Source organism: Vipera ursinii, assembly GCF_947247035.1.
Source record: "Vipera ursinii genome assembly, chromosome: 2".
In the NCBI taxonomy this organism is placed as follows: domain Eukaryota; kingdom Metazoa; phylum Chordata; class Lepidosauria; order Squamata; family Viperidae; genus Vipera; species Vipera ursinii.
Window position 1 is genome coordinate 207474378 of NC_139513.1, and position 144179 is coordinate 207618556.

General features: G+C 42.5%; 1 protein-coding gene across 2 annotated transcripts; it reads right to left on the bottom strand.

The window, feature by feature from the left end:
- Nucleotides 1–42571: 42571 nt before the first annotated feature.
- On the bottom strand, nucleotides 42572–91072 carry UGCG (UDP-glucose ceramide glucosyltransferase). Of its 2 annotated transcripts, none has more exons than XM_083351236.1 (9): nucleotides 90570–91072; nucleotides 76253–76394; nucleotides 56029–56131; nucleotides 53344–53445; nucleotides 52004–52116; nucleotides 50118–50296; nucleotides 48702–48788; nucleotides 46705–46894; nucleotides 42572–45236 (listed from the first exon to the last, which is right to left on the bottom strand). In XM_083351236.1, exons 1-9 carry the CDS (start codon nucleotides 90665–90667, stop codon nucleotides 45066–45068), a joined length of 1185 nt encoding a protein of 394 aa, XP_083207362.1. In that variant the 5' UTR covers nucleotides 90668–91072; the 3' UTR covers nucleotides 42572–45065. The 2 variants fall into 2 exon arrangements, with proteins under 2 accessions (XP_083207362.1, XP_083207363.1); XM_083351237.1 differs by lacking the exon at nucleotides 90570–91072 and adding an exon at nucleotides 78562–78779.
- Between the last annotated feature and the right edge of the window lie 53107 nt (nucleotides 91073–144179).

The following is a 144179-nucleotide window of genomic DNA, read 5'->3' on the forward strand; positions in this document are numbered from 1 at the left end:
CCTGTAAGTTCCTAGGTACCTTCAGATGTGCCGTATTGGAGGCTACTCTATTGGGGTGCAATATGTCCAGTTTTGTTATTAGTCTCTTTCCCCAACGCAGCTCTGCAGGGCTCTTGCCTGTACCTGTACAAGGCATTGTACGCTGGCATAACAAGAAATTGGCCAGCCTGTGGTGCCAGTCCCCTATAGTAATGTGTTTAAGGGACTTTTTGGTTGTACAAACCATCCGTTCTGCTTGCCCATTTGACAACATGTGAAAGGGAGCCAACATGGTGTGCCTTATGATATTGGCCCTGAGAAAGGCCTGGAATTCTGACATGGTGAACTGGGCTCCGTTGTCAGAGACTGCGATGTACGGAAGCCCATGCATTGCAAACAGTGACCACAACACCTGGATGGTCCTTGCAGTAGTCATATTGGGAATTGGAACCACCTCCAACCATTTAGAGTGGCTATCAACCACTATTAAAAACAACTGTCCCTGAAAGGGCCTGGCAAAATTAATGTGGATCATGGTGTGTGACCATGGTGTGTGCGTTTCCTCCCATCGGTGGACAGGGGCTTGCGGCATCTCCGGTCTGGACTGTTGACATGTGTAACACCCATGTACTTGGGCCTCGATAGCTTTATCTAGCCCTGGCCACCAGAGATAGCTCCTCACCAGTGCCTTCATCCGGATGATGCCTGGATGGCCTTTGTGCAGAGACTGGAGAACTCTGGGCCTGAGTGAACTGGGGACTACGACCCTGCTGCCCCAAACGATGCACCCCTTATGTGTTGAAAGCTCATTTTTCTGAATGAAAAAACTGTGGAACTCAGGCCCCCCACTATTTTCAAGACATCCTATATCAATCCAAGCCATCACATGACTTAGGATTTTGTCGGCTGCCATTTCTGCTGTGACATCTTCCGCATTTAGGGGAAACTCTGGCAAGTCTTGTATTGCTAAAATGCATGCAGCTGGAGCTGGATCAGGCTCCACATGTGGCAAGGGCAATCTGCTAAGGCCATCTGCATGGCCCATTTCTTTGTGAACCAGCCTGTAGTCGTAGGCCGAAAGGAAGATAGACCACTTGAACATTCGTGCTGACAGAATTTGAGGTGTCTGCTTGTCCATTGTGAACAAGCCTAGCAAGGGCTTGTTGGTAAAGACCATGAACTGCCTCCCACACAAATAGTCCTGGAACTTCTTAACTCCGGCCATGATGGCCAAGGCCTCTTTGTCAATTTGTGTGTAATTGCGCTCCGCTGAGGACAAGGTCCTCGAGTAATAGGCGATGGGTGACTGTCTCCCATCCACCAAGTGACTCAGCACAGCTCCAACCCTCTATGGGGACGCATCAGACATGATGAAAACTGGCAGCTTTTCATTAAAGTGAGTGAGCACCGAGTTCGAGGACAATGCCTTGACTGCCTGGAAACTCCTTTGGTCCACTGCCATGGTGTATTTTTTTTTTTATTGAAAAGTTTTAAAAATACAGTTTTCCTTTAAAAAAACCCCTTCCCCCTCCCTCCTCCCCTCCCTACCTCCCCCCTTCCCCCCCTCCCCCCTCCCTCCTCCCCCCCTACCTCCCCCCAACCCCCCTCCCCCCCCGAACTTCCCAGAGCTAAATACAAGGTATATATATATAAAAAAGCAATCATAAACAACCATATACTAACAACTATAAATTCTAAAATCCATCACTCTCTAACTTATATAGGATCAGGCAAAACTTAGCATTATTAAATATATATAGAAGACTAAAATAGAAAAAGAAAAAAGAAAACGAAAGAAGACTTATTCGAATGCGACATAAAACTTCTTAACCCTATACTTGTTCTGGATAAACTCAATCCATTTTCTCCATTCCATAATATAATGTTCTTGCGAGTAATCTTTCAAATAGGCCGAAATCTTCGCCATCTCTGCCAAGTCGGAAACCTTTAAAATCCACTCTTGTATAGTCGGCAGTTCCTCTTTCTTCCAATATTGACCTATCAAAAGTCTTGCTGCCGTAACTAAATTCAACATCAACTTAGAGTCCACAACTGTAGCATCAACAATTATCCCCAACAAAAAAAATTGCGGACAAAACTTTATCCTCCGTTTAAAAATCTTCTGCATATTCCACCAGACTTTTATCCAAAAAGCCTTGACCTTTTTACATGTCCACCATATGTGAAAATATGTTGCCTCTTCACCACACCTCCAACATTTAGGCTGATAATTCGGATACATACTTGCAAGCTTTTTAGGATCTAGATGCCATCTATAAAACATTTTATAAAAGTTCTCTCTTAGACTTTGAGCTTGAGTGAATTTTACATTCCTCACCCAGATCTTTTCCCACATGTCCATTGTAATAACTTCCTGAATGTTTTGGGCCCATTTTATCATACAATCCTTAACAAGCTCTGTTTCTGAATCGATCTCTATCAATGCAAGATATATCCGTTTAATATGTGCTGGTCCTTGATTTCTAATTTGCTTTATCAAATTTTCATCAGTCATTGCAAATCCATTTTTTTGGTCTTCTTTCCACCTGGCCCGTAACTGAATATATTGAAACCAAGTCTGAACAACCTTCTCTTCTCGCAAGAAGCTATATGATTTCAAGCACCAAATATTCCTTTCCAAACTTAAAATTTCCTTGTAAGTAGTCTCATCATGTTTGAAACCAGCATGTATATTTTCTATTGCATGTTTTGGGATTGCCCACAATGGTATCTTGCTGCTTAACTTGTGTCTATACTTCTTCCAGACTCTCAGCAATGCCTGTCTTAAAATATGCATCCTAAACACAGTATCTACCTTCTTATCATACAACAAATATGCATGCCAGCCAAACAACAAATCATGGCCCTCAAGATTTAATAACCTCGATTGTGTCAAATTAATCCAATCACTTATTCCTACTAGCGCAGCAGCTTCATAATATAATTTAAAATTAGGCATTTTAAGGCCACCTCTCTCACGAGTATCCTGCATAATCTTAAGTTTAACTCGTGGCTTTTTCCCTGCCCACACAAATTTATTGATACCACGCTGCCATTCCTCCAGGTTAGAATCTTTCTTAAGAATCGGTATCATTTGAAATAAGAATAAAAATTTGGGCAGGATATTCATTTTCACTGCTGCAATCCGTCCCAACAAAGACAATTGCAATTTTTCCCAACTCTCCAATTCTTTTTGAATTTTCCCCCATAACTTTTCATAATTATTTTTATATAACTTTGTATTAGAGGGCGACAAAATCACCCCCAAATATTTAACCCTTTTAACAATCTCAAATCCAGTTAATCCTTCTAGGAGAGCCTTCTGCGAAACTGTCATATTTCTAGCCAAAATTTTAGTTTTCTGTATATTTACTTTAAATCCAGAAACCTTCCCATATTGTGTTATTATCTCCATCAGGTCCACAACAGAGTTCTCTGGCTGGGTCACTGTAACAACCAGATCATCTGCAAATGCTCTCAATCTGTAATCCTGATCTCCAACTTGTATCCCCTTAATTTTTTCCGAATTCCGAATCTTAACCAATAATATCTCTAATGTTAACACAAATAACAAGGGCGATAGCGGACACCCTTGCCTTGTGCCCTTCTCAATATTACATACTGTTGTCAAACTATTGTTAACTATAATTCGGGCAGTTTGTTTTTGGTATAATGCCCTAATCGGTTGTAAAAAATTTTCCCCAAAATCCATTTTGTCTAAAACTTTCAACAAAAATTGCCAGTTCAATTGATCAAAAGCCTTTTCAGCATCTAAAAAGATTAGCGCAGCAGAGATCTGGTTGTGCCTTTCCAAAAACTCTAACACATCAACTATATGTCTCACATTAGTTTTCATTTGTCTTCCACTAATAAACCCCGTTTGGTCCCCATGAATCACCTGTTGCAGAACCCTCATCAGTCTATTAGCCAAAACCTTAGCAAATATCTTATAATCTGTATTTAAAAGCGATATCGGTCTGTAATTTTTAACTAAAGTAGCATCCTGGTCTTCCTTCGGAATCAAAGAGATAAAAGCTGTTCTCCAAGACGGGGGCACCTTTCCCCCCCTCTGAATTGTCTGGAACAGTTCCTTTAACGGTTTTATCATCTCTAATTGTAAATTTTTATAATAGGCCGCAGTCAAGCCATCAGTGCCTGGTGCTTTATCCACCTTCAGTTCCTTAATAGCTGTAAAAATTTCTTCTTCTGTAATCAGTTGATTAATCCCCTCTTTTTGTACTTGCGTAAGAACCGGGATGCTAGCCTTCTCCAAATACGTATCAATATCTTTTGCATTAATGTCCTCTTTAGTATATAATTTCGAGTAAAAATCCACAAAGGCATCCTTAATAAGATTCTGTTGATACACAACTCTTCCTTTATACTCAATCTTATCTATATTAGATGCCCTTTGTTTTTTCCTCAGTCTATAAGCTAACCATCTGCCTGGTTTATTAGCATTGCAAAAAGTATTATGCCTAGCAAACCGCAGATTGGTCGCCACTTGGTCAGCCATTAATTTATCAAATTGTCCTCTTAACAGTCTAATAGCCTCCTTGATCTTCACCTCCTCTGGGTTCAAAATCAAAGCCTTTTCTTTTTCCTTTATTTCATTCTCCAGTTCTTTCCTTCTAGTTTCCACTGCACGTCTATGTCTATTATTCATATATATCAACACCCCTCTCATATAGGCCTTGCTAGCATCCCAAACCATATCCATAGAGGTACCCTTATTCATATTCATCTCAAAAAAATCCTTCATCCGCTGTTTGCATTCTTCCACATTTCTCTGATTTCTAAACAAATTCTCATTTACGCGCCATGAGCGTCTATCTCCTCTTTCCTTATCAATCTCCAACCACACTGGACTGTGATCAGAGATAGTTCTTGCGCAGATTTTCACCTTTTTAGTTCTCAAAAGAAAATCATTAGTCAACAAAATAAAATCAATCCTCGAAAAAGATTGGTGTCTATCAGAATAAAATGTATAATCCTTCTCCTGCGGATGTCTCTCCCGCCAAATATCTCGCAATTCCAGGTCATCCTTCATTTCAAAAAAAGATTTAGGCAATCTGGCGTGACTTGGAATGCGCTTAAAGGCTCCAGCCTTATCCAACTGTACATCCATAACTCCATTCCAGTCCCCCATAAAAATAAAGGATTTATAATCCAACTGGGTAAGCTTTGTATGAAGTAAACTAAAAAAGTCAGCTTGTTGTTGATTTGGTGCGTATAATCCAACTAAAAGCGTCTTTTTACCTTCAAACAACAGCTCGATCATAACATATCTTCCATGCTTATCCGCTTCAATTAGATCCGCTGTTAAGGCACTTTTAACATAAACAACCACTCCATTTTTCTTATTCTCTGCAGAAGCAACAAATTGCGTACCCAGCCTCGAGTTCACTAAGTACTTTTGATCCAAAACTCTAATATGCGTTTCTTGCAGGCATATAACATCTATCTTAAATTGTTTTAAATATTGAAAAACTTTCTTCCTCTTCTGCGGTGAGTTTAGTCCATTAACATTCCAGGTTAAAAATTTAGTTGCCATGTGTATCCCCGAAAAGCTCTTGGACCACAGCTTTGATAGGACTGGTTACTTTAGGCCGTGCTCCTCCCACAGCTTGGCTATAAATGCGTTGTGAAGAATCTGAAGACTTTTGCTGATCTTGTTCTTTTATTTTCTTTGCTCGTTTTAAAGCAGCACGCGTCACTCTTTGCTCTCTAGGATCATCCAAAGAGATTGTAGCTTGATCTCCTCCAGCACCATTTTCCTCTGTTTCCTCCTCTTGTTGTTCTTCTTCTCCAGATCCCTTTCCAGCTTCCAGGAGCGTTAATGGGGTTGCTTTTAAGACATTATTGTAGAAATCACGTGCTTGTTTCACAGTAATCAGCCTATACCTTTTACCTTCATACATCACCATCAGCCCATCTGGAATCTCCCATCTGAACCTTATATCTCTTTGCTTGAGCTCTTGCACAAGAAATGTATAGTCCTTTCTTCCCCTTAAAATCCTTGGAGGAATTTCTTTTAAAACCAGGACTTCTTGTTCAGCAATCACAACCTTAGCATCGTAGGCAGCTTGTATAACTTGATCTCTAATTTCTCTTTTTGCAAAATAAACCACCACATCTCTAGGCAACTTTCTCTGTCTAGCAATCCATGAATTCACCCGAAACACTTTATCCATAGCTGCTCTTATTTCAGATGCTGGCTGGTTCAATACCCCTTCGAGAGCCTCAGAGATCAGCTGCTTTAAATCTTCTTTAACATTCTCTTTTAAGCCTCTAATTCTGACAGCAAACTGCATCTGGTAATATTGGGCAAGGCTTAACTCCCTTTCCAACTTGCCTCTTACATTTTCATTCTCCCGTGCTTTTACTTCTAATATAGCATTCCTTTGAGCCAAATCATCCACTTTTTCATCTAAATCTTCCACACATTCCGCCACTTTATGCACTGAAGTCAAAATGTCTACCTTCATCACGCTGTACTTCTGTTCCATCCTCTCTTCCATTCTTTCCTCAAATTTCTCCAATTTCTCCTCCATCTGTGCAAATTTATCAGCAATTGATTGATTAATTGATTCCAAAAGTACCTGGGCATGTTTATCCAGGGCATCACGCAAATCCTTCGATGTCAGCACTTCAGGAGGGTGCAATGCCTGTAGTGATGATTGTTGCACCGGCGAGGATCCTCCACTCCGAAGAGTTTTAGAGGGAGGTTTAGCCGCCATCTTTTAATCCTCAATTATGACACACTTTCAATTAAAGTTTAAAAAGTCCAACAAGTTAGGGAGTATAGTAAAATAGTCCTCTTCACCTTTTCCTCTTGTACCACTCTGCCTGCTCCTTTAAATCATAGTCCTTTCTTCAGGCAGGGATGGTTCGCAGACACTGGCTCTGCTCCAGGAAGTTCGGAGCAGAGACGACGGCCAGCTGGGAGCAACCCAGGCTTCGGGGGAGTTCAATCCTTCAGCCGCCCAAGCTCCAAGCTCAGGCGGCCTCGGAGAACTCTACCCCTACCTGGGGCCTCACCCCCTCCTCTTCTCCCGAGGAGGGGGCTTCAATTTCACCCGAACAGCTGATCGGCGCTGTTTCGGGCGAAAAAACAAACAGCTGAGCCGCGGGCAGCCAGGGGAGGCTGTCTTCGGCGCCGCGCCGCCACCGGAAGTCCCACTGCCATGGTGTATTTTTGTCTAAGAGCTGGTGTAGTGGCTCTGCCACTGCGGCCTTGTTAGGGAGGAATGAATGATAAAAATTTAGAAGGCCATCTGCTAAGGCCATCTGCATGGCCCATTTCTTTGTGAACCAGCCTGTAGTCGTAGGCCGAAAGGAAGATAGACCACTTGAACATTCGTGCTGACAGAATTTGAGGTGTCTGCTTGTCCATTGTGAACAAGCCTAGCAAGGGCTTGTTGGTAAAGACCATGAACTGCCTCCCACACAAATAGTCCTGGAACTTCTTAACTCCGGCCATGATGGCCAAGGCCTCTTTGTCAATTTGTGTGTAATTGCGCTCCGCTGAGGACAAGGTCCTCGAGTAATAGGCGATGGGTGACTGTCTCCCATCCACCAAGTGACTCAGCACAGCTCCAACCCTCTATGGGGACGCATCAGACACGATGAAAACTGGCAGCTTTTCATTAAAATGAGTGAGCACCGAGTTCGAGGACAATGCCTTGACTGCCTGGAAACTCCTTTGGTCCACTGCCATGGTGTATTTTTGTCTAAGAGCTGGTGTAGTGGCTCTGCCACTGCGGCCTTGTTAGGGAGGAATGAATGATAAAAATTTAGAAGGCCCAAGAAGGCTTAAAGCTCTCCCTTGGACCTAGGGCTTGGTGCCAGCTGAACTGCTTTCAGCTTTGACTCTGCAGGATGGATGCCCTTGGCATTGATTCAAAACCCCAGGAATTCTGTAGACTGAACCCCAATTTTGCATTTGTCTCTCCTTAACCTAAGACCCGCGGTGCGGAACCGCTGAAGGATGGCTCTCAGCTGTTCAACCAGAAATTCTGTAGCCTTCCCGGTGATGAGTACATCATGGAAGTAGGGGCAGACCCCCAGAATACCCTTGAGAGTGCGCTCCATGATCTCCTGAAAAATCCCTGGGGCAACACTCATCCTGAATTGAAGGTGCTTTACCTTGAAGGCCCCCCTGTGCATAACAATCGTTTGAGCAGCTGCCGTGGCCTCATCCACCAGCAGCTGTTGGTAGGCCTATGCTAAATCTAATTTAGCAAACACACGACCTCCTTGTAACGACACCAGAGTATGGCTGACAAGTGGGACAGGTTACGCATGCTGCTATAGTGCCCGGTTAATGGTACACTTGTAGTCAGCACATATTCGTACCTCTCTGTTGGCCTTGAGTGGAGTTACAATGTGGGTCTCCCACTCCCCACTGCCTACCGCCTGCAAAACTCCCTGACTAACAAGCTTGTCCAGCTCTGCATCAATTTTATGCTTTAAAGCAAACGGCACACAGTGGGGCTTAACCCAAATTGGCAAGACCTGGGGATCAAGTTTAAAAGGTATCGGAGGGCCCTTCTACTCTCCCAAACTTTGGCTGAAAACATGTGCAAATTCCTTATAGACAGAAGACAAATCTGTTGAGTCCAGTGAATGCCGGTCACTTGGATGCCCAATGCATCGAACCAATCAACCCCTATGAGGCTTGCACGCTGGCCATCTACCACAATAACATCTAGTGGGCCTGAAAACCCCTTGAATTTCACCACAAGGATGGTCTCACCCTTGACCACCACCCTGGAATTCTGGAAATCCATAAGTAGGATATTAGATGGTCGTAGCTTGACCCATCTGTTGCTACGGCTGCATACATGCCAAAAAGTTCCGATGGAGATGATGGACACAGCGGAATCTGTGTCCAGTTCCATTTTACATGGAAGTCCTTGACGTTCGGCCTGCAGTCGCAACTTCTGTTTAAAAGGTCGGTGGGCACCAGTGCGAAAAATGCTCCGGCGGCTGGAACAGAACCCTATTCGATGTTGTCCCGGGGCCCCAGTACCTCTTCTGAAAGTTTCGTCAGCTGGCTGCCCCTCTGGTGACCTCGACAGACAGCGGCAATGTGGCCTGGTTTTCCACAAGCCTAGCACGTGGCTGTCCTGAAATGGCAATCCACATGTTGATGGGGGCCTCTGCAGCCCAAGCACCTCGGGAACAGAACTGCCTTGTCAGCCGGCCTCATTCCTCTTTTGTGGTGCTGTTGAATCTTGTCGACTTCGTGGTCGGAGCCACTGTCATTCAATTGTTCAGCGTCCTCGTGGTGGACGGTTTCTGTAGATGGCATGCTTTTGGAGGGCCACAATGCCTTCACAGCCCCTCCGGTGGCTTTGTCCACCATGACCTCCTTTAAGGCCTCTTGAAGTGAGAGAGTCTCCTTCACAAAGAGTTTTTGTTGGAGCTCTCTGTTCCTGAGTCTGCAGACTAAGTGGTCTCTTAGTCGCTCCTCTAGGTCGGAGAAATTGCAGAGTCGCGATACATGGTGAAGCACTGAAATGAATTCTGTCACTGAGTTGCCGGGCTGTTCGTGTTGTTCGAAGGCGTGCCTCCACACTATCACCAATAGCTTAGGCTCAAAATCGTCACACAGTTTCTTCTTGAGATCAGCATATGTGACGGTTTCTAGAAGCACCGGGGCGACCAAGTTCTCAGCGATATCGAAGGTGGCTGGGCTGCACATGCAGAGGAGGGTCGCAGCCTTCAGCCCGTCTTTGCTGACTTGATTTGCATGCAGGTAGTTCTCTACGCAGGAAATGTAGGACGACCATCTCTCTGGGTGTATCACGTCAAACTCTTCGAGCTTTCCAACCTTCACCATCGTGCGTGGTCTTCGCGGGTTGTGTCTCGCATTGCCTTGTGCTGCTGGCTTCTGCATAGGCCCTGGGACAGATCCTCAGGGCGAGGTGGTCTCCAGCATGGCTTGCTAGGCAGACCGAGGGGGGGAATGCTGTTCCCTACCAGGCCCTGTGCTGGTCTCACCCCCTAGTGACCTCAGGCTCTTACAATGAAGCAGCACATCCCACCTTTGTCGCCAGTGTTTTGTAGCCAGTTCTTTACAGGCACTGAGCGAGACAGAAGGTTCAAAACAGCAACAGGCTTTATTGAAGGTCAGAACAGAACAGAAGCAACAAACAGAAGCTATTTATACGGTTGTCCGGCAGGCGGCAACCAATAGGTTTAAAGCAGTGGTTTCCCTCCCAAAGACCTATGTAGCCGGCTGGAGACAACCAGTCTGGGCCGGCTAGCAACTGTTACAAGCATACACGTGAATTAGGCACTTAGCAATTGAACTTAAGCAATTAGCAAGTAGTACAACATAAGCAAACACTTATAGCATATAAAAAGGCCAATACATTACTGTACAAACTCCATGACTCAAAGGGCTGGCAGTGTCAACATGGAGTAGATAAAATGGTACTCCTTGTTCTCCCCATCCCCCCTAATAAAAACAGTAAAAACATAGCCACTTCAACCCTTATCAGAAGTAGCAGGAAACTACTGAAATGCATCCAGCAGTAAAAGCAGAACCTCATTCTCTTTCCCAATTTAAATCCAGTTCCTGTGCAGTACAGGACTAGCATTTACTCAAGATAATTTTTTTAAAAAGTGCTCTTTCAAGGGAGTGTACATGTAGCAAACAAATGACCAGTGAAATGGGCCAAATTATATGCACGACAAAAAGAGGGATAATATTACTTTAAATCCGGGAACGCTGAAGGACAATTTTCACATTTGAAGTTCTTTTGGGCTTTCAAGACCTGTTTTCGTGACTAGAACTTGGGCTCCCGTGGAACTTAGCTAGATGGATCCACTGTTGAAGCAAGACTAGGAGGATGCTATGAGGATACCATTTCTTATACTCCCTCCAGTTTGTCAGTATTTTGGGTTCTTGAGGATATTTATTAGAAGAGGTTTTTTTTAAATAAATGGATAAATAAGGAACTATTTTCAGCTGTCTCAAGGTACCAGGACATATTTCTGCTGCAGTTAGAGGAACAACCTGACAATAGCTTTTCTGGAAAGCATGCTCTATTCTCGCACAATTTTCAGGAGCTGTGAGAATGGAGTGTAGAATGGAGAATGGAGTGTAGTGTGACTTTTGGGAGTCTCCAAAAGTCACACAAGCCTCTGAAAGTCACACAAGAAAGTCATGTTTCACAGTTTTTGGAGGCTTCAGAAGCCACAGAACAGCATTCACCAAAGCTGGTTCAAGAACAAAGGCCTTATGTGACCCATAGCTGCTTTAATTTGTATCTTTTAAAAAAATAAATGAATATGTAAAAATGTTTCTCTTTTGTTTGAGTAGGTGTGTGTGTGTGACACACCAATGGAGTTAAGTTAGACATTTTTCTAATTTTTGACATGCCGAGACCAAAGGGTTGGACATCACTGACTTGAGGCAATGCAAGTAGATTTTTTTTCTTTTGACGACCCTGTGATCCCTTGTATTGGGATGGAGTCAGAGCAGCTGAATGGAGATGAATGTTTACTGGCCAGATGTCTTTCCTGATGCCTAGGTGGAGTTGACAGCAGATATTTGCTCTTTGCCCTCTGACAGAGAAATATCTGTCACTGTCTAGGACTGAACTCTTAACCTTCCGAGTGAGAGGTGAACATCTTCACATCTAGGGCACCACACCATTCAGGCAATACAAGTAGATTAACTGTATCTAATAAAGGGCACAAGAACTACAAGGACCGTGGTGGCGAAACTATGGTACGCGTGTCACAGGTGGCACGCAGAGCCCTCTGTGTGGGCACATGCACTGTCACCCCAGTCCTAGGCCTTCAGCTGGGTTTTATAAAACCTTTTTGCTTTAAGCTTCTGCCGCCGTGTGAAAAAAAAGAGGTTCAATCAATCAATTTCAACTTCTCTAGGAGAAAAGAAAGATCTCACAAAGTTGGATTGATTGAATTTTTTAGTCCCAGCCAGTCTGCCATTACCACCGCAGCCAGCCCCCCCAAAGGGCCATGCCCACCCAATGGGCCACCCCCCCACCCGACACCTGACGATACATAAGTGGGTTTTGGGTTGCAGTTTGGGCACTCGGTCTCTAAAAGGTTCGCTGTCACTGTACTAGGACATTGCCAACTCCTGAGACAGGCCAGATGGCTCAAGGTTGCTAGTTCACTTTCTTTCTAGTACTGAACCACAGGATTTCCCTAGCTTATAATAGCAGTGGAATGGCTTCCTAGGCACCATGTTGAGGCCTGTAAAAGTCTGCTACTGAAACATTTCTGACCTTGGAGTGTCTGCAGAGTCTAGTCAAAAAAATCAAGATGGGGGAACATGACAATGCAATTAAAGATCCATCTGTGTCTTTATGTGCATTGCTTTGATTGCACTATTGTGGCCGCCATCCTGACGTTTTCAACCACACTGTGGACTCTGTGGACTCTTTGTTTTCAATTTGTTTGCTGTTTGAGGGACTAAGACCATTTGAGTTAAGCCTGAAGACACGTTTTCCCTTTACTCATTAGCCTTTCTCTACTTCCATTAAACCGCAGTATACACATAGCCTGCCAGATTCTTTTTGCTGCTGCAACCATACCTCAGGAGCTTAGAGTCATGCCTAGCTGTTCAGGTGTTAAAACTGGGCTGTTTATTTATTAAGTTTCCACACTGCCCATCTCACCTAAGTGACCTTGGGCAGTTTACAACAGCATAATAAAACCACATGGATACATGAATAAAAACATAGCTTAAAAACAGAGTTAAAACCAAGTTAAAACTTACAGGTAAAAATCAACCAGGTTTCCCCCTTAAGCAACCATCTAACTGCAAATACGGGTACATCCCTTTTGCCTGTGATGTTTTCAGGAGACAGAGAACTGGCTTAGACCAGGTAACCGACAGCCAAACAACAGCTGACAGGAATGGAGTGTGTATGTGTGAGAGAGAGAGAGAGAGAGAGAGAGAGAGAGAGAACAGCTTGTTCTCTCTCACTTTACTGTGCCCACCAGCACTACCCCCTAGTCAGCTGCTCTCTGAGCTTCTCCAAAGGGTGACCACAGCAGCACTAAGGAACAAGGTGGAGTCTGACATAGTGAATCAAAGGCCAGAGGAAATGAAGAAAAATTAGGGCAGGGCTTTCGTTCTCAAACTTTTACTTACACCTATAACTATGTCTTGTAAAATGATCGGATCTATGAGGTCTATGCAATGCATCTGGGAAAATGCATCAGAGGTTCTTTCCAGCATTATCCATTTCCGGAGCTTTAGTGTGAACACAAGTAATGCCACTGCTATGCAAATTCTTCTTTCTTGTATTATGTCTCAGTGGCAACAGCTGAGAAAGCACGGGGATTTCCAGGAGGGCAAGTCACTGGGAGAATTAGGAAAGCGATGGCTGGACTCTCTGTATAACCAGCATAGGCTAAGTAACTTCTATAGTTCCTTGACATCTGATACATCATGGGTCCCCAACCTGTGGCGTGTGGACCAGTACTGGTACATGACCTGTTAGGAACCAGACTACACATGTGGCCAGCAAGGGAGCAAAGCTTCAGCTACCCATGTGCAGGATCTAGGTTACCCATAAAACCACCACCCCTCCCTGTCCATAGAAAAATTATTTTCCACAAAACCAGTTCCTGGTGCCAGAAAAGTTGGGGACCACTGTGATACATGATACTTTATGAAAAATTTAAAAAAAGTATTGAAGAAGCCCATATCCTTCAGATTAATGGCATCAAATGTGAGCAGTTGGGTTCACACAACCATGTACAATCTGGACATTCATATGCTATGTTTTATTTTTTATTTTTTTACACATGGCATGACAAGTGGCTGAACATGTGAATGGACTCTCTGGAATGTTTTCTATTTTCTCCATGCATTTTGTTGCCTCCTCCAGCCCAGCACCCTGCGATCCCTTTGGAACAAGTGTTTTACGGCAACACCAGAACAACTGGTTGATACCGTATTTTCCGGTGTATAAGATGACTTTTTAACCCATGAAAATCATCTCAAAGGCTGGGGGGTTGTCTTATACGCCCAGTCGTCTTATACGCCGGAAAATATGGTATCTATGCAACTCAGCTGTTGAGGTTTCTTGCCTGCTCATTTTTTCAGAGCAAGTGGTGTGTTTATGCTGAGAATTACATTGCATTGTTACCCCTGGCAAAAAGCATGAATATTCTAAAATAGTTGGGTGGGCTTTTTTTCCTGCTCTGATGTGGTCTTGGACATGGCTAGTTGAGGACATAATTGCCCTTGGCTGCTTGCAAGGATCAAATTGAATTTCCGTTTTATAAAAAGCCGACAATTTTATTTTTTTATTTTTTTAAAAAAATAATACAGTAATGTAGTTTTGTCGTTGTTATTTTTAATTTATTTTTTTAAGGGCCAGTGGAGAATGAATAGGTTTCAGATGAGCTATAAGCAGATGAATGTTGCTTATCCAAAGAGAAAGGGAGCTGCAAAGGACATCTTGGATTATTGCAAGTTGGTATTTTAATAAAGTTGCTGAATATAGATGTGAAAAGTCCCATAAATACATTGTAGAGGACACGTATTTATGAGTTGCAAATACAGGACAGTAATATTATAATTTCAGGAAATTCCTAGTTTTCAACTGTTTACAAGACAGTCTTGGCAAACTCACTCCATTGAAGTTGGAAGAAAATTCCTCAATCTAGATCTGACCAGGCAGAATAGTAGTGCCCAGACTGTTAACTACTGCCTTTAACTCAATGTGATTTTCCTATCTGTAGTCTCATTCATTTTCTAGTCAATTCCAACTGGAATCACAGACTCATACAGGTGGAAAGGGGCTTTTTCAGGAACCATCATGTCTACCCTCCTACTGAAGGCAGGCATCCAAAATTCAGGCATCCCACACATCTGGGTAAGTGGTGTTTCTATCAAACCCTTCCTTCTATTGCAATGCATTTTTTAAAACGTTTGTCAGAATCTGTGTCCCTGTAGAATATGAACTTCTGTGAACTGTACTTTGGAACGAGAGATAACAGGTTTTGATCTTCATTTTGAAAATCGTTCAGACATAACCTTTTTTCAAGATCTCAAAAAGTGGAGAGAGTGCTCTCTAAAATGCTTTTGGTCACCCGTGTTGTAGAGCTCTGCCTCTCCTGGGCCACTCCTGGGGCAAAGATAACTGTGGTTAGTCCAGGAAGTTGTAATTGCTTTGTTTCAGAAGGGGTTAATTCCTATGATACACATCCTTCCTTAAGATGTTTCTGAGACCTGGTGCATCCATCACAATACCATCCGCCTATTATTTATAAGCTTCCTTTTTTTTTTTAAAAAAAAAGGAAGATTACTGAGATTCAAACATGAGGAAGCAGAAGAAGCAGCAGATTATATAGACCCATTTCAGTCAGGGTTCAGAAATGAGCGTAGGCCAGAGATCATATTGGTTACTCTTGTTGATGACCTTAATTGCCACCAGGATTGAGGTATGGTACCCTCTGGATCTTTTAGACCTCTTGTAAGCCTTTGACACCATCAGCCAGCGAACTATTCTGGACCTTTTTGCAAGAGTTGGGAATTGGAGGCACTCTTTTATAATAGTCCCCTTTCTTCCATAGTAGTGGTTGTAGGGAGAGAGGAACTGGCCAGCTGCTCATTCTCAGGTGAAGTGCCACATGGTTTGGTTGTCTTTTTTCTGCTTGTTAATACCTAGATGAAGCTGCTAGAAGAAGTCAGACAGGGGCAAGCAGTATCACCAATTGCCAATGCAAACTAAGCAGGAGATGCCTTCAGTGTATTGTCCCATATTCTGGAGGCTATTAGAGTCAAGATACTGTAGAACAAAACAGACTTGTTACACTCTTGCTTAAAAGCTGTTGTGGCACAGTGGTTAGAATGCAGTATTGCAAGCTAACTCTACTCACTGCCAGGAGTTTGATTCTGACCGGCTCAAGGTTGACTCAGCTTTCCATCCTTCCGAGGTTGGTAAAAAGACGACCCAGATTGTTGGGGAAAATATGCTGCCTCTAAGTGCTATAGCCATTTGTTCATCAAAATGAATGACAACTCTGGAAGCTTCAATTAGTTCAGAATGGAGTGACCTGTTTATTGGCTTGGTACTTGCTGCTATGAACATGTCTTTCTGGTTTCCCCTGATGTATTATTAGCTTCTGAATGAAATTCAAGGTCTGCTTGTAACTGATAAGGCCTTACATAATTTAAACATCCAAGTATGTTCAGGACCACCTTCTTCAATTAAAATAAACACACCTGACTTTTTTTTTATCTCAGGAGACATAGCTAAGTCCTCCATTTCCAAAAAAAATATATACACATTATGGATGCTTATACCATAAGCAATGTTTTTTCTGTGGGAAAAAACTATATTTTGGAATAGCCTCCTGCTTGAACAGAGGATGGATCCTACAATTTTGGCCTTCTAGAAATTACTGAAAATAAAGCAGTTCTAGCAATATTTGAAGGACCATAGTAAGTTGGATAAAAATTTTATTACTTCTATCCAGAAAGAAAAGGAGAGTAATTCAAACTCCTGGCCCGTGCCCACCCTCCCCTGGGCCAGGAACCTATGGTCTGCAGATCACACAAAATCCATGGTGCTTCTGCAGCCATTTGACAACAACATTTCATGAACTACATGCTTCCCTTCTTACACAGTAATTAGATTTCTAGAAAGCTTTCTACTCACATGTTGGGATCCCTTGAAAATCCCTCCAGAATGGTAATTACCTCTAATGACAAGCTTTCTTTCATACCTGATTGTCACATAGCTATGTGATTTCCATAGAGACTGCAGTTGGTAAGTGTTACTGTTTCTGCATACTGAGACACTCACAAAATTCCCCCTGCCTGGTAATTAGCTTTGAAATAACGTTCTAATGAAAGCCTAAAGTATGCTATGTATATATGTGAAAATGAAATGCATTTGACAGATAGTGTGCATAGAAGGTATGAGAATGGGTATTTCTGAATGCATGCGATAGGTGTGAATGAAAAATGAAAAATAAAAGCAATTGGATAAAACCATTGCTGGACAAGAGGAGGACCTATCTTAGACAGCATTCTGATCCAAATAGTCGCTGGCCACAGACTTCTGAGAGTCAAAGCACAAGTGACACGCTTCTATCACTGTTTGCTTCCAACATCTACTAATTGCACTTAATTCCTATGTCTGTGGAGAAGTTTGTCAATACTTCATCATTATGATAGAGAAGGTTAGATAGATATAATGATGATGGATGGATGGATGGATGGATGGATGGATGGATGGATAGATGATAGATAGATAGATAGATAGATAGATAGATAGATAGATAGATAGATAGATAGATAGATAGATAGACAGATGTAGAGAATAAATGTAGACAGATGATAGAGATGAGATGCATAGATACAAGAGAGAGCAGAGAAAGAGAGAGAGACTAATGTTCCTCTTAATTAGTGCAATAATCAGGAACATATTTATTCCGGTTCTGGAACATTTGTGCTGCTCAAATCCTGAGGAAATGGCAGGTATGTTGTACGAATGGGAAAGCTCTGTAGCTCGTGAAACTTCTCCATCCCTCCTCTCCCTGATCATTTCTGCAGAAAACTTTGTAAGTGTATTTACTAGTAGTATCTCTGTATGTTTATGTGTATATCTGTATTGCTTTTGTAGTTTTACTATTGTTGTGTGTTGCCCAGAGCTGTGCTTTAAGAATGGTGATCATTCTACAAATCTTTTAAATAAATACATTTGTACAGTATACGCAAACGATAAAGGAGAGGCTATTGTCATCATGAATAAGGTAGAATATGTCAAGGAAACTCAGAAACAGCTCCCCTATGCTACATGCTACCAAGTTTGCTCGTCAGATCACAACATTCTACAGACAATGACACACAATCTGATGACATTTCATAAGGACTGACTTAGATGGAAACCTTCAGGGGCACCCACTAGGTAGCGTCTGCCTTCTTCCCAAACTATACACACCAAGCAGCCTGAGCTGGCTGATTGAAGCACTGGAATGGTCACAGCTGGAGTGTTGTGTCCATGGACTCTAGGCTCAGAACCTCTGCCCCAAGAACTCCCAATTGCATGAGACATCACAAACCTCCTAAGAAAACTGAATCCCATAGGCCATCTCCCTAATAATCTCATTTTAGCCACAATACCTACATCGCCCACAGACATGTACCCTCCCCAGCCCATGGGGCACCTCTCACACACTTTCACACACCCTTCCCAACATTTCCTGCACCCCATGCACCCTTCCCAACCTCTGCTGAACCCCCACATGCCCTTCCTAACCAATGCAGTGCCCATTATTTTTATTAAGTCAATTAGAAGGAGGTTTAAACTTTATGTGGAGGGAGGGAGGGAGGTTTAAGGTTTAAGGTTTATTAAATTTATATGCCACCCTTCTCCCTGAGGACTTGTTCTGAACCAGCCAACTACCGGCCTTGTAATAAAGCAAACCCCTATTCAAGCAGTAGAGACTGGAGAGCGTCCAAGGCTGAAAAGCGTCTGCCAAGATTTATTAGTCAATTAACAGAACAAGAAACAAAAACACTGGAACTTGAATCCTCAAGTGGAAGGGTTGCTTTCAGCAACCAGCCCTTCCCCAAACACTCCTTTTATTTAGAGTTCAGGGCGTGGCCTCCCTCTGCCTCCTCCCGAGGAGACCCGCAGCCTTTCTCTGCTTGGTCCTGCTCGACTGCCTCCTGCGTCGGGCGTCCTTGAACAGGGCCAGCTGTGGGTCATCATCCTCCGCACTATCGGGCTCACGCAGCTGAGAAGAGGGCCCCGGCTGGGAGCTCTGCCAAGCCTCCAAGCCATCATCAGCCAGTTCGTCTCCCTCCTCCCCCTCATCTGAGTCATCCGATACATCTGAGCTGGCTGCCGTACCCACAGGCTGGCCCTGAGTCACAACACTATCCCGCACCGCAGGGCCCTTCCCCCGGGGCTGCCGATCCGGATGCGGTCGGGATGGGAATTGTTCGTGAAACGCAGTCACCAACGCAGGGGCATGAACGGCGGTCGCGTCTTCCCATGTGAAGTCCTCCGGCCCGTACCCTTTCCACTCGATCAGGTACTGGAAGCGACCTTTCAGCCAGCGGGAATCCCGGATGCTGGCGACCTCGTACTCGGGGGTGCTGCCTCCATCACGAGGTCCTGATGGGGGAGGTTCCGCTTGGTGAAGTGGACAAGCCGGTTGTTCGGGGACCAACAAGGACCGATGGAAGACGGGATGCACGCGCAGGGAACGTGGCAGAGTTAAATGATAGGCGACCGGATTGATGACGGCCTCGACTGGGAACGGTCCAAGGTAACGGTGGTCCAGCTTCCTCACCGGCCGAGTGGATGGTAGGTTCCTGGTGGACAGCCAGACCCGATCCCCCACCGATAGTGGAGGCGTATCCCTTCTCGACCGATCGGCGAACCTCTTGTAGTCGGCCTTGGCCTTCTCCAGCTGCCGTCGCACCAACCGATGGATCGCCTGTAACTCCGCCATGAATTCGTTCGCTGCTGGCTCCGGTGAGTCCACAGGAGAAAGGGGGAAAAACCGGGGGTGATAACCCACGTTGGCCAAGAACGGTGTCATCTGCGTGGAGGTGTGCTGCGAGTTGTTAAAAGCAAACTCGGCTATGGCCAAATAGTCCACCCAATTGTCCTGCTGCAGGTTAACGTAGCAGCGCAGATACTGCTCTAAGATGCCGATGACCTTCTCGGTACCCCCGTCGGTCTGAGGATGATGCGCGGATGAGAGGCAAACCTTAATGTCCAACGCCCGCATCAACTCCTGCCAGAAGCGGGCTGTAAACTGGGCCCCCCTATCGGAGACGACTCTATCGGGAAGGCCGTGCAGCCGGAACACCTGTTGGATGAACATGCGACTAGTGGCGCGAGCTGACGGTAAGCCGCGACAGGGGATGAAGTGCGCCATCTTGGTCAACATGTCCACCACCACAAACACTGTCGTGAAGCCGGAGGATGGGGGTAGATCCGTCAGAAAGTCCATGGACACAGCCCCCAGGGTCTCTTGGGTGTTGGCAACGGCTGCAGTAAACCAGGCAGGGCCCCTGTCGCTGACTTGGCCTGCCTGCATGGGATGCAGGAGTTTACATAAGACTGGACGTCGTGTCGGACTCGGGGCCACCAGAAGGTACGGGAGACCAGGTTCAGAGTCTTGAACAGGCCAAAATGCCCCGCAGCCGGGTTATCATGACACTGGCTGAGAACGAGTCCCCTGAGTGGCCCTCCCGGAACATAGAGCCGGTCACGATAATACAGGAGTCCATCCGTGACCGACCAAGGCGAATCTGGCCCCACCTCTTCCTTCCACTGAGCCACCCACGCCTCCTGCTGCTGCGCCTCCCGGATCCGAGCCCGTATATCCACCGGCTCCCGCACCGCAGCAAAAGACTCGACGGGGATCACGGTCCTGGGCGGAAGCTTGTCTTCCGCTCGGGTGTACTCGGGCTTCCTGGACAGAGCATCCGCTCTCTGGTTGTGCCCGCTTGGTATGTACCGCACCCGGAAGTCAAACCTTGCAAAGAAGAGGGACCACCGGATCTGGCGTTGGTTCAAATTCCGAGCGGTCTGCAGGCTTTCCAGATTCTTGTGGTCCGTCCGGACCTCGATTTGATGCCGCGCCCCCTCCAGATGATGCCTCCAAGCCTCGAACGCCGCCTTGATGGCCAGCAGCTCCTTCTCCCAGATGGTATAGTTGCGCTCCGAGGGATTCAATTTCCGGGAGTGATACGCGCAAGGGAAAAGGGTACCGCTGGGCGTCGTTGCCTGGAGTAACACGGCCCCAATGGCAATGTCGGAGGCGTCCGCCTCCACGACAAACGGCCGTTGCGGGTCAGGATGCTTCAAGATGGGCTCCTTCATGAAGGCGTCCTTCAAAGCCTGGAACGCCTGTTGTTCGGGGGCGTTCCACTGGAACCGAGTCTTCTTCTGCAGGAGCCGGGTGAGGGGGGCTGTCAAGGCAGCAAAGCCAGGGATGAATGTTCGATAGTAGTTGGCGAATCCAAGAAGTCGCTGAACATCCTTCACGCGACGCGGGGGTTGCCAACTCTGCAACGACTCAACTTTACTCGGTTCCATGGCAATGCCCTCAGGAGAAATGCGGTGACCCAGGAAATCGATGGTCACCTGGTAGAACTGGCACTTCTCCAACTTGGCAAACAGCCGATGTTTCCGGAGGCGCTGCAGGACCTGACGGAGATGCTGATGATGCGCTTCATGCGACGGGGAGTAAATCAGGATGTCGTCCAGGTAAATCACGACAAACTGGTCCAACAGATCCCGAAAGATGTCGTTCATAAAATGCTGAAACACAGCGGGGGCGTTGGTCAGGCCAAACGGCATCACCGTGTACTCGAAATGTCCATAGCGAGTACCAAACGCCGTCTTCCACTCGTCACCCGGCCGAACCCTGACGAGGTTGTAAGCTCCACGCAGGTCCAGTTTCGTCAAGATCTTAGCCTCCCGGAGTCGGTCCAAGAGCTCGGGGATGAGGGGCAGCGGGTAGCGGTTACGCACCATGATGGCGTTGAGTTTCCGGTAGTCACAGCAAAGCCGTAACTCGCCCGACTTCTTTTTGACGAAGAGCACGGGCGCAGACACTGGCGAGGACGAGGGCCGGATGAAACCACGAGCCAAATTCTTTGTCAGCAAGTCCCGCAATGCAGCCAACTCGGGCTCCGACATGGAGTACAAACGCCCCACTGGGAGAGGCGCATCAGGGACTAGATCAATGGAGCAGTCGTAGGGCCTGTGCGGGGGTAATTGGTCCGCCTCTGACTCACTCAACACATCAGCAAAGTCGGACAGTTCGGGAGGCAAGGAAACCCCTGAGGAACCCTCCACCTGGCCGGCACAGATATGGCGGGTGTGGTCCACGCACTGCAAACTTGGGAAGGTGACCAAGTTCTGAGACCAATAGATCTGTGGATCATGCGCCCGGAGCCACGCCAGTCCCAAGACCACGGGGAAGTGCAGATCCGAAGTGATGTAGAACTGGATGGCCTCCACATGGGAACTGATGGCCATACACACTGGTTGCGTGGCGGCCGTAATAGGCCCGGACAGGAGCACTCGACCATCGATGGTCTCCACTAGCATGGGCGGATCCACCGGACACTGGGGAACAGCCCATTTGGCCACAAAGGCCGAGTCCATAAAGTTAGTGGTAGCCCCAGAGTCAATTAAGGCATGGACCGGAATCCCCTCTGGCTTGCCAGGAAGGATCAGACGTGCCTCCAATATCAAATGCCGTGGAGGTTCACAGGCACCGTCGGAACGGCGTCGCTCGACGTGGTCGTCGTGAGTCGCCCGATCTATCACACCGTCTAGATCGGGCTCGGGCTGTTTCCCGACAGCAAAGTAGAGGACTTTCTCGGGGCAGGCTTGGTCACTGACGCCCGCTGACGCTTCTTCGGGCAAGAAGCAGCCAAATGACCAGGGTCCCCACAGTAAAAACACAACCCCCCCGATCGTCGTCTGTCCATTTCCGTCACCGAGAGACGGGACCTGGCGGCACCCAGCTCCATTGGCTCCTCCCTCTGGACTGGGGGCTCACGCTCAACAGGGGCGGCAGGGGTCTGTGGGGTGGCACGGCGACACTTTCGCTGCTGCAGCCGGGCATCGATCCGCAGACAAAGATGGATCAGCCCATTCAGGTCTGAGGGAATGTCCACGCGGGCCAGCTCATCCAACATCTCCTCCGACAAGCCATCCTGGAAGGCATCCACGAGCGCAGCCTCATTCCAGGCGGAATCCTGGCTAAGCAACCGGAAATCGCTGATATAGGCCTGCAGGGGGCGCTGACCCTGCCTCAAAGCTTTCAGGCGTCGGGTGGCGGTCTGCGCCTTAATTGGGTCCTCGTACATGAGGCGCATATGGTCACAAAACCCCCCAAAGTTATCCAACAAAGGGCTAGGCTGTGCCAGCAGAGGCGTGCCCCAACGAGCTGCATCCCCCGACAGAAGGCTCAACACGAATCCCACCTTATCTCGGTCAGTGGGGAAATCAGCTGCTCTCACGCTGATAAAAAGCTGGCATTGTCCCAGGAAGGCAGGAAACAGTTCTGGATTGCCAGCAAATTTATCCGGCATAGCTATCTGACATTTCCTCCTGGGTGGGGGTGCAGCATGTACCTGAGCTTGCAGTTGAGCCACCTGAGCTGCCAACAAAGTGAGTTGCTGGGTGAGCTGAGCATTCTCGGCACTAAGCTGCTCCATCGTAGTAGTAAGGGGTGTGAGGCTGAAAGCAAACTGTTCTGAACCAGCCAACTACCGGCCTTGTAATAAAGCAAACCCCTATTCAAGCAGTAGAGACTGGAGAGCGTCCAAGGCTGAAAAGCGTCTGCCAAGATTTATTAGTCAATTAACAGAACAAGAAACAAAAACACTGGAACTTGAATCCTCAAGCGGAAGGGTTGCTTTCAGCAACCAGCCCTTCCCCAAACACTCCTTTTATTTAGAGTTCAGGGCGTGGCCTCCCTCTGCCTCCTCCCGAGGAGACCCGCAGCCTTTCTCTGCTTGGTCCTGCTCGACTGCCTCCTGCGTCGGGCGTCCTTGAACAGGGCCAGCTGTGGGTCATCATCCTCCGCACTATCGGGCTCACGCAGCTGAGAAGAGGGCCCCGGCTGGGAGCTCTGCCAAGCCTCCAAGCCATCATCAGCCAGTTCGTCTCCCTCCTCCCCCTCATCTGAGTCATCCGATACATCTGAGCTGGCTGCCGTACCCACAGGCTGGCCCTGAGTCACAACAGGACTCAGGGCGGCTCACAACAATAAAAAGTTAAAAGATATAAATACAAAAATTAAAAGAGGATTAAACAATATAAGAAATAAGAACAATTTAAACCAATAAAAACCAACTTTAAAAACTATGATCAGTCCAGGCCTACTTGTTGGAATAACCAGGTCTTTAGGTCACGGCGGAAGGACCGAAGGTCAGGGACCATCCGTAGCTCCGGTGGCAGTTCGTTCCAGAGGGTCGGTGCGCCCACAGAGAAGGCTCTCCCCCTGGGGGTCACCAGCCGGCATTGCCTGGCCGATGGTACCCTGAGGAGGCCGACTCTGTGGGAGCAGACCGGGCAATGGGAGGTTGACATTGGCAGCAGGTGGTCTCACAAGTACCCCAGGCCTAAGCCATGTAGGGCTTTAAAGGTGATTATCAGCACCTTGAATCGCACCCAGAGGGCAACCGGAAGCCAATGCAGCTCACGCAGGAGTGGTGTAACAACAGAGTATTGAGATACTCCCATAAGCACCTGCGCGGCCACATTTTGTACCAGTTGAAGCCTCCGGGTGCACTTCAAGGGCAGCCCCATGTAGAGAGCATTGCAGTAATCCAGGTGAGAGGTGACAAGGGCATGGGTGACTGTGCATAGGGCATCTCAGTCCAAAAAGGGGCGCAACTGGCGTACCAGGAAAACCTGTGCAAAAGCCCCCCTGGTCACGGCAGTTAGATGATCTTCCAAATTAAGCCGGGAATCCAGGAGGACACCCAAGTTGCAGGCCCTTTCTGAGGGCAGCAATAGCTCCCCCCCATCAGAAGAGATGGAACCTGTTGGACAGTACGAGATGCCAATATCCACAGCCACTCGGTCTTGGAGGGGTTCAGCCTGAGCCTGTTCCTTCCCATCCAGACCCGCACTGCCTCCAGGCACCAGGACATCACGTCAAGGGCATCACTGGGTTGGCTTGGGGTGGAGATAAACAACTGGGTATCAGCGGCATATTGGTGATACCTCACCCCAAAGCCATGGATGATCTCACCCAGTGGCTTCATATAGATGTTGAACAGGAGGGGGGAGAGAACTGACCCCTGAGGTACACCACAAGAAAGGGGCCTTGGGGTAGATCTCTGCCCCCCTGCCACTACAAACTGCGAACGGCCCAAGAGGTAGGAGGAGAACCACTGTAAAACAGTGCCTCCCACTCCCAACCCCTTGAGCCGTCGCAGCAGGATACCATGGTCGATGGTATCAAAAGCCGCTGAGAGGTCAAGAAGGACTAGGACAGAGGAGCAACCCCTGTCCCGGGCCCGCCAGAGATCATCTACCAGTGTGACCAATGCTGTTTCCGTGCTGTAACTGGGTCTGAAACCGGACTGGTATGGGTCCTGATAGTCCGCTTCATCCAGGAATTGCAGAAGCTGATGCGCCACAACACTCTCAACAACCTTCGCTACAAAGGGAAGGTTGGAGACAGGACAATAGTTATTCAACAAGGCCGGGTCCAGAGCAGGCTTCTTGAGGAGGGGCCTCACCACCGCCTCTTTTAAGGTGGAGGGGAAGACACTCTCTGTCAATGAAGCATTGACAACTGCCTGGAGCCAGCCCCCTGCCACCTCCCTAGCAGCCGAAACCAGCCAGGAGGGACATGGGTCCAATAAACAAGTTGCAGTGCTCAGCTTACACATAATCCTGTCCACATCATCCAAAGTCACAGGGTCAAACTCACCCCAAATGGTATGACCAAGACCTGCCCTCTCCACTCCATCAGATTCTGCCCAGTCAGAGTCCAAACCAGTCTGGATCTGAGCGATTTTGTCTTGCAGATACTGAACAAATTCCTCAGCCCTACCCTGCAAGGGGTCATCCCTCGGTCGCTGGTTAAGCAGTGAGCAGGTCACTCTAAACAGGGCGGCTGGGCGATTATCTGCGGATGCAATGAGAGCGGAAAAGTAAACATGCTTTGCCGCTACCATCGCCACTAGGTAAGACTTAAGACAAGTTCTTAGCCGTGTTTGATCAGATTCGGATCTGCTGGACCTCCAACAGCTCTCTAGGTGTCTTTTCTGGTGCTTCATCTCCTGGAGCTCCTCGGTGAACCAGGGGGCCACCCGGGATCTGCACTGGGTCAGAGGCTGCAAAGGCACAACTCAATCCAAGACCCCAGCAGCCGCCCTCTCCCAGGCTTCTACTAGGGCCTCGGCAGAGTCGTGGGCAAAGGAAGCAGGAAATGTCCCAAGCTCCATCTGGAACCTCTCAGGGTCCATCATGTGCCTGGGGCGGAACCACCTGGTCGGTTCCGCCTCCCAGCGGTGGGGGTGGCGTACTGAAAGTCTAGCTGGAGAAGGAAATGATCAGACCATGACAGGGGATGGATAGTTAAATCCCCCCTACCCAGATCATTAATCTACTACCCAGAGATAAAAACCAGGTTGAGTGTGTGCCCTCCATTATGGGTCAGGTCTTGAATTCGTTGAGTCACGTCCATGGCCATCATGGAAGCCATGAACTCCCAGGCCAACTCAGACGCCTCACCCACGGAAGGCAGATTGAAATCCCCCAGAACTATAGGCCTGGGGAACTCAATTGCCAACCCGGGCAAGACGTCGAGGAGGGAGGGAGGGAGGGAGGGAGGGAGGGAGGGAGGAAGGAAGGAAGGAAGGAAGGAAGGAAGGAAGGAAGGAAGGAAGGAAGGAAGGAAGGAAGGAAGGATGGATGGTTCTGGTGCTCTTTAAGAGCATCCTTCCTTGATAAGGATACTCAATGGGGAAGCCAACACAAAACACTCCTATTCCCAACCATTTTTTTGTCCACCCATAATCATTCTGTTTATCTGAAAAAAATGGTCCTGGGTTGTTTAATATATTGTTAATATATTGTTTAAAGGCGATCCTGTTTACACTCTTCTTAATCTCTGGTAATAGCTTCTTAATCACTGTTAATAATTAAACATTATTGATCACTAAACCTTATCAGGATGTTTCTACTGTCATTTGTTAAGTTGATTTTATGTCTTTTGACCTTGCCTATTGATCTGAAGTTTACTTGGGTACAAGAAATGTATACAAATGCCTAACAGTATGCTCTAGAAGGGACTATAGTAGGTAAAATGCATGTGCTATGCCTTTCTCAATCCTGGACTTTGAAATAAAATATTATTGCATGAGTACAGTATGCACATAGATATTGCAAGTACTTATAAGTATTATCTGCACATTTCCTTAATATTACCCAATCAGGACTCAAATTTTGTTTGACATTTTGGAATAGAGGTGGAAAAGGCCTTTGACCACTTGAACTGGGTTTTTAAAGTTTTGAAATGCATGAAATTTGGGGAAGACTTTATAAAACTGGTGAGATTCAAGGTTATTCAGTTATGCTTTTTGTTAGTTTCAGAGCTAGCCCTAATCAGCAGCACACCAGAGCCTGGGTCACATTGGGAAACACCCTCACCCAATTTGTTTTGAGTTCTGGTTTTCTTGGTTATTTATTTTATTTATTTATTTATTTTATTACATTTATATACCGCCCTTTCCCTGAGGACTCAGGGCGGTTTACAGGGAGTTAAAAATCAGCCATACAAAAGTTAAAAAACCAATTTAAAAAAGATTAAACTAACCCTGTGCAATTAAAAAACCCCAATTAAAATAATTTATGTTCCAAACAAGCAGTGGTGGGATTCAGCCAGTTCGCACCACTTTGGCAGAACCTAATTTTTTGTTGCCCAGGCCCAGAATGGTCTTCCGGAAGCGGCATTCACACAGAGAACCAGTTGTTCACAGATTTGAATCCTGCCACTGCAAACAAAGAAGTGGACATGGAGAGATACTCTGCCCACGTGCCTAGAAGCACTCTCTTCTAAAACACAGGTATTAAGAGCTCTTTCAAAAGTCAAAGGTCCCAAATAATGAAAAGAGTTGCCACATCAACACTGGCATCCAGTTTCTGCACTAGAAGAAAACAGGTTGGAGAAATCCCTGGGCTCATGTTCAAAACAGTGAAGCAACTTGTTTTTACTCCCTTCAGTCAGTAATACCAGACTCCAAGTATGAAAGTTCAGCAGAAGAAAATGTGGACGTATGGCTCTAAAGATAAAAGCAGATAATTAAATTCAGAACATCAGCAGCAGTAACATTAGATAGATTACCATATTGCCAAACAAGTGTTATATGCTGGAATATGATATTCTTATGTTTCTACCCTAGCTTCTTTGTTTTTCTGAACAATTATATTTCCCAAATTCATAATTTTATATCAAGCCAATTAATTAAGATGTAGATCAGGGGCCCCCAACCTGTGGGCCATTACCCACTACCGGTCTGTGGCTTATTCGCAACCGGGCCCCACTTGCGTGAGCATCATGGGCACTCAGCCCCACTCGCACGAGTGTCATGGGTGCACTTGGCCCCAATTGCATGAGTAACAGGTGCCCCTCTCACAAAACCATCTCCTCTTTCCCCCCCTCCCTCCCCTCCGGGCCAACAACCCGGAAAGCTTGGGGAACTCTGATGTAGATAATATCCAAGAGTTCTATCCAATGTATTGGCACATGGATTTTAATGCAATGATAAAAATTAGTCATTGTGGAGTAGTTGTCCTCTACGGATTACAGATTTAATCAGAAGAGTTAATTAAAGAATCTCTTCCATCATCACTTTTTTTTTTTGCTGAAGATCCTCTACACATTGCAAAGATCAAAAGGTCTTTGTGAGCAATTATAAAACAGGCTTCTCTAACCCTGTGCTTTCACAATATGTCAGGGCTGTAATGTCTGGCATTCTTCGGCTGAAAGAGAACCAGGCAATCAAGTCATCAAGCTCATCGATGTACATGGGCTACTCCTAGTTTATGTAGCATCAGTTGTTTTAAGGCATCCATGCTACACAGGACATTTTGACCGGAGGTCTTTAGAGGAAAGGAAGGTTTTAAAAAGTATAAGAACAACGGGCACAAATATAAGATTAGACCGGGCCCCCACTTGCACCTACATCTTTTTTCCATTGTGTCCTCATGACATTACCTTCACATCATCCCCTCTCAGAGAACAATTTATTAGCACTGCCAGAACCCATTTATATGCTAACCCCCAGGGCACTTTAACGAGTCAGAAGGGGCATGGAGCTAAAGAGCAGATGACTGGGCTCTTTGTCTCTCTTCAATACAGAGACCCATTTCACCAACAGAAGGCCGGGTAAGAACTAGATGCAGGGACAGATGTCAAATCCCTTCGCCTGATCAATCTCTTGCCATTTACTCTAGCTGTCAAAAAGCCTCACACCGCAGATGCAAATTTCTTCTAAATTGATACATGTAGAGTTTATCCCAAACGAACAAAAGCATGGTTACTGTGGAAGGCGACCACTGGCGATCTCTGTGTTCTCTTCCACTTTCCACTTTTATATATTCTACTGGTAGTCCTCGACTTGCAACGGTTCATTTAGCGACTGTTCAAAGTTACAACAGCACTGGAAAAAAGGGGCTGATGACCTTTTTTTAAAAAAAAGTTGCAACCTCTGCAGCATCCCTAGGATCACGTGAGCAAAAAATTCAGATGCTTGGCAACTGGTTCATGCTTACGACCGTTGCTGTGTCCTAAGGTCATGGGATCACTTTTTTACGACCTTCTGACAGGCAAAGTCAGTGCGGTAGCCAAATTCACTTAACAACTGTGGCAAGAAAGGTCAAAAAGTGGAGCAAAATTCACTTAATAAATGTCCCACTTAACAACAGACATTTGGGCTCAATTGTGGTCGTACGTTGAGAACTATCTGCATATGGCAAGCACCTGCGTGGAAGGCCGAAGCAAAGATGGCAAGATACAACAAATGTGGACATGAAAAATGTCCAATTGGACCTAGATGCTGCATTTGCTCATGCAAAATGGCGGTTGTTGACCCGAAAAGTGAATCCTGCACCTGAGGGGGGGAAATGCTAAGATGATTATAATGAGGATTATAGTTTATCCCAAATATGGAATACTATCAAGAAAGCAAAATAAACTTCACAAGTAACTTTCATTGATAATTTAACTATTAAACATTGCTAATGGGAATAGGTACCAGTCCTGCAAGTATACAATTCTGAATTGATTATATATGGTTTACATATGGTGAGATTCAAGGTGCTGGTGATGACCTATAAAGCCCTAAATGGCATGGGTCCGGATTACTTACGGGAGCACCTGCTGCCGGCATCAACTTCCCATCGTCCTGTGCGCTCCCACAGAGAGGGCCTCCTTAGGGTGCCATCGGTCAGAGAGTGTTGACTGGCGGCCCCCAGGGGGAGGGCGTTCTCTGTGGGCGCGCCAGACCTTTGGAACCGTTTACCGGTTGAGCTCCGGATGGCTCCTGACCTTCGCTCCTTCCGCCGTGACCTAAAAACTTATTTATTTGAACAAGCCGGCCTGGTCTGATGGGTTTGGGGTATTTTAATACTAATTTTATTAATCTTTACTGTAATTGGGCTACAATATTTAATTCTTTTTTAACTTTTGTACATTGTATTTTTATTGTATTTATTGCCCTGTACACTGCCTTGAGTCCTTTGGGAGAAGGGCGGTATAGAAATTTAATAATAATAATAATAATAATAATAATAATAATAATAATAATAATAATTATTATTATTATTATTATTATTATTAATTATTATTATTATTATTATTATTTTAAAAAACAACCTGTATTTCACTATATTTTTCAAAAGGTAGCTCACAGACATCATTAAAGTGCATAGAATTTAGTTGGGTTCAGCTGCCTGATAACTTTTGTTCTGATTTCAAACTGGAGGCACACCATCCTTCCCAGAGTGCACTTGAGGTATAACAACAGGGCTTCTGACTTTAAAAAAAACACCAAACAGACAAACGAAAATGTGGAAGCAGTCACTAAAGGCTCAGATTATATGGAACTGAGGCAGAGGCATAAGAGTCATCCTTTCCCCAACACTGTTCTTAATTAAAATTGTTCCCTTAATTGCAATTTAGCTCTGGTGGGAAGGAAAACAAAAGATGTTTTGTGTTATACCCACCGTTCACGCCCAGTGGGCAACATGTGGCTTCAATCTGGAAGAGCTGGATGGGAAAATACAACAAGCCTTTTCTCCACCGTTGAGACCTTGTTCAGTTGAGGCTTTATTAATAGCCGATTCGCACTTTATGTGGTTTGTCTGTTGCTTGGATAGGACTCTTATTTAGCTTTTTTTAAAAAAGTCATATTCTTTTGAAGGCAAAAATTGTTGGAGAACTGAACTGCAACCTTTGGCATTGTTCCTTGTTAGTTGATGTCTTAAGCAGCTGTAGTTCAGCAACATTTAGACATCCACACGTTCTCTATCTAGGTTTAGATTAATGCAGCAATTTCCTATGGAACTCAGCATCAGCACAAAGTGAGCTGAGCAATCTGTAAATGCAGAAACAAAAGCAAAGCCAGCAGGGCCCTGGCTGGCTGGCTTGCTTGCTTGCTTTGGAGCAGACGGGCATTTCCTTCATAAACCAAAAACACTCACATCCGAACTATCTTAAAAGCTTCTTTTCTATGGAAGGTTTCAACTGAAGCTGACTGAGCACAAATGCAAATGTAATGCTGTATTTGAGTCTGGCTGGAGTTTTCTCATGGAAGGGCCTCACAAATTCCCCCCCTTTGGTGGTGGGATTCAAATATGTCAACAACCGGTTGGTTCTCTGTGTGGATGCCACTTCCGGAAGTCCATTCTGGGCCTGGGCAACAAAAAATTAGCTACCGGTTCTGCTGAAGTGGTGCGAACTGGCTGAATCCCACCACTGCCCCACCCTCCCCCCAAAAAAGGACATGAGATATAATTTATTAAGTAGCCTCTTGGCTGAAAGCTTTGAACTGGGTTGTCTGATTTTGTACTCTGATTTTCCTCAAGGGCTGTGGAGCTCTATGTTTTTCACCTTAGGCAATTCATTGCCAGATGTTTCTCTTGTGCTCTTATTATTTGGCTTGACTGCATCTTGATAAATTTTGTTCATACAAAGAGTGTCTTTAGGCAGTGGAGTTTGCTCTGCAGGTAGTTGGAGAAAAAGGCCATGAAATACACATATTTCAACCAAACGAAAGGAGAATTCAGCCAGACTGGATAAACTGGAAATTCTGAGGGTGTAAATAGATTACAAACATTTACCAGCCTTTTAGCATTTTCAGTAGTAGTATCTTTCAACCATACCCAGGGGAGTAGAAAATCTACATTTGGAAAGGGACTCCAAATAGGCTATAAGGGTTGTAAAACTACAATTTCCATAGTTCCTGGAGGAAAGAAATAACCCTTACAGTAGTTGAATCTCATGTGCATAGATGGGCCCGTGTCATCGATGGCCAGTGTTAAAAAATACAAGTATCTTAGGTCCTTTTCCTTTGGTCCTTACTTTTAGAACAAAGTTATCTTTTCTTCCCATACAGGATGGCTATTCCAGAGGAAATAACTGTTTTCCAACTACCACCATCAAATGTGTTGTATTTCAATTCCTAACAACACAGTTAGATGATCATGTGCTGGAGGCCCAAACTTCCCGGAAGTCAGATTGCCTATGGACTCTATTCATTCATCTAGCAGCTAGATCTTTGTAAATGATATGATGTAATGTTCACATCTAGTATGATCCCAAATTATGGTTCAATAGTGCATATTTGAGCCTGAAATCCAGGCATTCTCTGAATGAATGAATGAATGAATGAATGAATGAATGAATGAATGAATGAATGAATATTCCAGAGGTCATAAGCCCAACTTCTTTTCTTATGAAAACTGTAGATTTGACTGTAGACTTGATTCATTTTCCCAAATCAGGACTGCAAATCCTGTGTTGATTTATTATGATTTGGAAGCAAGCAAACTACTGTACCTCAGGGTGGATGTAAAACTAAATTAGTATGGCCATGAAAGAGGATTTGCAGACAGATAATGGAGGAAGAAGAGGAAGCTTTAATGCTATTATTTCCTCAGAATTTGACTGATGGTAATAAGTGTCCAGAAAATATGTTTTGATCTCATTTTGCAAGATGCCAAATCAAACATGTCTTCAAATTATTAAAACATTTTATAATGCAGCTATGCCCATGGTTAGATTTCAATCAACCTGTAGAGGAGTGGTAAGAAGGGTACAAACCTTTAGATGTTAAAGGCTACAGCTCCCAACATCCCTTGCTGTTGTTTATGGAAACTCATCCAGGACATGGTTGTCTGAAAAGTATTTTTCCAAAAGGCAACTGGACTTTCTTGTTTTTGTTTTTTCTTGAAAATATTTTCCTTGAAAACAAACTAAAGAGGCTTCTTGGATGAGAAATGAAACAAGGAAAAAAACCAAGAAAGTCCAGTTGCCTTTTGGAGAAGTGCCACTGGGACATCTCTTGTTATTAATAATGCTGCCTATGGTGGGGGAAGGGAGTTATACTGGTCCAAATTCTGAAAGTCCATTGAAGCAATGGAATCTCCAGCTTGGGGGGTGGGAAATGAGTGAAAAGACAGGTGTGTTTAGAGTTCTTCAGGGAAGGAAGACATGGGAAGCTAGAGTCTCCCTTCAAAATCCCTGAAACCTTTATCTGGCTGTTCCCAAGATAATATATAGTCAGTCTGATGAGATTCTCGTAAATAGGTAAGCAACAATAAAGTTCTGATCAACTCACACTGTCATTCTGGTTCCTTGTACCTAACAACTGTTTTTAAACCAACTCTAACAAAATATAACTGAATAATAAAGTTGGAAGGGACTTTGGAGGTCTTCTAGTCCAATCCCCTGCTCCAGCAGGAAACCCTATACCAGGGGGTCTGCGAGCTTGACAACTTTAAGACTTGTGGACTTCAGCATAGCTGGCTGAGGAATTCTGGGAGCTGAAGTCCACAAGTCTTAAAGTTGTCAAGATTGCAGACCCCTGCCCTATACCATTTCAGACAAATTGTTGTCCAATCACCTCTTCTTCTTTTTTAACAACATTTTTTATTAATTTTCTATTATTACATTTGATTAATGCTTAAAAAACACTGTGTTGTCTGGGTTAATTTGTTTGCTGAATAATACAAGTTACATTTTTAGTCTCTACCCCTTTTTCCAACCATTGATAAAATAAATTCCATGTTTGAAAGCATGCTGTATCTTCTTTCCCTTTGATCCACAGTGTAAGTCTGTCCATTTCAGCATAGTCCAATATCTTCTTGATTATCTCTTCATCTAGTGGTGTTTCTTCATTCTTCCAGTGCTGAGCAAATACAATCCTCGCTGCCGTTAGTACATGCAATGTTAATGTCCAATCACTTCTTTAAAACCTCCAGTGTTGAAGCACTCCACAACTTCTGGAGACAAGTCATTCTACTGATTAATTGTTCTAACTGTCTGAAAATTTCTCTTTAGTTCTAGGTTGCTTCTCTCCTGGATTACTTTCCACCCGTTGCTTCTTGTCCTGCCCTCAGGTGCTTTGGGGAATAGATTGACCCCCATCTTCTTTCTGGCAGCCCCTGAGATATTGGAACACTGCTATCATGTCACCCCTAGTCACTAAAGCCACTTAAAAAGAATTCCACATTATTTTGTACATTTGTAGGCTGAACGATGTTAGCCAGAAGAATTACACTATGATTTGCTGTTTGGTGGAAAGGTATTACAGACGGCTCAACCAGTTGAGTGTTTTCCTGATTCTATAAAATGGTATCAAAGTTTCAGTACGGATTGAATACTGTAATACTTAATAATGTAAGCTTAATAATGCCTATATTAAGCTCATTGGCATGCCAAAAATGCACTTAGGTATTGAGCTCCTTGCATTACTTAGTACCTTTTCATTACTTTCTGTAATATCATATTATAGCATGCAGTGACTGTCTGCTTTCTAGAGTGTCAGCAGTCAAAGATGAGCTTGGGAAGTTTCAGGAACAGGTTTTTATAGAAAGCTCCCTCTGGAGCTTCAAGATGTGTCTCCTTGGGTTTGTATTTGCTTCTTTAAAAACTACTCACACACATTTTTCTTTAATTTTTAGAAGTGTGGTAGGAAGACCAGTAGCTACTTACAAAGTCAGGTTACTAATATTTTTGCAACTGAAGACTATAATGCAGGATATGGGATAATTTAGGGAATAATGTCCTTGAAAGGTAACCTGTAGCTATCTTGAAATAGGGTTACATGATTTTCTGAATTTACCCAAATTTCTGGGATCATAATACACAGTGAACTATGATTGACTACACTGACTAGGTTCAAAACAATTTAACCTTGAAACTGGCCAGCCTCATTTTAGCCCAATTCCACACTGCTGCCTTGAAAACTCCATGAACATGTTCGTACAGTCGCAGAACTGAGCTCAACTTGAAGGAAACTACTGTGTAAAATCCAGGATTAAATTCATGATCAGCCTTAGAAATTCCTCCCTCCTAATTTAAGCTCCTTAACTGGATAATATAATTATGCTGTGAATGTACTTTGCTTTTAATCCAGATTAAAAGTTACAATTCCCTTGCATTTAAAAACAGTGACATTGTAGGTGTGAGATTCTTGGGTATGAAGAAACCTCCAGTTTCCTTCATGCTACATCTGTGGAAGAGGATAACGTATTATGATGTTATCAAAGACTTAAACAAGAACCGCGAGGTGCCTTGCCTTGCCCAGGAGTTTTGGAAGTTAGATGTCGGATTAGGTTAGAATCTTGCTCCTTCTTTTATAATTTATTTATTGAACAAATTTATATAACCACCCAACTCACACATAGTGACTCCGGGTGGCATATAACATTAAAAAGCCAGAGTTAAAGTGGATTCGAAAATTCACAGTAATCTTGCCACAGTTTCCATATTACACAATATTAATTCCCCCTAGTTCTAATTCTGTTCCATAAAGCCCAATGGAAATAATTTTGGTTTCACGGTGACGTTAAACCACAATGTCTTTTGGATCATTGTATGGATTGGAAGGCAAACTATGGGTTAAAGCAGAGGTCTTCAAACTCAGCTGAGGAATTCTGGGAGTTGAAGTCCATGAGTCATAAAAGGGCCGAGTTTGAAGACCCCTGGGTTAAAGTGTAGGGCGGTGGGCTTGACATAGCAAAACGGAAATGGATGGAATAAACAGCATGAAGTGGTCTGTGCAGTAACGTTCCTCCTCACCTTCCAAAGTGAGAAAATAATTTTAGATTGGCATTTGCTAATCTGACACCCTTCCAAATCTAGTGGGACCGCAATTCTCAGACAGTAGTGTTGACATGGCCTTTATAGTCCTTACACATCTGAAGAACACTAGTTTGGAGAAGAGTGAAAGTTTACATCTGTTATGAAAACAAAAAAGTGAAAGCATGTGGCATACACCCAGAACATGAGAGACGCCAATATTTATAAAACATTCAATCAAAAAGCAACATTAAACCTCAGAAAAAAAAATTATGTTCAGTGAACATTTTAGGGAACATTTCTTTAAACTGAACCGTTCCATATGAGAAAGAAGTGGGGTTTCCCCCCACACACAAACACAGGAAAAAAGAAATTGCTAACACTCCAGCTTTCCCTTGTCAGAGGTTTTCACACACTTCTGCCCCTGAAAATAAATACGTTCTTCCAACCTCTTGGATGTGAAGAGCCTTGCAGAGACAGTGGCTTTCCAGCCGGTGCACAGCTGGTGCCCCTAACAGCATCGATGACTAAGCACAAACATCAGTCCTACCCAGCTGCTGTAAGACTGGAGAAATCCATGAAACAGAGTGACAGAAGTGAGAGAGAAGCCGCTTGTGTTCCCAACAAATATATAAAAATGCGTGAGTCAAAAATCACAAACTTATGTTAATCTCTCAATAGATCATTCCAAATCATATAGGTTTTTCCGGCTCTGTATTTGATAATCAGTGCCTGAATTGTTCCTTCAAAGGACTATGAAACTATCATAGAAGAAAAGGTTATATTATGAGACTGTAACAAAGAACTTAAACACACCTGATGAATGTCTGTGGCCAGACATGGTATCTTCAGAAAATGATGCAGTTGTCCCGTGAATTTTAATTGTTGGTTTCAGCCGCTGATTAAATCAAGCTATCCATTGTTGACACTAAGGATACACCTAAATTGTAACCCTGACACTCAAGGCATAATCTCAGTCAACACAGGTTTTTAATCTCCTGTCACCGCAGTTTGTTCACTTTTGCAGGGAAAACAAAGAAGAGTTGGCACTACCAGATGTATTGAATAAGGACAATCCTTTATTGTATTTTCCTTTGTGTAATATAATTATTAAATTATAATAATTTCCATGTATTATGCTTGTTTATTAGATATAGAAAGGTAAAGCATCACACATGAGGTTATGCTAGAAACATGGTAACATCCATGCCAACAAATATTTGGGCAGTTATTAAGCAAAATGTCTCATGGCTACACTGAACTTCCATTGTTTTCCATTGCAGTCATTAAGCAAATCAACTATGGTCATTAAGTGAGGTGTCCTGTGACTGAAATTTGCCCCTTTAATGCTGGCTTCTCCACTGACCCTGTGGGAAGCCAGTTGTGAAGTCTGCAAATGGCGATCATGTGACTGTGGGACACTGTGAGGGTCAAAAACACCTGAAAGTTGCAAGGGATTTACGATCAAATTTTAATCAGATGGCCATGTGAATGCCATAACGGTTGTAAGTGTGGAGTGGTTGCAAAGTTACTCTTCAAGGGCCATCACAACTTTGAACAGTTGCTAAACAGGGCAGTTGTTAAGGAAGGACTACTTGTACCAGACGTCCTCTGATTTTTGGCTACCATGGCTCAATCTGACTCCTTTCCTAAAATGTCTGCCAATTGTGATGGTAAGTGGGCGTGACCAGGAGTGATAAGGGAAGACAAATTGCTGAGGGAATGACCAGAAAAAGGAGGAGGCGCCTGCAGTTGCATAATGGGCAGAGAAAGAAACACAGAATGGAACCTCCTAATTCAGGGGTAGGCAACCTCGGCTCTTTTATGACTCATGCACTTCAACTCCCAGAAATCCTGAGCATGCTGGCTCAGGATTTCTGGGAGTTGAAGTCCATGAGTCATAAAAGAGCCGAGGTTGCCTACCCCTGTCCTAATTCATCAGGTGAGAAAATATATGGCAGATTTGTACTTTCAGATTTGCAAGAGTCTGTTAAATGTAACCTTACAATAAAGCAGTATTGGCTTCTCTGGCTGTGCTTCCCGCCTGGACTGCCTAGGAAGGCTGACCCAATACACTGCAGTAATCTCTGGATCATTCTGCTTCACGTGAATGGAGAAAGTCAGCAAGGAGTTTTTGCCATAAGCCACAAGTGGTCATCCTTGAATACAAGTAGAAACATTATGTGGTCAAGTCCTGGGATAAAACAGAGATTCCAGATGCATGGTGGTTTATACTTGCAAGTGATGGGGACAGAGCTAACATGCCTGGTCCTCCCTATTCCTTTTATACATACTTTCTATATTAGTGGCCCCCAGCCTTTTGGCCATCAGGGACCGGTTCAGTGGAGAGGCTTTTCCGCAGACCAGAGGAAGCGTGATTTTGCATGCTGCCTGCATCCCAAAGGATGGGGCTTCACTTGTTTGCACAGCCCAGTTTCTGGCAAACCACGGAACGGGGCCAGTCCACGGACCAGGAGTTGGGGACCGCTCTTCTCCATAAGGCCTAGAGAGTGGTTTGTGAGCATATATGCATTTATATATTCATATTTGAAAGAAGGGTTATAATGGTGCAAATGGGAAATGGTCCTGTGCTAAGACTGGTAATCTTGAGGTTGAGAATTCACTATGTATGGAGTGCCCAAGTAGGAATAGCACTTCTGGTGGGCCTGTCATGCCACTTTTAGGGCTGCTGGTTCACCTTTGGTCCCCACCTGGTGCTCAACTCTCCACACAACAGCCACACCTTGATAAACCTATTTGGCAGATAGGCCAAACCAGATGAGAGAGTAGCTGACTGGTCTTTAAGCCTCAGAGATGCAGGTCATCTGTCTATTTCAGCATGTCAAGTCTGGGTCAGGCAGATTAAGTAGAGGAGACCAATCAAACAGGGAGGCCCCAGCAGGTGTTGTGGATTGCTGTGACCATGACGAGACACTTATATCCCGGTCATCCACTGCAGAGAAAGAGGTCTCCAGCTGTAATGATTAAGGTCTCTTCTGCCGAGGGAATGGGACTTAAAAATTCCATCACACAAAGGTTTCTGTTGTACAATGCATCTTCATCTACAATCCATCTGTAATTCACCTCCATTCCAAATGCAATTCCTTGAGTCCTGTGGCAATCAATGGGGAAGTGACAAAGTAACAGGTGGAGATGACTATTGGCAGTTGTAGTCATAAACCTGGACATCAAAGCAGTGGCTGGTCATCTCACTACACTGGGCAGCAGAGTTGTCCAGAAGCATCCAAGGTGACTGGACAGCTCTTTTTAATCCCTGAAGGAGGGATTAGAAAAGGTATCCCAAATATTCCCTGTCCCACAACATCTGGTTAGCTAACCACAGATGGCATATCATTTTCTTAGAGGTTGCATATCGAGGGGGAAAAAACAAAAGAAAAGTTACCATTAGATGCTGGAACGGCTGCACACTTGGCATAGAGACAAGGTGTCAAGTCCTCAAAGATGAACAGCACTTATAGCAGCTGAACGTCAACGTTACAGCATTGATATCACTGCACTCAGGTTGCAGATTAGGCTTTACTACAGGAAGCAGCAAGTGGATATACATTCTTCTGGGAAGGGAAAGCAGAGAGAGACAACCGAACTCACAGAGTAGCTTTTGCAATCAAAACTTCTTCTGAACAATGTCTCTATTCGACCCACTGGAATAAATGAACATATCGTGAAGTTCCACTTTCTTCTCAGCAAGTCCTGGAATTATCACCATTGTCAGTGTCTACACACCAAGTCTCACGGGTCAAGAGGAAGACAAGTAAGACTTCAAAGAGGACCTGGAGCAGATTATTCAAACAACCCCACCAGCAACAAAGACATTAATTTGGACAAGCTCAGCACTAGACCAGAGACAGACATTGGCAACTAGGATGGAGTTCTTGGGAGGCACGGGGAGGGAAAAATTAACAGTAATGGCTTGCTGCTTCTGAGCAAGTCTACTGAGCACAACCTGTGCATTACTAATATATTTTCAGACTTGCAAATGAGTACAAATCAACCTGGATACATCCCAGGTCCAAGTATCACCACCTACTTGACCGTGTCACAGTATGTCAGCATGTCCTTAAAGATGTCATCATTACTTAGCCCACGCATGGTGCCGAGTAATGGACATATCACAGGATGGTCTAGTCAATCCTCAACCTGCACAGAGTCCCATTACACTGTAAGGAACCAAGGCTGTCAGAACATTATTCAACATCAGCAGACTGCAAGATCCAGGCCAAGTTTAAAGTTTTCAAGATGTATTACCCTCTGGCAATCTACCACTTGTAAGGCGTTTTGAAAAGTGGACACAGTTCAAAGATGTCATTACACAGACTGCATCAAGTGTACTCAATTTGAAAAGCCAGATGCCCCGTGCAGAGTTTAATGAAAACCATGAGACCATTTCAGTAGCCCTCTGGACCAAGAATAAGGCCTATGCAGGCTGGCTGAATAATCCATCATCTACAGCAGGGGTGTCAAACTGCCGGTCCGCGGGCTGGAGCGTCACAGAGAAACTGCGCCCATCCCATTGCCGGCAATGGGAAAAAGTTCCGATACGTCGTGCGATGTCACGTGACGTCACGAGTTTGACATGTCTGATCTACAGTATCTCAAAGAAAGATAAGTTTAAACATCCACAGTCCAAAGAACAGGCGGAACTGTGAGAAATGCAGGACTAGTAGTGGCACAGGAAGGCTGATCAGGTGAAATGCTATGAAGAGATGCATCCGATCAGTTTTGCAGAATCAGAGTTTTGCAGTCTGGAGTGCAAAATTCCACACCTTAAGGAACTAAAATATGAATATCCATGTGTAACATCCATGGCTACGGGTTGGCAACCTGCGGCTCCGAAGCTGCATGCAGCTCTTTCAGCCGTCTCCTGCGGCTCCCAGTCCTCCGCCATGTGCAGTCCAAAAGAAAAAAAAGCGGGACTAAAAAAGTTCAACCAATCAATTCAAACTTTTCATGGAAAAAAAAAACTTGTGAAGTTTGAATTGATTGGTTGAAGTTTTTTGGTTTGTGAGACTGCCCACAAACCTCTTCATCTTCAGACTGCACATGGCGGCAGCGGAGGAAGAGACTGAAGGACTGCTGGAAAGGTGAGCAGGTCGGTCAGATGGGGTGTGTGGGTGTGGTGGTGGTGTTTCTGAGCAGCATATGGAGTCTTGGGTGCTGCCAGACCCCCTCTTTTCCCCCTTTTTTCTCTCTCTCTCTCTCTCTCTATGTCTGTGTGTGTGTCGGACCCGTGGGGAACAGCTGGTAGGGAGGCAGCAGTCTGCCTTTCTTTTTCCCCCACTCATTTGTGTGTGTGTGTGTGTGTATGTGTGTGTGTGTGTGTGTCAAACCCGCAGGGAACGGCAGGTAGGGAGGCGGCAGTCTGGCATTTTTCCCCCGTTTGTGTGTGTATGTGTGTCGGACCCGCCTGCCATTGGCTTCTCCTACAGTGGACGCTGGGCTAGGCAAGCCGGGAGGGATGGAAGCAGGGGTAGGGAAAGTTGCTGGCTGCGCCATGCAGTTCCCACTCAGCCCGGGAGTTTGCGCGGGACTTGCGGAGGCACCAAATATAGGTAAGCTGATGCCGGCTTGGCAAGTGCGGAGCACGGTCCGGGACGAAGGGTTCTTCTTGCTGAGCTTCGCAGGCTGAAGCCTCTCCTCAGTGTCCTCGCCCTCCCGGCCCAGAAGGCAGATGAGTCTGGTCTCCAGTCAAGTCCCAGATTGAATCAGTTCCCCCCAGCTTACACCCGCCTGAAGGGGCGGGGAGAGATGTCTGGCCCGACAGTTCAACCGCGCACAGCTTTCCCTGGAAAGGCCAGCCCTGGAGCTGGCGGGCTTCGCCTTCCTAGCATGGAAAGTAGCCGGAGTATGGCGAATTGGGAGGGGGGGTTGTTTGGAAGCGTTGAAGCGCCAGAACCTAGGCGTGGACCTTGTTTTTAGGGTGTGCCGTGGAGCTGTTCGTTTGAAAAGTTGGAAGGGGAGGGGATGATTAAGGAAAGTGAGGGCTTGCCGTCTTTGGTGGTTGTGGCGGTAGGAGCAGCAACAGGAAGGTGGTGGCAGCTGCTGTTTGGGTGGCTCAGTGCCCTCGCTGTGCCCGGCAGGCAGTACTCAGCAAGCGGGCTTGGATGATGTGCCGGCAGCTCCCGCCTCTCCAAGTACCAGGCAGTGCTGCCCAGACACACCGCTGCTCCTGCTGCCAAAGATGGCAAGCACGGCTGCTCCCATACCGGGCCTGGAGCACCTGCGTCTCTCAAGGAGGGCACTAGGCCGCCCCAACTGTAGCTGCCGCTGCCACCTTCCTGTTGTTACTGTCCGGCAGGCAGCAGGTGCTGCCCGGACACACCGCTGCTCCTGCCGCCAAAGACGACAAGAAGTGGCAGTTCCCAATCTTTGCTTCTTTCACTCAAGTTTCCTGTTCTGCGCATGCGCGCACGCTTTTTATGGCTCCCATTTTTTGCTTTTGTGAAAGAACCGGTTCTGAGTGGCTTTTTAATATTGTTTTAATTGACGTTTTTATTGTACCTTTGTAAGTCAGGCAGAGCCATTAACACACTGGAAGTATGAAAATGTATTAAACAAATAAATAACTTGCAAATTTCTGACTGATTGTAAATAACATTTACACACCTCCAACTGTAAATGTTTGGCTATATTTTAGACTCTGTGTGTCTGTGTGTGTGTGTGTATGTACACACATATACATACAGATAAACTTTAATTAATATTATATTTGATGTAATTATTGAGTGCATTTTTATAGAAATGAGAATGGTAAAACATTACAAGATAAAAAGTACTGATCTCCATATGAGAAACATTCACAGGATATTACATGAAAATAAAAGCAATAAATAAAAGCATTTTCTCAAAACATGTGATTGTATTCAAAATTTATTTTTAAACAAAACAAGACAATCAATCTTAAATAAACATGGTATTCTTAACATGTTGACAGACAATTTGAGATTAAGCATTTTGAACCATTGCTCTGTTCTGTCACAGTGCCCTCCTACAATATTTTAAAGGTTTTTCCCCCCCAAATCAACCTAGATTTCTTATACAAGAAATTAAGTTGTTTATTAAGGTGAAGCATCAGTTTCCTTTAAGTCATAAAGGTTTCACTAATGCACACACACACACACGCACACACACACATACTTCTCTTACATAGTTCTTCATAGGTCTCTCTCACCCACATATCTACACACACACAAACACACACACACACACAAACACACTGAAGTCTGTTCAGCCTTTTTGGTTTTTGTATTACACTGCACATGATGATCAGCGTCAAGCCAAGTCAGCTAAGCTTCACTTTAGCAGTGCAATGGATGGCATCAACCAAACTTCATAGAACAAAGAGAAATATACCAACATCATAAGCAAAATTAAGCTAGGTATCAGTGATAACAACAAACATGATAAAAACACAACTGGAATGGCTCATAACCAGACTAGTTTGCAATATGCAACCTTCCTCAGGAAGCAGCTCTTCCTGATTCACATGTAAAGAATGAAACATGCATTAAAAGCCTTTGTTCCAAGGAAAAAGATGCCCTTCAAAACAATTTCTGTAATGTCATAAGGCAAACAAAGCTCTGGGGAATGTTTCATAGGATTTGTCTGCACACAAAAATGTGCATGCTTAAACACGCACCCTATTACTTTACAATGTGTGTATACCAGACAATTAAATGCACTGGCTCAGTAAATTGGAAAAACATCCAATTCCATAAATACTCATAATTATTGCTAATATGCTACAAATTTTGCTCTTTATCACAGAAGTGTAACAACCTAGGACTTACAGCAGTCTTACTGGCAATGCATTTTGCAAATGTCCTTTATGGTGATAACATGCCATGCCCACAGGTTTTTTTTCCCTGGGGGTGGGGTGGGGAAAGCAACATAAGTACAAATACAAAAGAAAACAAAAGGCTTAAATTAATGCAGTGCCCCTCTCAATTTGCTTTGTGATCAAAGTCACATTTAAACAAGTCCAGTTCACCATGTTAAGAGCAATTCAATAATGGGTGGGAGAACAAACTGAGCAAAAGGGGTGGGGGTGGGGAGAGAAACAACATGCATTTACAAATTGGTTATTACCCATTTTTTTTCTTTTAGCAATTACAGCTTGAATACAAAAACCCAATTGAAAGACCAGATTAATAGAAGGAAAAAATCCAAAAGAAGATCCAGTTGATAATTAAAGCTTACAAGTTCAAATCAGTAATAGCAAAATCACCTTGCCTTTTAATGTACTGACATCTATTGCAATTCGATACTTAAGGATGACTAGTGTAGACAGAAAGATGCCCACTTAAAAAAAAAGATAATAAATACCTGCTTCATGAAGTTACATTCTTAAGAAGACAGTAAGAAAATAGTTCATATGTGAAATGTTTCTGAAATGCATCCCCATAACTATCAAATGTTCACTTACAGAGAAACAAAAACACCCCTTTAAAAAAGTCAGAATGGGAATGGAGAAGATTAGCTAGGCTAATTACAGCACAGTGATTAAAATGGTTCAAGACAGAACCAGTTAGAGTTGGCCAAAAGATGCCCCCCATTGAACCACTAATTCTTCCCGTGTTCCACATCAAGCTTGTGGCTCATTGCAGAGACCAAAATAATTTAATCTGTATATACCCAGAGATACACATTTTGCTATTCCTAAGGCAGAGCTACCTATTCATATTTGCTCTGCAGCAACTGCAAGAGGTAGGCATAGATCATTTAAAAAGCTTCTCTCCTTGTGCCCCACCACTTGTGCTTTCCAAAGCTAACCACTATTGTATTACATTGTTAGCCTTTTAGTGGATGCAGTTCAATGACCAGACGGCCATTTGGGACAAACGTATAGCTGTGCTTTGCATACATCCCATAGATTTTCAGTGGACCTATGCAGAATTTATTTCCAGTAGATTATGTCCTTTGATTAATACAGAGCAGCTTTTGCTAAACTGAAAGATGCTGTTTGTAGAATTTGCTGCAGAACATTCCTAAGAAAAATGAATCCTGGAACCAATCCTCTTGATTTGATTTTGTACATAAAAACAAGGTACCATTTGGCCAAGACTATAGATGTATCTTTTTTTTTCACAGATGCAAGTGCCATGCAAAATAAATTAGGGAACAGATATGAAAACATACAGGTAATAAAACTATTGAAGGTAGATCTTTTAAAAGCATTTATAGAAACATAATTTGTAATACTTTCTTTTTTTCTTTTCTTGAAATACACAGTCACAAAGCTGTGGCTATACATCGAGGATCTCCTCTGCAGTGCCTCCACAGCGTAATCTGTAGCGTCCTGTCCTCCAGCTAATAGTAGGATCCCACAAAGCTGAGAGGAAAATGTATATCGTCATGGATTCTCGGATGAACCATGCTACTGCATAGTCAAGTTTTGAAAAACACAGAGTACCGCCCTGGGGGATTATATGAACAGAAGTTCATAATTAGTAACAATTTCACCAACTAAATTAAATATTTACTTAATAAGCTTAAGTTTAAAAAAAGATTGCTGTAAGATGCAGAAAAAAGTAAGTAGGAATTACTTTTTAGCTATTATTTCTAGTGTTCCAGGGAAAGCCGTAGCTCACAACTTTAAGAAACAACTATTCTGAACCCAGTTAAATAGAAACTAAAGGCTCTATGGAACCTTTAATAAAAGTGTGTATTAAAACATTTTTCATTTTATGTAGATAAATTAGTAACCTGAAAACATTGCATAGATCATGGTGCTTCTTCACAAGACCTGCTCTAGATTTGTGGTACAAAGAGGCCAAATACAGGTAGTCACAACTGGGACCAGAATTTCCACTGCTAACAAGGCATTTGTTAACGGACCCCCTGCCTGACTCTGCCACCTTTTTTGCCATGTTGTTAAACAAATCACCACAGTTGTCAGTGAATCGTGCAGTTGGTTAAGTGATGAGGGTGAGGGCTCATTCTCTGAGCTTGTGGGTTTTGGTTTCTGGACATTTCGTTACCAGACTAGGTAACATAGAAATGTAATAATAAAATAAACATCTTCAGCAAACGTTTAAGGGACGTCTGCGTCAGTGCTCAGTGCTGTGTCAGTTGTTAAGTGAATCTGGCTTCCTCTGTTGACTTGGCTTCCCAGAAACCAGCTCAAATGGTTGCAAATGATGATTGTGCCGCTTGCCATGTGTCTGTATGTTGATCGTGTGACTGTGGGGATGATGGGACTGTTAAGTGTGAGAGCCAGTTTTAAGTCACTTTTTTCAGTACCACTGTAACTTTGAATAGTCACCAAACCAGGGATTCTCAAACTTGGCCACTTTAAGACTTGTGGACTTCAACTCCCAGAATTCCCCAGCCAGCAAGGCTGGCTGGGGAATTCTGGGAGTTGAAGTCCACAAGTCTTAAAGTGGCCAGGTTTGAGGACCCCTGCACTAATTAAATGGTTCCAATTCAACGACTACCTGTAACTGCAGCCAAAAAGTACACTGTGCTTCCTCTAGGTCTTCTGGGTACATATATGGATCACCAGAAGACAAGTCTACTATGCCAGCTTCACCTTACGGACTCAAAAGGGACATGCTGTGGAGGAACTACATAGCCCTGTTTCTACAGAGTTATCAGTACATACATAATTATTCATTGTGGCATTGTTTATTTAAATTCCCCAACCAGATTTCAGACACCTAAACCCCACTGTCACTTTTTATGACATTCCTTCTCTGTTTCAGAGATGTTTAACCCTCCCACATTTTGGGGTGAGGGGAAAAAAACAACAGAAAAAAAGAATTAAGCAAAAACCGAGGTGTCTTCAATATTCGTGCAAATAAAACAAGTCATGGAAAAAAAGCATGGTAATTAATTTGCAAAAGAATCCCTACTATATCCGAGTCGCCATTCAGTGCAACCTACCTGGACCGCCCTGAGTTGAATGTAGTCAAATATAAACCATGCCAAACAGTGACACATAAAAAACACCATTATGTCCCATCTGAACATATGATGAACTGCCCATCCAATAATCAAACTCGCAACAAAGCATTCTGAGATTGGCTCACAGATTATTGTGGCTGGAAGCATGTTAATCCGTAGTTTGGCCCACCTATGTTTAAGAAATTAAAAATACATATATTTAAACAGGGGAACACTTGTTCTTACAACAATATCTATTTCAGCATTCAGACATTGATAAATGAAAGTGAATCAGTTTTCAGTTCATTAGTTTTCATGAGGAACAGAGAAGTTATTTAAATCTTACAGGCTTTTTCAGATAAATCACCAGCTATGTTTTTTATTGAGTAAATCAGATATGTGATAACCTTAAGTATCCAAAATGCTTTCAAACAAACCTTCTTTCATAATTAGACTTTCAAACCCAGCCTCTTTCCCAAAAACTAACAGAATGAGCCACATATAGGACATCTCCAGTTAAAGGTAGTATACACAAAACTACTAGCTGTTATATTTACTGTATTGTCTTTAATACTGGTGCAAGGTTTTAAAAGGCCTCTGCTAATCTGGGGAAATCTGATATAAAATGGATTTTTAAAGCTGGTATTCTTAACTTATTGAGCATCAAAGATAAGACAGCAATTTTATTCATTCGTACTCAGGAGTGAACACTATAGAATACTATGGATCTCAGTGCTACACTACAAGAATTGGAATTAGAGTAACGCTGGATTAAAAAGCAAGTGAGATTAGAATCCCTTCAAGAGTAACATTTTCAGGCTGACAACTAGTTGACTCATTGTACTTTATGAATTACATTGTACTAACAGCCGGACTTTCACCAGGTGCCAGCATTTTTTCTTAAATGAAATACATGACTAGCTGAAAAGAGGTAGGTGTAGATCTAATAAATGTTCTCAGTAGACTTGAATTTGAGGAAAAACAGAGGACTAGAATAGAATGGCAGATCTACAATGACTTACCTGCTGAAAAATCTAACCCAAATCCTAACCCTACACCCTTCACATTAAAAACTTCAGATCCAGCTCTGAGCAGTTTGCAACAACTCTGCAACATCATCTACCGTACTAGAACCAACACAAACCAAAAATGAATCTGAGGGTAATTGTGATTTCTAGCACAACAAACACACAAATAGATTTCAGAATTACTATCAAGGACAATCTGCTGAAACCAGACTTCTCCAGGACAAATACCACATTTAGGTACCATCAAAAGTATTAGGCTCTGACCCGCACATGATTGCTTTTTAAATGTTCAAAAACTAAAATGCATATGTAGTAAGAACCAACTTAGAACAAAGGAGTCATTGTTTTGATGTAATTGTGTCCCCCCCAATCAAATCTTTTCATTTACGAGTTCACATAATACCTACAAAATTCAACATAGCTATGTATTTAGCTTACAATGTAGAAAGTGTGGGCATTTTGTATCTTGTTTCATTCCCAGCATAATTTTGTGTCTGCCTTTACTTAGTGAATCTCAATATTTTAGTTAAAAAATAAAATAAAAGGATAGACATCCTTCATGCCTTATTTCTTTCTACATTTCTCTATACCAAACAAAGATGATTCGCCTAAATTAGTTATGACTGGCATGCAGCCGGGCATTGTATTAGTAGTGCATATAAAGACCAGTTTCATCTGACACGACTTGAAAGCCAAACTCCTGAGTCTAGTTATTAATTACAAAATCAAACAAAATAGAGAACATTTCAGAAAATTTGAAATATTTATTAATGCATGGCTGCCACAAATTTAATCACACAATATCAAAAAAAAAATCAGAATAAGCTGTCAAAAATCCACACTATTGATTGAATAGAAAAAATAAATAGAACTATATATTTTATTAGGTTTGATTGGAACTTCTCTAAAACATACGCAAAATTGAAGGTATCAATGAATGAGATAATAAAAAGTCAGATTTTTTTTTACCTTATCATTCTGGACTGAAACTGTGAAATTGAATAAGAGCCAGAGTTTTGCATTGCCACTTGTGTAGCCATTTGAAATTTCCAACCTCTGAAAGAAGGCATATAACCAGGATAAATAATCTTATGTTGAAGGATGTTGGTTAGCCATTTTTTCTTTAAACATTGGAAAGGTAAAACACTGAGTTTGCTTTTTAAATACTTCATAACTACTGTCACAGAGACCTAGGTTTGACCCTAAAAGCCATGTTATACAAATTAAATAGAACGATTGTGTGTGAAGCCCTATCTTACATTTCTAGTGCTCTCATACAAACTGGGTAGGGCAGCTCTAACTAAAAAAAAAAAACCTTTAGGCACAGTTTAAATGTTCCTTTAGTCAGGGATGTCAAACTCGCAATGTCACGTGATGTGTCGCGATGTATCATGACTTTTTTCCCATTGCCGGAAATGGGGTGGGCGCGGGTTTTGGCATGACGCATCCGGCCCGTGGGCTGGCAATTTGACACCCCTGCCTTAAGCACATATAACTGAAATACCATGTCAAGAAAAAGTTTTCTGTTTAACATGTAACTTTTCTAAATTTCATATAGTTTATATGGAGAGGCAAGTAAGCTGCATCTTAAAAGTTTGAAGTAACAGTTCCTCTTGAGCTGCATAGTGTAATTCTATAACCATATAGCTTGGCCCTTAATTACATTTGTATATGTTATGACTGAAATTTCAATTTTTCTCTTACCATGTGATTAACTCCAGATCACTCACTTTTAAAATACAAATATGATCAATTCAGAGTGCTGACTGTCACCTTTTAAGCACTACGTGGCAGGACCATCTATACCCAATTCTGCCCATCCCACTACAGCTAGCAGGATAAGCATGTTCCAGGGGCTTCCATATTATTATTCATTGTTTGATATTTTGAATGGTTTCTATTGTATTGTGTTTTTATTTGCTTTCCAGAGTTTCTTCTGAGTGGCCATATAAATTTGTTTAATAAATAAAGTAAACAAATATAATCAAAATTTATAAACACTGCATGATAAAAGCACAGGACCAGTATCATAACTGGTTATTCCTTTTAATCATCCTGTAAACTAGAAAAACCTGAATAAAGTTTCAAATTTTTTTTTGAAAGATAAATGAGACAAATTCCTCTCAGATGTAGGAAAGCTTTAGCTAGGTGCTGTAAATAATTATGTGAAAAAAATGTAACTATACAGAAAATAAATTATGATAGCCTGGCCTTAGCATCAAAAAAAAAGGAACTTCCTATTTGTAACTTCATTTTGATGGAAAAAAATTCTAAATATGACTGAAGATGAACCAGTTTAAGTATGTTCCAGAACTCGACAAACAAGTAAAAACATGGCAGATTATGATAAACGTTATAGGTGAACTTTTCCTGAGAACATCATACCTGTCAGCTATTGCTTTAGCCATAAAGTAATCTTCAGCAATATACTGTGCAAAAGCTATAAGTCCTCCAGCTTGGTCCAAAACATCTTTTCTCATCAAGCAAGACATCCCTGTTACACATTTAAAGCCAGTCATATGGGCAGAGATGTATGTCCTTGGATGGGAGGTGCCAAAATATACCTTAAAAAAAAAACATGCCGAAGTCATGGTCCTGTAGCGTCGCTTATTATTACATTTAACAGTTGCCATAAAGTTTTAAATATCTGCCTGCACAAATATACCAGAGGTAACACGGTCTTGTGAAAATATGTAATAAATGTTTCAGCTTCCTTGGATTTTTCCAGCCATTTGCAACATCTTGTTCATCTTGTATAGAAAAGAACTTTGTCATTATGCAGTCATCCTTATTATTTCATGAAAACTGTAATCTCCGAATGAGGATTGCTGCTGCTTCTGTATTGATCTGGATGTAGATTATCTTAAAACTGAAGTTCTTAAGAGTACTTTGTCACTACTTCTGTTAGTGAACATATATCAATGGATAAATATTCATCTACCTACAAAATGAGCCCACAACATAAAGCAGTTCTATGAATTTGTCTATATTGCCACTTTTTCTGTTCATCTTGGAAAGTTTTTTTTCTTGTTATTAAACGACTACAAGGTCAACATAAGTACAATAGAAATTATGGGGTGTAGCAATAAAAGGGGGGAAAAATGGGAGAAGGAAAACAGGGATGCAACAAAGAGTATTACAAATATTTTGCTCCAATACTATTTTTTAATTCAATAACAATAAACTATTTTTTTGTATTATATATGATGCTTCTACTTGAATTAGCAACAAAACAAATGTAGTGGCAGTAAGCACTATTCAATCCAGCATTAAGGCGTAAACAAAGCAGAAAAGACTGAAATTTCAAATCAAGAAAGCAATATCTGCTAGGGAACTAACTACAATTGATTCCTTTTAATGTCAACATGCCATTGTATATAAATTAAGGCTGCCATATTTGCCACATAGGAAACTATGAATTCATGCAATATGTTTATAAATATGTCAGTTCATCCAAATTTTAAAAAATTGCTACCTCTGTGGTACTAGGAATGTATTAAAATTCAAGGACTCCAAAGAAGTTATTAAAAGCAATGGCCTCCCACTAAAATATAGACTACAGAGAATGAATCATCTCTGTATGGGAATGCAAATAAGCCTTTTCATTCAAAGCTACTAGAAAGTTCTACATGTAAAATGCTGCACACAAAAGTAGTAAACATTTTGCGTAATAAACTGTCAGCAAAGAACTGACAGTTAAATATCACTATTCACAAATATCAGACTATCGAGAATAATATTTTGGTGTTAATATATGAAGGGAAGACATGGAACTACTTTTACTACTGTAAAAGGTAAAGGTAAAGGTTCCCCTGCACATGCGTGCTAGTCGTTTCCGACTCTAGGGGCCGGTGCTCATCTCCGTTTCAAAGCCGAAGAGCCAGCGCTTGTCCGAGGACGTCTCCGTGGTCATGTGGCTGGCATGACTAGACGCCAAAGGCACACGGAACGCTGTTACCTTCCCACCGGAGTGGTCCCTATTTTTCTACTTGCATTTTTACGTGCTTTCGAACTGCTAGGTTGGCAGAAGCTGGGACGAGTAACAGGCGCTCACTCTGTTACGCGGCACTCGGGATTTGACCCGCCAAACTGCCGACCTTCTGATCGACAAGCTCAGCGTCCCAACCCACTGAGCCACCGCGTCCCTACTGTAGTGAATATTTTTTGTGGTAAAATTTTTACATTTACTGATTCTTTTTTTCAGCTTTAAGCTATTATAATTTACAAAAATTTAAGCCTACAAAACGGAGCAAACATAAATGAAAACTTACCTGTTCTAGAGTGGCAGCAAAGCCCTGCCTATCTGCTACATAAGGCAGGCCGTGAACCAAACCAACTTTTTCAGTCATTTGATTGGCCATATCTGTTAGTGTATCTGGGTTAACTGAAAAATAAGAACTGTGGTTAACATCAATGGCTTAATGTTTTAAAGAATTACTCTCAGGTAGTTAGGTTACTATCGGTACCTTACAGTATGATATCCTATTATCTAACTAAAAAAATCTCCCAGTGAGATTTCCTAGTTTCTGCCTGCTTTGCTGAACATTATAAAAGTGAAGATTATTTTTTTGTTGTGTAGCCCTAATCTGACTTGATAACTCAGTAATTATAGGAGTGATCAGAGTCTAGAGAATAAATACCATCAACCTGAGATAGTTGCTATCCTGCAATTAGCAAATACAAGCATTGAAAGGAAAAAAACAACAATATTGTGAGAGTCCCCAATGACTTGCCTGCAAGACATCTTATTTAAAATCTGAAATCTTATTTGGAATCCTGTACCATCTACAAACGTAAATGGAAAGCTGGCATATAATATCATATCGTATCATATTATAATATAATATACCTTTACTTTTGGATCACTCAAAGAGATGTACATAATGCTCCTGCTTCCTATTTTCCTCAAAACAAGCACCTTGTGAGATGGACTTGGCTGATATAGAACATGATTTTCCCAAGTACACCCAGCTGTTTTTCATGCCTAGGGTAGAATTAAAACTGCAGTCTCCTAGTTTCTAATCCAGCACTTTAATCTCTACATCAAACTAGCTGTACTTCATTTTTATTATTTAAGAATGGCTTTCTTAGAAATAAAGATGAAGCTACGCAGGTAGTTATTGTACAATGACTTGCCTCAAAACATGCCAACCCTTCTAGGATGGATGGATGGATGGACAGACAAACATTGTAGAGAACAACTGGGAGACTACACAGGATAGCCAGAAACAACAGTTTGTCTCCTTAGTTTTTCTAATGAATACAACGGATATTTTTGAACAGTAATTTCCATCAGTGATTTTGAGAGTAGGCATCCTCCCCCAAAGGTTGCCTACTGGGGAATGGCTTAAAAGCTCCAAAAATTCAAATAACAATCTGACAGTATTTGCCTCCATATGTTTCATGTTACCTTTGACTCTTACACCTTCTACCTATGAGATTTACTATAACTCCACTTCCACAAAATTTATAATGTCTTCTTGGCACAATGTAACTTTATTAAGTGAATGATACCAACAACATTTTCATATTATGTTACTTATTTCAATAGCTTGCAAAATCAGGAGCCTTTCCAAAAGAACATTCTATGGCACTGAAAGAAATCACTTACCTCTAATGCCACTATCACAGATCCATATGAGATCATATTTGGCAACTTCATATGCTGGCATCAAATTGTTGATCTTTGGATTTATTCCAACTTTTTTACCACCTTAAAAATAACATTTAAATTGTTAGTCATTACCACTATCAAGAAATTATGTGCAAACTCTGTATCTCTGAATTTACTCATCCATCCATCCATATACCATACAGAGTTGCTTGAAAAGGTTAAGGTACCTCTGTTCAAATTGTATGTTTCAATGTATCTATAAGTGAACAGAACCGGACACAGCCTCTACAATGTTCTAAAGTTAAACATGGTACCCTTCTGCAGATTTGACTGTATATTTTGTATTTATGTGCAGTTGTTTGTAGGCTCAAAATATGAAAATAGTGAATATAGTAGATTCAGAAGTTTGGACATCTTTTCAGTCAGTATTTTTTAACATCTCATTTTGCAGAAATAACAGCTTCCAAATGTTTACAGTAGTTAGCTAAAAGACTTTCTGTTGTTGCTTTTAGATTTTTTTTTATCTTCTAGCCCAGAAATTTTCTTAAAGTCTCCTAGCATGCATTACATGCTTAAGATCTCTTCACAGATTTTAAATAATATTCAAAACTGGAGGCTTAAACTTTCCTATAAGTACATCATGGGGATATGTTTTGGACTGTTATTTTCTGAAATATCCCACTTTTTTCAGCTTCAGCTTCTTCACTGACTGTGGGATACCAGCTCCTATGATTTCTTAATATTTAGTCAAACCCACTCTTCCTTCTACTTACATATTATTTCCTGTGACAGTAGCTATCCCATAACCACAAAGTCACACCCATGCTTAACACTTGGCAAGGTTTTCCTGTTCTTCAAATCCTTTATTGTTTTTCCCTCCCATGGTACCTTGTCTGGTTATCACTGAACAATTCAGGTTCTGTTTCATCAGTCTAAAGCACTTTGTTCGAAGACATTTCAAGTTAATTGCGGTTTTCTTTTGCATACTTTGCACTGTGATTTTTATAATGAGATCAGAGAAGAGGTTTCATCTGCCAAGTCTCTCATGCAGATCGCTGCGATCCTGTATACTGTGAAGGTGTGGAAACTCCAGTATCAGCTAAACTTGTCAGCAGGTCAACTACAGTGATCTGTGGGTTCTGTTTTGCAGACCTATCTGGTTTTCATTTCTAGCATCAATATTTTGTAGTTTTACAAGATCTCGTTTTGACCTCAATAGTTCCATGTAACTTACATGCCTTAATTTTTCTCATAGCTGAAAATGCAGCTAGACCTTTTGTAGTCTTAAGCCTATTTTGTATGAGTGAATTACGTTTATTTTCATATGCTCAGAAAGCTGCTTAAAAGAGGTCTATGATTGTTGAAAGCAGAAAGAAAAATCACAACTTGAAAAGTTAGAACAGTCAGAGTATTTATCTATATGTTTTAATCTACTTACAACTGTACACCTTATGAGTGGGTCATCTTTTGAGACCATATTAACAACTTTACAATAAAAACAAAATCGCACTGTCAACTGAAAATGATGTTCAACTATTTTAACTGTTATATTCATTGTCAACTAGAAGTAATATTAAGTATACATTCAGATTTAAAAACCCAACTGTGTTTAACTCTACACCATGTAGAGTTAGTGTTAAATTCTGTTCATTTAGTATTCACTGAAAAATGCAGCTTGACCAGGGTGTCTTTTAAGTTTTGCCCTCAACTACTCATACACACCCTATGTCATAAATGAAACTGAGGTAAATATTTGTGCCTGTAGTCTTAGGCTCTTCACTCGGCAACTTTATCCAGAATTCTTGCCCGTAATCTGAAGAATGATGCTCTGCTATAAATGTATAATATGTATAAGCTACCGGTTTAACAGGAGTAAGCAAATGCACTGTGCAATAATTAATATTTGATTCCTTCTGCAAATATCAGCAAAACAAATAGATTTTACTTAGAGGCATATCCAAACTTTTTTTTCTTGGCTTGTTTAGTAATTTTAGTCCTAGTACTTTCTCTGAGCTCAAACTACCACACAAAGCTATTGCGGTGGAAATATTTTCATTAGCATATAATAATACAACTACTTCTCCTTTGTCTAGCCCAGGGGCAGGCAACCTTGGCTCTTTTATGACTCGTGGACTTCAACTCCCAGAATTCTTGAGCCAGCCGTGGCTCAGGAATTCTGGGAGTTGAAGTCCACGAGTCATAAAAGAGACAAGGTTGCCTACCCCTGGTCTAGCCAGTCCTGTTGTCAGAAGAAGGAAAAATGTATAGTAATAACATGTCACCAGCATATTAGTTCATTTTGAGTAAGTATTAAGTCTGTTAAGGACAAATGACAAAGACAGTTTTTTTTACTACTGAACATAATGCATACGTAGCTTGGGTGGAGAACCTAGGAATCATACTTGAACTCCTAGATGCTTTTATAATATACATACATTACAGAAATTTCAAAAACACATGTTACCTATTTATATTTCCATGAATGACAGTAGACATTCACGTAATCAATTGTCGCACAAAGGAGATAAAAGCCACTTTTTATTACAATACAAAAATCAGTTTCTGTCAAAGTGGAAAAAGTATTAACTTATTATTCCAGATTTCTCTCTCTACTTCAATTGGTTTCTGTATCAACGTCTCCAAGCAATTATTAAAAAGGAATTTTATAACTTTTCTTCTTACCTATAAATAATCTTGCATCAACATTGGGGTATTTTCCAAGCAGCTTTTTACACACATCAATGGCAGGATCATCATGATCTTGCACACAAAGAAGCACTTCATACTGGGAGCAAAGAGAAACAATGCAAGATGTTATGTTTATTAGCAAATGAATTTATTAGCAGATAATATAATGGCAAAACTCTAAAAATCCCCAAAGTTTAAAAAGATATTTTGAGCCTCTCCTGGACTTTAATAAGGAAAGGGCATGTCTCAATTCCAATAGATGTTTATTTTATAAATTAGGCCTCACAACAGAAAAAAGGAGAATAGTACATATTACAGCAAAGCACTCCATGTGTTATTTGAGATAATAGGATGGACTGTACAGGAGGAACACGTCTGTACTGTAGATAGCTTCAAGCAAAGTCTTGTAAGGCTTTGGAAGCACATTTTTTTCAGCAGAAGGTATATTGGAAACAATTAAATAAAGACACCTGGATTTTCACAATTATATTTTTTATATGTACCTAACATTTAAACATTCCTTGTTTTAGGAATCTTTTAAAAAGAGCATTTTAATAAGTACAGATGGAATTTCAAAGGTAGTTTAAATTGCTATCAATTTATATATCTATAACATGTCCTGTAATTTCTTGGTTTAGAAATAATTTGGTTAAATTGCTGAAGAAATTTAAGCAATAAATTTTCTGTACGTATTTAATGCTGAATATGTATTAATGGAACAGATTAGAAGACAAGCATGTTTCTAAAATTGGAGGAAGAAACATCAATAACCTGCATTATGCTAATTCCCTGTTAGCCAAATATGCAAAAGTTCTGCAAACTCTAGTAATAAAAGCTAAGGAGCAAAGTGAAAAACTGGAACTAAATTAAATATTAGTTAAACTCATGGCAACTGACAGAACCAGTTTCAAAATTGGCAATGAAGATTCACCATAAAAGAACAAGCAGTCAAGAAATATCTCACAGCCTAGCAATAGCAACAGTGCTGTACTTAGATTTATATACCACTTCATAGTGCTTTACAGCCCTCTCTAATCAGTTTACAGTGTCAGCATATTTCCCCCAACAATCCGGCCCCTCATTTTACCGACCTGGAAGGATGGAAGGCTGAGTCAACTGTGAGCTGGTCAGGATCGAACTGCTGGCAGTTGACAAAGTTAGCCTGCAATACTGCATTCCAACCACTGCGCCTCTTCAATGGCACTCTGTAGAGCAGCCACGAATGACTCGGAAAAAATATTCAGGTGCCAATCAGATCTATTCTAGAAAAATCAAATTCCGCAAGGTATGGTATTCCCTGTGATACTCCAAGGAAGCGAATCTTGGACTTCAAAGAAGTAGGATACGAAAAATATTGATGCTTATAAATTAAGAAGTTTTGGAAAAGACTTCTGAGAACACCATGGATAGACTAAAAATCTAACCAATGGATCATTAAACAAATTGACCCAGACTTCTCATTTAAAGAAAAAATGACCAGGCTCAAATTATACTGTTAGCACATTATGGAAAGATCTGGCTCTCTGGAAAATTTGCAATGCTGGGAAAGGTGAAAGGAAAGAGAACAAGAGGAACATCAGAAATAAGGGGAATGGACTCAGTTACAATGGCACTGAGTATGTACATGGAGATTCTCAATCAGCAGGTCATGGTTGTCCCAAAGGTGTCTTTCAAAAGGCAACTGGGCTTTCTTGTTTTTTTCCTTGAAAATGTTTCGCTTCTCATCCAAGAAACTTCTAATAATAATAATAATAAAGTTGGAAGGGACATTGGAGGTCGCCTAGTCTAACCCCCTGCTCAGGCAGGAAACCCTATACCATTTCAGACAAATGGCTGTCCAGTCTCTTCTTAAAAACTTCCAGTGTTGGAGCATTCACCACTTCTGGAGGCAGGTTGTTCCACTGGTTAATTGTTCTAACTGTCAGGAAGTTTCTCCTTAGTTCTAGGTTGCTTCTCTCCTTGATTAGTTTCCATCCGTTGCTTCTTGTCCTGCCTTCAGGCGCTTTGGAGAATAGCTTGAGTCCCTCTTCTTTGGGGCAGCCCCTGAGATATTGCAACACTGCTATCATGTCACCCCTTGTCCTTCTCTTCATTAAACTAGACATACCCAATTCCAGCAACTGTTCCTTCTATGTTTTAGCCTCCAGTCCCCTAATAATCTTTGTTGCTCTTCTCTGTACTCTTTCTAGAGTCTCAACATCTTTTTTACATCGTGGTGACCAAAACTGGATGCAGTATTCCAAGTGTGGCCTTACCAAGGCATTGTAAAGTGGTATTAATACTTCACGTGATCTTTATTCTATCCCTCTGGTAATGCAGCCTAGCACTGTGTTGGCTTTTTTGGCAACTGTAGCACACTGCTGGCTCATATTTAAGTGATTGTCCACTAGGACTCCAAGATCCCTCTCACAGTTACTACTATTGAGTAAGGTACCACCTATACTATACCTGTACATTTGGTTTTTCTTGCCTAAGTGTAGAACCTTCCTTTTTTCACCATTGAATTTCATTTTGTTAGATAGTGCCCAGTGTTCAAGTCTGTCCAGATGCTCCTGTATCTTAAGCCTATCTTCTGGACTGTTGGCTATTCCTGCCAGCTTGGTATCATCTGCAAATTTTATCAGTTCCACCTCTATCCCCTCGTTGAAATCATTGATGAAGATATTAAATAGCACTGGGCTCAGAACAGAGCCCTGGGGCACCCCACTACACACTTCCCTCCATGTAGATGCAGTTCCATTGAGGACCACACACTGAGTATGGCCAATCAGCCAGCTACGAATCCATCTAGTGGTGATGCTGTCTAACCCACATTTTTCTATCTTAACAAGTAGTAGCTTGTGATGTACTTTGTCAAATGCCTTACTGAAGTCCAAGTAAATTATATCCACAGCATTCCTCTGGTCCAGTAATTTTGTCACTTGGTCAAAGAATGCAGTAAGATTTGTCTGGCATGATCTGTTTTTGACAAACCCATGTTGGCTTTTAGTAATGACTTTGTTTGCTTCTAGGTGCTCGCTGATTTGTTGTTTGATTATCTTTTCCAGAATCTTCCCAGGTATGGAGGTCAGGCTGATAGGTCTGTAATTTCCTGGATCCATTTTTTCCCCTTTTTTGAAGATGGGAACCACATCAGCTCTCTTCCAGTCCTCTGGCAGTTCCCCAGTGATCCAGGATCTTTACAAAATATAGTTCAGTGGTTCTGAGATCACATCTGCCAGTTCCTTGAGAACCTTGGGGTGTAATCCGTCTGGTCCTGGTGATTTCAACTCGTCTAGGCTGGCCAGGTGCTCACTTACCATTTTCTTGCCTATCTTAACTTGTGTTTCTATTCTGTTTTTATGGCACTGTTTTTGATAGGTTGGACTGTTTTTTCCCTTTGTGTAAAGACAGAGGCAAAAAACGAGTTAACTAGTTCTGCTTTCTCCCTGTTGCTTGTCACCTTCTTGCCACTTTCCCCCATTAATGGACCAATAATTTCCTTAACTTTTTTTCTTGTTTTTTACATGTTGAAAGAAGCTTTTTTTTGTTATTTCTGACTTTGGTTGCAAGCCTTAGTTCATTTTGAACCTTAGCTTTTCTCACTTCATCTTTGCAGGCTTGGGCTATTTGCTGATATTCTGACTTATGTGCCCCTCTTTCCACTTTTTATACTGTACTTGTCCTTTTTACCTTTCAATTTATCAGAGAGTTCTTTATGCAGCCATGCTGGTTTCTTTTGAGATCTGTTAATTTTTTTCTTTGTTGGTATTATGCTAGACTGGGCTTTTATTATCTCACTTTTCAAAATTTCCCAAGCTTCTTGAATTGTTTTCCCCTTGAGGATTCTCATCCATGGAGTACTTCCCAAGCCCTCTCTACATTTATTGAAATTAGCTCTCTTAAAGTCCAAGACTCTAGTTTGTGTTCTATTGCTTGTGCTACCATAATGCTGAATTCCAATATTGCATGATCACTTCCTCCAAGATTCCTGTGGCTTCAACACTTTCTATCAATTCATCTGTTTGTGAGAATTAGGTCCAATATGGCTGATCTCCTAGTTCCCTCCTCTAATTTTTGGGAGAGAAAGTTGTTTGCTAGGTTTGTCAGGAATCTGTTTGATCTCCTACCTGGTCCAGAGTTTGTCTCCCAGTTGATGTCATGATAATTAAAGTCCCCCATTACTATTGTGATCTGCTTCCTACATACCTTAGCTGACTAGCAAAAAGTTCATCTATTTCCTTTGTTTGGTTGGGTGGCCTATTGTATACATCTATGGCAATGTCATTTCCCCCCCTTTTATATCGACCCAAATGCATTCAAGATTGTTTTCATCATTGTTGTGCTTTATTTCTATAGAGATGTAGTTATTTCTTATATAGAGAGCAACTCCACCTCCTCTTTTATTTGGTCTGTTTCTTTTAAATAATTTTAATCCCTCTCGCTTTCTGTTCCATTTGTGGGTTTCATCCCACCATGTTTCCATACTGGCAACAATATCATACCTGCCCTCATTAACCTGAATTTCTAGTTCACCCTGTTTACTGTTCATACTCTGTGCATTGGTGTATAGACATTTGAGTCCCTTATGACTGACCCTGTGTTTACTTTCTACATAACCTGTGTGGTGCCTGAGTTCCCCTATTTTCTTACCACCTGTTTGGTTAGTGCACTTTGTGTGGCACTCATTATTAAAAGCTTGATTTTGCTTGACAGCAAGGTTGATATTCTTGTCCACACACACCTGTTACATGCACTGATAACCCTATAATTTGCCAGGGACAGGAATGTTCTGTATCAATTAACTCACTGTCCCCATTGTTTAGTTTTAATATTCCTCCAGAAAATCTGTGAATTTATTGCCAAGTAACTCAGTGCCTTTCTTGGATGGATGGATGCAAACCATCTCTTTTGTACAGTGTTTCATTGGACCAGTTACAGACCTCACAACTAATATAACCAAAGCCTTCCTGTTTACAGCACTTCTTTAGCCACATATTGAATTCTGCTATATGCTGGCCTTTTCCATTCTTCTTTAGCTCTGACTGAATGGTGGGGAATGGAAAGATTTATATTCTATGTGGTCATCTGGTGGTCAGTCCTTAGCTCTCTGAGAGTCATTGAGGCCATTTGGGGGGGGGGGTGTTATCTGTTCCCACAGTCACCTGAATCATGAATAAAACACACGAAACAGAAGAACCAACCCAGATGACAGGGGACAGTGATATGTTACAGAGAACTGACTGATGGAGGAGATTACTCAAACAGAAAATAATGTTTCCCCCCCCCCCCCACCAAAGGACTAAATTTTGCAATAACACCAGAACAACTACCACTTGTAGATTTCATTACAGCCATAGTTAACTATCAGGAACAGCAAAGTGGTAGAGCCAGAGGCAGAACAATTAAGGATGAGGGGATCGGCAAGCCTTGCCAGTGCTAAAACACCCCCTTCCAACCTCACAGGAGAGCAATGACATCTCTAGGAAGACACCCAAGCATCACCATCTTGCCAGCTGATAAAAGAAGATGCACAGTTATCCCAAACACATGACTGCAATGTCAAGATGAACAGTTTTCTGAAGGACACTGCTACATACAGTAAGAGATTCTAAAGGAGACCCTACCGGTAATTTAAAAGGTCATCAATTTCCTGCAACAACCACTGAAGGTCAATGCCACTGACAAGCCACAATACTACTGCCTTTACCCTGGGGAAGCCACTCCATGCATATATGGACTCGTCAAAATCCACAAAGAAGGAACTCAACTCTGACCATCAATTCAATCACTTTCAACACTGCAGAACACCTAACCACTTTATTAGCTCCTCTGGTTGGCAACACCACCCTTCAAATCAACAACTCACAGGACTTTGTTAGTAAGGTTTGAAAACTAAAACTGAATCTGGATGAGACATTCTTATGATGTCACTTCACTTTTCATCTGATTTCCAACAAATAAATCTGTCACAATAATGAAGAAACAACTGCTATAAGACAGAACATTAAGCAACAGAACTAACCTCAGCCCCGACCACGTAAATGTGATGCTGGACCTCTGCCTGATCACTATCTCGGAAGCTAGGAATTCGCCAGAGAAGCGAACAGATCCAGCACCAGCCGACCAAACCTCTCCAACATCTCCTTGAAGAGATCGGGATGCAGGTGCCACTCGGAGTGATCCACTGTCGACCTGCTGAGAAAGTCCGCTTGCTGATTTGCCTCCCCCAAGATGTGCTCAGCCCGGAAGGATAAGAGATTGGTCTCTGCCCAAGAGCCCAACAGCTGGGCCTTGGCCATAAGGGCCCTGGAATGGGTACCCCCTTGACAGTTCACATGGGCTTTTGCTGCTACATTGTCCGTGAGGACCAGGACATGTTGTCTCACCACCCTTTTGCGGAAGTGGCGTAGGGCCAGATGAATGGCTCTGAGCTCCAACCAATTTATGTTGTGCTCCAGGTCTGACTGGGACCACCAGCCCTGAGCCAACTGAGACCCTAGATATGCTCCCCAACCAAACAGGCTGCCGTCCGTAGTCAGGGTGATCCAAACGGGCTCCTGGAACATTGAGCCCCTGGCTACCACAGGCAAGGTCCACCACTGGAGGGACTTTAGGGTCTGAGACGGAACCCTTACCCTTTGGTTGGAGGAACTGGTGCCCAGTCTCTGAAACGGGAGCAAAAACCATTGAGGTCGATGGACATCAGGAAGCCTCCCCTCTTGATGCTGACCAAGATGGACTGCAGTGTTTGCATCTTGAATTTCTTGTATGCAAGAGGAGCATTCAAGCCCCTTTAGATCGAGTATTGCTCTCCATCCTCCAGACACCTTTTGAACAATGAAGAGGATGGAACAGAACCCCCTTCCTAGCTGTCCATCCAGGACTGGTTCTATGGCTCTTATTTCTAAGAGGTGCTGAATAGCCTCTGACATGAGAGCCTTCCTGACCGCATTGTTTGACAGCGGACAAGGAATGAAGCGCTCTGGGGGTTTGGACATGAATTCTAGGGACAGACCACTCCTGATTGTGTTGAGGAACCAAATGTCTGTGGTGGTGGTCTCCCATTTTTGAACAAATGTCAGTCTGCCACCAATTGGGGAGACCGCCTTGAAGTCATTTAGACTTTCTGAAGGGACATCCCCCCATGCCTCGAAAGGGCTGCTTTGCTTGGAATTGCGACCTGGGTCTGTGTCTGGTACCCAGTCGGTCGAATTGACAGTCAGACCTGGGAGGGAAGGAGCTGAGCAAACTCCGATTCTGATCCTGACCGGAAAAATTATCTGCAGGCGTACGGGGTAGGCCGTCTATCTGCCCGCCTAAGAAGACGAGACATCACCTTACGCTTGTCTTTGTTTTCCAACAAATAAGGTGGCAAGGCCTCCCCCCAAAGCTGACCACCATGGTATGGGGCAGCCGTCAAGCGCCACTTGGATTTAACATCCACTCACCAGTGTTTGAGCCACAAGAGCCTGCGAGCGGTGACATTAGAGGCTATAGCCCTAGAAGAGAATCTGGCGGCATGTAGAGACGCGTCCGCCATGTACTCCGAAGCAGCCACTAACTTGGCTAAGTCCTAGTGCATTCGGACTTCCTCCGGGGGTACTCTGAAGTTGGCAGAGCCAGAGAAGGGAGGTTTTGGCAAAGAAGGAGGTGGATGTGGCCGCCCTTACCACCCATGCTGAGGCCTGATGGGTCCTGCAGAAGGAAAGTTCAGATTTTCTGTCCTCCGCCTTCAAGGTCTCAGCCATATCACCGGACACCGTGGAGGAGGAGAAGAGTGGAGTCAGAGGTTCATCCACAGAAGGAACCTCTAGCACTTCCGACAAGGCTGGGTCAACATTAACAAGCTTCTTGTCCGTCCCCCCTGGTGAGGGAAAAGTGCCAGATGTTCCCCATTGCTTCTGCACCGTGTTGAGGAAGAGAGGGGGACAGGGGATGTGACGCTCATTGACCACAGGCTCTGAAAATACTGGCCTTGTGTCTTGGCTGGTGGACAGACCAGGTTGGGGAACCTGGTCAGGACCACTGTTAACAGTAGTGCTGGCCTTATGAAGCAGAGATTTGAAGAGCGCTGGATTGAATAGACCAACAAAAGGAGGAGGGTCCAGAGTAAGATCCTCATCCTCTGAGAGCGGCATTTCCATCGGGTTGTACTCCTCAGAAAAAGATACTCTGCTGCGAGGAGACTGGGTGGGAGAAATGGGATCAGAATATTCTGGTGCTCTCAACTGGGAGAGATAAGGTGGGGTCATTGAGGTCACCGATTTGGGTGCATACCCTTGTTAACGTTGTAAGGCCAATCCCCAGGCGATTGCCTGGGAGATCAGAGCCTGTAACTGCTCTGGTGGCCACACTCCCTGTGCCTCTGAGGGCCGAAGACCGGCTGCTGTGGGCATAAAGGTGGCCTTGGGCCTGGATTGCATTGCTCTGGTGACTGGAGGCATCAGTCGGATACCTGGTCCCTGGGTAAAGGGAACCATCTCCTCTTGGTCAACCCTGGGAATAAAGTGTTGGTCATCATCCCCCTCCAGAGACCAAACCCTCTCAGTAGACGAGGGAGGAGGAGCAAGCTGTGGCCCAAATACCAATTCCTCTGCCAGAGAAGAGGAGACCTGTTCAGTGCCCATCGTGCCCTGTTTCTGAGCCTTGGAAAACTGTCTTTCTAAGGCCTGGTGCCTCCTGCTGGCCTCTTTCTCTGCCGCTTTGGAGGGCCTTTTGCCAGAAATGGTCCTGGCTTTGGCCTTGAGTTTTCCAGAGACCTCCAGTTTGGAGGACTTGTGCTTTGATTTTCCAGGAGTGTTGGGGGCACCGTGTGAGGACTGAGGAGCGGTGTTGTCTGCCATCACTATGGGAGATATCTCAGTGGTATGCTGAGAGGGATCTCAAACAGAGGAGCAGAGTACTGATCTGAGGCTGTGTGCCACCCCACAGGGAGCAACAGGTACTCTACGGCAATGGTGGCAGCAGGACTAACTTAATGGACACTGTCACACCTGCAATGGTCCTGATGGCCTTAATATCAGTTGAAAACCCCTTGGAGCACAGGCCAAGTCTACTGTGGTGGTAAGATCACCTCAGTGATAACAGCCAGCTCACTAGTCCTAGTTGGTGGCGGCAAGGCCAAGAATGGCATGGCCAGCACACTTCTTCTGCTGGAATGTACAATGATACAGCTAGGTTGAGGCCTAGAGCTACAGTTGGAGCCTCGTGTACTTGACCATCCACTTTGAAAGGTTTCGGGGCAAGGCAAACAATGAGTGGCTTGATGTTGTTGAGCCAGCACAAAAACTGAGAGCACCAAAAAAATCTGAACTCAGAGCCCTCTGAAATAGTTGGGAGAGGAGAAGCCTAAAAAGGACCCCTGCATCTGACCAGAGCCTCAGGGACCAACTTCCCTGAGCTGGAAAGCAAGGTAAACCTTTGAATTCTGTGGTTTTGGGGGAACTTGAAATCCACCACCCCCTCTCCTGATGCTGGCAAAGAGACGCCTTGGCAAGCCTTTTCAAGGCAAAATAATGCGATAGCGGCACCCAAAATGGCAGCCGCTACTGACAATCAGGAAAGAATGAATCAGCCCTTCCCCCTTAAGTCAGGGGAGAAGGAAAGCAGTTCTAAGTGACTTCGCATGCCTTTGATACTACCAGCATGCTTACAAAGGCACCGGAGGGGAAAAGGAGAATCCATGAAGGGGGGGGGGGAACCATACAACCTGCTCAATTACTCAGAAGAACCTGGGAGCCAAAATTGCCACATCTTTTCTGGGCACAGACTAAGTCGTGACTGGGAGGTGTCCTGGCCCAGGAGAGGTGTGGCAAGTTTGACTGACTTAGTCTAACTGGGGAGGAAGACAGAGTTAACCCATTCATGGCTTCCGGTTCCGGACTTTTGGTGCTCCCAGATGTGCAAGAGAATCGCTCCTCCTGTCGCATGGATTTCTTCATCAGGGGGGGCCCTGTAAAGGGGTAGAAAGTCGCCCTGGAGGGGCGATGAGTGGGGGAGAGGTCTCTCCAGTCGGCGGTAGAAGGGTGACGGCCCTCCCATCGGCTTGGAGCTACTCTCCAAACTGAAGAAGAAAGGATTGGCCACTCCCATGGCCCATCATTTAGCCCAGGGGTCAGCAACCCAAAACAACAAAAGAGCCACTCGGAACCGGTTCTGTCATACACACAAAAAAGTGGGAGCTGCAAATTGTGTGCGTGCATGTGGGCACGCACGCGCAGAAGCAAAAAATACACCACCCACTACGCCCGCACCGCATCCTGAGCTGCACGCACCTGTCGCTGCCCAGTGCCGCCAGCTTACGCAGGGGGGGAGAGACGGACTCGCAGGCAACGGGCACTGGGTTGCGCCGGTGCCTTCAGCCCGGGCACCGCCGGAGCCACCCAAGCGCCCTCCCCCTCTCCCGGGACCTCCAAAACTCTGCGTTTGATGAATGCAGCAGCTCTTCAAATGTGGAGGCGGAGGTTTGGGGAGCTGCGCAGCACTCCAAACCGCCGCCGCCCCATTTGCAGAGCTGCTGCATTCTTCCGCGTTTGAAAGAAACATGGACGAATGCAGCAGCTGTGCAAAGAGGACGGTAGCAGTTTGGAGAGTGCGTGCGCACCTCTCCAAACCGCTGCCGTCCCATTTGGAGACCTGCCGTGTTCGTTCATGTTTGACGAGCGTGGCAGACCTCCGAACGGGACGGTGGCGGTTTGGAGAGGTGCGTGTGCACCTCTCCAAACTGCTGCCGTCCCGTTCGGAGACCTGCCGCGCTCGTCAAACATGGACGAACGCGGCAGCTGTGCAAACGGGACGGTGGCAGTTTGGAGAGGTGCGCGTGCACTCTCCAAACCGCCACCGCCCGTTGGGAGACCTGCCGCACTCGTCAAACATGGACGAACGCGGCAGCTGTGCAAACGGGCCATAGCAGCTTTCCCAACGAGCGGCGCCACTGCCCATTTGGGTGGAGGTGCGCGCGCACCTCTCCAAAGGCTTGGAGAGGTGCACGCGCACCTCCGCCTGTTTGGAGAGGTGCGCGCGCACCTCTCAGAACGGCGACGCTCATTGGGAAAGCTGCTGCGGCCCGTTTGCAGGCTGCCGCCTTCCTCTGAAGGTGGCAGCCTGCAAACGGGCCACAGCAGCTTTCCCAATGAGCGGTGCCACTGCCCGTTCGGTGCACGTGCACCTCTCCAAACGGGCGGTGCCACTCTCCATTTGGAGAGTTGCGCGCACACCACTGCCCGTTCGAAGAGGTGTGCACGCATCGGGCGACTGGGAGCCGCGGGTTGCCGACCCATGATTTAGCCATTTCCTGTCAAAGCCAAAAGCACAACAAAGCACTCAAAAGCACTTGAAAACTGGGTGAGAATTGCCTTCTTGTTTTCCTAATTGTCTACTTTCCCTGCCAAAAGCTTCTCAAATTTACTTCCCCCTGGGAGGAGAGAGGAAAGGGATTTCTTTTCCCCATCCTCCTTAAGAGCGGCCTTTGTCTACATTGGGAGAAAAAAGAAAAAGCCTTGTATTAAATTATACTGATTTATTGGATTTGCTGCCTTTCTACTTTTGGTCCAAAGTTCCTATATTTACAGAAATGGACTATTCTATTTATTAATCTAAAAAGGGGGACAAAAAAAAGAAATAAATAAACAGATACTGTCTGAAAAGGTTTTGAAGTACTCTGGGGATATCTAGTGAATACTATTGGTAAATAAGCTTGCTTACATTTTGGACTGACCTTGGCATTAAGATAAAAACCTGAAACAGCTGGAGATGAATTTGGCTCAGACTTGTGGAGGTGGACTCTTACTGATTTTTGTTTGAAAAATAGCCTCCACCAAGGACTATTTATAATTATTACAAAATGGAGAAGGATCAGCCACAAACCTCGCTTGACTATAACCTTATACTTGAAACAATCTAGAGAGTCACTGAAATGTCTATCTCCAGATTTAATAATTTACCTGCCAACCTTAAGTCACAAATTGAAACCCAGACTGCAACTAAAGAATTTACACTTCAGAATATAACAAAATTGGAAGATATTACTATTGAGACAGAGGAATATAAGCAACAACTATCCAAAGAACCAACAACTTTAAAAGTACAAGGAACTATCACTATGGCAAATAACCTTAAGGACCAACAACATACTATGGGAAAACCTAATGTGCAAGATAGTGATGTTAACACAGAGGACGTGGAAGATCAACAAAGACAGTTTCCTGAAAGCCTGGATAGCCAAGCATTAATTACAAAATTGGATAAGACTCTCTATTTAAAGCAGATGAACCCAGACTGAAGAGGAATCCAGACTGAACTGAAGATAAAGTTTTTAGAGCAAATACAGAGACTAGAACTAACAGGGCAACAACATAATGATTACAAATGGTTTGGGTTTTGTGGACCACTGATGGCTAGATGGCCTCCTTTGATTCAAATAATATGTATTGGAGAGAAGGGAGACCTATCTGGCAATTCAAAGGCCTTGGTCTGAAAACCTGATTGGCAAAAAAAGAGAGAAAAAGCCAGTGTTAGATTTAAAAAGTGAGTTCTTAGAGAACCATTAAAGGTTATCCTTTTAGTAATCAGTGACCTATCAGGATCTAAAATAGAAAAGGTTTATGAGATAGAACTAGAATGTGTTTATGTATCTATTAGGCTTATTTTGGACATTATAATTTGTGCACTGATGTAATGGAAATTTGGTTTATAGATCCCACGTTTGATGTTAAAAGACATTTGATTATTCTATTTAAGAATTAAGAATTAGCTAAAATTTAAAACAGAATCTGGTTGTGTATAAATAATTGTAGATTGATAAACATAGGCTGTGGTCCTGTCAGTAACATGTGATGTATTAGGATGTGAAACAGACAATGTTTATTAGGTAGAACATAGCTACTCAGCCACTTTGTACGTGTTAGATGCTATAGTTTTTGCTGTAATGAAATAAGGGAAATTTGGGTTGTGAATATTATTTTAGGATGTTAAAGGCTAAATTTGAATAATATAATTAAAATTAAAATTAGGTAAACTTTAATAACAGGACATAGATATATCTCAATGAAATTGAATTGACAAATTTTTCAACTGACCATGCTATTTCTAGAAATTTATTAGTTTAAACTGGTTGTATGAAATGTTAAGGGAAATTGAGAAGGATGTTTTGATAATGTAATCTGAATTATGTACTGAAAACTCTGTTACTGAATCTTTGATTACCCAGTCATCATGATGCTTTCTAAATATGCAGATTGTAACTGAAAAACCAATAAAATTTGGTTTTTTTAAAAAAAGAGTTAACCCATTCAGGGTTTTTCCATCATGCTGGAGAACAGAGAAAACATTACTTCTTTTTCACAGAGAGTAGAATACAAAGTTACATCAGAGACACATATATGTAAAGTTGAAAGGTATATAACCAGATTTAACCACAATAAAATTCCATTTGATGTGCTAAGAGGCTCTTTTATAAGCTTCTATACAACTTAGCTTTTGATTATTAATCTTCCCATAACAGGAAAGATTCCACTACTGAGTAATATTTTAACTTAATTTCATATACAGTATGAATCATCTGCTCAACGGAAAAAAGTATCGAAAATAATGCCTTAAAGCAGCGGCCCCAACATTTTGGGCACCAGGGACTGGTTCCGTGGAGAGAGATTTTTTCGTGGACCAGAGGGGGATGGGGCTTCACTTCTTTTGCATGACCCAGTTTCTGGCATACCAGAGACTGTTGCCAGTCCGTAGACTGGGAATTGGGGACCCCTGCCTTAAAGTATCATTCAATTTATTGTGCTACATTATTGAAAAACATAATTTAAAACTTGTGTAGTTACATTCAGTTAAAATAAAATACCAAGCAAGAGGAAAATGAACTTCTAAGTTAATCATTACTAAATACTTCATAGTCTCAACATTGTTAAGTAGAAAAACTGGAAGGTTGAGCGGTATGATTTTCTTTAATCCTGCTTGCTATCCAATCAAAATATTTATGTGCTTTAAAAACACTTACAAGGTAGCTTAGAATCAAATTGTTTAAACTATGCACACTTTTTTCCCATATCATACAGATGGCTACTAACACAAGACAGATTAAGCTTTATACTGCTACAATATCATGAGATTCTAACAGCTTCACCATGAAGATAAGATCAAACTAATGTAACCAATATATTTTATCACATGCTAAAAATAAGTATAAAAACATCCAGCAGCTTTGGAAATAATTGCAAACTCTGATAAGACTTTCTCTTTTTACTTCACTTTTGCTTGCCACATATGGAGAAATGTTTCCAAAAAGACTTAAGATTCAGAGATGAATAAGATTCCAGAGATATATGTACAGACATATGTTCAGACAGCTTTGGCTTAAGCCATTTACTGTACAGTTTTAAATATTAAACACAACCTTGTGAAATGAGCCTGGAAATTAGGCTAGGAATCAAGGTAATTATGATAGGAAGATGAAATTCCAATAATAGTCTTGTACTTTATTTTGAACCAATTGCAATTTCCAAATAGCCTTTAAAAGTCAATCTCATTTATTACATTCTTAAAGACTTCCAAAGTGTGACACACCAGCAATCTTCATGTTGATGTGGTTGCAGCTGAAATATCAGTTGAAAGTAATAAAAGATTTGAGCCATAGTAGTTTCAGAATCTGAATTTACAATATGATAAAAAAAATCTCCCCAAATGAAGACCATGATATTAAGAGAAAGTTTAAAATTTCCCAGAAACTTGAATATCAGTCAGCCAATTGAGTAATCACCTATCATTTTATTTTAATTAAATCTCATATTTGTTCATCCTTATCCCATCCATTACCATTTCCAAGCCTTGACTTCCACTGCCCTGATTGCATCTGCTAGGCAAAAAAACAACAACCTTGATATCAGTTCTTTTGGATACCAATATTTATTTTTATTTCTACACATATGCACATCTTCCTTTCTCCCTTCCTCCCTCACTCCCTGCATCCCTCCCACTCTCAAAGAGCTGATTGTCATATTTAAAGCTCTACATGGCTCCAGACTGTATTCTCTGTAGCAGGGGTCCCCACCCCCCAGTCCGTGAACCAGTGCTGGGCCACGGCATGCTAGCAACCAGCCCACACAAACAAGGAAAGCCCCATCCACAGGATGCAGACAGCACACAAAACCATGCCCCCTCTGGTCCGCGGAAAAACTTCTCTCCACGGAACCGGTCCCTGGTGTCCAAAAGGTTGGGGACCTCTGCTCTATAGAACTCTATAGGATTGCCTTGGGTCCACTGCCTCTGGGTCTCACCTACATAAGAATCTTGGTGGGGTTCTTGTCAAGTTTCTGGATTTAAGGTGAATAGGCAAAAAAACTAAAATATTGTCTAAAAATATGACTACAGAACAAAAGGAAGTTTTAGGAGAATTAACTGGATTTGAAATAGTTAAAAAGATTAAATATTTGGGGGTATATCTTTCAGCTTCAAATGTGAAATTGTATAAAAATAATTATGAATTGTTATGGTTAAAAATACAAAAAAGAATTAGATAGGTGGAGAAAATTACAATTGTCTTTATTGGGAAGAATTGCAGCAGTGAAAATGAATGTTTTGCCAAAATTTTTATTTTTGTTTCAAATTATTCCTATACTTAAAAAAGACTCAAATTTGGAGGAATGGCATAGAGGTATCAATAAAGAGCCTTGGTGGAGCAGTGGGCTAATGCCTCCTTAAGTAACACCAGCTGCCTGCAATTAGTGCAGGTTCGCATCCCACCAGGCTCAAGGTTGACTCAGCCTTCCATCCTTCCCAGGTAGGTAAAATGAGGACCCAGATTGTTGGGGGCAATTAAGCTGACTTTGTAATAATGCCGCTTGGGGTGTGTGTGTGAAAGCCCTAATAAGCAGGCATAGAATGAAGGCTACTGCTAAGCTTGTAAGCCGCCCTGAGTCTTCGGAGAAGGGCGGGATATAAATGGAATTAAAATAAATAAATAAATAAATAAATAAATTTATCTGGGCAGGGAAAAGACCGAGAGTTAAACTTAAGATAATGCAAGATATACGTGAAAGATGTGGTCTTAAAGTGCCCAATTTTAAATTATATTATGAGGCTGCGGCTTTATCATCAATTAGTAATTGGTTTAATTTAACAGAAGGGAGATTATTGAATATTGAGGGGTGTGATTTGTTATATGGCTGGCATGCTTATTTATTGTATGATAAAAAGGGTGGATAATATTTTTAAGACACATATATTAAGGTATGCCCTGTTGCGAGTTTGGAAAAAATATCGATATAAGTTAAGTTATAAAATACCAACTTGGGCAATACCTAAATATGCGATAGAAAATATAAATGTGGGATTTAAACATGATGTGACTACATATAAAGAAATCCTTAGACTGGAAAGGAATGTATGGCAATTAAAGCCATTTAATATTTTAAAAGAGGAAAAAATAGTACAAACTTGGTTTCAGTATGGGCAGATACAAGCTAGATGGAAAGAAGATCATAAAATTGGCATCTCGATATCAGATGTAAATTTGGTAAAACAAATTAGAGATCAAAGTCAAGCGCATATAAAAAGGATATATAATGCATTGATAGAAATAATTCTGAAACCGAACTTGTTAAAGATTGTATGATAAAATGGGCCCAGAATATTCAAGAGCCAATTACGATGGATACTTGGGAAAAAATCTGGGTCAGAAATGTAAAATTTACACAGACACAAAACTTAAGAACTTTTATAAAATGTTTTATAGATGGCATTTAGATCTTAAAAAATTAGCATGTATCCAAATTATCAGCCTAAATGTTGGAGGTGTGGTTGTGATGATGCAACGTATTATCATATATGGTGGACTTGTAAAAAGGTTAAAGCTTTTTGGATTAAAATTTGGTGGAATATGCAGAAGATATTTAAGAAAAAGATAAGGTTTTCTCCAGTTATTTTTGTTGGGTATTATTACAGATTGTACTGTGACAGAGACTAAATTGATGTTGCATTTAATAACGGCAGCAAGACTTTTGGTATCGCAATATTTGAAGAAGGAGAAACTGCCTACTATAGAAGAATGGACTTTGAAAGTTTCAAACTTGGCAGAAATGGCAAAAATTTCAGCATATTTGAAAGAACAATCGCAACAGAGATATATATTGGAGTGGAGAAGATGGGATCGATTATATACAGAATAAATATGGGACTAAAAAGTTTCATTTAGCATATGAATGAGTATTAGTATAATTATTAGAATTATAAGATGTGTTATTATTTAGTTATGTTTAAAGGAGTTAAAGTGCGATAGGATTTAAAGTTTAATTATAGTTATTTAGCATATTTTAGTTTAAGTTTGTTAAAGGCAATACCCTGTATTCAGCTCTGGGAAGTCGGGGGGGAGGGGGAGGGAGTGGAATTGGGGCTATGTTTTAAATGTACTGGATAATGTATGTTATGTTTATGTTTAAAATGTATTGTAAAACTTCAAAACTCTTTAATAATAAAAAAAGAATCTTGGTGGGGTTCTGAAAGTGGACATTCTTGACTACTGTCCCCATGTTTTGAAATTCCATTCCCATATCCAGTCTGTTCCTTCACTCCTGGCTTTCCAGAAAGCAGCTAAAATTTGTCCCTTCCATGTAGCAGAGGAGGAGGGCTTACTGTGTCTGAAAGTAGCAGGTGCATAACTTTGTCTATTGTTGATAGTTTGGATATTGCCATTAATTCAGTTTACATTGCATTTGGGTTTATTTATTTATTATTTATTATTTTTCAGGGTTGCATTTTAGGACTTGTTTTTGATTGTCAGCCACTCAGATCCTTTGAGAGCAGAGGACGTACAAATAAAATAAGACAATCCCTCAGTGGTATTAGCAATCATTCCATGCACCACTTCCTGAAAATGGCTCATCAAATGAGAGCAAAGCCTGTAATCACCGGTCTTTCCTCACGCCCACTTCAGTGTACATCTAGAAGAATACCCCCTTTTCTCAAAATCATTTGGGAAAACACAACACTTGCCTCTTGTTTCAAGCACACTTTTGTCGAGTCTCCTCAATATCTCAAGAATGCCACACAACCTTCTGAACTTAGCAAACTATTCCTTCCCTGCTAGATTAATCAATGACACAAGGGCTCTGGCACAAACAACTGAAATTCAACCAAAAAAAAATGGGTTCCTGACTTATGGCATTATATAAATTGTAGAATTGAAATCCAGGAAACAGAAACATGCTTACTTGATAATATTCCAACTCTACTTTTTCAAATATAATCATCGTACTCTTTTTCATTATCCTGCAGAAATCAGGAGGAAGCATTATCTCTTTTTATATGGAACAAAAGACAAAGTTGTATCCAACACACACACACACACACACATACAGAAAAAAAATAGCTGAAAAGACACAAGGAATAACCCAGAATTAACCACAGTGAAATTCCATTTGTATTTTTTAAAAGGCTCTTTTGTAAGATTCAGAATACAGCTTAGCTTCTGAATTGTATTTATCTTCTTCCCACAGCAGTGAAAGATTCCATAATTAAGCAAGATTTTAACGTATTACTATTCATACATTACTTGCACAGCATAAAAATGATAATAAAAAATGAACATGCCAAAAAATATATACGACGTACGGTTCAGTTCTCTAAAGGTACCAACTTTATAAAAATATGTATATCCACATAAACAAAAAATTCTTAAATTCTATTTTTTTCAAAGATGCAGTGTAAAATTAACTATCTTAAAGAACATTAATTATGGATTTTTACAGATAAAGACTGATTGACAGATCCCTTGGACTTTGTTTTCCTTATCTAAGAAATGAACTATGAGAAGAAGACAAGATTATGAAGACAATAGTCATATCTAGTTGCCTTTACTGGAGTTTTGCTGATAAAGATTGGTTAACATAGCATTTTGATTTTCTCTTCCTTAACTAACAGATGAGCTATGGAGAGAAAAGAGATGATGTTTTATTTAGAGACAATGATAAACTATTGTTTTTACCTCCTGGGATGAAGAGAGAAAATATTTTATTCTATACATGTGTAATACATAATACAAATGGTCCTCAAATAGTAGAAATTTTACTTTCCTAATTTTGAAGTTTTCTAAATATTAGAATGCTTATAATTTGAAATGATTATGAATCAACTGTGTATCAAGGATTATAACATTACAATAAAAAGAAAAAAAGGAGAAAAAAAATACTGAGAGCCAGTTTGGTATAAGAAACTGTGAGTTCTAGTCCTCGATTGGTCATGAAAGACAGCTGTAAGACTTTGGGCCAGTCATTCTTTGTCAGCCCAACCCACTTCACAGAGTTGTTGCTTTGAGGAAAAATAAGATGGAGGAGTACTATATACTTTTGCTACCTTGAGAGATAGAGAAAGGTTTACAAATCTAATAATAATTCTGACAAATGGATTTGCTCCTTCCTTTGTCCTCTGAATTATTCTGAAAACTGGCACCCGCAGGGAATTTATAGCAATATCAATATCAAATAGCGTTTAGATTTATATATCACCCCATCGTGCTTCACAGCATTCTTTGGGTGGTTTACAATGTCAGCATATTGCTCTCAACAATCCTTATTTTACCAGAAGAATGGAAGGCTGAGACAACTTTTCAGCCCTATCAGGATCAAACTACAGCTGTAGGCACTTTGGCTGCAATACCACACTTTATCTACTGTGCCACCGGGGCCCTTTTATTTATGAGCATAATTGACTTAATTTACGGCTTTATGAGTGCAGAGTACTTAACGTTACCAATTATTTCAAAATTAGAAATACCTTGTATCCTTGTATATATTAAATATGATGTGATGTTAATTATTCAAGAAGCCGATAAATAAATGAACATTCATCTCGGAAATCCAATCTACTGGCGAATCTGTAGCCCTGAAGATATTGTTAAATTATACCCTTCTGTAGTTATTCCATTTTGTTTTTGGTGCCTTCCAGTTGGTGTTTATCCCTGGTGGACTGACTGGCCAAGTCCCCCTCCAATTTTCTTTGCAAAGTTTTTCACAAATGGTTTGCAATTCCCTTCTTCCTAGGACTGAGAGGGAGAAAGGGAGGATTGGCCCAAGATTGCTCAGCTGGCTTTGTGCCTAAGGAGGAACTAGAACTCATGTCTCCAGTTTGTAGCCTGATGCATCAAACTGCCTCCCTATCAAGCATTAAAATATTTGATTGATCAAGATAACAAAAACACAGAATGCTATATCTTTTGTTCATTAAAAAATGCTTTGATACATACTTTGGGATAATCCAATTCAAAGAAGGTTTCCAAGTTGTTAATAAGATTAGGATCAACACCCTTTAAAGGCTTCAAAAGTGAAACGCCTGGAAGCTTGCTATATGGTTGTTTATCTGTTGCTTTCTTGTTGAGGTGTAGGTGCCTAAAAGAAAAAAGTGCCATTTAAGAAATGCAAGAATAAAATGATAATTAAACTTTAAACACTCGTATGCAAATATTCGTGTTTGCCTTGTCACAGTTTCATTGCAGTAGCAACTTTTTACAATTCTGCTCTAAATAAGAAAATGTTAAAGGAAACCTCATGCAAAAAATATGTAATAATGCTGTAAGTCAGTGATGGTGAACCTTTTAGAGACCGAGTGCCCAAACTGCAATCCAAAACCCACTTATGTATCATCGGGTGCCGGGTGGGTGTGGCCCATTGGATGGGCGTGGCCCATTGGATGGGTGTGGCTGCGGTGGTAACGGCAGACTAGGTGGGACTAAAAAGTTCAATCAATCAATTCCAACTTTGCGAGATCTTTCCCCCCCCCCGCAAGAAGTTGAAATTGATTTAAACTTTTTTTTTGCACATGGTGGCGGAGGCCTAAAGCAAAAAGGGTTTATAAAACCCAACTTGAAGGCCTAGGACTGGGATGATGGCGCATGTGCCCACAGAGAGGGCTCTGTATGCCACCTGTGGCACGCGTGCCATAGGTTTGCCACCATGGCTATAAGTCAAAACATTGATACTTTTACCTCCATTCCATATTCCTGATTGCACTAATGTCCTGAAGATGAAAGGGGAAAATGGGTGAATAGGTCAAATATTTTTATTTTATTCTAGCAGTCTATGTTTGAGAGACACTTCTAAATGCCAACACTTCTAATCTTCTGTCTCAGAAAATAACATGGTTCAAATAGACAAAAAGATAGAAATTAACTCCTTCATTCACTCCATCAATCCTGAGAAAAATCCCTCATTGTCACAGAGATTTCACTCAAAATAAATCCAAACAGTAGTGGAGGATATTCTACTGGCAAATGTACTCAATTCACGTTAATCATTAAACCCTGCCCTACCCTCTTTTTCACAGTCTGGAGATTTCTTTTTTTATATAACTAAATGTATGTTTACCAGATGCTTAGAAAAAAATCATTTCCAAAAAAATATCTATGCTTCAAAAATGAATTCCGTATTACTTCATCAAAAATGTCAACAACAACAAAGAAACAAAATATGCAATATGAACAACTATTTCATTGCAACAGTAATCATAAGTCATTGATAGAATAGTGGTTTAGCTCCAAAAAGTGTAGAACATTGCAAAAAAAACAATTTCAAAATTAAAAACTTCATTTTTAATATGAACAGATTATGAGTTCTTTATTAGCATTGCTAATAATATACTCATAATATATACAAATCAGACTCCACCATATGGGAACTGGTAACCTCTGATAACTTATACTATCTCCCCGAGCATCAGCAGAATACTTTTCCTTTCAACTAATTAAATGTAGTCTGCTACCCTGCGGTGATGACAACATTTCTTCCTTACAACTTGCAAGTCGGTTAGAAAAAAGCACTTTCCCACATACCTAGCAGATAGCCCATACTTAACTCAAGATTTATTTTCTCTAAACCTGAATCCTGTTCTCTCAGCGATTCTCATTTGTCAGGGCTCCATAATTATATTTCTTAACTCTTTTGCCACAAGCAAGCTATTTTGTACACTTATTCCATCTGATGGTTTTAGTTTTCCACTTAATGTAGAATGGTGAAAAGCAATTTCTCCTATGCATGAAACCAAATTCCATTTTTAATGAAGATATACCAAGATCTTTCAAAACATACTAAACTGCCCTGTGTTACACTCGTAGGTCTATCTAGCTCACTGTAATCTATAATAATAATTATTATTTTGTAGCTCTATTTGTAGATGCCCAGGACTGAACCTGGAAACATCTACAACTGTAGGTTTAACGTCAGGCTATAGACCTTTATTTTCTATGTTTTCCCATTTGCTCTTTATCTTACCTGCTATAGCAACTTAAGCAGCTGCCCATTTTAGGCTATTTGAAAGCTACTCTCTCTTTGAATATTAAATATATGCGCATTGAAATGTAATGGTACAAAAAGAGAAAAAAATAACAGGCTTTTATCAGTTTTAGCCACAGATATTGAACCCAAATCAGATAAGCTACTCCATCTTCTTTAGAGGAGAGTAAGAAAACACAAAATACTTCTGTTTGAAGGCATTTATAGATATTGATTCCTTTGGGTAGGAATCAACAGGTTTCATTAGTGACTGAATATTCTTACTCACAGATAGTTCATTCAGTGGTGAAAGGAAGTTTGTCAATTCTTCAGAACAATCTGAATCCTACAGTACTGTGACCTACAATTCAATGCGAGCTTCATCTAGATCCTATTAATAAATACTTGAAGAAGGACAGATTAGTGCTTGGGGAAGATACATTAATTTACTGGGGGTAAACACTACAGCATAGACTGATTTTTTTTCTAAGCTGGTTGTTGTTGTTTTTCTTACAACCATGGAGCATTCGTGCCTTTTTGCTGAATCTGCTTCTCTTTTCTCCACTTTACCAACCTTAGGTAGCTGGCCAGATTTATGATTTATACCAGGGATCAGCAAATTGCAGCCGCAGGGCCAAATCCAACCCATTGCCTCTTTCGCTGAGGTCCTCAAGCTGATGGACAAGTAGGTGGCAGATAATAGGCCCAAATCTCAGCCACGCTCCCAGGGAGAAGAGCAGGCCAAGAGGCAAAGGGCTAGAGCAGGGTATCTGGGCCAGCAGGCTATCAATGGCCTCCTTGCTGGTAGGCCTGTGCTGTTTTATACTACACATACTCTTAGTCCAAGGGTCCCCAACCCCGGTCTGTGGACTGGCACCAGTCTGCGGCATGCACAAATAAGCGAAGCCCCGTCCACAGGATGTAGGCAGCATGCAAAACCATGCCCCCTCCTTCCACAGAAAAAACTTTCTGCACGGAACCAGTCCTTGGTGCCCAAAAGGTTGGAGGCCGCTGTCTTAGTCAACAGCATTTGTCTTCTCTTTGGGTTTTTTTCCCCAGCAAGCTTTTTCTCTGAAAGCTTTACAGGCCTGTCCATTTACTACTCTCTCTTTAATGCCTTACCCTCAGCTACACCTTCAAGTCCAAGTAACTGCAGAAAGCAAGCACTGTTTCATTTAACTTTTCAAAAACCATACTAGGAGCTACAAAGCACGTATAGAGTTTAGGAACTGCAAAAGGATTTTTGGACAGCCATGGTTTGACTGTCTCTTAGCATACATGTTACAGGAAAGATTGCCAGGCAAGCTAGCTTTATTTCATTCCATGTACCACAAAGAGAATATATCTATATCTTTTATCTATTAACTATGCCCCTAGCCATATACGTAGCTATGTACCTGTATCGCTTTAGTAAAGTTTCGTGGCCTCCAGACAAGGCTCCATGAGCACGAACTGGCCATCAAGCGCAAAGAAAAACGATCTCAGGTTTGGGCTCACACGATCGAGCACAACCATACTTTCAATTTTACAGAGGCCAGAGTCATTGCTCATGACACAACTAAGGGCAGCCGCCTGTTAAGAGAGGCTTAGTTATCCAATCAACATTCTGTTAACTGGCATATTGAGCTATTGCCAGCTTACAAGATGCTGCGCCGACATGAATTATCATGCAGGAAGACTGAATGGATAAACCAAGGATCACTTCCCCCCCCCGGCGCGAGCAGGGGGGCAGAGGATAGTAACCTCTCACTAGCCGATACATCAGCGCAGCAGGAGATGAGGAGGAGGCAGACCGGACCCATGGACATCAGGAAAGGGCATCTCACCAACGTGGACAGCAATGCCAGCACGATGGAGGAGCGACCAGCCGAGACGGCAGCAATGCATGCAGGAGAGTCATTCAGGCAGCGAGATGATCGCGTGCGGCAAGACGAACGCTCTCGGTGTGGAGAGAGGCAGAGCACCAAAACTTAAACAGACGTCAACTAGCCCAACGGAAATAGAATCAATGCAATTGATTGCGGGAGGACAGGGGCCGAATAGACCCGTAACGCGCTCATTAGCTAAACTGTTGGCTTCAGAGAGACTATAAGAATGTGCCTCTCAATCCTGGCTTACACTCTGACGACGTCAGCAGGTGGTGATGAAAGCTAAGTTTTAATAAAATTTTTAGCCTCAGTGTTTCCAGTTTTGTCATGAATATACCCGAGAGTCGCATTTTAAGGAAAATTTTATATTTATATTTATGTGTGTGTGTTTATACATATACACACATGTACACATTCATGCACATACATATACATATGCTATACACGTACACACAAACACACAGACACATTTATATATATTTACCGTATATCACATACCATTTAGAATACATAGCGGAAAATACATCAATCCTGGAACTATGTATTTTACAAAATCACTACCTCTTACTAAAAATAGAAACCATACCTTAACCAATTAAATACAGTATACTGCTCAAAAAAATAAAGGGAACACAAGATAAGACATCCTACTATTAAATAAATTGTGTTGTCTAAGTGTTTCCTTTATTTTTTTTCAGCAGTATATATTATCTACTACTAGATAGAAACATAGTTTCCACTACAAGCAACTTTCAGTGGAACATCCAATCAGATGTACAATATTCCATTATCTGCAGTTTTGCTCTAGGAAGTATCTATCCCAGAAATGCCAAGCATCAGCCTGCTTGCAAAAAAAACAACCCTTGATTGGCAATTTTTGACTTCTAACTCTAAGACATATATTTATTTTATTATTTATTTATTTAAATTCCATTTATATCCCGCCCTTCTCCGAAGACTCAGGGCAGCTTACAAGCTTATGGAAGAATTGACATAAGGAGATTGCATTGGATATAGGCTTTGAAGCCCAATTTGAAGTGCTGGCTTTAATCTTCAAAGCCCTATAAAATTTGGCAGCTATATCCTCATTTGATTGTTTCTCCCAGACAGAAATAATCTGCCCTGTACAACCATCTTAAGGGCTAGTGAGAATCTCCTCTTCCCCCCAATTAGAAAATGAACAGGAGTCCAGGGACGTGCATTCCCAATGGTGTTCTCCATATATTAATACCTGGGGCATGGGGAACTTCCACCTGGCTTGTATTTCACTTAGCAATTATGAACTTACTCTTCCAACAGGCTCTAGGTATAGAAGGTAGACATGGACTACTAATTTTCCTAATCATTTATATACAGATAGTCCTCATTTTACAAACATTTGATTAATGACCGTTTGATGTTACAACAGCACTGAAAAAAGTAACGTGACTGGTTTACACACTTATGACTGTTACAGCACCCCCATGGTCTCGTGATCAGAACTTTGACGCTTGTCAACTGGCCTGCATTTGGGACAGTTGCATTGTCCCAGGGTCAAATGATCACCATTTGTAACCTTTCCCAAAAAGCAAACTCAATGGGGAAAGCCAAATTGGTTTAATAACTGCACGATTCACTTAAAAACTACAGTACTTTGCTTAACCACTATGGTAAAAAGGTTGTAAAATGGGGCAAATCTCACTTAACAACTGAGCTCAACAATTGAGCTCAATTCTGGTCATAAGTCAAGGACTACCTGGATACATATTCTTATACTAAATATGTATGTATTGATTAAGGAGGAAATATTGTGTCTAGGCATTAGGGTTTTCACATTTTTACCATACAGCCAATTTGGTTTAGTGATTTAAGACACCAGGTTAGAAACCAGGAGACTGTGAATTCTAGTCCTGCCTTAGGCATGAAATCCAGCTGGGTGACTTTGGGCCAGTCACTCATTCTTGTCCCAACTCACCTCACAGGGTTGTTATTGTGAGGAAAATAGGAAGAAGACAGTATGTTGGATATGTTCACCACCTTGAGTTATTTGTAAAAATAATAAAAAGTGGGAGAGTGCATGAATATGTATGAATATATGTATGCATGTATGTATATATGTATAAACCGATTATCAAGACTAACATTGGGATGCCAGATATCATATGTCCAGTTAGCTAAATGAGTCATCCATTATCTGCATTCCCACTTTTCTTCCCCTACTAAGTCTAAGAGATGAAGATAAAAGGGTACAATTTTCTTAGAATACTGTAGTATAAAACTAGTGAGTTAGAAAGGGATGGCAGTAAAAATAGTGCCATTCCTTTTATCGTGATGTGTTGCAAGTTTCCAATTAGTTTTCTTACAATTATTAAAAAATCAGACGACATAGAGATCAGAAATCTTTTCTAATCTTGAATAAATAAGAGACAGAAATGGAGATAAAAGAGCTACCGACTATCTAAGCTGAATTTAACACATCTTCTGATTGGGTTGCAGAAACTGAAGGGGAGGTACAGTAATTCCCATCAGCTTATAGTTCCATATAAACTCCTATATAGACCTGCTGTAAATAGGGCTTTGTTAAGAAGACTCTATTTCAAGCTCCTTACAATTTCAACAACAAAAGGATCAAGAACTTGGAGACTGAATATTTGGTCACCTGAAGAAAAATCTTTTTTAGGACCAGGTGAAATGGCTCGAATTTATTTGTAGGAACTGCAACTGTGAACTGAAACTGAAATATTAAAATCACTTTGAGGAATCAGAATAAACTACATTAAAACAGTGGACAAGCTGATGGGAATAGAATAGTAATATACTCAAAAAGAATGTTGTTAATTATGTGCTTAGCTTTAACCAAATAAAGGTAAAGGTTCCCCCGCACATGCGTGCTAGTCGTTTCCGACTCTAGGGGCCAGTGCTCATCTCCGTTTCATAGCCGAAGAGCCAGCGCTTGTCCGAGGACGTCTCCGTGGTCATGTGGCCGGCATGACTAGACGCCAAAGGCGCACGGAATGCTGTTACCTTCCCACCATAGTGGTCCCTATTTTTCTACTTGCATTTTTACGTGCTTTCGAACTGCTAGGTGGGCAGAAGCTGGGACGAGTAACAGGCGCTCACTCTGTTACGCGGCACTCGGGATTCGACCCGCCAAACTGCCGACCTTCTGATCAACAAGCTCAGCGTCCTAACCCACTGAGCCACCGCGTCCCTCTTTAACCAAATAGGACTGTATTTATTAGCATTAGTGCCTCTATAGATCTTCTGTGTTTGTAGTAGATCCATTCATATGCTTGTGCAATATTTGTGTAACACCAGTGTATACTATAGATAGATCTATTGCATACATAAAGAAGAAAATGTTAAGGAATTATGACAAACTGCAAAAGTGCTAAATGAGGCACCTACAAAAGTTGTAGTGAAACAGTAGTAACAGGATTAAAAAGTTGAAGAAATAAAAGAAACTGGAATTATACAAAAACTAGAACAAAACAACACCCTAGCAGATTAATAGAACATCAGCTTCAAGCAACATAATTTTAGAGTCTGCATAATGGCATCCCTGCATGGATAACAATAAAATCAAATTGTCTGCATAGTGATAGAAAATGAAGAAATGAAATCCCATCAGTCAGGGGACTTTCAATTGAAAGTTGTGAAACATATCAGTGATCATTGGCCAGGTTATCTACACAGGACCACCTACCTCTCCCTAGGGCAGAGGTAGGCAACATTGGCTCTTTTATGACTCGTGGACTTCAACTCCCAGAGTTCCTGAGCCAACTGGGTCAGGAATTCTGGGAGTTGAAGTCCATGAGTCATAAAAGAGCCAACGTTGCCTCCCCTGCCCTGGGGGTATCTACTCATCCACCCAGATAGGGTGGGCACACTCCTAGTTCCTTCTCTTATACACTGGCATCTTATGGGGGCAAGGAAGCATACTTTTTTCTGCAGCAACCTCTCCCTGAAGTTCAGCAGGCCTCTAACCATCTAGCCTTCTGAAAATAAATGAAAACCTGGGTTTCCCCCCCCAAAAAAAAAATGCTCGGATAGGGTGAGGGGAGAGAGAGGATTTTGAGGAACTGTATGCTAGACATTTAGCTCTGTCTTCATGTCTTTTATGGTTTAATATGTTTTATGTATTATGTTTTCTTATCAAAATTTTTAATTGTTCTTTTGAAGCTGCCCAGAGTTTGATATAAGATGTATGGATATATACAGTAATGTATATACAGCTTGTATTGTTTACTTTTGTTTAATGATTTTTTTAAGCCAATGTATGTTACCCTTGAGTGATTTCAGTTAGGCAGCCTTTATACTGCCTAACCGTCCAACTTCCAACATCAGGCAATAAAGAACAGTGAAAAATAGTTCAATCAGGAACATCAACATATAAAGGGGGGGAGGGGAAACGAATAAAAAAGAAATGAGATTTTTGTAAAGAAATCACAAGAAAGTGTATATAGCTGGGGCAAAATTAGTCAGGAGTAATCATAGAAAAGCTCTAATAGGGTTATATTAAATAAGATTAAAAATACATGGAAGTATAATACTTAAACTCTTTACAAACAAGAACGTAGAATGATAGATACATTTATAGAGAGGCTATATTCAGGAACCAACTCCACTAGGAAGAGATGTAGGAGGCAATAAACCAGTTATGAACTATGGAAATATCCAGCATACATGAACTATTCACCTGAACTATTTAAAACTGGAAGAAAAGAGTTTCTTTGTGCTAACAGCCCCATATAATCAAATATTAGAAATATTTTTTTACTCTTTTATTGATGATGTTTGGACTGACATAGTTAATGTTTATTTTTGTTATAAAACCCCATAAACTCATTCACTAGGAACATGTGGGTTTATCTAATAAGAAATATACATGGAACAAGGCGGTAATACCTAGAGAAAAAGGAGGGGGGAGGCAAGAAAATAAGCAAATTGTTGAACCACTGCATTATCATGCAAACAATGTGTAACTTTAAGATCTTACAAAGAATAAAGCCATATAGGAGGAAAGAAAATGCCAGAAAAACAGGCAAGTTTAGAAAAAGGGACACGAGGTCAGATCAATAGATTATGGAGAGAACAGAAATTTAAAAAGGAAGTTTATCTTTGTTTTAATGTTTGCAGCAAAGCTTTTGTTTATCTGAAAGTGAAGTATATTAAGGGTAATAGCTGTGCCAAAATACCTGATTATTCTTCTGATCAACCTTTACAATACTTGTCAGACCCTTACACTACTTCAAGATCAGAAAAATACAATAACTCAGAATTGAAAAGAGTGCTTCAGAATATTTTTCCCATATCTATTTAAACTTAGAGAGGAAATATAACAATAGTAGTACAAGAAAAGGGCACATCTAGAATTAAAATGAGACTAAAACACTGTCATATATGAAGATGTTCGTTTATTAACTAAAAATAAAGAAAACTTGTAAAATATAAATTATTTAAATAAAAAGGAAGCTAAAAAATCTTGGTTAATGATAGTATTAAAAAAGCACATATTATGTCAACCAGCATGTTAATGACCATACAGTTGATGGCAAATAAGTGAAGGTAGGGCACACCTAAGGAAAGTGGCAATTATAAACACAGACAAATTCATGAAGAATGAGGATATTTCTATGATAAGGTCAGAATAGTTAAACCAATTGCTTTTTCAGTATAGCATACAGCTGTGAAAAATTGGAGAATAAAAAATAACAGGAAATAAAGACATCTGCAAGTGATAATGATGGATTTGAAAGTGTTTGCTAAGTGTAACTTGGGCTGCAAGAAGAACCAATCTATATTTCTGGTTGAAATAATGTATGACTGCTATCTTGAAGTTATGATCAACAAACAGAAACTCACATATTTGACCACGTGATACAAACAAATGATGGACTGAAAGAAAACCCCTATGAATGGTAAGGTTAAGGGAAGCAGAAGATAGGAAAAACAATAGTTAGAATCAAAGTGATCGCTGGAATATCACTGGAGAAGCTACAGATCAGTGATGGCGAATCTTTTAGAGACTGAGTGCCCAAACTACAACCCAAAAGACACTTATTTATCGCAAAGTACCAGGGCAGCATCAGCATTGTGGTACCCTCGGGGGGGTGGGGGAGCAGGGGACATGGCCCACTGGGTGGGCTTGGACCACTGGGTGGGTGTGGCAAGGTGGGTGTGGCCAGCTCAACGTCACTCGCGTCAGGGGCACCTGTGTGGGCCTGGGGCAGATCCGAGGGTCTCCAGCAGAGGGGGGTGGGACCGGGGCAAGCGCCAGGGCATGGTCCACTGTAGGAGCCTCACCGTCCCTCTCAGGCCATGCAGGGGGGGCCCTGGACAGTGACATGGACTGCCTGGAGCCCTGGGCAGCAGAGGTCAAGCGCCCAGCCCGGCCCTTGAGCTCCCACGTTACCGGGACCCCACAGTCCTGCGTAGCCCAGCTGCACTTCCCCGAGGGGGCGCCCAGCTGCGCTTAACTCCTCCTCGAGGCTGCTGCTGCTGCTGCTGCTGTGCTCACTCTCCTTGGCCAGGTTGCTCGTGGTGGGTGCAGAAGGGCAAAGTGCATGGGTCAGATGGAGGCCCACTCCCTCTCCTTGCGAGGAAGCCTGGCTTTGTAACCAAGGCATCCTCAGCAATATTTTCATGAAATTGTAGTCCAGAACTGTTTTGTCATTCACTACTTTATAGGAGACTAAAGAAAGATGGAAGAAATAAATTATGTAAGAAATACACAAACGGTTGCTTTTACAAATCTCCATTTTATCAACAGCAACTGCCCTACACTTCTCTTGAATATTGCTATATAAATAAAACCTTAAACAGAACACTATTGGGGAACACTCTTTTCCCAAGCTATCTTCTTTTCAAAGAAAGTACCTTTGGCTGTTTTGCTTCACATAACGGAAAAGGTACAGAGATCTATACATCTCCCCTATTGTGCGGGAGCTGTTCAGGGACTACTGAATAGAAACAGAGCCCGAATGCTAAAAATTAAACAAGACCATTCATTCACCCTCAAGCTGCTCCAGTGTGACACCTGCTTTTTATTTTAAACAGGCTACAGGAATACCAAAAGAAAATCCTCTTCTTGCAATCATCCACACATCAGTTAAATCAGCTTGGGGATCAATGATAATCTACTGAGGAAGGTGTGTACTGTGATCTCTGTTGCTCTCTGCCCTCCAAATGCACCGGGCTTTGCTAATCAGTATGCATGCAAAGATGGGGTGTACACGTAATGGATGTAGGAGTGTAGCCACTTTGACTCAGGGTGTGTGAATAAATGCCCTAACACTAAATATACCTTTGCAACTATCTTGCCTTACCACAGATTTCTTTTAATCGTGTCCTTCAACTAAGCCAATACAAATATTTTTATTACATTACTTCCCAGTAGAGAAGAACTGTATATTTATTTCAAACTAGATACGCTATGTCTGGATTTTAAAACAGATGATAGTGATGGTTAAATTGGGTTGAAAGGCTAGAACTAAGCAGCTTGCAATATATTATTCTATCTAAAGAGAAATCAATCTGTTCCATGCATTACTTTTCTTTTTATAAAATCAAAAGACTTCAAATGGCTGACAGTTATGAAATACAGGAGCAGATAAATTATGCAAGTGTGTATCTCTCTTTTAACTCAAAATACTATTTCCTAAGACTATAAATTTGTAAAAATGTTTTCAAAGCATGTTTTAAAAACCAACATCTTAATTCTTTATGCAATATATACTTATTTCAGCCAACTGGCCTATATAAAAATGATAAATCTTATTCTTTACACAGTAAATAAAGCCTCTAGCTGTTAAGGGAGAGATGTAGAGGTTACTATGCTACATAGTATACTAAAGCTATCTGTGCTATATACTAGTTACATTTTTTGCTCTGCTCTGTAGGTATTACAATATGTATTGTCTCCTGAAATACTGTATATAAATTTCTTCCTCACAGACTTAAAACAAATCTAGTCAAAGTGATTGCACCACTGTTTTAACTAATAAATCCTATAATAATCTCCATGTTATAGAATTCCAATTAAAATTCAGCCATATACAGATTTAATGTTCTTAATTTTCTGCATTGCAGAAATGGTTCCTCCTATCATGCTAATACTACCTGCTTCCTTGTGCTAAGTTGCTACAGACAAAGACACAGCATTTGTGGAAATCTCAAACATCACATTGTGCTTGAAGGAGGACAAACAATACAGCCACCAATACAACAAATAATTTAATTTTCCACATCAATATTAAAATTGCTATTTATGTAATCATCTTCTAAATATGATTAATGATGTTAGATCTTTTTAAACTAATCCTCTTTCTTTTCATATAAGTTTTCAGTGTTCAAGAGATTAAGGAGTTTTTCACACTACAAAAATGTGGTATATAGTTGGAGAAATTAGACATAAGTATCCCAGTCAAGTTATGAAAGCTATTTAACTTGTTTAAAGGAGAAGAGCCAAGAATTCCTTCAAAAGTCTAATTTCAAATTCATTAGTTTTAAAAGTTAAAATATTATCAACGTTTGAAACACAAAGCCATAGAAAAATCAGTTCAAAAGCCCCAAATGACAGTGCCAGCAAGAAATCGTTGCATTTATTTCTAAACATTTTGCATAAGCCAGATGGCTATTCATTCTAACCAATAACCGGCAAGAGAAATTAGGATTTTTACAAGAGGTCAAACTGTATCCATTATAAGTTTTCAGTGGTCTTCACCTTCTTTTGCGCATTCCAAATATCGCAACTAACGCATTTCTATGCGCTGATTTCACAATTTAAGACTATTCCAAGGAGCATTTATTCATCTGCCCCTTACAACACAGCTACGGTAGGAATCTGACAAACGGAAATGGAATTAAATCACGCGTTAATATATCCCTTGCACAATAAAAACCTGTCTCCCTGAAAAAGATCCTTAAAGTCAACCTTCAAGCCATTCAGGATTCGTATCAAAATATTATATAGCCTGGCGATAATTTAACAAGGAGGAACACGCCCTCCCAGATTTAAACACTAACATTGGGGAGATGCAAACGTTGTCTGCCAAGTACTTTTTTTTTGGGGGGGGAGGGAGGCATCGAGTATGGCATCTGGGAGAAGGAGAAGGAGAAGGAGAAGGAGAAGGAGAAGGAGAAGGAGGAGGAGGAGGAGGAGGAGGAGAAGGAGGAGGAGGAGGAGAAGGAGGAGGAGAAGGAGGAGGAGAAGGAGAAGGAGAAGGAGAAGGAGAAGGAGAAGGAGAAGGAGGAGGAGGAGGAGGAGGAGGAGGAGAAGGAGAAGGAGAAGAAGGAGAAGAAGAAGGAGGAGGAGGAGGAGGAGGAGGAGGAGGAGGAGGAGGAGGAGAAGGAGGAGGAGAAGGAGGAGGAGAAGGAGAAGGAGAAGGAGAAGGAGAAGGAGGAGGAGGAGGAGGAGGAGGAGGAGGAGGAGAAGGAGAAGGAGAAGGAGAAGAAGGAGAAGAAGAAGGAGGAGGAGGAGGAGGAGGAGGAGGAGGAGGAGGAGAAGGAGAAGGAGAAGGAGAAGGAGAAGGAGAAGGAGAAGGAGAAGGAGAAGGTAACTGCAGCAAATAAAACACCACCACCACTTCGTTACCCCAGGATCCACCGCTGAATCCTGGCGGTCTGTATTGAAAGAGACCACTGCAACGCTTCCTTCGAGGAGGATCGAAGCGGCTGACTTACATACAAGCAGTCCCGAGACAAAAGGCAGCCAGCCCCCTAAAAGCTTTACTTTAGGGCCGAGTTTAAAAGCATACCAACCCCCTTGACAAAGACCCAGGAACGCAGGAGGGGTTACGGGGAGGACTCGTGCGGTTAAGCGGCAGTGACAAAAATCGATAAACGGTGGCGACTCGGCTCTCGTCTTAAATCGTTTCTCCAAGCCAAAAGGTCGGACTAGCCCCCACCCCACCCCACCCCACCCCCACCCCCACCACCGAAAGCGCAGCCAGGAGCTCCGAAAGGCGCTTTTAGCCCACCGGAGAGATTGGAAGCGTCAGCTGGGGATGAACGAGAACCGCCGGAGAGCGCCCCAATTGGGGGGGGGAGGGGGAGGGGGAGGGCGGGAGGAGAAAAGCGTGAGGGGGGGGGAAAGGCGGGAGAGAAAGCCGTGAAGGCGTCCCCGGCGGGGGTGGTTTCCTCCTCCTCCTCACTCCCCCCCCCACTCCAGGGCTGCAGCCTGAGCGAGGCAGGTGCGTCGCCTCTCTCAGCCTGGGAGGTTTGGGAGGAGGGGGGCGGGGGGAGGGGGACGGGACGACAAAGCGCGGAGGCGCCGGCGAGGAGAGAAGAGAAGCGGCGCAGTGGGGGCGGGGGCGGGTAAGCGAATGACCCCCGCTCCAGTTTGCCCGCGCGCGCGCGCCCGCGCGTGCGTGCGTGCGTGTATGTGTATGGAGCGGTGGGGGGGGGGTTTGAAGGGCAGCAGCCGGCAGCGGGAGAGGCCTCAACTTACGTGTAGATGATGGACAAGAAGTGCATGAGCCAGAGGACCAAGAAGAGGATAAGCCCGAAGACGGAGAGTCCTTCCAGGGCCAGATCCAGCATCGCCATCTCCGCCCGGCCGCAGGGCACAGAGGGGCGGGAGGGGAGGGGAAGGGGGGGGGAGAGCTTTGACGAGCCGAAGCGGCGGCGGCGGCGGCAGCGGCGGCTCGATAGGAAGGCTCCGCCCCCCTCGCTGGCTGCCCTCACGTTCCCCCTCAGACGCGGCGACTTCTCTCTTCCTTTTCTAGCTGCCCTTCTCTTCCACGAGCCCCCTCTCGCCCCGCCCCTCCTCCTCCTCCTCCTCCTCTCTTTCTCCCGGCTGCCCTTCCACCCGGCCGGCGGCGGCGGCGGCGGCTGCTGCCGCTGCTGACAGGCTGCCTCGCGCTCTGCCGGCCCCCGCCGCGGCGTTTCGCCTCCTCCTCCTCCTCGGCCACCCGCCGCTGGCAGCAGCCGCTCGTCCGCGTTCTCCTCTCTCTCTCTCCCTCACACTCATAAAACAAACGGCCTGGGCTCGCGCGGAGGAGCTGCCCAGGCTCCGCCCTGTCACTGTCATCCGCTAAAGCCACGCCCCTCCCCCCCTCCTCGCTCTCCTCTCCGGCGTGGTCCCGTTAAATCCGCCGCGAGGGTGGCGCTGGGCGGGAATTGGTGGGGGCGGTGAAAAGAGCGAAGGTGAATCAGGATGTGGCGGGAAGGCAGGAAGGGTCGATGTCGTCATTTATTATAAGGCATGAGAGAAGTTGCGCTGTAAAGGGGGGGGATGACGCTCCGTCCTTTCCTCCTTGCGAAGGAAAAAGGGCATGGTGGCGGCGCACGAGGGAAACCTAACCTTTCTCTCTTTGTACATCTCGGGAGCCCTTCGCCACGCAGCAGCCGCATCGGCTACCCTCCAGTCTCTCTCTCTCTCTCTCTCTCTCTCTCTCTCTCACACACACACACACACACAACACACACCGCCAAAACAAAGGGAAACATCCGGTTGCAACAGTTTTGTCCTTTGTAATCGAAACTCTGCATTGCTCAGCAACGCTACCGTCACCACCTCCCGAGAACGCAAAGCCGCGTGTCTTGAGAGAGAGAGAGAGACACACACACCCACACACACACACCCAAGAGTCCTGCAAAATACACACACACAAACCCAAGAGTCCTGCAGCCTATCGACAAATGGAATCCCCTCTGGGCTCTTCTCTAATGCAAACTGCTGTGCAAAAGCTCCATCAAAAATCTTGTTTTATTCCTGCAAAATTCGCCTTTCCTAAAGCTGAATGAGGTCGGTTCTTTTTATTCCTCCCCTCATAATCCCTCTTGTAAGTATCCTTAAGGTTGTAGGAAAGACTTGTTTTGCTTTCTTTCAACAACGGGAGAAATTTGCACCGGGACCAACGATGGAAAACCACGAAAAGTTTTAACTCTGTGAGATATGCCGTGTATATGTGTATATGAATATTTGAATAGGAGAACATTAGTAATTTTGAGAAGGAAAATATCTACAATCCTTTTGTAGAAAATTAAGACTTTAGAAATCGATACGATCAACAACTGAAAATATGTATTTTCAAGGGTTTTTTTTTGCTCTTGTGTATGTCTTTCCTCCATTGTTTCATCCATCCTAATGCATATTAATCTTGTTTGAAAATGATGCATTTCTCATTTTTTTATCTGAAGTTTTTTCAGATACTATTTTTAATTTTATTTGTATAGACTCATCCTCTGAAGGCAGCATGACTGATGTTAAGCCTCAAAATTACATATATTTTTTGCATTTATATAAATACCCAAAGAGGGTGAATGGGGAAAGAAAAGTACAAGGTGTAATCTGCATTCCATCCAGTTTTACAGGGATTTGTCTTTTATTTGCACAAAGAACTCGGTGTAGAAGTGTTTTTTTAATATGACCAATGCACAGATATAGAGACAAATATGGCAAGTGGGTGGAAGTTAGTATGATTATCTTTTACACAGCATAACATTTAATAACTGACCAACTGTCAGGTACTCAGTGTAACAAGAGAGCATCACTATTAAATCAAGATGTACATCACTCCATATTTCAAAACTGAAAAGAAAAAATTGGCCATTAAGTATAAGATAGAAAAGTCAGATAGCATAAGTAGCATTACTGACATAATTACAAATAACCCAAACGTACAGACCAGCATGATCCAGAAGAAAGGAAAGAGCTGAAAGGGGTTATATTCTCATAAGGTACCTTTGGATATAAGCATTTTAAATGAAGCAGATCTTTTCCTGGAATCCCACTGCTACAGTAAAGGCAAACACTTGATCTCAGAGAAAGATGCAGCTGTTTTAGGCAGTTTCTAACAGGTGTTTCCTAAGCCCCCCCTGCATGTTTTGAAGCATCTTTGTGCCTTTAGAAGCAAGATGCTGCAGCTTAATTTCATATACAAGCAAAAGCACACAATAAAAGTTCCACCTTGATTAAAAAGTGCCCTTATTCTGGAATGGTTCTTCTGTTGGATTCTCTGTAACTTTCTAACTTGTATGAATCTTTATACAATTTTACTGTTGTGTAGTAGATTTCTTGAAAGCAGGAGGCGAGACAAGAGGGTTCAAACAGGAACATTGCTTTATTGTAGTAACAGGAACAGAACTAAGAACAGAGGCTTCTACGCAGCTACTTATATGGTTGGCCACTAGGCAGCGGCCAATAGGTTTAAAGGAACCTATTCCCACCCCAGAGCCAACCAATGATCGTCCTGGATACTGCATGTTTGGGCAGTCAGCGACCGTTACACAGATACCCTAATTAAGCAATCTCAAGGAGCATTCAAAGACACGTGAAAACAGTTCAAGTAAAAGGCCCAATACATTACAAGGATAGTGAAGGGACATATTTAATAATAAGTTGGAAGGGACCTTTGAGGTCATCTAGTCCAACCCCCTGCTCAGGCAGGAAACAAGTGGCTGGCCAGTCTCTTCTTAAAAACTTCCAGTGTTGGAGCATTCACCACTTCTGGAGGCAGGTTGTTCCACTGGTTAATTGTTCTAACTGTCAGGAAGTTTCTCCTTAGTTCTAGGTTGCTTCTCTCCTTGACTAGTTTCCATCCATTGCTTCTTGTCCTGCTTTCAGGTGCTTTGGAGAATAGCTTGACTCCCTCTTCTTTGTGGCAGCCCCTAAGATATTGGAACACTGCTATCATGTCACCCCTCACCCTTCTCTTCGTTAAACTACACATATCCAATTCCAGCGACCGTTCCCTATATGTTTTAGCCTCCAGACCCCCAATCATCTTTGTTGCTCTTCTCTGTACTCTTTCTAGAGTCTCGACATCTTTTTTTACATCGTGGTGACCAAAACTGGATGCAGTATTCCAGGTGTGGCCTTACCAAGGCATTGTAAAGTGGTATTAGTACTTCACGCAATCTTGATTCTATCCCTCTGTTAATGCAGCCTAGCACTGTGTTGGCTTTTTTGGCAGCTGCAGCACACTGCTGGCTCATATTTAAGTGATTGTCCACTAGGACTCTGAGATCTCTCTCACAGTTGCTACTATTGAGCAAGGTACCACCTATACTATACCTGTGCATTTGATTTTTCCTGCCTAAATGTAGAACCTTACTTTTTTCACAATTGAATTTCATTTTGTTAGATAGTGCCCAGTGTTCAAGTTTGTCCAGATCCTTCTGTATCTTAAGCCTATCTTCTGGAGTATTGGCTATTCCTGCCAGCTTGGTGTCGTCTGCAAATTTGATGAGTTCCCCATCTAGCCCCTCATCCAAATCGATGAAGATGTTGAAGAGCACTGGGCCCAGAACAGAGCCCTGGGGCACCCCATTACACACTTCCTTCCATGTAGATGCAGTTCCATTGAGGACCACACGCTGAGTACGGCCTGTCAGCCAGCTATGAATCCATCTGGTGGTGATGCTATCTAACCCACATTTTTCTATCTTATCAAGTAGTAGCTTGTGATCTACTTTATCAAATGCCTTACTGAAGTCCAAGTAAATTATATCTACAGCATTCCTCTGATCCACTAGTTTTGTCACTTGGTCAAAGAATACAATAAGGTTTGTCTGGCATGATCTGTTTTTGACAAACCCATGTTGGCTTTTAGTGAAGACTTTGTTCGCATCAAGGTGTTCGCTGATTTGTTGTTTGATTATCTTTTCCAGAATCTTCCCAGGTATTGAGGTCAGGCTGATAGTTTCCTGGATCTATTTTTTTCCCTTTTTTGAAGATGGGAACTATATCAGCTCTCTTCCAGTCCTCTGGTAGTTCCCCAGTGATCCAGGATCTTTGAAAAATATAGTTCAGTGCTTCTGAGATCACGTCTGCCAGTTCCTTGAGAACCTTGGGGTGTAATCCATCTGGTCCTGGTGATTTGAACTCGTCTAGGCTGGACAGGTGCTCACTTACCATTTTCTTGCCTATCTTAACTTGCGTTTCTATTTTGTTTTTTAAATTATATTATTATTCTTATGCAGTATCACAATATTTAGCAAACAGCATATTGTCTGGGTTCATGTATTTAAAAAAACAATAAGTAAGAGTTAATTTCTATATTATGATAATATGTTAGTTAATCGCTCATTAGTCGTCTTCTTACTAATATATATTCAATGTTACATAGTACATATCATGTTCCTTTCTCTCTAACTCGCTTTTCTAGCCATTGGTAAAAATTGCCCCATGTTCTAAAGTACACTGAGTCTTCTTTCTCTTTTATCTTTAATGTCAATCCCTCCATTTCTGCACAATCTAAAATTTTCTTAATTAGTTCTTCTTCCGTTGGTAAGTTTTCATTTTTCCAATACTGGGCAAATACAATTCTTGCTGCAGTTAATACATGTAAAATTAAGTATATACAATCTTTCTAATATATCATGTATTTTTAACTGCTCTACATGTAGTATTTGTGGGTTTGGTCTTGGCAACAACAATAATGTAAATTCTAGACTGTAAGCATAATAAACTCTGTCAACTACAACAATATGCCATTTCTAATTTCTAGAATTAAAAAATAACTCAAATGTTAATTACATAATACTTATACAGTAGATGAAGCTAAACTGATCTTACTCTGTTTAATCTTTGGGGGTTGTGCTTCTCTGTCTCCTATAAGTGATCATTTACTGAATGATGATAACAACATTGCATTGTTGTTGTTTTTCCTGTTTAGAGCTTAATGTAATTTTTATTGTCATTTTATACTTTATTTTTTATTTTATTTATAAACAACCTTTATTATTTTTTTAAATATCTAGAGAGGGACATATCTAAAACTCCTTCCTTCTTCTATTTTTTCCACAACAGCAATCCTCTCCTCTGAGGCGAGAGGGGAGGGCAATTAATCCAAAATCATCCAGCTAGTTTGTATGACTCTCAGAAGCATTTGTCTTCCTGAATAAATTTCCTTATCTCCATCTTCACGGGAAACTTGCTTTTCAAATACAACTAGCAATTTATTTACCATAAAAGTTCACCATGTTGTTTACCAGTGCCAAAACGTTCCATTCATTGAACTTGTAAAATTGGCACTGAATTGTATGACTTTTTTTACAAATAATTACTAAATTTAATTGTGTTCTTATAATAATAATAACGTTGGAAGGGACCTTGGAGGTCATCTAGTCCAGGGCTTTTCAACTAGTGGTATGTGTACCACTGGTGGTACACGAGCACCTGGCTGGTGGTACAGGGCGTCGCCTTCCCCCCGCCTCCTCCCCCCCCCATGCTCCACTCCTTCCCAGCTCACTTGCTGCCGGAAAGCATGCTGCTTGGCAGTGGCCTGCAGGAACCCTACAGAGGATGCACGCAGGCGCAGAGTGAGGCCCCACCCTCCCCAGGGACTCGTGCAGCAACCAGATTGACTTCTGATCGGCGCTTCTTTGGGGCACACATGGCTGGGAAGGCGCGTTGGGAGTCCCAGGTACCGGTGAGGCCTGCTCCTCCCCCATCGCCCACCAGCCCTGGGAGAGCCCCGCGTGAGTGTCCCGCTGGCCGCCGAACCCTCCCTTTCGAGCAGGAGCGGCCTTGCCCTGCTTGCCCTTGGCCGCCTCTGTGGGTGCCGCTCTAGTGCGGAGAGGGCAAGGCCGGTCCCCATTCGGCCCACCAGCCCCAGGAAAGCCCCGCACGAGTGCCTCGCCGGCTGCCAAGCCCTGCCTTTCGAGAAGGAGCGGCTGTCAAGCCCTGGGCTCGACAATCAACCGAGGGGTGGGATCCGTGCAGCAACCTGGCTACCTGGCCTGCCAGCCGCTCATTGCTCCACTGATCAGCTGGGAGGCTGAGACTCCGGATTTGAGCCGCCAACCAGAGGAGAGCACCGCTGATCAGCTGGGAGGCTGGGACTCTGGATCCAATGCTGCCGGCCAGCTGGAAGTCCCGGCGGGCAGACGCCGCCGAACAGCCAGTAGCGTCGGCAACCTTCTCTCGGGGCTGCCAGTCAGCTGGGAGCCCAGGCACCAGCGGCATCTCTGTTAGTGAGAATTAGATCCAATATGGCTAATCCCCTAGATCCCTTTTCTACTTTTTGGGAGACAAAGTTGTCTGCTAGGTTTGTCAGGAATCTGTTTGATCTTCCACTTGGTGCAGAGTTTGTCTCCCTTGTCTTATTTGACAAGGATTTTATAAAGATATAAAGTTCAGTCAGAGCACAGTTCCACACATCTCTACTCAGGAGTAATTAATATTAGACATGCCAATATACTTTATAAACTAAAAAGATATAGGATTACAGCAGTGGTGGGATTCAGCCAGTTCAAACCCCTTCGGCAGAACTGGTGGCTAATGTTTTGTTGCCCAGGCCCAGAATGGACTTCCGGAAGCGGCATCCACACAGAGAACCGCTTGTTCGCATATTTGAAACCCACCACTGGATTACAGCCTAAATAAAAAGAGAAACTTCATCATATCAAAGCTACTCAAAGTTACCAAATGAATGGTCGCTTTATCAGTGATTAAATAACATATCCCGTGGCTTTAAAGCGATAGCTGCCCATAACATTCTGGAGCGAGGTTCCTTCTGATGTTCAGTTGGCCCTCCCCTTTACTGGTGTTTCAAAGGGCCCTGAAGACGTGCCTAATGCCAGGCACTTAGCAAGGATGATTAATGCTCTTTTTCTTCCTTTTCTTTGCTGCCCTCGGGATTTAACTTTCTTTGCCAATCTTGTTCTTTTGTCTTGTAAAACTCTTCGGGGGTTTTTACAGCGGTTTTTAAATGTTTCTAATAATTGTAAATCACTCAGTCTCTCAGGTAAAATATAATTATTACAGTTGGTTTTATTATTGTTACAATTGATAGCATCTTTAGTAATAATTTACTTCCAGAACTTGTGTTAATAGGAAAAGATGAAAAGCTCTGTCTCATTTTTACTCTACCCACCGCTGCAAATATCACTTCGCAAGTAAAACTTCCAGTGTCATTTCTACACGTTATCTAAATAATAATTGTCCTTATTTAGTGACTGACAACAGGTAGTCCTCAACTTACAACCACAATTGAGCTCAAAATTTCTGTTGTTAAGTGAGACATTTGTTAAGTGAGTTTTGCCCTACTTTACGATTTTTCTTGCCACAGTTGTTAAGCTAATCATTGCAGTTGATAAGTTAGTAACCTGGTTGTTAAGTGAATTTGGCTTCCCCATTGACATTGCTTGTCAGAAGTTTGCTAAAAGTGATCACATGACCTTGGGACACAGCAACGGTCATACGTATGGATCAGTTGCCAAGCATCTGAATTTTGATCACATCACCATATGGCTGCTTCAAATTTCATAATTGTGAAAAATGGTCATAAGACACTTTTTTCAATGCTATTGTAACTTTGAATGGTCACTAAATGAAATGTTGTAAGTTGAGGACTACCTGTAATTTAGCAATCATTCAGAGTTACAACTGGGGTGAGAAAGTAACTGTGTTGAAAAAGTAACTTGGCAGCCAGTCCTCAGATTACAATATTCACAGGTCTGTAAAGCAAAGGAAAGCTGAGGTAAGATCATTAGCACAGTTGTGGTTTCACTTAGTGACCGTTTTATTTATTGACCAAGTTGCAGGTCCCATTTGTGGCTACTAAACGAGGACTATCTGAATTATTGTTCTTCTTGTTGTTGTTAAATGTACATGCTGCCTGCATATTTCTCCATTCTGAATTCTAGTGAAATATGACACCAGTGATATAAAATGAGGAAGGCAGAATAACGGATCACCATAAAATGAAATAAAGCTGGAACACGCAGCATTGGTACTCATCTTCATTAACCAATAGGGCAGAGTGCAATACCAATGCTGTTCTTGCCTCATAGGCTACGCAACAATGGTTCACGCTCCACAACTTCCACAACTAGACTCCCATGTCACAAAGGAGAAGATACCAGGATTAGATAAGCATCAAGCAATATACAGCACTTTATTAGTACTTTTGGCAGAGTCATTTACCTATAGGAAATTTTTTATATGTCACAGAAATCTAGGGTCATAAAGAAAATTTACATTCATAGGGTCACCAGTACTGAAGTGAAGGGGACCATTTTTTAAAAAAACAAGGCAACTAATGTAATATAAAGTCATGTGAAGGTAGGTGAGATTGAGAACTTCCACAGTCTAGGCCAGGGGTAGGCAACCTCGGCTCTTTTATGACTCGTGGACTTCAACTCCCAGAATTCCTGAGTCAGCTATGCTGACTCAGGAATTCTGGGAGTTGAAGTCCACGAGTCATAAAAGAGCCGAGGTTGCCTACCCCTGGTCTAGGCAAAAAAAGGGCAGGTATACACAGTAGGCTATTAGAACATTTTTTTTAAAAAAGTAACTATTAGTGGTCACCTAGCAACTCTCCTTGAGTTGCCCACTACCATACTGAGGACCAAAGAATAGAGAGATGGAGGAATGCCTGAATATGAAGCTGGGGCCTCTTGAATAATGGTAGCCTAAAGAAGAAACCAAGTTCTGTAACTAACCAATGAGTGCTGGCTGAGGGCAGAACAGGCGGAGCTGTTGAAGCATAAAACCCTTCTTTGGAAATTAGCAGAGTTGCTACAGAAATCTGCAAGAGACAGATTTGTACACTGGCACTCGAAACCTCAAGTTTGGTTTCTTTGCTCGTGTTCCTACGTCTTTGCCTATACTCTGAATTGCTTTTTTTTCCTTTGACGTACAAACTGATCGCAAATTCTTCCTGTATTAAAAGGATATGACTGTAATTGTCATGGGTGTTCCTTATCTAACCAAGTAAGCTGTTTTTCCTATCATGGTTCTGGATCTATATAGGAGAGGACAAAGTCTCTCCTTATATTTGTGCGCGTGTGCATGTGCAAAGGGTCAGAAATGATACCCAGTAAATGCTGGGGAGAAGTTGCAATAGAATGAAACAAAATGCAAGAGCTCGATTTCCTCTGTAAGCCGCTATTATTTTATTGAGAGCCAGTTTGGTATGGCGGATAAGCCATCAGACTAGAAGTGAGAGTTCTAGTGCAGCTTGGCACAAAGCCAGCCATGGGATCTTGGGCCCATCACTTTCTCACACCCTAGGAAGAAACCAATGGCAAACTAATTCTGAAAAAATCTTGCCAAGAAAACATAAATCTTAATAATCTAATGTTCAGTGACCTGCCCAATAAAGATAGATCTTTTACACATTGCTCTGCATCTTGTATTTTATGTTTTATATTGTGCCGATTAACACTATTGATATCTATATTACTTGGAATGTAAGAATGACTTACAGGTTTTATAATGATAGAAGACAATTCAGTTGTGGGAAAAATTTGGAAATATTTTAATTTTGACCTATTTAACTGGATGTCGTTTGCAAATTTCCTGTTTGTTGACTTTGTTTGCTTCTCTCTTTTTTTGCCTCATTTCCCTTTTGTTTTCTTGTTGTCTTTTTCCTTACTCAAAGATGTTGAGAGAAAGGGAGAGAGGGAGGGGGAGAGAGAGAATTTTCATACCTAAGACTATTTAAACATATCCAGAGAGAAATGACATAATTATAGTCACCAATGTAAATTTACCTCATTACTTCCTGTTTTACATATTATGTGTAATTATTATGTTATCATATTGTAGGATCATAATATAAAAATAATATATATGAATGTTCTTAGAATATTATTTTTCTTTTATGATTTAATGCTATAACATGCAATACAATATTTTTAAATCATTTAAAAATATCTTTATTTGCCATTTTACTTTATCTATCTATCTATCTATCTATCTATCTATCTATCTATCTATCTATCTATTATCCTGTCTTTCCTTGAGGAGCTCAAGGCAGAATTTTATCTTCTCTAGGTTTTCCCTGCAGCCACAAAGTTGTCAAGTGGACTGAGCTAAGAAAGAGTGGTGGGTTCCAAGTGAAATTCTGTAGATCAGGGCTTTTCAACCTTTTCACCCATTGTACCACTTTCAGGATATGGCAACATATGAGTACCACCAGTTGCCTAGCAAGGTATCAAAAATTTGATGACCAAAAAAAAAAAAGGAAAAAAGTGATGAAGTATAGGTAGTCCTCGACTTACAACAGTTCGCTTAGTGACTGTTTGAAGTTACAATGGCACTGGAAAAAGTGCCCCCCAAGCCACGGCCGAGCAAGATACCTGCCTGCCCGCCCGGCAGCACTCTTCCTCCTGTCCAAGGTTTCATTGTTGTGAACATTTCTGTTGAGGATTGGCAGTGGGGGTGGGGTGGGGGTGTGTTTGGTTTTTATTCCCCCCATCTGCTGGGTGGTTGCAGCAGGTTTTGGTCACTTCACATGACCCTGGGATACTGTGACTCTCATAAATATGAATCAGTTGCCAAGCGTCTGAATGACCCTGCAACATTCCAGCTGATCGGCCCTTTTTCTGGGCTCAGAAGCACCAGGATCAGTGCCGAGCTCCAGCTGGAGCCTGGAGCTGATCCTGGCGCTTCCACTGAGCCCTGACAGCCCTGCAGCTCCAGCTGTCTCTCGCTCAGGCTTGTGCGGTGCTGCCACCGGTTCAGCTCATTCCCCTCCCCTGCCACCACTTTTCTAGGATGGTCATGTACCACCTGCCAGGTGCCAATGTACCACAGGTGGTACCCATGCCACTGGCTGAAAAGCCCTGCTGTAGATGAAAGTAGACTAGATATTAAATCTCCTCTCTCCCAGATCAACATCTTAGGAATTACTCCACACCATTACTTTTATGCATAACTGTCTTTCATGAAAATAAATCTAGCCAGAATAACTTTCTTTGGAAAATTAAAAGTTCAATTAGAAAACAGAAATGAAGACATAAACAATTCCCATCACATAAAAACAGTAGTCTACTTACGAACTGGTTACATTCCCTGAGGCTATTTTTAAGTCCATTTTCTTTGCAAGTCCAAGCAAGCATGCATATGGGGTGTGTCAACTAACCTTCTCTCGACTTCTGCGATTTTCTAAGTTGGACTTGTGGACAGGCTTGTTCATATCGGCAACATTTTGTAATTCGAATGTTCTTAATGTCTGTATTTATGTACTAAATTATGGATTGAGTTTTTACCCCATGTTTCTGCTAAATATGTTTCTTAACAGAGAGAATTATATAAGTAAATATAAATCATAATAAAAACCTAGACAATTAAAAGACCCAAGCACTATCAAACGAAAACTTAATACACTTCAGATGTCAAAGCTTATCTGCTGTTGTAAGAGTGAGTGATTCAGCAAGCACTTTCACTTTATTCCAACAAATTTCTATTTTTCTTTTTCTGTATTTCTTCCGATATTTTTCCCCCATGCAAAATAGTAGCAAGAATCAGTTGTGGTTGGTGTTGTTTGGCTATTATCTGTGGATCAGTAAAACCCCTCTCTGTAACTGCCTCAACCTGTCAGGCAGTCCCTACTCGCTTGTATTTCATTCTTGAAAAATCATAATCTGTGCCCGAACGGTCGGACAAAATTTTCTGAAAATATTACAGTTCCCTAATTTTCGTACCCCATACATAGTGGGGAAAACTTTGTGCTAAGAACAAAAACTACTGTGGAGAAAATAAACACAGCAACCAAGAACATCCTTCATCAGTGTGTATAGTGCAGGAACAGACAGCATTCCTGGAGTAGTGATCTTTAATAAGGAAGGGGAATAGCCAGAGATGCCTAAAGAAAATATTAAACTGTGAAACAATAAAGGAGTTGTTCAGGTGTGATGGTCTCCACCTATATATACTTGCTTGTGGAATGCACTGTAACTCAAGTTGGGTTCAGTTCCTGCCATCTCCAAATGACAGACAGTAAGGTAAAGGTAAAGGTTCCCCCGCACATGCGTGCTAGTCGTTTCCGACTCTAGGGGCCGGTGCTCATCTCCGTTTCAAAGCCAAAGAGCCAGTGCTTGTCCGAGGACGTCTCTGTGGTCATGTGGCTGGCATGACTGGACGCCAAAGGCGCACGGAACGCTGTTACCTTCCCACCGTAGTGGTCCCTATTTTTCTACTTGCATTTTTACGTGCTTTCGAACTGCTAGGTTGGCAGAAGCTGGGACGAGTAACAGGTGCTCACTCTGTCATGCGGCACTTGGGATTCGACCCGGGAGAGAAAAAATAGGGCTGTTAACTGAAGTAGAGGAAATGAACTGGATAAGCAATATTCCTTTTTAAAAGGCAACTTCCTAGGTTTACCTAACATCACTCAATGATAAAGATGCACATGCTATATTCACATGATTCCATGTGATGCTTAAATTTGGAATTACGAGAGGGAAGAGGCACAGAACAGCCAAGGCTCCGCGTTCCTTATAATCGGTTTATTCTGAGCTAGGAACAGTTTTGATTCTGGTCAAAGGGGAATTCTGCAATGGAAAAGCTTACTACGGCCACAATCACCTCATTCAGATATCTAACTACAGTTTCTGGAAAAGGCCTCAGCTTTCCCCCCAATATTGTTTGTGAATTAACAGGAGTCTTTCTTTTAAAATAATCATTATTCTGAATTCAGTTCCTCATCAGCTTAGATTTGTTTGCATTTCCCACTCTTCCTAATGAATGGCTTTTATATCTGTATAAATACAGGATGTAAAATAAAGCAGACGTTTTGATTGTGATCTGAGTAACAAACATACTTCCTCTGATACATTTATCCTGAGGATTATCAAATATAATGGCTGACATATTTACGCACGGGCGACAGACCATAATTTTCTTCAGCTGCTGGATTTGGCAATGATGCACTTGCCAATCAAGTTTCAGTGACTCAACCAAGCCCACTTCCAGATTAATAACCATCACATTTTCCCTCCAGATAACATACTTAATCCTCATTGAGCTGTTTTACAACATAGATGTGTTTTTTTTCCCATAGACACATTTTGTACTTCTCAAATCCTTGAAGTTTCCTTGACCCTGCTGAAATTGCTTGGCAGGCTGTATTCCAACCTGAACTCATAGAAAAAGGCAGGAAAATCTAGGACCTTACACCAAGCTTTTTTTTTCTTCTGGTATTTGACTCAGAATAAGTAGACAAGGCCAACGAAAATGGAAGAATTCAAGAAAAGAGCAAAATACCCTCAAAAATGTGCAATAGTGCAGGGGTCTTCAAACCTGGCCCTTTTATGACTTGTGGACTTCAACTCCCAGAATTCCTCAGCCAGGCTGGCTGAGGAATTCTGGGAGTTGAAGTCCACAAGTCATAAAAGGGCCAAGTTTGAAGACCCCTGCAATAGTGGCAAATATCTGCAGCTCCGGTGTAGGATGCGGGTGAAGGTTCGTTCTCTGAGCTTGTGGGTTGGTTTTTGAATGTTTTGTTACCAGGCTAGGTAACATCTTCAGTGGTGTTTAAGGGATGTCAATGTTCTTCTGTTTATAAGTGCTTCAGGTGTGGGTGTGTCGAATGAGGATCTTGTGATGGTTCTTGTGATGGGGAGGTTACATCAGGTTTGGGGTCATTGGGAGGTGAAATGCTGGTGTGCGTTGGGGGGTGGGAGCACAAAGGGAGGCTCAGCTAATCTCAATGTACACATAGTTGTACTTTGACCATAAAGGTTCATTTCATTTCATTTCAAAAGAAGCTGTGTCCAACTCCTCTTCAAAAGGGCCAACACACTGTAGTACCACAACACTAAGAAAAACAGAAGAGAAATGGCTGCTTGAATCTTTCTCATAATGGCTATCCAAAAAAACTTCGCATTTCAACCCACAGCACCCAACCCACAGCACACTACACAGCCACTACATGCAAAAACTGACCCTACCATACACAAAAGGGGTGTCGGAAATGACAGCCAGAATTCTCCAACCCCTAGGAATAGCAATAGCTCACAAACACACTCCGCCAGGAAGTGGGATGGGGTTGGGGGTGGAGGCTGCTGGCTCTGCACGTGCTGGGGTGGGGTGTCAAATCCCCACGACGATAGGGAATGGCAGCAGGTGGTTGCACGGAGGGCCACATCAATATCTGGGATCGCACCCTCGCTACCTTTGAGCGGTGGCGCACTCCGACCCTCCGATTAGCACCCTTTTGCCTGGGGATGAGGGTGATCAGGTCCCGGAGCTTAGGCTGGTGTATTTCAATGCCAGATCCGTTGTTAATAAGGCTCCCCTCGTTCGTGACTTGATTGAGGAGGAATGCGCGGATCTGGCATGCATTACCGAAACCTGGTTGGGCTCGGAGGGAGGGGTCCCTCTGACTGAGCTATGCCCCCCAGGTTTCTGTGTGCTACACCAGCCACGGGCTCAGGGTAGGGGTGGTGGGGTGGCGGTGGTTATTCGGGAGACTTTATGTCTGCGGGAGACCACCATTGTCCAGATAGGCAGGAGTGAGTCCCTCCTCCTGAGATTTGGCCCTCAGGTCCAGATGGGCTTGTTGCTCACATACCTGGCACCCAGCTGTGTGGCAACAGCCCTGCCCGGGCTGCTCGACACCCTCTCAGGGTTGGCGGTGGAGTTCCCCAGGCTTATAGTGCTGGGCGACTTCAACCTGCCTTCCCTGGGAGGGTTGTCAGAGTTAGCTCAGGGGTTCAAGGCTTCCATGACGGCCATGGACCTGACCCAGGTAATTCAGGGCCCGACTCATGTGGGGGGTCACACTCTCGACCTGGTGTTTTTATCTGGGCAGTGGTTGGATGATCTGGGAGGGGGTTTGCTAGCCATTTTCCCCCTGTCATGGTCAGATCATTATCTCCTGCAGCTGGTCTTCCATTATGCCACCCCCCGCTGCTGGGCTGCGGAACCGACCAGGTGGTTCCGGCCCAGGCACCTAATGGACCCAGAACGGTTCCAGATGGCACTTGGGTCTATACCCATTGCCCTCATTCACAGCCTGGCCGATGCCTTGGTGGATGCCTGGGAAAGGGCGGCCACTGAGGCACTCGACCGTGTTGTACCCTTGCGACCCCTGACCCGGCGCAGATCCCATTGGGCTCCATGGTTTTCTGTGGACCTCCGGGAGATGAAGCGTCAGAGACGGTGTCTGGAGAGCGGTTGGAGGTCCAGCCGATCCGAATCTGACCGATTGCAGTTAAGAACCTTCATAAGGTCTTATCTTGCGGCGATGAGGACAGCGAAGGCTAATTATTTTGCTGCCCTCATCGCGTCCGCAGATAATCGCCCGGCCGCCCTGTTTAGGGTGACTCGCTCCCTCCTTAACCAGGAGGTGAGAGAGGATCCCTTGCGGGGACGAGCCGAGGAGTTTAGTCATCATCTGACAGACAAAATCACTCAGATACGGACCAGTTTGGACTCAGACTGGGCAGAGTCTGACGTGGAGGAATCGGACGGTCTTGAGCATGTTATCTGGACTGAGTTCGATCCTGTTTCCCCTGATGTGGACAGGATTATGGGGAGGCTGAGCTCCACCAGCTGTTTATTGGACCCGTGCCCCTCCTGGCTGGTTTTTGCAGCCCGGGAGGAGACACGAGGCTGGTTCCAGGCAGTAATAACTGCTTCCTTGAAGGAGGGTATCTTCCCCACCGCCTTGAAGGAGGCGGTGGTGAGACCCCTCCTCAAGAAGCCTGCCCTGGACCCGGCTGTTTTAAACAACTATCGTCCGGTCTCCAACCTTCGCTTTCTGGCGAAGGTTGTTGAGAGTGTGGTGGCGCATCAGCTTCCCCTGTTCCTGGAGGAAACTGATTATCTGGACCAGTACCAATCGGGTTTCAGGCCCGGGCACAGCACGGAGACGGCATTGGTTGCGCTGGTGAATGATCTCTGGCGGGCTCGGGAGAGGGGTTTTTCCTCTGTCCTAGTCCTATTAGACCTCTCAGCGGCTTTCGATACCATCGACCATGGTATCCTACTGCGGCGTCTCAGGGGGTTGGGAGTGGGAGGCACCATTTTACAGTGGTTCTCCTCCTATCTCCTGGGCTGCTCGCAGTCGGTGTTGACGGGAGGGCAGAGATCCGCCCCGAGGCCTCTCGTTTGTGGAGTTCCTCAGGGGTCGGTTCTCTCTCCCCTCCTGTTCAACATCTATATGAAGCCGCTGGGCGAGATCATTCGTGGTTTTGGGGTGGGGTATCATCAGTATACTGATGATACCCAACTTTTTTTCTCCACCCCAAACCAACCCAGTGATGCCCTCACTGTGATGTCCCACTGCCTGGAGGCGGTCTGGGTTTGGATGGGGAGAAACAGGCTTCGTCTCAATCCTGCCAAGACTGAGTGGCTGTGCATACCAGCAACTCGGGTTAACCAGACTATTCCATCGTTAACTATGGGGGGTGAGGTGTTACCCCCCATTGATAGGGCTCGCAACTTGGGTGTCCTGGATTCGTGGCTCAGTTTTGAAGACCATATAGGAACCGTGACCAGGGGGGCCTTTGCCCAGGTTCGCCTGGTATGCCAGTTGCGACCCTACCTGGACCGAGATGCCCTACGCACAGTCACTCATGCGCTCGTGACCTCCCGTTTAGACTACTGCAACACTCTCTACATGGGGCTGCCCTTGAGGACCACTCGGAGGCTTCAGCTGGTGCAAAATGCAGCCGCGCGAGTTGTGATGGGGGTTTCCCATTACTCCCATGTAACACCTTGCTCCGCGAGCTGCATTGGCTTCCGGTTGCCCTCCGGGTGAGATTCAAGGTGCGGGTGATGACATATAAAGCCCTAAATGGCTTGGGTCCAGGATATCTGAGGGAACACCTGCTGCCGGCATCAAGCTCCCTTCGTCCTGTGCGCTCCAACAGGGAGGGCCTTCTCAGGGTGCCGCCGGTAAAAGAATGCCGGCGGATAACACCCAGGGGGAGGTCTTTCTCGGTGGGGGCGCCTGCCCTTTGGAACCAGCTGCCCATGGAGCTTAGGACTGCCCCCAACCTTCGATCATTTCGCCGAGACCTGAAGACCTGGCTCTTCGAGCTTTCCGGCCCAGGCTGAGTTTTAATTGGGGTTTTAACTGGGGTTTTATATTTTTTCAGGGATTTAGTTTAATCTTTTTAAATTGTTCTTAATTTTTGTATTGATGTTTTATATACCCTGTAAACTGCCCTGAGTCCTACGGGAAAGGGCGGTATATAAATTCAATAAAATTCAAATTCAAATTATCCAGAGCCAAAGACAAAATACAGAAGGATGAAAGAAACAATGTAATCTACAAAATCAACTGTAACCGTTGCAATCAATTCTACGTGGGACAAATATCACATCAATTAAAAAACAGGATCCACGAACACCGGGTGGCAGTCAAATGCGACGATCCCAAACCCTTTATCTCTACCCATGTCGACACCATTTTGATTGGAGTAACACAAGAATCATCGGCCACACGACCACCCACCAAGTTCATCGAAGCCTGGCACTCCACAAGCAGTTCCATCAAAAGACACACTGACCTACAACCAGCCTTAGGAGCCCCTCAGAATCCAAATGAACCGCACAGCCAACCAGAGACAGCACCGACCCTCAACCAGCCCACACAAGCCCCCCTCCCACCAGCAGGTCACCTCCTGATGACCCTGACCTGAGGTAACCTCCCCATCCCAAGACCCATCCCAAGACTCAGTGATATCTCACACCTGACCCATCACAAGACTTTCACTTGACAAACTCACCTCTGAGGCCCTTCTCAAAACAGAAGAATACTGACATCCCCTAAAGTCTGCTAAAGATGTTAACCTCGTCTGGCAACAAAATGCTTGGAAACCAACCCACAAGCTCAGAGACCGCCCTCACCCTCAAAATATTCCAGTGCAGGCAACCTGCCTGAGGTTGGTTGTATTTAGGATGGTGGTAACAGTGCTCACGGTTCTTGTTTCTTGTTCATTTATAATTATTTATTGATTAGTCAGATTTTTAGTCTGTCCAGTTTTCTAAGCTCGGTCCTATGGAAGGAACCAGTTTGTAAAAAGATTGCCTGAAAGCAATAAGGCGGAGGCTGTATGGATCTTTGGGGAGATTCATCCCAAGGGCTGGTACAGCAATAAGGAAGCCTTGCCATGAGTTGTGGATTGGGTATTATTAGTAGGCTGATGTTAGTTGTACAACCTAAATCCCTGCCCGACCAAGTTGTGCTGTTGAGGTTTTGCATCTGGGATCTGTAGGATCTAAGCGGAACAAGCTCAGAACAAGCTCAGGTTCCTTCTTAGCAAGATTGAAAGGCTTAGGATGCTTGTTCCTGCCTGTTCTGGGGAGCTTTCACTTATAATCCTGAGTATGTGACAGGATGAAGCGCTAAGGCAGGGATTTTCAACCTTTTCACAGATTGTACCACTTTTAGGATATGGCAACATTCAAGTACCACCAGTCGCCTAGCAAGGTGTCAAAAACTTGATGACCAAAAAAAGGGGAAAAGTGATAAAGTACAGGTAGTCCTCAACTTACAACAGTTCGCTTAGTGACTGTTCAAAGTTACCACAGCACTGAAAAAAGTGACTTATGACCATTCACACTTATGACTGTTGCAGCATCCCCAGGGTCAATCTACATTTGGATACTTGGCAACTGATTAATATTTATGATGATCACAGTGTCTCAGAGTCATGTGATCCCCTGCAGAAGCACCGGTCATCTGTAGCTGTGCATGCCAATCCTGGGCTTCTGCCGTACCCCCATAGCCCTGCAGAAGCACCGATCAGCTGTAGCTGAGCATGCCAATCCTGGGCTTCTGCTGAGCCCCCATAGCCCTGCAGAAGCACCAATCAGCTGTAGCTGTGCATGCCAATCCTGGGCTTCTGCCGCGCCCCATAGCTTTGCACAAACATGTGCCAATCCTGGGCTTCTGGTGAGACCCCATAGCCATGCAGAAGTACTGTACCGATCAGCTGTAGCTGTGCACACTGGTCCTGGGTGTTATGCGCTCCTGGCTACTTTCCTTCATGACCAGAGGCAAGCTCGCCTGACCAATAACCATGCAAGACACAGTGAAGGCCTTTTGTTTCATTTATTACAATAAGCGGGGGGAGAAGCTATCAAAGCTTGGTTCTCTCCAAAGTTTCAACCCAAAATATTCCCTTCTTTATACAACCCTGTGTTGTGGCCTGTTGGCCGCTGGAGAACTCAGCAGCCGATTCAGATAAGGAAGCACAGGAATGGGTGCTGGGCCCAGTGTCAGGGCCATCTGAAAGCTCCGATGAAGGAATGGAGCTGTCACAGCCAGGGACCGAGGTGGAGCCTGGGCCGTCCACCAGCCCTCAGATGGAAAGGTTGAGACCTCCATGCCTTGAGGCAAGTGAATCAGGAGAGGAGGATCACATGGGGCCAGTAATTGATGCCCAGGTGCGGCAGAAGCTAAGAAGAGGAGGCCTGTAAGAGGCTATGGGGCGGTCTTCGGGGCAGAAGAGTCACCGCTGCTAATGGAGGCCCACCGTCAGTTGTGGATAAAAGGCAGGGGCGGAGACGAATAGGTGTGGCAGACAACTATTCATCTTCCTGCTGGTCAGTCATTTGTATTTGGAACTCCTGACACTTCTCCTTGGAATTTTGCCAGAGTTTTTCTGCAGATCCTGCGGCGCTGGAAGTCAGAGCGCCTTCTGAGCGTGGGCGTGTCTTATGTTAAACGATAGCCAGCTTGCTTGAAGGACTTTTTGGCTGCAAGCGTGGTGAGACTGAGAGTAACTCGGGGTATTGGGAGACCCCTACAGGGGAAAAGGAAGCGAACGCCGCTGTTTGGAGGCTGTGTGAAACTGCTAGCGTTCCTGAAATAAAAAGAAAGTTAGAGACTATTTGCAACACATGTTGTGTTTGGGGAGCTGGGTCAGAACTCTGTGTCCCAACTGCCACCTCCCTCCTCTTTGCCCATTGGCTGAGGTACTATGAGGTTACACTCTTTCCGACCATCTCCTACCTATTTCCTGCTACATACTAAATCATACATCGCATGTACATTAATAATGTAAAATATTAGACATGTTCAATTGCTGGTTTTGAGTTAGAACAGGGGTGTCATTAGCATTGTGGTTGCCCTCAAGGGGCCGGGTGGGTATGGCCAGGGTAGGTGTGGCCTACTGGGTGGGCATGGCTAGAGTGCATATGGCCTACTGGGTGGGCGTGGCCAGCTCTACATCATTCGCATCAAGGGTGCCTATGGGGGCCTGGGCAGGAGTGGGACAGATCTGAGGGTCTCTGGCAGAAGGAGGGTCTCTGGGCCAGGGCCAAGGCAGTGGGGGCCGTTCCCTCACTGTTTCCAGGATGGCTTCACGGGCCGCATGAAACCACTTCGCAGGCCAGATCCAGCCCCCGGGCCTTGTGTTTGACATGTCTGAGTTAGAACAATAGGTTCTTTCCTGTTTTTCAGTTTAGTTAAGTTTTCCTGGGTAGCCATTTCCTCTTACAGATGTTTTTATATCTTGTCTTCGTCCTTTCCCACTCTAAGACCCAGCTAATTTTTGCCTACGTATTTATTTTACATCCTCCCTTGATGCTCTCCTTTCCTGTTTCCCATCCATTGTAGATGCTTTGGTAAGCTTGTTTCTCCTCTCAGTAAGTTTCCACTGCAGCAAATTCAATTCTAAATTTCTCTTTCAATATTAAATTTTGAAGACCATTCACTTATTCCTATCATGGCCTTCTGCCGAGCCCCCATAGCCCTGCAGAAGTGCCGATCAGCTGTAGCTGCATGTGCTGATCCTGGGTTCCTGCCCAGCCCCACCCCCCATAGCCGTGCAGAAGCACCAAGCAGCCGTAGCTGCGTGCGTCGATCCTGGGGTTTCTGCCAAGGCCCGACAGCCCTGCAGCTGCTACTGTCTCTCCCTCAGGCTTATGCAGTGCTGCCGCCACTTCAGCTCATTCCCCTCCCCGCTTCACTTGTTTAGAACTGTCGCGTACCACCTGCCAGGTGCCAAGTACCACAGGTGGTAGTCATACCACCAGTTGAAAAGCCCTGCTCTAAGGCACCCCACCAGTCAGGAGTTTGGACTCGATTTCTTCCCCCTTACTAATACTAACTGGAACCAGCTACAGACAGGACACTCAACAATTCGGGATAGGTCCACGGTTGCCATGAACTCCTTAATAACTTCTGTCTCAGTGCTATGGTAAGGTAAGTTAAAATCCACAAGGGCTACCAGGCTCTGGGATTTGACTGCTAGCTCAGCAACTAAATGCAGAAACTTAGCCAGGAATGTCACTGCACAGCAGGGAGGCCAATAGAACAGCAAAAAAACCCAGCCTCTCTCTGGAGGTCCAGTTCAACTATAAGGACTCTTATATAGTATCTGTGGCACAGACCCTCCACAAGCTACTAACAGTTTCCAGAATGACAACTGCTGCATTATCCCTCCTAGTTCCAGGTCCACTGATGGCATCAAATTTGAAACCTGGGTGAGCACATCTGCAAAATCTCCCACATTCTCTGCACATCTGCCCCTAGGCTCACGCTAGCCTTCGTGATGATACAAGCTGGCTTCCCCAGGATCGTCTGACTGATGAGGATGGATTTGTTATACACCAATCTGACACAGCAGTAGTCAGAGGCCGATGAAATATTTCAATGAGTATTTTCATACCCCATGCCCACAGTATAATGGCCTTCTGTGATATCATCAATATTTTTTTTCCAAAATAAAAGAAGTCACATTCAATCCTCATAAAAAATGTACTTAGCATACCCCATATTACTTCGAAGAAAAAGCCACTAGTGGAAACCAATATTGCACTATAAAGTACTTCCAGTTTTCAGATGGAAGAGAGTGGAACTGTTTACCTTGTCTTTCAGAGTACAGGCAGCCCTTGCCCATCGTCTACCACACAGATATGGTTTATGGTTCCCCGTTAACCCCTACTGAGGTGTGTTTCTGTAGTTACAGTGTCAGCAGAGTTAAAGAGGCATTCAGCAATATTGTGACTGGTGCGCGGCTCTTATTTCTTGCTGGTGTTGCGTGTCCAGAGTACATTTAAACATGGAAAGGTTCCTCTAGGCGAGTGCTGGTGAACCTTTTAGAGACTGAGTGCCCCCAAACCATCCCGCCCCACCCACCCAGCCTGCCCTGGCCCCGCCCTGCCCACCCGAGCCCTACCTGCAGGACCACCCACTGCCTCCATGGCCCACCACAGATCGCCCAGGTGGCCCAGCAGCACCACTGTGGCCACACCCTCCATCCTCCACCCACACCATCATCTGTGTGCGACGGGGCCACAAGGATGGAGTCTTGTCCCCGCTGCCCAGCTGACATATCCTTGGCTGCACTGCTCCACACGGTCTGCAGCCAGGGGTGACTCTCCTTCGTGGGGGCTGCTGGTGAGGAGGGGGTCTTGGGGGAAGGCGGGGCTGGGGCGACGGTGTGCGTGCCCACAGAGAGGACTTTGAGTCCTGCATCTGGCCCGCGTGCCATGGGTTTGCCACCACTGCTCTAGGCCAGGGGTGTCAAACTGCCAGCTCGAAGGCCGCGCCCACCCCAGCTCTGGCAATGCAAAAAAAGTCATGATACATTGTGACACGGTGAGTTCGACACCCATGCTCTAGGGCTAGGCTGATTTGGGTTTTTGTCTCAGAAGGGGACATTTTGTGAATTGTTCTTATGGACACGGAGCTTCCAAAGCGCAGTTGAAAATGCAGAGCCTCTTTTATTTGGTCTGATTTGATTAAGTTGCTCTAGGGGAGTCGCATTCGGTGAGCTTTTGGAGGGTATTTAAAAAGTACCAAGAGCTGAAGACTCTTTTGGGTTGTTGGTGAGCTTTTGCTTTTTTTGTCCTGTGTTGCTCTTTCATTTAATTTTTGCACATTCAGCTGTATATGTGTGCACATTGCTCTTTTCTCCCGATTAGAGCTTTTCAGGATGGATTTACATTTTGTTTGCTAACAGTTGAGACAATAGTGGACTGCACTGTTTTTATTGTTGGGATCCGTGTTTTATTTGTTCGTGCAACAGATTAGGAAGAGCAGATAGCCTTTGAGAGTGCAGTTATTAATTTTTAAAAAATATTAAAAACAGCAAACCTGACAGAAATACAATTGACAATATTGCATTGTGCCTGCCCAGTGGATGGCAACTCGAATTCTCCAGCTCTATTTAGCTGATTTAAAGGCGTTCAAAATACCTTCAAATGTGCTCAACAGAGCTTATTTTTGACTGGGTTTGAGCTACTGATAACAAATTTTAAATTAATTGTTGATTGATTGTTTCAGTTGTGATTTTATGATGGTTTTCCATGGGAATTTTTTTATATATAATGGTCCCTTGTTTGTCTACTCTTGTATTTCAGGGTGCAAAGCGAGGCAGCCAGGGGCTGGTTCTGATTACATACTATTTCCTTCCTACAGCTGGAGCATTCAAATAAATATTCTGTAATTATTCTGATGGGACACCAAACTCTTTTGAGTTATCTCCCTGGAATACAGCCAATTTGGAAAATTCTACCAGAGTATTTGAGTTGGGCAATTTTGTTCCAAGCTCAACCACCACCAGCCCATTTCCATTTCATGCACCCACTTAATAACAAAATGACTCTATGTTAACTCACTAGCAAGTCAGAAAATGAATGTAAAAGTTGGTTCTCAGATTGGTAAAGAATCAAGAAGCCACTGTATAAATTACTCACACATCTGCAAGTGTCACAGGAGATCCTCACTGTGAGGGCCTCCTAAGGCTGCATGCATTATACATAGCACAGGTTTCTTTAATCTGATATGTGGATGTTCCTTTCTCAATAGAAGTGTTGGAGGTGGACAAATTCCTACTTTGTTTCACAACAGATTCAGAAATTGTCACAACAGGTGTTGTTGTTTTTTTTCATATCTGTTTTCTTTTATTTTCCACTTGTTCGGCTGGTATTCCCTCTTCTTGTACCAGCTAAGAAGGAAATAAAAACACTAGAACACAAAGGCTCCAACAAACAACATCCAGATAAGCAGGGATTAACAATGCTCTAATCAAGCAACTACCAAAGAGAAAACCACATTCCGCCACCCACCCCCCCGCAACAGCAGCGGCAGGAAACAAACTGCACACTCACTTGCACTGCTGATGTTACTTAGCTCAGTGGCGTAGCGTGGGTTGTCAGCACCCGGGGCAATTTGCGCCCCCTAACCCGGTGACGTCATGGCACCGCCGAAAAGACGCGCCCCACAGCGGCGTAGACTTTCCAAGAAGAGTCGCGCGCATGCGGGATGCTTCCGGGTCCCTCTCGAGGGTGGCTGGGCGGGGCTCTGACCTGCAAGAGCCGCTGCATTCAAGCTCGCACGTGAGCCCCGCTAAATAAAGCCACGCATGCGCACGAAGCTAGGCCAGCTGGCCAGCGGGTCCGTCTTCGCTCGGCCAAACCTGCCGGGGCGCCTGCGGGGCACTTGCGGTTGGCCTGAGCCTGGGCGGAGAGTTGGGCGCTTCTATTTATTTTATTCAGTTTATGTGGCCGCCCATCTCACCTGCCGGACTCGTTTCGCTTTGCAAGAAAGAGCAGCTCGAGAGCGGAGCCAAGCCGACTCTGTGCAGCCCTTGGGGCTCCCTGAGCAGCTCAGTGCGAGCGCGCCCCCCCAGATGTTGCGCCCGGTGCGGCCGGCCCCCCCTGCACCCCCCACGCTACGCCACTGACTTAGCTGGATAACGAAATGTCTGAAACCAAACAACCAAACAATCATTCTAATGTCTTGACCATTTCCTGAGGAGATTTAAGCCGGCTTTCTGCAAGAGTAGAGGGCTGATGAATATATTTCACTCTTTGAGATATATGGGGATTGAAGGGATCAATGAATGCTCTGAGGAAATCCTCAGACGCTCCCAGATAGCCTTTCCAGACATGCTCTGGGTCTACTGAGGGTGACATAATATCTTGGCAAATATGTGCACAGAACAGAGTACACAATCAGCCCGCTGTGTTGCAGTATAGTGGCCAAGAAGGGCTTACTTGTTGTTGACATCACTACAGCCTCAGTGAATTGCTCGGAGAGTTTTCCTTGATAATACGACAGGCAAGGTCCTCAAGACTAGGCATGAAATAAACCTCCAAGGTTTGGGACAACACTACCACTCAGTTGCAAATATTTTTCTTGGACATTATAAATGATGCATTTATAAGCATGCATGGAAAAGGGCAATTGTATAGATGCATTTATGTGTGACTTCAGGACTGTGTATAGGACAGCCTTGGTGGTCACAAGTGATGATACTTAGTTTAGAAAGCTAATTCTCCTGGATCTTTCAGGGTTTCTGTCTCACACTTTCCCAGGATTGTTTCACTTTCCTGAAGGCTCTCTCCACATTCTTCTATAGTAGTACTACTCAGAGGCCAGTAAGAATTCGGGGCAAACTACATGGCCTTGATTTAGACAGCTGGTGTTGCGACAGTGATTAGCAACTCGATGGCAAATTCTGCTTGGTTAAGAATCTCCAGAAGAAGGAGAAATCAGGAGATCACCCACTTGTATGTTACACAACTGGTTTCCTAAGTAGACTGTAGAAACTGAGATTTCTGCAGTTGGCTTGCGAGTTGAGCAGCTGAGACTCAAGCGATTTCACTAGCTCACAGCCATAATGCAGCCTATATGGACTTAAAAAGTTTTGCACAAACCTCATTTCTTAACCACTTTTGGAAATTATTTTACAGCTAAAGAGAGGTGTTTTTTTTTCTCTTTAAGAGAAAATTCCATTCTGCATTTTTTTTCTGGAAAGCTAAGGAATAAAAGATTTTTAAAAAGGCTTTAAAGATTTAAAAACTTTTGGCAAATGGCTTAACAAGGAGTTGGTGTAAGGAAGTTTAAAATGCATAAATGGGACAGTTGTTTTGAAAGATTATGTTTTGCTTTTGGGGGAAAAATTGAATTAAATTAGACAAACAAACCAGACCTTTGTGGATGTTTTCCATTTACTGCTTTCTGTTTACTGTTGAAGAATGTAGACAATTTGCGGATTTTACAAAATAAAAGATAAAAGATAATATGAACCAGATTATGAAGGTGCCTTTCAACCTGTGGTCTGCCACCCTATGTTTTCAAGCAAACAGCCTGGGAGGACTCTGTCCATTGAAATTAATCGGGGTGTGGGCACTTCCTTTTTCAGAATAGGGTTCTGCTCAGTGATTCTCAGCTAATTATCCAGGAGTGAAATCCACTCTCTCCTTCGCACTCACTTCCCACACACTTTCTCTTCTCTTTATCAAAAGGTCCTGCCTTCTGGCCAAACCCCCTTGATTTTCAGAGCCCATTGGTCATGGTCTGGTGAGACTAGCAATGGATCTGGGTGTGACTAGGAAAAGCACAGAGGGTGCAAGATCCAGCTGTGGCAAAGAGAGAGTTCCACCTGCACACATACCCATGCACACAAAGGCACACTCTCTTTTGTGGTACTCACCTCCTTTCCAAGCAGCCGTTGAGCTCAAGACTCAAAACTCCCTTTACTACCCTTGCTCCAAACGGGCAAGATCTGGGAAACCCACCCACAGACACAAGGGGTCTGCTGCCAGCAAGGTGGAGGCCTACCCAGGCCCGGTGCTTGCGTGTGCCCTTTTAGTATTCTAATTATTGTTGCCTGACTCCCATTGTGGCTGGGAGGTCATGTCCTGTCCTTGGAGCTGAGTGGGGAATGTAGATTTTAGGAGTCTTTGTTTTTCTAATCCCATCAGCTCCAGACTTCTGTGGGAGCTGCGGTTGAAGGCATTTTGCTTATGAATAGTGTGGCCCAGCCCTTCTGAACTGATTACAAAATCTCCATTTCTAAAGTTTGACTTCCTTAGGTTTCTGCTTGAGACAGGGAGACTGGGGCTGTTGCTGCCTTTGTGGAAAAAAGTTTTTTCCCCATTTCTCCTTCAGGGGAAATGTTCTATCCTACATTTTTTAATATTCCCCAAAATATTTCATTCTCTAGGAGGGGGGCTGCTGATTTCCCACAATACTATAAATATAGAGATGCCACTGTAACTACAGATTACCACTTAAGCCAAAAGTATTAAGAACAAAGGGAGACAAAAGAACTGCAAATATAGCACTACCAAGCTACCAAGCCCAATTTAATGTTCTCACATTAGTCCATAAATATGTGGTCCAGGACCAAAGTATTTAAATGTTCCCTTCTCCTATTACCATCTAGTCCACACACTAAGGTCAGTTAGGGAAATTTTTTCATAGTCCCACTAGGTCTGGCTTATATAATGATGGCCAGGAATAAAGGCTTTTCGGCGTTCCCATTCCAGCTGTCCAACTCTTTTCCCATATTGCTTTCTTTTAAATTATAACAGAAGGCATCCCTGTTCATCCACCCATTTGTAGGACAACTATTCCAAAAGCTATTTGCCATTTAGACATATTTTTAAATGGCAGCAAAAAAACCCACCTTTGAATAATTCATCCAGCATGCATTCATTCTTGATCCTACATCCTCCTCTATTACATTCAATTTACTTTTGTTTCTCATGACTTACTTAACCCTCATTCCATATAACAAAGCAAGCAGAAGCATCAGTAGCATCTCTTGTGAGATAATTTTTTTTTTAAGTCAGGATGGAAATCAAAGTCCACCTCTTTGTGTGTGCATCTGTATAAAAGTCAAAATGATGGTCATGAAAGTTTCTCAAGAAGCTGGCTGTATATTCAACTATAGCGAATGTGGGAAATTAAATTTCAGTTGGTTTAAATACTGAACGTGTTAAAGAAATGTTAGTTGATCTATCCACGTAGGAAGTGGCAACAACAGTAACAAAAAAAAATCAGATCCCAAGGAATCATTGAGGCCTGTGGGTTTCCTCAATTGGGAGAATTTTTTTTTAAAAAACGAGAGATAGCAGCGTCCATTTTGTTTAAGATGGGACGGTAGTTTTTTCTGTTCTGAAAAAAAAACAAACCCAGAAGGCGGGAGTGGGTGGGAATGAAAATTTCCAGCCAATAACAGGGATGGATCCAATCGATCTGAAGAACAAGCTAGAATCAACGAAGCTAGCTGCAGTGTATGTTCTGTTTTGTTTCATGAATTAATATCTGGGCTGGGTGAACTTACTTTGTTATGCAGTGGGTGTTGGTGTATAGCAGACATGTCAAACACAAGGCCCGGGGGCCGGATCCAGCCCGCGAAGTGGTTTCATGTGGCCTGCGAAGCCATCCTGGAAACAGTGAGGGAACGGCCCCCACTGCCTTGGCCCTGGCCCAGAGACCCTCCTTCTGCTAGAGACCCTCAGATCTGTCCCACTCCTGCCCAGGCCCCCATAGGCACCCTTGATGCGAACGATGTAGAGCTGGCCACGCCCACCCAGTAGGCCATACGCACTCTAGCCACGCCCACCCAGGCCACACCCACCCGGCCCCCTGAGGGCAACCGCAATGCTGATGCAGCCCTCAATGAAATTGAGTTTGAAACCCCTGGTGTATAGGATCCTATGACTGAAAATAACATGCAATTCCGGGGCTAATAGTGACAGAGTTCTGTCTGTTCAGAAAGCATTTGTTCGTTGCATCTTCTGCAGATAGGGTGCTAGAAGGTTGTGGGCCTACTAGATTCTGAGATTTATTAGTCAGATGTATTAGAAGGAAAAGTCAATTAGATTACATAATCTTGGAAACTGGGTATGTGTATTTTAACTACATTTTTCACTGAGCACTGGGCCTCTTCAGTGCCTGTGATGTTGCTCCTAATTACCTCTTGATACAGCGGGAGATGTTGCTCTCCATTAGACTGAAGAAGAAAGAATGAACATCTGCTCTGGTGCTGCAATATCCTGTAATTGTCCATTGCTATTCCTAGGCTCAGAGAATGTTATTACAACAATCATCTTCTTCAGATTGAAAAATCGATATATTCTTTCTATTGCACCATACCGTTTATCGAAGATTGGCCTTTTCTGTGTGCAAAATATGCACCCAGCCAACTAGAAAGTACCGCACAAGCAATGAAATAAATTACTGTTTTGTAAGTTATACTGTTGTGCAATTCTGGAAAACAGGATTGAAAATCTGAAGAAGAGTTGAAGACAGGTGTTGCATTCATCTTCCTGAATGTTCTGAAATCTCTTTTTTTAAATACAAAATGCCACATATAACATTTACTTGTTTGACTAATTAAATGTCAAACTCCATTCCATCCCAAGAATAACCATTTTGCTGAGTTACTAGTTTTCTTGTATGAGCTTAACAATATCTTTTTCTTGCAGCTGATTTGGATCGCATAATCAGTTTAAAAGCTCTGTTGCACAAAGTTCCACCCAACTAAATGCAACTTACTCAAGTACACACCTGCACTCTTGAGCAATTCCTGCTCAGCAGAGCTTATGCAAGTGATGTTATTGAGAACCATTATTCCAAAATATACAAACATCTGATTCAAAAGGCATAGCAAAAACATGAAGAAGACTACTGGTAAATAAAAAAGCAAACATCTTTGCTTCATTGCTTCTCCTTCCTTTAACTATGCAACAGGCAGGCATATGATCACAGGCAAAATCATGGTTTTCCTCTACAAAGGAATTCTACCTATTCCTCCTCCTGTAATGGGCAGAAGAGGAACAGGAGGAAGAATTGCAACCAAGACAATGGTCACAGAAGAGAAACCTGAATCCAGGCCAGAATTATAATTTGAAAGGCATCACAGATTTGACTGTCCGTGGGCCTCATGAAGATAAACAGGATGTTGGGGGAGGCATGTGTTCAGATTTGCAAGTTTCTGTTGCAATTGCTTTATAATAAAAGTAGTATTAGAATTCATAACTTTGGTTTCCTAATCTAATCTACTTTGAAGGGCTGACACCTTTGCCTACATTTCTCCAAAAAACTACCCCGTGTTATATTCTCTTGAATTAAACTCTTTCCTCAAGCCATAATGGCAGAGAGGGAAATCCAGTTAAGCCCAAATCTGCACAAACAGTAATCTATTAAACCCAACTTACTTCCTCAAGCCCGTTATGGCAATCTTCAAACCCCATTCTGATTATGAGTGTTGATTTCCAAATCAGAGGTCCCAGCCTCTGAAAGCCTGGGATCAGTGATTTGTAATGCTGAAACAGGGAGCAAACAGCTTTTCCCAAAGGAATGCAAGGCCCAGAAGGAAGCATAGGGAGAAATAAGGGTGAACACAGAGGACTTTTGACCACAGGGCTCTAAATATGAACATTAGTAATTTAATGGGGTTCTGGATCAAATAAGGAACCTGTGGAAAGTCCTGTAGTAACAAAGCATAAGGATACCATGGGAGTTCCAGAACAGCCTGCGTGGCACTGAATGATTTGGATTACGATCAGGGAATAGAGAGAAGAATTGGGGATGCCTACTAGGAGATTCTTGAACTGTAGTAATCCAGGTAAAGGAACTTGGTGGCTTAACCAGAGACTCTGAAGGTAAAGCATAGATTCTACAACAGCTGTTGGCTATGACCCAGGAGGCTAGTCGAGCATAAATTATGGTAGATAGGGTGCATTCAGTCTGGGTGGGGGAATGTGAGATTCTTCCTCTTTAAGTTCATTTACAAAACTGTGTAGTTAGTATCTTCAGCTTAGATTTCATTGTTTATTCTTTTAAAAAAAAGGCTAAGTAGAGTACAAGCCATTCAATCATGGCTTAATGAAAGGTAGGCATAGAGAATGTAATCTGACATATGTAGGTTGCCTCAATCCCATTTTGAGCACCCAGATCCTAACTGTGCTATGAAGTCCAAGTTTACTACATCTGGAAAGATTCAAACCAGAATGCAATCTTACAAAGTAGCAATTATATACCACAAAGGTAAATATGTGTGTGAGAGATATACTGTATGCATGTATGTATATATGTGTGTGCATGTACACACACACACACACACACAGAATGAAATCTAAGCTGAAAAATACTGTAGTTTTGTAAAGGAACTTAAAAAGGCAAAATCTCACATACCACCACCCAGACTGAATGCGATATAGAGTATACTGAATACAGTATATCCAGTGGCGGGATTCAGGCGGTTCGCACCAGTTTGGCAGAAGCGGTAGCTAGTTTTTTGTTGCCCAGGCCCAGAATGGATCTCTGGAAGCAGCATCCACACAGAGAACTGGCTGTTCACCTATTTGAATCTCACTGAGTATGTCCCCAAGTGCTCTGACCGTCACTTGGGACTGCTTTGGCCTTGATTTTCCACATTGTCTCCAGTTCCTCCTTCAGGCCCTGGTACTTCTCCAGTTTCTCATATTCCTTTGTCCTGATATTGCTATCACTTGGCACTGCTACATCTATCGCCACTGCTGTATTTTGGTCCGACAAGGACGGAAACTACAACAATGTTTGGTTGATTGGCTAGTACCTGGTGTCTGTCTGGATCTGGAGGTTCCACAGGATCTTAGCTTTCTTATTTGCCACAACCTTCTCCCATTTGGACCTAGGTCAATCTAGCTCATATGCTGTGCAGATATTCCTATACACAATTGCCAGCTACTTGGTTGTACCGTTCGGTATATGTTGTTCCTGCCTTCATCTTACACCCTGCTACTATCTCTTGGACAGTGTTTGAGGCTTCTCTGCATAGTCTGAACTTTGGAACCTGTATAGTGTGGTAGACTCCCACTTTTATTGATCTGGTGCTTAATGTCTGTTCTTGTGCTGCCATGATCAATGCCTCAATGCTGCCTTTTAGTCCAGTACTTTCCAGCCACTGGTAGGATTTCCCAATGTTTGCCACCTCTGCTATCTGTTGATGGTAAATCCCATGCAGGATCTTGTCTTGTCATGGCACTTCCTCTGCTTGAGCTTCTTCCCATGCCTGCTGCTGCCTCAGTAGGCGTAGTGGCACAGTGGTTAGAATGCAGTATTGCAGGCTAATTCTGCCAACTGCCAGGAGTTCGATCCTGACTGGCTCAAGATTGACAAAGGTTTCCATTCTTCTGAGGTTGGTAAAATGAGGACCCAATTTGTTGGGGGCAATATGCTGATTCTGTAAACCACTTAAGAGAGGGCTGTAAAGCACTATGAAGTGGTATACTGTATAATTCTAAGTGCTATTGCTATCTTTGGGTGCCATCTTATTGATATATTCCTGGATGCTTTGGGTTTCATCCAGGACAATGGCTTTGACACTCACCAGACCCCGACCACCCTTTTTTCATCTAGTGTACAGTCTCTGAGTGTTGGATTTGGGGTGGAAAGATCTGTATATTGAGCTTCCAGGTCTTCACATCAGCAACTTCTATGTTCTTCTTTGGTCAGCTCACTATACCGGCAGGGTATCTGATGACTGGCAGGGCATGCATCTTGACAGAATGGTTCTTCCCATTGAGCTGGCTCTTTCAGGACCTGTCCAATCCTTTGGTGACACTTGGATGTTGCTATCTTTTTTGCCCCCTCTTCATGCTTCTCATGTGACTCTGGGATATTAAGGTATTTGTAACTCTGTGTGTGTATGTCTGCTATGTGGCCCTCTGGTAATTCCACCCCATCTAATTAAAGATAGCTTATTCATATTCAATCTCTATTTTTAGCTATACGGTGGCAACAAAGAATTCCAAAATAAATTACTTTATGTCTCATATGGTTAGGTATATACTCAAACCAAGAAGAAGGAGTTTGTTTGTTTGTTTGAAAGGGAGAGGTCTCTATGTTTGCTTTTTAAATTGTGTTGTCATTTTTATTTTCACTGTTATATGTTTCAATAAATATAATGATATAGTAAATTTTAAATGAGATTTTTAGCACACGTACACATTGAAGGAGGATACCTCTGTTGGTCTACGGTAACAAAAAACAAAACAAAACAGAAGGGGTCCAATAGTACTTTTTCCAACTAATAAATCTTATAAAAGGATGTAGGTTTTTGTGAGCTGCAACTCCCCTCATCAGCTGCATGGAATGGCTAAACTGATGTAAAATCTAAATTGTGATGAGACAAATGGGGAGGGGGTGGATATCATTTTTCTAATCAAATGTAATCCATATGACATCATTCCTAAAGATATGAAAACGAAGAACCCTCCTTAGACTACATAGGCCAGAGGTTTTCCTGTCTCCTGGTCTCCTCTCACTTTAAATCCTACAGCTGTGTATCTTGTATGTGTATTTATGGCTAAGTGGATTCTTTACCTCTGGCATCTCCAAGGCTGTTCCAGAGAGATTATTTCTCCAGGACCAGTGAATAAAGGATTGGATTTTTTACCTAGCATCTGCTGCAGTTCCAAATGCCAGAATATTACTTAAAAAACAAAGTTGCTTTACATAACCTCAGAAGCACTTTGATTCCAAAACTAATCCTTATTTCTCAACTTCATGGGTAAGGGTTAGGATGCTAATTGTAAGTTCCTACCACTTTGGCAATTGCTCTCTGTTGCTCTAACTATGTAAGAAGTCTATGCTGTCTAGACATAGTACTTAGTCTCCGCTATCTATTCTTCTTAATAACTGCACTTCATCATCTGAAACTGGTGTGAGTATCAATGGGACTACAAGTTTTCTCTGCCTCCTCCATATGGGAGAATCTGCTTCAAGAAAACAAATCCTATGAGAAGTATGTACACGAAATACACAGTGCTGCAATTTCTTTATTTACGATTGCATAAAGAAAGTGATTTGTTCGGCATCATTTCCATAGATAGAGGTCAGTCCCTCATGCATCAGCAAGCTTTGGGGAAAGAGGTGTTGCAAGATCTTAAAGTCATTTTGCATTCCCAAGACTGAGATGTAGAAGTATGTTCAAAATTCAATGTTGCAGCTATAAACTGACGTTTTGGGGACATTATTGTAGTGCCTAGGCAACAAACAGGGGACAGTGTACACTTCATGCTTTTATAATATGCAAAAGGTATTGCTTCAGCAGCAGGAAATGTATATTGCAAATGGGTCCAGGCACATAGGTGCCGGAACTCCGTTCTGAGCGTTCTATGAGAAAAAAAAGCCCTGCTTATTTGTCATAGCTGGGGACTTAGATCCATCTGATTTTTGTGGAGAAGAAGGAAAAAAACAGTGAGCAGTGTATCCTTTCACCTCGTCTTCACTGTTCCCTTGTGGAGCAAGATTTCATTTACAAGGTATGGCAAGGAAGCTCTCCGCATCAGCTGTCTGCAAGGAGTATAAATCCCTCCATTCCCCACCATCCAATCAGAGCTGAAGAAGCTTCTTGGATGAGAAACGAAATGTCTTTTCAAAGAAAAAACAAGGAAGTCCAGTTGCCTCATGAAAAATAAAAAAGCACCTTTGGGACAACCATGACCTGGATGACATGAAGCTCTCTGCATTTACAGGAAATCTAGAGATAGCTGCTGACTGGATTCATGCGTTGCACTAAACTGTAATATGGTTTGGTTTTGGTTTAGGGTTTATTGTTATTTGTAAATTATGGTTCTCGTTCAATGTGGTATATTAATCTAATGTTTCTCCACCTTGGCAACTTTCAGATGTGTGGACCAACTCCCAGAATTCCCTAGCTAGCCGTGACTTCCCTGGGAGTGGAAGTTCACACACCTGAAGTTGCCAAGGTTGAGAAACATTGAAATGGTGGTTTCTTTGTGCAAGAAAAATGCATTCGATGGTTGACCTCATTTTTCAAGCAGCATTCCACACTGTCCGCTGCACCGCCAACCACTTTAATACAGTTAATACTGTTAATACTGCAAGTGCCCGCAAGGAAGACCAGAGCGATGGTGGCAGGGTACAATTAATGTGGACATTAAAATTCTACAGCTGGACCCAGTTGCTGCATACAATCACATGAAAGGGTGTTCATTCAGTGGTGGGATTCAGCCGGTTCGCATCACTTCGGCAGAACCGGTAGCTAATTTCTTGTCGCCCAGGCCCAGAATGGACTTCAGGAAGCGGCATCCACACAGAGAACTGGTTGTTCACATATTTGAATCCCACCACTGTGTTCACTGATCTGAAAAGTGGACACTTCACCCACATGAAAATGCTAGGATGAAGAAGAAGAGTGGTTTCTTCAGTTCATGATTAAACAAACCTTGATTTAATGCTACTTATAGCCTTTCAGTTTACTTTCGCTGAAGCAGAAGCAACACAGGCAACACAAAACTGAAGCCCCCTCCCAATTCTGATTTGATTCAAAATAAGATTCCAATTAAAATTAGGTCATATTACCTCATTAGTCTACTCCGTGATGAACTGTAGAAAACATGAGCTCCAATAACTTCCTTCTAAATTCTTTGTCCAACTTATATTTTATGAAAAAACAATGAATTGTGATAATATGCCTATGTTTGAATAACCTAATTTGCACAAGTTCAAAAATGCTCTTGAAGCTAAATTATCTCAGAACATTTTTTTTCATATTACTACAATCCTATTCCAAGAGTGGATTAGAAATCAAACTGTGACTTCTATACTTCAAAAATAAAGACCTCACTTCCAAATGTTGAAATCCCATTTCTCAATATTTTTGCAGACAAATATGTCTGCAAGGATGACATAAAGCTACCACAATATATTATTTTCAGAGATTACACTAATACACTTAAGGTCTCCTTCAAATCACGCTTGGCTCATGGAAATGTAGTTTTTTGATAACAATATGTAAGTCGTTTGCTATTGTCTTCTTCTGCAGTATATTTTTTTCAATTTCTCAGTTTATCATATATACCTAATATAGTCTTCCAACCAAAAAAACCCTACTAAATAAAAGTGTGCATGTAACATGGATATATGCAAAATCATTATCTTGGCATAGCCAGTCTCCGAAACAGTTGATCTCAATGTACTTTCATTGTCAATTATTTAAAGAAATATTGCAGCCTTTATAATATGGATTAGAATAAAAAAGCTGAGAAGATCAGACTGGTCCTCTGCTGAAAAAAAACTGTAACTAGAGCCTCTTTTTTTTAAAAAAGGCATCTGTAGTTCCATACCTCCCTCTTAGCCTTCACTTTCTAGAAAATTTTCAGAATGTGGAAAAAGTGGGGAGAGCTGTGGTATTGCGAATTAAAAGCTGCTGTTGTATATCATTATTATTATTAAATAATGAGACAGTTTCAATATAATTCCCATCCATAGCTTGCTAGGCTAAAGCTGGTATTCAGAATTCAGAGATTTATGCCCAAGCATGGGATATGTTAAAAATCAGTCATGTTAATATTCAACTGGTAAGTAAAATAATCAAGAATTTAAAAGGTTCAGATGGAATTCTCTATTTTCTCCTTTTATCAAGACAATTGACCATTGTGATCAATAATTATAAGTGCTGAGCCCTGACTAGAAGTCACCCTGAAAAACTCCAGGATAATTAATTTCATTCATGAATTTCATGGTCACATCCTACTCTATCACCTAATACTAGGAAAATTGGATGAAGCTTCTGGAGCCTGCAAACTGCCCATTCATAACCTAAAAAATGAAGAAAAGTGTCCATACTTTCAATAATGGTTTAAACTTTAAAAATAAAGCTCTGCTTGTCTGAGCAAATATTATATTCAATATATTATAAAATTCAATTGTCTACACTCAGAATATGATCTATACATAATACAGAGGTTAATCCCAGTTGGGATTTCCTTACCACTGTAGAAAAAAGGGATGTAAATATTATAAACTTCAATCCAGAAATTAGTTCCTCTCTAATACAAGTCTAGTCCAAAAACATTAAAAAGATGTAGAAAATATTTTTTTTACTGAGGTACAGTCACTATGTCTCAAATACCATTAAGAAAGAAACAAAACAGCCTAAATTTAAAATATAAAAGTCTAGTGACTGTGAGAGCTTCTTCAGACAATAATTAAAGGACATCTAACCAAAGAACGATCTCTAATTAAACCAATACAAAAATAATCCCCTAAAACAAACAAAAATCAGTATTCTGAACAAACCTTAAGGAAATCAGAAAGAAATGCTAACTTACTAGATATCCAGAAACTCACTAAATCTAAATATAGAATTTAAATATGTGTGTCTTTTGGGGCTGTGGGGGGGGGGGCAAAGGATCTGAATTGTACTATTCAAGTCTGTGCATCCACCCAAGAGAGAATACAAAAAAGGCACACACTCGACTGTCAGACGCCAAGTATGAGTGTACTTATGGCTAGGTTAAAATTAACTATGGTAACTTGAATTTGAACTAAATTAATAAGTAATTTAGGTAATTATGCACGATATACTTAATCTTCCCCTTCTACTTCTAATTTGTGATACAATAATTTGTAATACAAATTGGGATTTGGTGGCAATTTTGGGAGAAATCCTGAGGCCTCAACCCATGGTTTAGAAAGCCAGATGTGCTTTGGGACCACATGTTATGCAGCCCTCTTAAGTAGGGGTGTCAAACTCGCAATGTCACGTGACATGTTGCGACATATAGTGACTTTTTTTCCATTGCCGGCAATGGGGTGCGCACGGTTTTGGCATGATGCATCCGGCCCACAGGCTGGCAGTTTGACACCCCTGCTCTAGTGTCTTACAAATTTTCCTAGAAGTTGTCCTGATGTGAATAGGACCTGCTACAAAAAAATGTAAACTAGCCAGCACAAATATTTAATGTAAGGCAATTTCAGTCATAAGTCATGGTAGTTGTTAAGTGACATGCCCATATGATCACCTCACTTAACAACCCAAATCCTTTTTCTTTTTTTCCAAGAATCCTTTCACTAAGCAAAACCACAAACCATACCTCAAATAAGCATTCAACTCAAGGGCCTCAAGATTAATTCTGCTTCTACCAAAGGTTGTTTAACTTTCTTCTACCAAAAAACCATAAACTTCCCATAATTCAGCCTTTCTCTGCACATTTATTTTTTAAAAGTGTGCTAATAGACTAGATAATACAGTGCAAGTGTCAAAAAAAGGTTAAAAAAAAGTGTTTTACAAGTAGTAGTAGTACACGTCTTTCCAAAACAGAGCATTGTAGTATTTTTACTATCTGCCATGTAAACTATCTTGTTTTCCTTTGTTTTGTCTTTAAGAACAAATTACTTCAATATTTCCATTAAGGTAACAACCAGCCTTGCATCTGGCCAATGAATTACTACTATCAAATGTACAAATTAGTTGCGATAAAATAGCCGAGTTTATCTCAACAGAAACATCTAAAAGCAGTGGGTAGAGCCAGCTCAAGACATTTTGTTTTTTGAGTCAAAGAGAAAATAGCCTTCGCATATTACATCTCCAGAAGCTGATTAGATAGAGAGGTGGGTCTTGCTATGTTGTTAGTAACATAACAGTGCTTCCCCCACACCCAAGGTTAGCAAGCTAGTTCACCAGCAGATTATACAGCTCTAACTGGAGATCAGAAGGAGTCTTCCCCACTGTTATATTGAACTTCCAAAGATTTACCCCTGAAGGCTGTTCCATCACCTTGTCAAATTTGGGGCCAGCCCTGCCAGTACCTTTACAGGGTTAATATGCTCAGTGTTACACTGAAATGCAAATTCTTCAGTCTCAGGCATTTACTATTTCCACACATAATAGTTTCTACCCTTAATTCATGTGAATGTTTGGTGATTTTGTAAAAATGATTTCCAGCTTCTTATTTTCAAATACAGCTAAAACTGCTATCAAATACATCTATGCATTGCTACAAAATAATAGTCAGTGTGTTGTACTTGGGGTAAAACAGTCTGAAGTCCTATTGATTGTATTGCATATAAACACAAATGTCTTTAATACAGACCTACTTTTGAATGTGAAGCAGTAGGCGTGAGCCTAAATGGAGTCCAGAAGATGGTAGAGGACAGGAAGGTCTGGAGGAATGTTGTCCATGGAGTCGCAATGGGTCGGACATGACTTCGGCAACTAACAACAACAACTTTTGAATGGTAAAACACTGACAAGGGGGATTTAACACTTTATCTGGCAGCTGTTTATCCACTAAACCATTATTCTTTTAACTTTCTAAAGCTCAGGGGAAAGGTACCCACTAGATTTCTTTTAGGTCAATCCAAGTTCTTAGTCATGCCTTTTTTTAAACATTCCCTGAATTCATATTAAACTAGAAATTAGAATTTTGTAAGACCAATATTCTTAAGTATATTTCCCAAATATCGTCTAGGCTTCTCGTGGACTCCAGACAAATTCTTAGAAAATAAAATGCCACATGATTTAATGTGTATGCTTTGTTTAAAAGTATCAATGTAAACATTTGTAATCAATAGCCTGCATTAACTGATCAATTCATCAGTTATCAAAACCGGTATTGTATCTGAAACCAAAACAACATGTTAAGTAAAACATTCATCTGTGTTCCACTGATTGCGAGGGACCAAGGAGAAAGCCTTGGAGTCTCATCGCAGACGGTGGGAAAGAGCACGGGAAGCTTAGGATCTAGGATCTCACCGAGGTCCCCTTTAAGGAGGCTAATGGATGCCTGGGGCTGGGACAAATTGCCCGTCCAGGCAGGAATGTGTAAGAAGTGTGTGCGCAAATTACGCATATATATATATAAAATGATCAAGCTTTCGTTGGCTAACTGCCAACGTCATCAGGATGGAAACACTGGGGTGGGGAGATCGCGTTTATACTGTCGGTGTCTGCACTCTGCTCATGGAGCGTGTCACCAGTCTGTTTGTTGAGGCTGACTGTATTCCTTTGAGTTGTCGCGCATCCGTTTTGGGGGGATGTACTGTAGTTGTCTCTGGGCATCAAGGGTGCCTATGGGGGCCTGGGCAGGAGTGGGACAGATCTGAGGGTCTCTGGGCCAGGGCCAAGGCAGTGGGGGACATTCCCTCACTGTTTCCAGGATGGCTTCGCAGGCCGCATCTGGCTCCCGGGCCTTGTGTTTGACATGTCTGCACTAAACTAAGAGCTAAGGCAGGCTCAAAAAGCAACCCTTGAAAATGGGCAGCCAGTGGTTATGTATTGAGGCAAACCATGGCTGCAAAGAATTTTGGAGCCATGTGCAGACCTGACTGGAAGCTCAAAGTGGCAACAAACATCTAAAATAATTGGCACAGAATTTTGGACACTATAAATTTCTTTTCCACCTAACAGAACCTTTGCCCTGACTTTTTAGACCTTCATGGTTGAAAGGCTCCCCTTTTGGGAGCCACTACAGGGATCTTTTTCTGCTGCTTCTATTACTCTCCTCCTCCTCCTCCTCTTTCTTCTTCTTTTTTTTTGGCTTAACAGGTTAAAAGCTTGTTTATCAAGTCTCACTGACCAGATCAATTTTTAATCTTGTGCCAGTAAAAGTGTGTCAACTACACTTATATGGCACAAAGGAGCGATTGTGGGAAGTCAGCTCCCCCCACTCAGAGAAGGAAATATTAAAAAGGCAGAATATTATATTTTCTCAAAGGATCTTAAAAAGGCGGGAAAAGCATGCCCAGTTTTTCTTAATAGCCCAAAGTCTCCCTCCCGCAAGCAGAAACCAGCTCTGTAGAAATGCAGATATCATAATCTTGTCAGAAAGATTGGAATCAGGAAGCTGGGATTAGAAAGACAAAGATCCCTAGAATCAACAATCCCTCACAACAAAAAATCCAACAGTCACCAGCCACAGCCCCAGGGAAGCAGGATATGACCTTTGGGACATAATAGGATTAATCCACCACCATCAGAATGCCAGAAAGGCACACAGTTCATGCCACAGGAAGAACTCCAAACAAAAGCTCAAGAAGGTATAAAAACCCACCACTCCCTACTACATGTGGTCAGCTTTCCCAGAGCCATCTTTCTGTCTGGCTGTCCCCCTCCAATAAACTACAACCTTCTTTCTAAAGCAGTCTCCATTTTGTTTATTCCCAGCTTGGACTGGACCCTGATGAAGATTTTTCTTTCAACACATCTCAATCACAGAAATTCCACCCACGGCAATTGTACTTTGTCCCATGTCTATGGAGATTTTGTCATCCAGTCATGGTTGTTCCAAAGGTGCTTTTTCAGGAGGCAACAGGACTTTCTTGTTTTTCTTTGAAGACGTTTTGCTTCTCATCCCAGAAGCTTCTTCAGATACTTTGCCCCATTTTGACATGTTAGAATAGAATAACAAAGTTGGAAGAGACCTTGGAGGTCTTCTAGTCCAATCCCCTCCTTAGGCAGGAAACCCTACACCACTTCAGACAAATGGTTGTCCAATCTCTTCTTTAAAATTCCAGTGTTGGAGTATTCACAACTTCTGGAAGCAAGTTGTTCCACTGATTAACTGTTCTAACTATCAGGAAATTTCTCCTGAGTTCTAGGTTGCCTCTCTCCTTGATTAGTTTCCATCCATTGCTTCTTGTCCCGCCCTCAGGTGCTTTGGAGAATAGCTTGACTCCCTCTTCTTTGTGGCAAAGATATTGAACACTGAGATATTGAACACTGCTATCATGCCACTCTTAGTCCTTCTTTTCATTAAAAAAATAAAGATTTTTTTAAAACTTCATTCCATGTTTTAACACAGTTACCTTGAAATCACATACAATTGATAGTTGTCATAGTTATACCCCAAGTATTCGGCCTTCATCTCAATCTTAAAACCATTTTTATTCAACAACTCTGTTTGATCTTATATCTTCATATTTTATGTTATACTAATTTTTTCCCCAGTTTGCTTCTAAAACTTTTCTTGTTGTGGTGGTTTATTCATAATTTGTCTTTTTGATTGTAATCTTGTTTTCCTAAGATATTCATCTATTTCCTCCAACAGAATATCATGTCCTTTATACAAATTAAAATAAATAGCTTGCTTTCTCCTTCTGGCAGATTTGCTTCATTTACTGTCCCCTGGAGCAAATGTTCAGTGTTCCTTATGTACACTAATCTGGCCAATCATTTCCCTGGTTTATTCATGAATTAATTTTGCAGAATCCCATTTTATTTACATTTCTTTTATTATTAACATAGATAGCTGTTGCTGTAAATTCCTAATTTGCTGGGAGACACTCGTATTCTCTGGGAAATTCCTTATTTCTCTTATTATTATTTCATCCAAAATAGTTTGCATTTTCTTTTGCCTCTTCTTCTTAAATTCAGAATTACATTGTATCACATAATCTCTAATGAGAAGTTTAGTTTCATCCCAAACCATTCTCATATAATACTTTTATTTAAATTATTTTCTAAAAATTATTTCAATTGCTTTTTACAGTTCTCATTGATTTCAACTTTCTTTAACAATGCTTTATTTAGTCTTCATCTGAAATAGCTAAATATCTTTCATAAACCAGACTCCCACGATTAAGCTCTGAAAAGCCTTTGGTAAAATTTCTACCTTAAAACAATTTTAGTAGCCAAGTCTCTTGAAATCCAAACCATATCTAATCTTTAAAAAGATCTATATCTATCTGAATATTTCTCTTGAACTACCATTCATCTGCCTGCATACATCAACTCACCCTAAACTGTTCATCAAATCAAAGAAAATATTTGGTAATATACCCTGAATAATATCATTTTTTTTTGTCAGAAATTCTGTCCTCCACTTAAGAGGGATACCACTCCATTCCAATAACACATGAAACACCAACTTTCATAGGACAATTCCATCTGTTGTTTATAGAAAAAAATAATTTTATCTTCATTTGGGGCATGAACTTCCAGGCCCATAGTTTGAATCCCATATACTATAACTCCAACAAATCTACCATGTTCATCAATTAATACAAGTTATGGTTTAGTTGAGGGTTAATATCCAAAATTCCATTTCTCTTCTTACTATCTGCTAAATAAACTCTTCATCCAAAGATTTATAAATCAAACACTTTATATTTTTTTTCCTGGCCTAAGTCTCTTGCAGGCAAATAACGTCTTGCTTTATTTTTTCCAATAATGAATATTTTTCCTTTTTGAGGAGCATTTGCTCCCTTTATAGTCCTTGTTTAACATTTATAATCCATATATCAAAGACTTAGATATGTTCATAGCTGTAGCACCTTATGGAGTATCCTCTTTTCCCAATTTCTGCTGCATTTGTTGTGACTGTTGTGTAATTTCCTCTGAAAACTCCATTTCTATCTCCTCCAATTCTCCACTATATTTTTCTAAAAGGTCTTTTTGCCTTATGAACAAAATTCTAAATCTTTGTTGTTTAAAAATAAAAATCGAAGCTTCCAATTTATCCCATCAAAATAGGTTTTTTTTCTCTTTTAACTTTTCAGGAGTATTATTTTCTCTTACGTAAAATTTCAGAAGGAATGTCTTTAAAAGCAATTATGTCTATATTATCTATTTTTAATCTTGTGATAAAAAGCTGCTACAAGAGATGGTCCTTTGTCTTATTTCTAACAAAATGCAACAAAATATGCCAAGAAAATTCCACATTCTGGAAAATCTGGAATTTATTGCACGTCTTATCAATTTCTGCCTCCATATCATCTTCCAAAGCAGAATAAATTGCCAAAACATTAATAAGCTACTCACTAATATCTTTATCTGGAACTTCTGAAGCAGCTCAAAATCTCAGACAAAATTCTCAGTTCCAATAAAGGCAGATTATCCAATTCTTTTTCCAACACTTTGCCTTGAATCTCTCTTAACTCTCTAAAATTTCCACTCTATTATTAATTTGCTTTACCTCTTCAAATATTTGTTTTATAAAATGTTCCATCTTTTTAATATCTCTCATCTCCTCTCTTAACTTTACGAATCATTCATCTGTTCATTTTTTCAGGAGCCAGCAGCACAAGGCAACGCGAGACATGAGCCGCAAAGACTTCTCACCATGGCAAAGGTCGAAAAGCTGGAAGAGTTTGACGTGACACACCTGGAGAAATGGTCATCCTACATTTCCTGCATAGAGAACTACCTGCGTGCAAATCAAGTCAGCGAAGATGGGCTGAAGGCCGCGACCCTCCTCTGCGTGTGTGGCCCAGCCACCTTCGATATCACTGAGAACTTGGTTGCCCTGGCGCTTCTAGAAACCGTCACGTATACTGACCTCAAGAAGAAACTGTGCAACCATTTTGAGCCTAAGCTATCAGTGATAGAGTGGAGGCACACCTTCAAACATTGCGAACAACAACCCGGTGAGTTGGAAACAGAATTCATTTCAGCGCTTCGCCAAGCATCGTGACTCTGCAATTTCTGACCTAGAGGAGCGACTAAGAGACCACTTAGTCTGTGGACTCAGGAACAGAGAGCTCCAACAAAAACTCTTTGCAAAGGAGACTTTCTCACTTAAAGGAGAAAGTAGGGGCTGCTGGAGGGGCTGTGAAGGCATTACAGCCCTCCAAAACCATGCCATCTACAGAAACCGTCTACCACAAGGACACCGAACGATTGGAAGACACCGACTCTGACCATGAAGTTGACAAGATTCAGCAGCACCATGAAAGAGGAATGAGGCTGGCTGACAAGGTAGTTCTGTTCTGGGCTGCGGAGGCCCCCATCAACACGCAGATTGCCATTTCAGGACAGCCAGGTGCCGGGCGTGTGGAAAACCAGGCCACATTGCCGCCATCTGTTGAGGTCGCCAGAGGGACCGCCAGCCTGATGAGACTTTCAGGAGAGGTACCGGGGCCCCAGGGCAACACCGAGTAAGGTTCTATTCCAGCTGCTGGAGCATATTACGCACTGGGGCCCACCGACCTCTTAAGCAGAAGTTGCAACTGCAGGTCGAACTTCAAGGAGTTCCATGTAAAATGGAACTGGACACAGGCTCTGCTGTGTCCATTATCTCCATCGGAACCTTTTGGCACGTTTGCAGCTGTAGCAACAGATGGGTCAAGCTACGACCATCTAGTATTCTACTTACTGATTTCTAGAATTCCAGAGTGGCGGTCAAGGGCAAGGCCACACTTGCAGTGAAATTCAACGGGTTTTCAGGCCCACTGGATGTTATTGTGGTAAATGGCCAACGTACAAGCCTCATAGGGCTTGATTGGTTCGATGCATTGGGCATCCAGGTCACCGGCATTCACCGGACTCAAACGACCGATTTGTCTTCCATCTGCAAGGAATTCACAGATGTTTTTGGTCCATGTTTGGGAGAGTACAAGGGCCCTCCGATAGCTTTTAAACTTAATCCCCAGATCATGCCAATTCAGGTTAAGCCCCGCCGTGTGCCATTTGCATTAAAGCATAAAATTGATGCAGAGCTGGACAAGCTTGTTAGTCAGGGGGTTTTGCAGCCCATAGACAGTGGGGAGTGGGAGACCCCCATTGTAACACCATTCAAGGCCAATGGAGAGGTACTGTGCTGACTACAAGTATACCATTAACCGGGCACTACAGCAGCACGTGTATCCCATCCCAGTCGTTGCAAGGAGGCTGCGTGTTTGCTAAATTAGATTTAGCGCAGGCCTACCAACAGCTGCCGGTGGACGAGGCCACGGCAGCTGCCCAAACTATTGTTACACACAGGGGGCCTTCAAGGTCAAGAGCCTTCAATTTGGGGTAAGTGTAGCCCCAGGGATTTTTCAGGGGATCATGGAGTGTACACTCAAGAGTATTCCGGGGGTCTGCCCCTACTTCGATGATGTACTCATTGCCGGAGAGTCCACAGAAGTTCTGGCTGAGCAGCTTAGAGCCGCCCTTCAGCAGTTCCATACCGTAGGACCTAGGTTAAGGAGAGACAAATGCAAGATTGTGGTTCCGTCCAAAGAATTCCTTGGGTTTCAAATCGATGCCGAGGGCATCCATCCTGCAGAGTCAAAGCTGAAAGCGATTCAGCACTTGCTCAATGCCCGCAAAGAACCGACTACACAACAGATTGCATTCAGAATTGGGGGGCTGGAGGCTAAAACATATAGGGAATGGTTGATGGAATTGGGTATGTGTAGTTTAACAAAAAGAAGGGTGAGGGGTGACATGATAGCAGTGTTCCAATATCTCAGGGGCTGCCACAAAGAAGAGGGAGTCAAGCTATTCTCCAAAGCACCTGAAAGCAGGACAAGAAGCAATGGATGGAAACTAGTCAAGGAGAGAAGCAACCTAGAACTAAGGAGAAACTTCCTGACAGTTAGAACAATTAACCAGTGGAACAACCTGCCTCCAGAGGTGGTGAATGCTCCAACACTGGAGGTTTTTAAGAAGAGACTGGACAGCCATTTGCCTGAAATGGTATAGGTTTCCCTGCCTGAGCAGGGGGTTGCACTAGATGACCTCCAAGGTCCCTTCCAACTTATTATAGTTGTTGTTGTTAGTTAGTTAGTTAGTTAGTTAGTTATTGTTATTATTAAAGTCCCTCTTTCTTTGGCCTGAAACATTATTTAGACTGGAGCAGTAGAACCAGCTATTCCAATAATTTTGTACATATTCATACCCATGCATCCATCAATGAGATTAGGAGCAAGAAGTGTCTAAGAGTTTAGTTGGCATCAGATTTAGTTGAGCATTAATTAAATATATCTATTGCATTTTTGGCAGCTCCAAAAAGCTATGTAAGATCAGCTTTGGTTAATCTTTGGACAGGGGACCACTTAGAAATCTATGATTATAGACTACACTGAGAAACCCACAGCCACACAAAAACAGAAGAGAGTACTTGCAAACCACTTTCACATCATGCCAGAAAACTACATGGATGTGTCCATGTTAGTCATCAAGAGCTATGTTTGACTTGAGGGCAACTTTACATTCACTCAATTTTCAATCAAACAGCGGAAACCATCAATTTACTATGACAGTCATGATCTATCTAACTCAGAGAAGAAATGATACAATGCATATACAATGCAGATTATTGGGAAATTGGTGATTACATCTGTGATGCCTGTATGTCCTTTATCGTGATAAGGTGGACTATAAATGAAATTTACAAAGAGATGAATTTCAAACTTGTCCGGGGTGTGGGGGTGGGGAAAGTGTACTGAAATCACAGATCCCTTTCAGTTTCAGTTTAAACTATCAGTTCATATGGTTTTTATTTGTCCTTTTAGAGCTGTAGCAACAAAATCACATTCTGAACTTTGTTTTACAGTATGGAGGGGCATCTTGGAAGAACGCTGAGAATACTCGGGATTAAGTCAGATAATATAACCGTGCCCAGCAGGCGGAAGCTCCACCCAATGATTGACTTCTCACCTTTGCAATGACTGCCTTATAAGCAAATATTTCCCAATCTTGCATTTACTTTTATATGGACACACCAGGAACTTTCCAGAACATGATACTGTAATGTAAACAAATACTAAGTACTTTCCTATGATATCTTGTTCCCGGTGTACTCTGATCTACCTTTAACTAATATTGAGATGTAATTGGCACCAGCCAATAGATGCAATAATATTTACATAACCACAGCACTAATACTGCAATTGGTTAATTTATAGGAAATAAGAAAAATTAGAAAAGAATTACCAAAAAACCCAACAAGGTATGTTTCTCTTTTCACAGTCAACCAGCAATACATAATCTCTTCTTCAAAGGTTTCTAGGTGAACTGTTAGTTTTAGTAGTCAGGCCAAGCATATTGCATAGTGCAACAGAGGGCCTGCAATCGCAAGCAATTTTTTTGTACCCCATATCAATGGCACTATCTTCATGGACAAAGAATTGCCATTTCAAGGCTGGGGAGGCTAGTTCCCATGAGGGGGGGGCGGGTCTTCAAACTCTCTTCCAAACATCTTGATATTCATTTTGGAAGAATGCTGTTGTTTTTTGCCACTGACTTACCAGAGGCAAGATAAATGGACTTAAATACAATAACTGAAGATAATAAATTAAGTTTTTACACTAGATGTACACTTCTATTAAGTCCCCATGGCTTCCTGAGCCTGAGACTCAAGAGTGTAGATTTCAAAGGAGTAGATTATATAGATTCTAATACAGGGACATACTCAAAAAAACACAGCAGTGTGCACAATAGAGGAGAAGGAAGTAATACAACAATTTGTGGGTTGTAATGTGGAGATCAACCCTGACTGCTCTTTAGAAGGCCAGATCCTGAAGCTAAAACTCAAATACTTTGGCCACCTAATGAGAAGGAAGGATTCACTGGAGAAGAGCCTAATGCTGGGAAAGATTGAGGGCAATAGAAGAAGGGGACGACAGAGAATGAGGTGGCTGGATGGAGTCACTGAAGCAGTAGGCGTGAGCTTAAATGGACTCCAGAAGATGGTAGAGGACAGGAAGGCCTGGAGGAACATTGTCCATAGGGTCGTGATGGGTCAGACACGACTTCGCAACTAACAACAACAACAATGTGGACTACTAGCCAATGCTAGTGATATAGTAATGTAGGTATTAGGAAAATAACACATCAACCTACAAGGTCAATGATAGAAGCGAGTGAATTTTATTTTTATTCCTAAATGACTACCTGTTTGGAAGCTCGCTGATATTTCTATAAGCAGAGAGTTTTCTCCAGAGTCTGATTTATGAGGCCAAAAGGCTCTTCCCCATTTTCCTCTAATATGGCTGCAAACATTCCCTGATGTGTGTGTGTGTGTGTGTGTGTGTGTGTGTGTGTGTGTTGTGTGTGTGTGTTATGCCATAGGCTTATGACTTTCACACCGGCCCATAGTTGAAAGAAACTTCCAGAGGCATTTGCTTGCATAATTCTTGCCGGTTGTTTTTCTTAGTGCTTGTCAGATCTTTAAGAGTACAGACTTTTTATAATTACAGGTTTAGCGCTCCATTGAGAAAGCTTACCCCTGCTTTTTAAATATGGATTTCATGTTCTCTTAAAAGCCTTTACAATGCACAGGAGATTGATTTGAACTGAGAAAGAAAGCCAATTTCTATCAGCCACATACTGTATTACTAGTTGCATCACCACAGGTTTTCCACTGCTTCTACTGGTAAGATGTTTATGCTTCCAATTTTCACTCCTTTTATTATTTCTAAGGATTTGCCCAAACAATAGAACTTTGCCCTGATTTGTCAATGGGCCAAGGATCAGGCAGGCATGCCTGGCTGAGGAATTTTGGGAGGTAAAGTCCATCAGTCATAAAAGGGCCAAGTTTGAAGACCCCTGGAATAGATAAACCTGTGTTCAGAAACAGCCCAACTGAGAAGAGTCACGTAGAGGCGTTGTCAGAAACATGGGGAGAAATTTCTGCTCTTCACCCCACATGACCCTTGGCTTCTCTTAGTTGGCAGAATTTGATAAGCAACTAAGTAACCTCTGTTCTAAGCAAGAGCGATTGCTGATCCCCTCCCGCGCCCCCGCGCTGGCATAAGGAGAAACAAAGCCAGAGAAATCTAAGAATCCATAAGCCACAATAAGTATCTAAGGACAGAACCATTCTCTGCTCTTTTTAACCGTGATTGAGTAGAATCATCAAATAAACAGCATAATTTGAGCCACAATGCTTTTCTGATGTCTCAAGTGCTAAGTATTCAATGCTATCTATTGTGTTCATGTGCCTAGTTGCTTGGAGCATGTAAATTAGTCTTTGTCCTGCAAGTCAACTTGGCTGGGTAAATCTGATTAGCTTTGGCATCTAGACCAATTGACTGTTTCCTGTGATCGATAGGGATGTTTGTAGAGATTATAAGGAGTCTTTCAAAAGACGTTGTGGATATTTTCTTCCTAGGTAACTTACCATAAGTAGGAGACAACATGAGTTATAATTATAAATATTTGGCAACAGTTCTGTACTGTTCCCCACCTTGTCTGTTTGCAGACTGTTTGCAGCTCAGTAATAGGTACGCCCTCTTTTTCCATCCCCAGAAATTGATTTTAAATATTGTTGTAATCTATTACCAGCCAAAGTAGATTCTTGTAAGTTTTCAACTCTGTTTTATATTTCTTTGCAAGCAGTGTCTTTTAATTAAATAGGTGTGCTATTTTAAAAACTGTTCTTTCTTAATCTTTTTTTTTACATTGTTTTAAATACAGTAAAGCATTCCTCCAGTGAGAAATGTAATCAAAATGCATAGGCTAGATTGGGAAACTTTCTGCCCAGAATCATTGGACAAGGACTCCCATTGTTTGTCTGGTGCCATCTTGGTTGGCTGAGAATGATTTTTTTAAAAAATCCAACTATTTGGATTGAAACATGATTCCTACACTGTCCTAAAGTATCCTTTCCCTAGCAGCTCTCGGACCCACAGAATTCTTTTCTTTACAGAATTACAAGAGAAAATAGCTCCCATGTAGAATATTTCAAAAAAAGTCGCTCCTAAGAAGAGCAAGTATTTTCAAGATCCCTTCTGTTTGCTGATCTACTGTAGATGCTGCTGCGTGCAGCATCAATCACTCTCTCAGTCTCATCCCTCAGTCTCTCAGGGATTGGTGTTGTGGGAAAAACAGGTGGCAAGAACTTTGAGTCATACAAAAGAAAAGTGCCATATAAATCTAATAGAAAATATTTTTTTTAAAAAAATTGTAGTGAGAACCAGGGACACTGGATGAGCCAATGAAGTAAAGCTTCCCCACCTTTGGAATGGAATGGACCTGCTACAAAGAGACTAGCAGATCTCAATGTTCTTCGAAATTGATTAGAAGGCTTCTCATTGGCAGGCAGGCAGGTCGATGGTAGAAGCTCTTGAGAGTTGCATATAACACATACCACGCCATAGGAAAAATGGGTCACAGTACAGAGGAATAACCCTGTCCCAACTTAAGTCACTGCATTCCGCCGCGCTGAACAATTACACAGAATACTTGACTGAATCCATTTCATCTTCAAAATGGCAGAGGAGGAGGATTGATTAATTGCTGTTATATGTTGATACGGTATGCATTTCTTCAAACACTGTATTTCTGGCAAAAGAAAAGTATACGGACAAAACTGGATGTACTCCAATATTAGATGTGTTCAATCAAATTGAACACATTGGGTGTCTTCATCCATGTGATGATGTAGGAAAAGAGGAACATTAAATAATTTCATTGGTAAATTTGGAAATAATGTTAGCCCATATAGCCAAATTCCAATGACTCAAACCACAACCACATCTAAGCCTATACATGTGCGTTTGCACATAGGCACATATTTTCCTTTTGTGACTGTATGTACTTTCCTTTTTCATCATAAAACATGGGGCAATAATACACTTCAAAAAAAATCCTTTGATTGAAATCCTGAAAACTTGAAAATATGTTCCATTGCTTATTTCTAATTTTATACGTTTCTGCTCTAAACACATTAAACTTTAGCAAGAGGTCATTTTGTAGTAAAAATACAAAATTTAGCTTTTAATTAGAAATATAAACCATGCTTACAAAAAATATTACTCACATTGCTATCGGGAACCAGTTTGGTGTAGTGGTTAAAGACACAACCTAGGAAACAGGAGACTATGAGTTCTAATCTCACCTAGACGCAAAAGCCGGCTGGCTGAGTTTAGGATACTCACTATTTTGCTCAGCCCTTGGAAAAAGATATCAGCAAGCCATTTCTGGTAAATATTACCCAAAAACTACACGGCCTTGACTCAAATGGCCATATCAAGAAGAGACAACAGTTAGCATAAAGAAGAGATCTCTTAAAAAGAAGAAATATTATACATCTAATCATTTTTCCCCTTCTTGTTTTCATTTTTTTTCCTATTGCATTTTTTTCCCCAGCCTGGTGCCCCACAGGTATAAGTAGTTTCAGTTCCCACCATCTCTGTTCCTTCCTTCTCACCAGATTGGAGGAAGCTAATTTATCACAAACAATAGTAACCGAAATAGCCTTCGGTTATGCCTCATTCATTTGCAAAACAAAATAAGTTTGATTACTGTGATGAGAAAATGAGATAATAGTTCCCTGTTTAAAAAAAACCCCTTTGTGCTATATTTTCTTGCATTTCAACATTGCTAAGTTTCACCTTAGTTTTGCTAAAAACAAATAGGTTATTCGACAACAGATGCCTTGTCTATTCCAGTCAGAACTATTTTTGTATGACAATTGTACAGAGGTAATGAAGATGCCTTAACATGAGGTCCTGGTTCTGTGTTTCAAAACAAACATTTGTGAAATTTCAAATGTAAGATTTGAACTCTGCTTTTAAATGATGCATATCACAAGTATTTTTAAAACTGAGAAACTTCATTTACAATTAAGAGCAGTGACTTACAAGAAAGGAATAGCATTGCAGGAACTTATGCAAAAGAAATAGCAATAGCACTTAAACTTACATACTGCTTCACCGTGCTTTACAGCCCTCTCTAAGCGGTTTACAGAGTCAGCATATTGCCCCCAACAATCTGGGTCCTCATTTTACTGACCTTGGAAGGATGGAAGGCCGAGTCAAACTTGAGTTCATCAGGATCGAATTCCAGGCTGTGGGCAGAGTCAGGCTGCAACACTGCATTCTAACCATTGCGCCACATATATGTAATTACAGATTTTTACAAAACAAATAATTTTATTTCATTTTTTAAGACATTAAAAGGGCAGCATTTACCTTGATTACTGATACTTCATTTAACAGTTGCCAAAAGACATAAAATCTGCTTTGTAATTGAGTTTTTAAATATGAGTTAAAAATAATGGTTAAAAAGCACTGTTTTTCAGTTTTATTCATCAGTTCCTCGAGCTCCATCTACTTATCTGATATGTTATTTTTGGATCAGTAGTCCAAACTACAACTATAATTTCTTACTCTGGATTTTTGGCTTTGGCTGAATATTTTCAGAAAAGGCAGGCACAGCCACACTTCTCTGTGTATTAATGATTCACCTGTGGAGATGGTTACCAGCAGCATCAAATTCCTGGGTGTGCAGTTAGCAAGTAGGTTGGCTTGGTCACTCAGAGGTTTTACCAGTATATCAGAGTTCATGTTCCCTAGCCTTTCTTTTCATCACCACACAATAAGTATACTACATAATCCAATATATCTGGGCTTGGCACATCAACCTAACCTGGCCATGTTCAAGACTATAGATAAGGCTGAGAACTCAAGTAGATTGCCGAGTTCAAGTAGAGAAATTTAGCTGTCTTTGGCATCCTTCACAAAGAAAGCCCTGCAGATGGGGCTTCACTTGTTTGCACGGACCTGTTCCTGGCATGCCTCAGACCAGTTCTGGCTCATGGACCAGGGACTGGGGACCCCTGTTCCAATCACACAGGAAATTAAAACTAGAGGTACTAATACTACCTTTATTGTAAGGTTACATTATCCCAATTTTGCAACCCTAGAAGTAGTTTTCCCCTTCATGGATTACTGCCTTGTAGTGGCGAAGGGGCTTGCATAATTCAATGAAGCTATGAGCTATGCCATGCAGGGCCACCCAAGACGGACAGGTCATAGCAGAGAGTTCTGACAAAACATGATCCACTGGAGAAGGAAATGGCAACCCACTCCAGTATCTTTGCCATGAAAACCCCATGGACAGTACCAAAAGGAAAAAAGATATGACACTGGAAGATGAGCCCCTCAGGTTGGAAGGCGTCAAATATGCTACTGGGGAAGAGCAGAGGGCTAGTACTAGTAGCGCCAGAAAGAATGAAGCGACTGGGCCAAAGCCGAAAGGACACTCAGCTGTGGATGTATCTGGTGGTGAAAGGAAAGTCCGATGCTGTAAAGACTTTTTCTCCATAGGAACCTGGAATGTAAGATCCAAGAATCAAGGCAAGCTGTATGTGGTCAAACAAGAGATGACTAGACTGAACATCGACATCTTAGGAATCAGCGAACTAAAATGGACAGGAATGGGTGAATTT

Bases quoted from the DNA above. Each gene is read 5' to 3' on its own strand.
- UGCG (XM_083351236.1), bottom strand. From the start codon at position 90,667: ATGGCGATGCTGGATCTGGCCCTGGAAGGACTCTCCGTCTTCGGGCTT. The intron at 53,446-56,028 runs GTAAGAAGAAAA...GTTATTTTTAAG, and splicing joins TGATGCAAGATTATTTATAG to GTGGTAAAAAAGTTGGAATA. The intron at 46,895-48,701 runs GTAAAAAAAAAT...TCTTAAACATAG, and splicing joins TTTCAGTCCAGAATGATAAG to GTGGGCCAAACTACGGATTA.